This window comes from Ranitomeya variabilis, chromosome 4 (assembly GCF_051348905.1).
Source record: "Ranitomeya variabilis isolate aRanVar5 chromosome 4, aRanVar5.hap1, whole genome shotgun sequence".
Lineage (NCBI taxonomy): Eukaryota > Metazoa > Chordata > Amphibia > Anura > Dendrobatidae > Ranitomeya > Ranitomeya variabilis.
The window spans coordinates 293175343-293304475 of NC_135235.1; the positions used below are offsets into that span (position 1 = coordinate 293175343).

Genomic DNA, 129133 nt, shown 5'->3' on the forward strand with positions numbered 1-129133 from the left:
GGAAAACCTGCTGTGTTTTTGCACTTACTCATTGTTTTCTATGGGACAAAAAACGCTTAGATAATGACATGCTGCAGTTTTCAACAGTTTTCCTATTCAGTCAGGAAAAAAAAACTGTATGTGCGTGAGATTTCTGAAATCTCATAGCTTTTGCTGGTAATGTATGACGCAGCTTTAAATTTGCATTAAAAAAATCAGCAAAAAAAACACCAAAAATGCAACGTGTGAGCATAGTCTAAGGCTATGTTCACACTTTTTTTTTTTAGTTTTTTTATGCAATTTATTTCATAACATTTTTTGAGACCCATTACATTTCAGTTTTTTATTTTTTCATCGATGGAGCTGTGTGACGTCTTGGTTTTTCGTGACTTGAGCTGACGTTTTTATTGATATCATTTTAGGGTACATAGGAATTTTTTATATCTTTTTATTGCATTTTTGGTGCAGCAATTAAAAAATGGCAATTCTAGCATTCTGATTTGTTTTTATTTTTGGCATTTAATGTATGGTTTAATCATTTTATATTTTGATAGATTGCACTTTTTGGGTCACATCGATGTCAAATATTTGTATTTTTTTTATTTCAAAGTGACAAAAGGGGGTGAGTTAAGTTTCTATATATTTCATATACCGTATGTATTTTTAATTTTGACTTTTTAGTCTCTGTAGGGAGGTTTGAACCTGTGATCGTCCTATCACTTAGGCTAGTTTCACACTAGCGTTAACTGCAATACGTCGCAAATGCGTCGTTTTGCCGAAAATACGCATCCAGCAAAAGTTCTTGCTGGATGCGTTTTTTCGTCATAGACTAACATTAGCGACGCATTTGCGACGCATTGCCAAACGTCGCGTCCGTTTTGCGACGCTTGGGCGTGTGGTAGCGGACCGTCGGGAGAAAAAAACCTTACTGTAACGTTTTTTGCTCCCGACGGTCCGCTTTTTCTGACCGCGCATGCGCGGCTGGAACTCCGCCCCCACCTCCCCGCACTTCCCCACACCTCACAATGGGGCAGCGGATGCGTGGGAAAAATGCATCCGCTGCCCCCGTTGTGCGGCGGGGACAACGCTAGCGTCGGGGACCTCGGCCCGACGCACGGCGACGGGCCGAGCCCGACGCTAGTGTGAAAGTAGCCTTATGCTATAGCATACTGTGAAAATCGCAGTCTCCTATTAAGCCCAGCCTGTAGCTGAACTTCACAAGAGAACTAAGATGGCAGTGACTTGGGCCTTCCACAGGCTCCCATGTAGGATAGCTGCGGAGACACCATCACGTGTTTCTCAACGCAAGCAGTGAATAGCCAGGCCTTTCCTCGGGAAGGAACAACCACGGGAAGGGCAGCATCCAATAAAGGAAAACATCCAATACAGGAAAACCACCTATGCCAAGCATGGTATCCATCTACAGACAGCTGTTTCGGGGTGTTTGCCCCTCATCAGTGCGGAGTAGGAATCTGGCTATTAGGAGCAGTGCCTAGTAAAAGGCTGTAAAGGCACAGATGATTGGCCTCGGGGAGACCAAAACATCCAACACCGCGGAGACACCATCACGTGTTTCTCAACGCAGTGATCCAGAACACTGCCCCCATCCGTTATGGGAAATATGCAAATGCATGTTGGATGTTTTCCACAGGCTCCCAGCTGCCATGGTAACCTTTCGTTTCCCTGTGATTGTGTACACCAGCAATGGTGTCTTTTAACTGCCCCTTTCAGAGACTGACAGAAACATTTAAGTGGTCAAACCACAGGGATCCGAAAAAGTTGTGGTCGCTGTAGTTACAGGCAAATGCCGGCTGTATGAAACAACCGGCATCTGCATGGTATGGCCAAATTCACACATTCAGTATTTGGTCAGTATTTGACCTCAGAATTCGTAAGCTAAAACCAGGAGTGGAACAATCAGAGGAAAAGTATAATAGAAACACGTCACCACTTCTGTATTTATCACCCACTCCTGGTTTTGACTTATAAATACTGAGGTAAATACTGACCAAATACTGAACGTATGAATGTGGCCTATGAAGCAGGATCAGCTCCTGACCTGGTGTCATAGTTACCTCAGCAACCTATGACAAAATGGACATCATAAGTCTTTATGGAGTATTTGGAGAGGTCTTTCAATGTTCTGAGAGGATGGTCTTGAGTGGATATCTACATGTATCTGCTCATGTGGACAAGTGTCGGAGCTGCCTTTACATTGCATGTATTATACTGGGCCATAAAATGGACCAAAGTAGTGCATGCTGCCATTTTTTTTACACGCAAACCATTGGTCCATGTGGAAAATCGTCCACGTTTACTGGCTCATTGGCTATAATGGGTGCATGGCCTCTCCATGTGTGGTCCTTGATACGCTGGTCTGAATGAGCCCTAGAACAGACCTGTGTGAAACTAACCAAGGCACCATTCAGACTTGTTTGTACAATAGACCATTTTTCATCAGTGTGCTGAATTCAATTTTCACGCATTTTTGGCCTGTTTTTCCCATGCATCCATTTTTCTTGTATACAGAAAAAAAAAAATCTAACTTTTCGTGCCCATGTAATAGTAAAAAAAAGATGATACATGGATGGCATCCACGTGCTCTGTGTTTCTCATAAACCCATTGATTTGAATGGGCGACCCGTGACACAGAAATGTCTCCTTTTTTTTTTTTATTGACACCCAGTCCACAAAAAAAAACCTGGACGTGGACTATAATGAGATAAGGATTTGTGGAAAAACTCCGAATGTATACTTGAAAGGCGGGCATCTGAATGAGGACTTATTATTCAATCACATGGCCACAGTAATGAAGACTATGACTGAAGCAGTGGAGGTTAGTTAAGGGGCCAGGGGCTCTACAGGGATTCATTGCTTTTATTTTTTAGAGATGTAAGTAATTAAAAGAGTTTTTCGGTTTTGGAAAGTCAATGTCCCCCGGCTGCAGCTTATAAAAAAAAAAACAATCATAAAACATGCTTTACTCACCCTCCCTAGGTCCATTGCTACATCTCTTAGCATTGTTCCTGGTATTTGTTATTGTTAGTTGCGCCAGTATCACGTATACAGCACTACAGCCAAACACTGAGCTCAGTGACTCTCTCTGAGTTGACTACACTAGTCCCTGAGCTCGCTGATTGTCTGCAGTCATGTTGGAAGGGACATTGGCGCTGCAAACAGCAACAGACACTTGTAGCAGCAGCAAAGATTCAACATCGGCCCCGGGGAGGGTGACTTAACATCTTCTTAATTTTTTTTTGTTAATTTGTTTTTTAAATCGTAGCCAGGAGTCAAGAGGTTTTCTGAAATTGTAAATCCACATTAAGCCTTTTTCTGAGCAAAAAACTAGAGCTACAATTCAGGGATGTGAATTAATCATCATGCTTTAGTCATTGTGAAACCTTGGCTTTAGAGCACAGTCAGACAGCTGTATAAATCGGAGCGAGACTGGCTGACGGCTCTCCCTCCTTGAGTGTGACAGCTTCATGTATTTCTATGCAGCTGTCACACTTGGGTTGGAAGAGCCGCCAGCCAGTCCGTGCACTGCGTTCCGATTTCGGTCCAATTTATACAGCCGTCTCACTGCGTTGTAAAGAGGACATGCTCATAGGATAATCCTTGGCTGAGAAGTCATTAGTGTGGATAGGCATCTACCATGCACATGCCATGATGCTGGGATCATTACTTCTCCTGAGAGCAGCGTGGACTTGGATACTGTTGAAATCGGTAGGATCTATCGGGAGTTTACACTTCCGAGGCCTCCGTATGATAAGCCACAGATTGCTAGGTTTCCAGAACCATACAGTATCTTTGGTGGTCAATATTACTCATTAACGCAGGGACAATATAATTTATGCCTACAGGATGGACTCTATCCTTTGACTGTCGTACATGTGCTATTTTCCCCAGATGAATATTGCTAAAGAACAGATAAGGAATCAATGGACGCTCATTAAAACTTCTAGGACTTTGAGCCAAGTATCCCAGCAATGTTTGGGTCTTAGGGTATGTGTCCACGTTCAGGATTGCATCAGGATTTGGTCAGGATTTTACATCAGTATTTGTAAGCCAAAACCAGGAGTGGAACAAACAGAGGAAAAGTATAATAGAAACATGTGCACCACTTCTGCATTTATCACCCACTCCTGGTTTTGGCTTACAAATACTGAGGTAAAATCCTGACCAAATCCTGATGCAATCCTGAACGTGGACACATACCCTAAAGGCCCCGTCTCACTTAGCGACGCTAAAGCGATCCCGACAACGATACGACCTGTCAGGGATCGTTGCTGCGTCGCTATGTGGTCGCTGGTGAGATGTCAAACAGTGAGATCTTCCAACGATCGCAGCTGCGATCTCACTGTTTGACATCTCACCAGCGACCTGTAGCGACCTGTACAACGATGTCACATGGGAGCTATTATGACGATTCAGTGTCTGAGTCGTCAACGAGGTCGTTGGTAAGGTGTCAAACACAGCGATGTGTGCTACCCAGCGGGACCTCAACGATCAAAAAAAGGTCCAGGCCATTCCGACACGACCAGCGATCTCACAGCAGGGGCCTGGTCGCTGCTACGTGTCACACATAGCGAGATCGCTACTGAGGTCGCTGTTGCGTCACAAAACTTGTGACTCAGCAGCGATCTCGCTAGCGATCTCGCTTAGTGAGACGGGGGCTTAAGGGTATGTTTCCACGGTACGTAAACGCTGCTTGTTTGACGCTGCAGCGTCAAACAAGCAGCGTCCAGATGTTCCAGCATAGTGGAGGGGATTTTATGAAATCCCGTCTCCACTATGCGTGGAAACCCGCACGCGGCGGCCCTGCGACTCCGGACATGCTGCGCGTCTTTTCAGAACGCAGCATGTCCGTACACCTTGCGGGGACGCAGCGTCCCCGCAAGGCATATCACAGGGCCCTATGGCGAGGGGTGTGATGATCCCGGATGTGTACTGTACACATCCGGCACCATCGCGTCCCAGAAAGGGGGCGGGGCTTAGCGCCGAGCGGCTTTGCCGCTGCGGCGATCCCGCCGGCAAGCCGTACCGTGGAGCCATACCCTTAGGGAGTCTCCCAATTTCATCAACTCGAGCGAGTTGTGCAAGTCACTTTTACCCATGGAAGAAGGTGCCAAGAGAAATCAAAGATTATGGAATGCAACATTCTGACCATGGTTGACTGGATGTTGGTTGTACTGACATCTCATTCTGGACCTTGTACCTTTTACAAGTGAAATTTATATATAAAGTAAAGTAAAGTAAAAAAAAAGTTTTTATGAAATAATAAGTTCCCCAGTTCCAATAGGCTCCCCGGGGAATATTATAAGCATTACATGCAATATTTGTTGCCTGTTCTAAGATCACTCTTTAAAGAATCTCTTGAGAGCAATGCCATAATCATTACCAAACCCAAGCCTCACCCTCATACAGACCCATCTCGCTATTGCAATCTGATGTAAAAAATGTAGCTAAAATTTTAACTAATGGACTGCGCTCTTATATGGGTATGTGCACACGTTGCGGATTTTGCTGCAGATCCGCAGCGGATTGGCTGCTGCGGATTCACAGCAGTTTTCCCTTAGTTTACAGTACCATGTAAACCTATGGAAAACAAAATCCGCAGTGCACATGCTGTGGAAAAAAAAGCACGAAAACGTAGCGTTGTTTATTCCGCAGCATGTCAATTCTTAGTGCATATTCCGCAGCGGTTTACACCTGCTCCATAATAGGAATCCGCAGGTGTAATCCACACAAAATCCGCAAAAAAATTGCGGTAAATCCACGGTAATTTCGCAGTGCGGTTTACCTGCGGATTTACCAAAATCAGTCTGGAAAAATCAGCACCACTTTCCGCAACGTGTGCACATGGCCTAGCCGTCAGATTATTCATGGAGACCAAACGGGATTTACTGTATGTCGGAAAAATTAATGGCCCGGAAGGCTACGTTACTATGATGAGCTTTTGGTGAGTTTTTGATGTTGCAGATTTTCTGCACCCAATAAGGAAAATAGGTTACATGCATTTTTTGAAAATACAAAGCGTCAAAAGCTCATTGTGGGAACGTAACCTAACATTCAGCATCTGTTTACTTCCCTCCACCCAAGTACTGAAAATGGGGAGGACAAGTGCTTGTCCCTCTGGATGACAGGTAGGGTATGTTTCCACGGTAAGTAAACGCTGCTTGTTTGACGCTGCAGAGTCAAACAAGCAGCGTCCAGATGTTCCAGCATAGTGGAGGGGATTTTATGAAATCCCGTCTCCACTATGCATGGAAACCCGCACGCGGCGGCCCTGCGACTCCGGACATGCTGCGCGTCTTTTCAGATCGCAGCATGTCCGTACACCTTGCGGGGACGCAGCGTCCCCGCAAGGCATATCACAGGGCCCTATGGCGAGGGGTGCGATGATCCCGGATGTGTACTGTACACATCCGGCACCATCGCGTCCCAGAAAGGATACCGCCGCCCCTCCGGACCGTGGAGCCATACCCTTAGACTTTTCACTCCATCTACCGTAGTCTTTCCTTTGAACGAAGATGTGTAGAATGGTTTTTGGACCTGTAGTTATTGCCTACCTGTTTGAGCTAGGTGTTTCATTTACAGTGGGAAAAATAAGTATTTGATACACTGCCAATTTTGCAAGTTTTCCCTCCTGCAAAGAATGGAGAGTTCTGCAATTTTTATCATAGGTACACTTCACCTGTGAGAGACAGAATCTAAATAAAAAAACAAGAAAATCACATTGTATGATTTTTACATAATTAATTTGCATTTATTGCATGAAATAAGTATTTGATACAATAGGAAAACACAACGTAATATTTGCTAGTAACCTTTGTTTGCAATTACAGAGGTCAGAAGTTTCCTGAGGTTCTTGACCAAGTTTGCACACACTGCAGCAGGAATTTTGGTCCACTCCTCCATACAGATCTTCTCAAACTCTTTCAGGTTTCAGGGCTGTCACTGGGCAACATTGAGTTTCAGCTTACTCCAAAGATTTTCTACTGGGTTCAGGTCTGGAGACTAGTTAGGCCACTCCAGGACCTTGAAATGCTTCTCACGATGGGTGGGGTTTGTTATGCACTTCCAGCATGGGCATGTTAAAGCCTACACTCACCTCCCGTGCTGGTGCGGTTCCGGCGGTGTCTGCACTCACAGTCCTGGGGCTAAAATGAAACCCGGCGCCCAATCAGCGCTGGTGTCACTGACTCCGTCTTCGGACAAACTGAACATGAAGAGGAAGTCCAGGCTGCAGCTGATCCCTGGCTTCCTCTTCATGTTCAGCTCATAGCTCAAGGCCAAGGCCGAAAGAGAGTGACGCCAGCACTCATTGGGCGCTGGCGTCACGTGTCGCAAGACCGCATCACAGCCCCGGAGAGAGCGAGTGCTGATACTGCAGGAACGAAGCCATCACGAGAGGCAAGTATAGGCTTTATTATTTTATCAGGGCCAGACATTTAGTTTAAGAAGGGGTTGTCCTAGTAGTGGACAACCCATTAAATGGCGCTGTCAGAGATTGATAGTGGCATTTAACATGTTAACAGCCGTGGGTGGATCACGATTCCATCTGTGGCTGTTAGGGACATATGGCAGCTGATCAAATCAGCTGTCATGTGCGTGAAAAGATGGCGGGCTTGAAGTGGAGCAGGCTATAACGGATATGGCTTCTGGGAAGGCCCCTGGACCGGATGGCTTCCCTGTAGAGCTGTACAGGAAATACCGGGAGACGCTGGCTCCGCTTTTGCTGAAGGTATTTAAAGAGATATGGGAGGGTGGATGTCTACCTGATACTTTTTATGAAGCACATATTATCGTACTTAAGAAGGAGGGGAAAGATCCTTTGGAATGCGGATCCTATCGTCCCATATCGCTGGTAAACGTGGATTATAAGATCTTTACTAAAATACTGGCGACCAGGTTGAACTCCATTATTTTAGATATTATACATCCAGATCAAACAGGCTTCATGCCTGGTAAAAGTACATCTATAAACATTAGACGGGTTCAATCAGTGATTCAGTATAGCTCTTTACTACCAGATAACAGTTGGGCGCTGGCGTCGCTGGACGCGGCTAAGGCGTTCGACTCTCTTGAGTGGCCCTTTTTATCTGCTTGCCTGCAGAAATATGGCTTTGGGGAAAAATTTTTGAAATGGGTTGGCGTATTATACTTGAAACCTAAAGCCCGCATAATCGTAAACGGCTCTATGTCTGAGCCATTTTCACTACATAGGGGATCCCGGCAGGGGTGCCCCCTCTCCCCAGCCTTATTTGCTCTAGCGATAGAGGCATTGGCTATACGTCTACGTTCTGCCCCCGATATTGATGGTATTACGATAGCGGATCGTACCGACATCATTGGTCTATATGCTGATGATATGATAATATTCATGGATAAGGTAGAGGAAACGTTGCCAAAGGTAATCACTATCATAGATAAATTTAGTGGGTTCTCAGGCCTATATATTAATTGGGATAAGTCTGCCCTATTGCCTCTGACCCAATCCCCAATATCTAACCTCAATGCCCTTTCCCTGTTACCTGTAGTGTCTGAATTTAAATACTTGGGTATTTATATGTCCCGATGTAGCGGATCGGATCTACAACTTAATATCTTTCCCCTGCTGGAATACGCTAAGTCGAAATTCACATCTTGGAGTAAACTTCCACTGTCTGTAGCAGGCCGCATTAATCTCGTAAAAATGATTCTGCTCCCTAAATTCAACTATTGTCTTCAGCATAGCGCGGTAACTGTACCAAAATACTTTTTTACTAACTTAAACTCTTATGTTGCCTCGTTCGTGTGGGGGAAGGGCAGACCCAAACTTAAACTGACGACTTTGCAAAGGCCTAAGCAGGGGGGTGGAGCGGCACTGCCGGATTTCTTTTTATATTATCTGGCGGGACAGACCAAGGCACTTTGTAAATGGATGCCTCATAATCATCTCCCTAACTCTGAAAGTCACCTGGTTAATTCTGTTGGGGCTAAGTGTCCACTGGGTCTTCTAGAGTCGGAAAAAATAAATGCCCCCCGATTGTTGCCCATGATACGATTGGCGCGATCCACTTGGAAGAAAATTAAAAGGGTCATTGGGTTTGGGGACATTGTGGCTGAGATGCCTCTATGGGACAATGGTTATTTCCCTGCACTGATGAATCACCCGTCTGCAAATTTCTGGGTTTCCCACGGAGTCCTGTCAATAGGGGATTTGTATGATCAGGGGGTCTTTAAATCCTTTGAGCAACTACAGGTTGGATGTGGTCTTCCAAGATCTCAATTTTTCCGATACCTGCAACTCAGGTCTGCCATTCAGTCATTTGTTAGGAGTGTGGGAACAAACCGGAACATTTCATCTTTGCCCTTGATAGGTATCCTTAAGTCACAGGGACCTCAGGGTCTTATCTCGTCCCTATACACATATCTGCTATCAACGGGAGCGAATTCTGTTATAGACTCAGTGAGAGGTAAATGGGAGGGGCTTATCACTAATGTGCAGAGTGAGGAATGGGAGGATATTTTGGACTCCCCCCTCAAAGTCTCCCCGTCGGTCAATAATCGGATGACCCAACTATATATAATTCACCAGTCATATTTGACTCCACTGAGACTCTTTCGTATGGGTCGATACTCGATGTCGGAGTGTTTGCGTTGCCACTCACCAGACGCTGACTTTGTACATATGGTATGGCAGTGTCCCATTATTCTTAATTATTGGAGGGAGGTAACATCATTATTGGCCTCCATACTGTCAATCCCGATTCCTCTTGAGCCTTTAGTCTGCCTGTTTGGGGTGTGGGACGAGGAGACTTGGGACCACTATGTGGGGATTTTTCTACGTGAAACTCTGTTTTTGGCACGGATGTTGATAGCCCTGCGATGGATGGGGAACTCACCCCCTTCCATTAGGTCCTGGGTCGAGTTGGTGAATGCAGTTGTTCCCTATGAGCGCACTCTTTATCAAAACAGGGGTTGCCCGGGTAAGTTCAACAAAATCTGGGATAGATGGAACACCTCTCATCTCACCCTGTGACATGACTAAAAGACAAAGACGTGGTTTATCTGACCTTGTACTGCAAGTACTGTGCAGTGGAGGGGGAAAATAATGTTCTGGTATTGTTAAATGGTGGCTTAATAGTTTCAGAGGCTTAGTTTGGTTGTAGTTTTAAAGTTTTATGTTTATAACTTTATGTTTTGATTGTTTTATAATTATACACATATGTTTTCCTCCTGTGAAATGATTGGCATATGTATGTGTTGTCTTTGCCTTTCTTTGTAAATGTAACCATGCAGATTAATGATAAGGACAAACATGTATGCTATGCTTTATTTGCGTTTGAAAATAAACGAATTTAAAAAAAAGATGGCGGGCTTAGCGATGGAGCATGCATCAAATTCCAGGACACGACTTATGACATAACTATACATGATAGGTCGTGAATGGACCCTCCTGATTGGGTACACCTTGTCGTGGTGGGATGGCTTTTATGCTTTGTTTTATCAAAAAAGTTTTAATTAAGTACCCTATGTTATTTACATGTACTATTATTATTTACTTACTACAGAGTATATGCTCATTTTCATATTTTTCGGGTTTTATTTCCAAGCATTTCTGAAGCTATTTTTCTAAAGCATGTTTTTTGAACCGGACTTCTTCCAAAAAACGTTGTGTGTACAGGGGCCTAATGACTCCACCAACAGCTGATATTGGGAGAAAAAAAACGATCAGACATATTGAAATTCAGTACGAGCCCATTTTAACCTATGAACCTTTTCACATATCTCTCTTTGTTTACAGAACGATGGTCTAGGAACACCCCCCCCCCCAAAAAAAAACAACATGTCTGAGTTCGGTCCAATTTGTCGGTCTGTTAAAAATTACAGACAGTACGTCTATGCTGCCTAATGCAACAGGACGGCGTGGGATCACATGTGGATGGTACAATCGGACCAAGAACAAATTAAGACTAGTTCCAGCTCACTGACTAAGTCTGTCCAATTTTTGCATGAGAAAAAGAAAAACAACAAAAAACTAATGTATGAATTTGGCCATAATCAGGTTCGTGAGAATTAACTCCTCTTTCCAGGATCATCTTCTGAATTGATCCGCTTGTAAAGCGCTGTGGAATATGTTGGCGCTATATAAATAAAATTATTATTATTATTATCCGCTATCTTACAATACAGTTATCAACTGAATGAAAATTGTTGTAAACGCATTTAATTCATATAAAAATGTGCAAAGGTATCCAAAAAATAAAACACAACTATATCAGATATGATCCAATGCCATTATCGCAGCGGCGTAGTCGTGCATCTTCCTGTAACCAACATTTAACTCTTCAGGGTAGGGTAAAAATTCTTGTACATGTTTGACCACGCACGCGGGGATCAGCTTGTACTTGCGAAAGTTCAGAAAGCCGTGGGCCCAGACTACAAAGGTTCTATAGGACGTTCGCCTTAGCTTGCTGCAAGAAAGCAAAAAAATAAATAAAATGACAGATTAGAAACTAACTTTCAACACTAAAGTTTGGAATGAGTAATGTTTTTTTAACCTCTTTTATGGACCAACATGGTGAACTGTTTGGCCTTTTATTCAATTGTTTAGTTAAAATCCAGATGCTATACAGATATATATATATATATATATATATATAAAAAAAACAAAAAAAACAACAGACATAGGGATTGCAGACTATAGGCATTACAGATGAAAAATCGTCTTTATTTTTTTCTGGTCGAAAACCAAGCTATTTTGCATTCTCTGGATCTGGCCTAAAGCTCACGACATGCTATGCAATATTCTACCATAGATAGGCTAATAACTTTCTTAAATAAATGTTGCAAACTCTTAAGCTGTTAGAAGTATTTAGTTTGTATTGGTTTTGCGCTTTTTATTTTAAAGCAAAAGAAGTATGAGTTAATTTACTAATGGCAAAGACCTTGAAAACTAAGGAATTTACACATAAGTATGTCACAAAACTAGAATTAAATATTGCAGCAAAAACCCATATGGTGTTAACGTAACTAATACTTACTGAAGATAATACAGAACATCATTTTTTCTCTTAATTTTGCCTAAGAAGCGATAAAGGAAATCAAGACGGTCTTTGTCTAAACACATCTCCTGGAAGGATGGATGCTTCGTGATACACAGGCGCTCTTTGTTAAGCTGCGGGAGAAGTACGGAAATCTCGTGGCAACATATGGACTCTTCCAAGGTAGACATGACGCAGCAGTGGCCACATTTACACCAACTGGTGTTTCTTATATCACGTCTGATATCCGGGACTTCGGGAAGTTCTTCCTTTACTCCTTGATGGTTTGTAGGATCGAACATAAAATTGGCCTGTTCTTGAGATGGTTTTTCCATGCCTTCCAGGACCCGGATACGCTGTGAAAAAAAAAATTTGAATATATAACTTTATATACAGAGTGTTTTTTTTCTGCACCAAAACCAAGAATAGTGGCAAGAAGAACATGGCTCAGGTTTTACATTTTCAACCCATTCATGGTAATGGGTGAAACTCACTGCAAAAGAAAAAACACTGAAAGGATTAGGCTAGGTTCCCATTGCGTTAATGGGTGAGCGCTAACGGACAGCATTGCACGGCGAAATTAACGCCGTGCACCGCGTCCGTTAGCGCTCCCATTGCCCGCAATGTTAAAGCGCATTGCTAGCGCGTGTCATTTTTGGCACGCGCTAGCGATGTGCCGGTCTTTTGTAGCGCGCCTCGGACGCTGCTTGCAGCGTCCGCGGCGCGCCCGAGGTCCGTTCCCCGCTCTCGCAGATCGGGGATCTGCGCTAGCGGGGACGTTTAACGCGACCCCGAAAAAGACATTGCGTTAGCGCAATCCGCTAGCGCTTAGCGCTAAACGGATTGCTCTAACGCAATCTGAACCTAGCCTTAACATACTGCATCTTGGCAAAAACATAGCAGGAATCAAAATACGGGGGGAGGAGAAAAAAAAAACTGTGTGCATGAGATTTTAGAAATCATCTAATTAATTTTGCCGTTATTGTAAAACACAGGGGTTTTTTCCGCACAAAAAATAAAAATAAAAAAAAAACACCTGGTGTGAACAAGTCCTAAAGGACAATAAAGGTAGTTGAGGAATGGTCAGACAACCATCTGGAGATACTAGATCTGTCCCCACAGCAGATGTTGAAGGAAAGATTGGGACACTTAATCCATCTGGATCGGTCATCAATGTGAGATTAGTGGGGGTCTGTTACCCACCACCCCCATTACATTGCAGTGTGTCCTCCTAAGCATCAGAGGCGCTGGGGATGCTGGCGGGTAGTGGGAGGTTCACCGGGCTCTGGTCTGGGGGCCACATACTACCACCGTGGCATCTGGACCAGGGTCCTGCAAATCTTATATGTAATACAGCTATTTCCAAACTTTCACCTACCCTGGCTTCTCTTTCTCGTAAACTCAGAATATCACCATGAACTTGTGGACCAAATTTCCTCTTCTTTGCTTCCGTTTCCAGCTAAAACGGGTGAAAGAAAAAGTTTAACAAACTTAAGTTAAAAAGAAAATATATCGTCATCACCAAAAGTTTAAAGAAACACTAAACCTAAAAAAAAGTATAGAATAAACTGGAAGGGGGTCGAAAACTTGTCCATAGGACCATCTAAAAAGAGCTTAAACATCGCCAACTTAAGGTACCGTCACACTAAGCGACGCTGCAGCGATCCAGACAACGATCCCGATCGCTGCAGCGTCGCTGTTTGGTTGCTGGAGAGCTGTCACACAGACAGCTCTCCAGCGACCAACGATGCCGAGGTCCCCGGGTAACCAGGGTAAACATCGGGTTACTAAGCGCAGGGCCGCGCTTAGTAACCCGATGTTTACCCTGGTTACCAGCGTAAAAGTAAAAAAACCCAAACACTACATACTTACCTTCCGCTGTCTGTCCCCCGGCGTTCTGCTTCTCTGCACTGTGTAAGCACAGCGGCCGGAAAGCAGAGCGGTGACGTCACCGCTGTGCCCTGCTTTCCGGCTGGCCGGCGCTCACAGTGCAGAGAAGCAGAACGCCGGGGGACAGACAGCGGAAGGTAAGTATGTAGTGTTTGTTTTTTTTTACTTTTACGCTGGTAACCAAGGTAAATATCGGGTTACTAAGCGTGGCCCTGCGCTTAGTAACCCGATGTTTACCCTGGTTACCAGTGAAGACATCGCTGGATCGGTGTCACACACACCGATCCAGCGATGTCTGCGGGAGATCCAGCGACGAAATAAGGTGCTGGCCTCCTAGCTCCGACGAACGACATCACAGCAGGATCCTGATCGCTGCTGCGTGTCAAACACAACGATATCGCTATCCAGGACGCTGCAAGGTCACGGATCGCTAGCGATATCGTTGTTAAGTTGTTCAGTGTGAATGTACCTTTAATCTGTAGCGCTGTACAGTCACAATCTATGAGCACATGTGTACCACCGCCAGAAAAAATAGTAATAATTAGCATACCAATACCAGTTATCTGCTTCATTAAATTCTTCTGCCATTTTCTGCTCCTAAGACTCTCTGTACTTTAAAATGTAAGTTAATGGGAGAGCACAGATGTCTTTTGGAGTCTTTTGCTTCAAAATAAAAAATAGGAATTTCTTCATTGTTTAATTGAGTGGAAAAAAAATGATTAGAGAATAAAAGTAGCATCACAAAAACCATGGGAAAAGCTTTCAAAAAAAGGCAACCAAAATAGTTTGAAAAACACTCAGGAAACGACCAAAAAAAATTGACCCAAAAGACGATTCAGAAAGAAAAAAAAAAAAAAAATTCCTGAAGCGTCTCCTGCATGAAAAATTTAGCAGGTAAGCTTGAGTTTAAAAGACGTCGCGTGAAGATAGACTTAGGTCGGCGTCACACTGGCGTTTTAAAAGGCCGAGTGCAAAGCGATAAAAAAATCGCATTGCACTCGGACCAATGTTAAGCTATGGCGCAGCTCCCACCAGCCGACTTTTTGTCGGACGTTTTTCTCGGTCCGAGACAATCGCAGCATGCTGCGATTGTCTCGGACCGAGGAAAACTCTCGGCTCACTCGCACCCATATGAGCCTATGGGTGCGAGTGAGACTACGCACATCACTTGGATATCATCCGAGTGATGTGCGTTATAAGCTGACCCCGGCAATGGAGGAGATGGAGAAATTAATTTCTCCGCCTCCTCCGCAGCTGCGCTCCGATCCTCCCTGTGCGAGAGAATCGGAGCACAGACGCATGACACTCGGCTCCTGCTCTGCTGCGAGCAGGAGCCGAGTGTCATTAGCATATCGCATCCGATGATCTTGCATCGGATGCAATACGCTAGTGTGATGCCGGCCTTAGTGTGTCATATGTGCACAGATCCGGCAGAGTGTTACTTACAGATGTACAATCCTCTCCGCTCAGTTTCTCTCCACCATTGTGCTCTGAAATATATAAGAAAAACTTAAATGGTTATTCCATTGACAAGGGGTCAATAGGATGACAGATGTCGTTATATCATCTGTCCGAGACTTTGATATAGACAGGGGTCACAATTGCGAGTGTAATGTGAGAAACTTGCGCGAGTCTCTCGCATCAATACCCGGCACTGGAGTGTTCAGCTACATAGAAATATATGCAGCCGCACACTCCGTTCCCGAGTGCCGGGTATTGATGTGCGAGTTTCTCGTATTGCACCGGCAAGTGTGACCCCGGCCTAAAAAGGATTCTCTAAGAAGCCTGCTCTGCGGCTGACTGAGCAAATCAGATATGTTTGCTCATGATGCTGCTCCTTTGACTGTTGAGACACATGTTTCAACCTGTTTCATCATTCAGCAGCACGTCCGATCACATGATTTAGACATGTTGCAGCTTGAAATATGTGACGGCGGGCAATTTTATCACCTTCCCTGAGAATCCCTTGAACAAGCTATAGGAATTCAAGCTCTCAGTTAAGCATTATGTAGAGTTCACACAGATTATGCTGTTTGATCCAACATGTGCAGTTTTATTGCTTTCCTAAAACCCAAGGGATTAAAAACCAAAACCGCCTCATTTGGGCACAAAGCTATAACAGAAAAGGAAACAGTTACTCTAGCAGGCACATATGTCAGTGTGGAATCACCTAAACAAATTACAGCCCTCTCCCCCACAGCTTCTGGCTGAAACTGCCAACACCAGAGGTCTTTTCTAACTCCCAGATATATTAAGGTCATTTATACTGTCAAGCTTTACACAAAGAAGAGGTATGGTCCTAGCCGTCTCTGTATCACCATCAGCCTGAGATCCAGCATCAAACAGAAGTGTTTAACTCCCTGCAGTTCACACTGAACAGCCTGCAGCTTCCACACGTTACTCTGCAATGCAAACACACAGAGTGCTCAGCTTTCCTAGCTGACCTGTGCAGTCTCCATTCAGAAAGAGACTCTGGCTTGTCTCCCTCCCAGCTACAGCTCACATTTTGGCTGGTCACTCACCAGCTTTAACACACTCCACTCTGCTCAATCCCCCAGCACACTGACACAGAGTGAACCCATTTCCTGGATTTTAGTCAAAGCTAGCCAGGTGCATCTAATAAAGACCTGCAGTGCTAGGATTTAAGCCAGTCTGACCTGGCTTGGCTACGTGTTGTGAATTCCGCTCTTGGGCTCCCTCCGGTGGTTGTAAGTGGCACTTTTGTGAGTTCTGCTCTTGGGCTCCCTCCGGTGGATTTAAGTGGAACTGCTGCTCCTTGGATTTAGCAGTCAGCAGCTGCTTCCACTGATCGTCTATTCTGGCTCGGCTATTTATCCTGGCTCTATCCTTCAGCCAGAGCCAGTTGTCAATGGTTCCTGCTTGGATTCACATCTCTCTTGGATTTCCCTGATATTCTGACCAGTTCAGCAAGATAAGTACTTGCTTTGTTCTTTTGCTTTCCACTTGTTGTGGACTTAATCGTTCAGCACATTCTATGTTTTTTCTAGTCCAGCTTGTCAGTATGGATTTATTCAGTTAAGCTGGAAGCTCTGGGAAGCAGATTTACCCTCCGCACCTTTAGTCAGGTGTGGAGATTTTTGTAAACTCTGTGGTGGATTTTTCTAGTTTTTAATACTGACCGCACAGTATTCTGTCCTGTTCTATCTATCTGGCTAGATTGGCCGCCTTTGCTACATCCTAGTTTCATTCTGTGTATGTCATTTCCCTCTCCACTCACAGTGAATATTTGTGGGGGGCTGTCTGTCCTTTGGGAATTTTCTCTGAGGCAAGATAGCTTTCCTGTTTCTATCTTTAGGGGTAGTTAGTCCTCCGGCTGTGACGAGGTGTCTAGGGAGTGACAGGAACATCCCACGGCTACTTCTAGTGTTGTGTTAAGCTCAGGAACTGCGGTCAGTACAGGTACCACCTCCTCCAGAGCACGTCCCATGTTGCTCCTAAACCACCAGTTCATAACAGTACAACTGGCCCAAAATGAATTAAATGCATCTCAAGAGAAGGAAAAAAGAAAAATTCTGAGCCATTTTTTTTTCTGCAGTCTGTTTTGTCTTTTTTTTCCTCTTAATCTCTGGGTGGTTCAGGATTTTGGCGCTGGCATGGATGTTCAGGGTTTGTTTTCTCGTGTGGATCAACTTGCTGCAAGAGTACAGAGTATCCAAAATTATGTTGTCAAGACTCCGGCTTTAGAGCCTAAAATTCCTGCTCCTGATTTGTTTTTTGGGGACAGATCCAAGTTTTTGAACTTTAAAAATAACTGCAAATTGTTTTTTGCTTTGAAACCCCGTTCCTCTGGTGATCCCATTCAGCAGGTTAAAATCGTCATCTCTCTGCTGCGTGTTGACCCTCAGGACTGGGCATTCTCCCTTGAATCAGGGAATCCGGCATTGCTTAATGTAGACGCATTTTTTCAAGCGCTCGGATTATTGTATGACGAACCTAATTCTGTGGATCATGCAGAAAAAAACTTGTTGGCCCTATGTCAGGGTCAGGAAGCGGCAGAATTATACTGCCAGAAATTTAGAAAATGGTCTTTGCTCACTAAATGGAATGAGGATGCTCTGGCAGCAATTTTCAGAATGGGTCTTTCTGAAGCCCTTAAAGATGTTATGGTGGGGTTCCCCACGCCTGCTGGTTTGAGCTAATCTATGTCTCTAGCCATTCAGATTGATCGGAGCCTGCGCGAGCGCAAAGTTGTGCACCATATGGCAGTGTCCTCTGAGCGGAGTCCTGAGCCTATGCAATGTGATAGGATTTTGACTAGAGCAGAACGGCAGGGATTCAGACGTCAGAATGGGCTATGTTTTTACTGTGGTGATTCTGCTCATGTTATTTCTGATTGCCCTAAGAGTACTAAGAGGGTCGCTAGGTCTGTTACCATCAGTACTGTACAGCCTAAATTTCTCTTATCTGTGACCCTGATTTGCTCATTATCGTTCTTTTCTGTCATGGCATTTGTGGATTCAGGCGCTGCCCTGAACTTAATGGACTTGGAATTCACCAGGCGCTGTGGTTTTTCCTTGCAGCCTTTGCAGAGCCCTATTCCTTTGAGGGGGATTGATGCTACACCATTGGCCAAGAATAAACCTCAGTATTGGACTCAGCTGACCATGTGCATGGCTCCAGCACATCAGGAAGATTGCCGTTTTCTGGTGTTGCATAACTTGCATGATGTTGTTGTACTGGGTTTTCCATGGTTACAGGAACATAATCCGGTGCTGGATTGGAAATCTATGTCTGTGACTAGTTGGGGTTGTCAAGGGGTACATTGTGACGTTCCTTTGATGTCAATTTCCTCTTCCCCCTCTTCTGAAGTCCCTGAGTTTTTGTCGGATTTCCAGGATGTATTTGATGAGCCCAAGTCCAGTTCCCTTCCTCCACATAGGGACTGTGATTGTGCTATTAACTTGATTCCTGGCTGTAAGTTCCCTAAGGGCCGACTTTTCAATCTGTCTGTGCCAGAGCATGCCGCCATGCGGACTTATGTCAAGGAGTCTTTGGAGAAGGCGCATATTTGGCCGTCTTCGTCACCATTGGGAGCGGGATTCTTTTTTGTTGCCAAGAAGGATGGCTCCTTGAGACCCTGTATTGATTATCGCCTTCTTAATAAGATCACGGTCAAATTCCAATACCCTTTACCTTTGCTTTCTGATTTGTTTGCTCGGATTAATGGGGCTAGTTGGTTTACTAAGATTGACCTTCGAGGGGCATATAATCTTGTTCGTATTAAACAGGGTGACGAATGGAAAACTGCATTTAATACACCCGAAGGCCATTTTGAATACCTTGTGATGCCTTTCGGGCTTTCTAATGCTCCTTCTGTATTTCAGTCCTTCATGCATGATATTTTCCGCAATTATCTTGATAAATTCATGATTGTGTATTTGGATGATATTTTGATTTTTTCCGATGATTGGGAGTCTCATGTGAAGCAGGTCAGGATGGTATTCCAGATCCTTCGTGATAATGCTTTATTTGTGAAGGGGTCTAAGTGCCTATTTGGAGTTCAGAAGGTCTCTTTTTTGGGTTTTATTTTTTCTCCCTCGTCTATAGAAATGGATCCTGTTAAGGTCCAAGCCATTCATGACTGGATTCAACCCACATCGGTGAAGAGCCTTCAGAAATTTTTGGGCTTTGCTAATTTTTATCGCCGTTTCATTGCCAACTTTTCCAGTGTGGTTAAGCCCCTGACCGATTTGACGAAGAAAGGCGCTGATGTGACGAATTGGTCCTCTGCGGCTGTTGAGGTCTTTCAGGAGCTTAAACGCCGATTTACTTCTGCCCCTGTGTTGCGTCAGACGGATGTTTCTCTTCCTTTTCAGGTTGAGGTTTGTCGCTTCGGAGATTGGGGCAGGGGCCGTTTTGTCTCAGAGGAATTCTGATGGTTCTTTGATGAAACCGTGTGCTTTTTTTTCCAGAAAGTTTTCGCCTGCGGAGCGCAATTATGACGTTGGCAATCGGGAGTTGTTGGCTATGAAGTGGGCATTTGAGGAGTGGCGACATTGGCTTGAGGGAGCCAAGCACCGCGTTGTGGTCTTGACCGATCATAAGAATCTGATTTACCTCGAGTCGGCCAAGCGGCTGAACCCTAGACAGGCTCGATGGTCCCTGTTTTTCTCCCGTTTTGATTTTGTGGTCTCGTATCTTCCGGGATCTAAGAATGTTAAGGCTGATGCCCTCTCTAGGAGTTTTTTGCCTGATTCTCCTGGAGTCCTTGAGCCGGTTGGCATTCTTAAAGAAGGGGTGATTCTTTCTGCCATCTCCCCTGATTTGGGGCGGGTGCTTCAGGAATTTCAGGCTGATAAACCTGACCGCTGTCCAGTGGGGAAGCTGTTTGTTCCTGATAGATGGACTAGTAAGGTAATTTCTGAGGTTCATTGTTCAGTGTTGGCTGGTCATCCTGGGATTTTTGGTACCAGAGATTTGGTTGCTAGGTCCTTTTGGTGGCCTTCCTTGTCGCGGGATGTGCGTTCTTTTGTGCAGTCATGTGGGACTTGTGCCCGGGCCAAGCCTTGCTGTTCCCGCGCTAGTGGGTTGCTTTTGCCTTTGCCGGTCCCTGAGAGGCCCTGGACGCATATTTCCATGGATTTTATTTCGGATCTCCCTGTTTCCCAGAAGATGTCTTATCTGGGTGGTTTGTGACCGGTTCTCTAAAATGGTCCATTTGGTACCTTTGCCTAAATTGCCTTCCTACTCTGATTTGGTTCCATTGTTTTTTCAGCATGTGGTTCGTTTGCATGGCATTCCGGAGAATATTGTGTCTGACAGAGGTTCCCAGTTTGTTTCTAGGTTTTGGCGGGCCTTTTGTGCTAGGATGGGCATAGATTTGTCTTTTTCTTCGGCGTTCCATCCTCAGACAAATGGCCAAACTGAGCGAACTAATCAGACCTTGGAAACCTATTTGAGATGCTTTGTGTCTGCTGATCAGGATGATTGGGTGGCTTTCTTGCCGTTGGCCGAGTTTGCCCTTAATAATCGGGCTAGTTCGGCTACTTTGGTTTCGCCTTTCTTTTGTAATTTTGGTTTTCATCCTCGTTTTTCTTCGGGGCAGGTTGAGCCTTCTGATTGTCCTGGTGTGGATTCTGTGGTGGACAGGTTACAGCAGATTTGGACTCATGTGGTAGACAATTTGACGTTGTCTCAGGAAAAGGCTCAACGTTTTGCTAACCGCCGTCGGTGTGTTGGTCCCCGGCTTCGGGTGGGGGATTTAGTCTGGTTATCTTCTCGTCATGTCCCTATGAAGGTTTCTTCCCCTAAGTTCAAACCTCGGTTTATTGGTCCTTATAAGATTTCTGAGATTATCAATCCGGTATCTTTTCGTTTGGCCCTTCCAGCCTCTTTTGCCATCCATAATTTTTTCCATAGATCTTTGTTGCGGAGATATGTGGTGCCCGTTGTTCCCTCTGTTGATCCTCCTGCCCCGGTGTTGTTTGAAGGGGAGTTGGAATATGTGGTGGAGAAAATTTTGGATTCTCGTTTTTCGAGGCGGAGGCTTCAGTATCTTGTCAAGTGGAAGGGTTATGGCCAGGAGGATAATTCTTGGGTTGTTGCCTCTGATGACCATGCCGCCGATTTGGTTCGTGCCTTTCACTTGGCTCGTCCTGATCGGCCTGGGGGCTCTGGTGAGGGTTCGGTGACCCCTCCTCAAGGGGGGGGGTACTGTTGTGAATTCCGCTCTTGGGCTCCCTCCGGTGGTTGTAAGTGGCACTTTTGTGAGTTCTGCTCTTGGGCTCCCTCCGGTGGATTTAAGTGGAACTGCTGCTCCTTGGATTTGGCAGTCAGCAGCTGCTTCCACTGATCGTCTATTCTGGCTCGGCTATTTATCCTGGCTCTATCCTTCAGCCAGTGCCAGTTGTCAATGGTTCCTGCTTGGATTCACATCTCTCTTGGATTTCCCTGATATTCTGACCAGTTCAGCAAGATAAGTCCTTGCTTTGTTCTTTTGCTTTCCACTTGTTGTGGACTTAATCGTTCAGCACATTCTATGTTTTTTCTAGTCCAGCTTGTCAGTATGGATTTATTCAGTTAAGCTGGAAGCTCTGGGAAGCAGATTTACCCTCCGCACCTTTAGTGTGGAGATATTTGTAAACTCTGTGATGAATTTTTCTAGTTTTTAATACTGACCTCAAAGTATTCTGTCCTGTTCTATCTATCTAGCTAGATTGGCCGCCTTTGCTACATCCTAGTTTCATTCTGTGTATGTAATTTCCCTCTCCACTCAGTCAATATTTGTGGGGGGCTGTCTGTCCTTTGGGAATTTTCTCTGAGGCAAGATAGCTTTCCTGTTTCTATCTTTAGGGGTAGTTAGTCCTCCGGCTGTGACGAGGTGTCTAGGGAGTGACAGGAACATCCCACGGGTACTTCTAGTGTTGTGTTAAGCTCAGGAACTGCGGTCAGTACAGGTACCACCTCCTCCAGAGCACGTCCCATGTTGCTCCTAAACCACCAGTTCATAACAGCTACGTAACCCCCTCCTCTGCCCAAAGCCAAGGACTAGGCACCATCTGCCAACACACAGTGCCTACATGGCTTTAAATTGACTAGGGAGGGAGGCTCATGCCTGGCCAATTTCAGAAAACAATTATTGGTGGGACACAAAACCACAGTCTGTGCGTATAACGACCTGAGCCATGGGATAGTTCTTGGCATCTCTATAGATACACCTTACCTCCACCCCATTCCTGGGGTCTAGCACATGTGGAAGTGTGTCCCTTACCAGAGTCACCAAACTCCCTGAGTCCAGAGGTCCAGTCACTTGGACACCATTCACAGTCACCTGGCATGGCTACGGCCCCTCACCAGGGTGAGGAACAGCATCGCATGCAGGGTAGGGGAAGTAGGAGTTCAACCAGTTAATGCCGCAGTCCACTGGGTTCTGGGAATTAATCAGTTTCACCAGCTCCTGTATCGAGGTACTGTTTGAAACTCGCCTCCAGCACTGCGGACATCAGTTCTCCTTTGCACAAATCCACTAAAAGAGAAGGCTCTCGACTCTCAGCACTCCCCTGAGCTGCACCAGCAATGCTATGACACCGCAGCAATGTCACATTCTGGCAGGACAGCTCCTCCATGTTTTCAGAATGTGTTTGCAATGCTAGCTGTAGCTGCCTTTACGCAGGACATTCAATCTTTACACTTCAATCGCCTGTGCTCTCTGGGACTTCTGCCCGCATTCTCCACCAATTATAAGATTTACGTTCACAAGTAAGCATTACATAGCATTCATACAGGCATGTAGTTTGATCCAAGCCCCCTGAGGAAGCGTTATTAACGTGAAACGCGCGTTGGGGAACATGGCCGCAGTCTTGGAAGGATTGACAAACAGAATGGGTAATCACTCTTTTCATTGATTGTACCCCTTTTTTACGTGTGTAGAATGCAAAAACTTATTGACATTTAATAATAGACACTGTATTACTATTCCTCTATTGGAAAGTTTTCCTATTACTATTTTACATAGAGTAATTGAATTCAAGAATACCAGTTGATGCTTGTGTCTCTTATGAATTTTTAACATTGGATAAAACTATCTAGATGTTCACATTTTGCCACTATGTCCTGAACAATTCTCCAACCTCCTTTTTCACCCACGGATCAAATCACATTGTACCCATACAAATTTAACATTGTTAATGTATTTTTTGTAATCTTTTGTAACAATAATAAAAGCTTTATAATTTTAGTATATTTTGACTCTGTTTTTCCTTGTTTTGCATGTGCAGTTTTATTGCTTTCATAAAATTCCAGCTTCTGGCTGAGACTGTTAACACCAGAGATCTTTCTTCCTTTCAGATACAATAAGGTGCTATATACGGTCTAGTTTTCCAGAGAAAATTTTGCACAAAAAAGAGGTAAGATCCTATCAGTGTCTGTATCACCTTCAGCCTGAACTCCAGCAGCTTTCAGCGCCAAACAAAAGTGTTCACATTAGTGATGAGCGAGTGTACTCGTTACTCGAGATTTCCCGAGCATGCTCGGGTGTCCTCTGAGTATTTTTTAGTGCTCGCAGATTTAGTTTTCAGCGCCGCAGCTGAATGATTTACATCTGTTAGCCAGCTTGATTACATGTGGGGATTCCCTAGCAACCAGGCAACCCCCACGTGTACTTATGCTGGCTAGTAGCTGTAAATCATGCAGCTGCATCAACAAAAACTAAATCTCCGAGCACTTACAAATACTCGGAGACCCCCCCAAGCATGCTCGGGAAATCTCGAGAAACGAGTATATTCGCTCATCACTATTCACCACACACAACCCACACTGAACAGGCTGCAGATTCCATATGTTTCTCTGCAGCTCAAACATACAGACTGCTCAGCTTTCCTAGCTGATCCGCGCAGTCAACATTCAGAGAGAAACTCCAGCATGTCTCTCTCCCAGCTACAGTTCACATTTTAGCTGGCCACTTCACTGGCAGCACACTCGACTTTGCTCAACCTCCAGCAAACTGACAAAGGGTGAACCCATTTCCTAGTTCTTAATCAAAATTAACCAATTCCATCTAATTGAGACCTGCAGTGCTAGGATTTAACCCAGGCTTTGCTGCAAAGTACATGGGAGCTTTTCTCAGCATTTATGTCAGAAGGAAGACATATGAATGAGGCCTAATTGGTACGCACCTACATATATTGATGTAAACTACACATCCTATTCAAAGAGAAGGCATGCAGCAGCCGAGAAACAGACTACGATGTTCTTCACTACAGGATAATACGCACTGCAGCTGCTGAAGAGCCTCTTGAGAGAGGGGCAGCACGACATGTCAGTCACTCAGTAGCTGACCCGAGAAAGAGCTTCATGAATAACAGATCTGTGAAACATGGCCTCTACAGAAGGAGATAAGCAAAGTCTTTGCAGTGCCGCTTATCTCTGAATCATTAGGAATATGACGTGTATATAAATATTATCTACAGTGATGCCAATAGAAAGACCACCACAGGGATTACCACCTCCTTTCCTAGAGCACATGTTCAGTTCTAACGTACTAGCTACTGAACCTGTTCTACGCCAGGGTGGCGAACATTTTTAATGGTACATTTACACAGTGTCTTCAATAAAATGGCGCCGGATCACGATATGTGCACATTCTTACTCTGCACCATTTTATTTAATGTACTACAACGTCAACATACCAGTGCGCATTAGCCGGCTGGCTATAGGGATAATGGCGATGGCTGGCACGTGTGCACTGCTATGCTGACGTTGTAGTAGAATTCTTCAATAAAATGGTACCGGATCACGATATGTGCACGTTCTTACTCCGGCGCCATTTTATTTAATGTACTACCACGTCAACATACCAGTGCGCATTAGCCGGCCATAGGGATAATGGCGATGGCTGGCTGGCAAGTGTACACTGCTATGCTGACGTTGTAGTAGAATTCTTCAATAAAATGGTACCGAAGTCAGCGCGTGTGCATCCCGCGATATTCGGCGCCGTCTTGTTGAAGACATCGTGTCTGTGAATTCGCACAAACGGCGTCCTCAATAAAATGGTGCCGAAGTGCGGTATGCGCATGAGCTGACTCTGATGCCACACTGCGCAGGCGACGCCAATCCTGGCTTTGGACAGAAGGACGCATCCACTGTTATATAAGATACTAGACTTCCCCACTTTTGAAATTCTTTCTTACATGTACCTAGAAAATCCTCTTCGGTGTCCGTTTCCTCCTCAGATTCATTCTTAACGAGGCCATCCCCTATGTAATACATAAAGAGGCATTGAATAAAAACAGTGGAACATTGTTTTTTTTTTTTTTTTTAAGTTCTATACATACAATTAACTTTGACTCGATACAATGAGCCCGATTCATCATTTCTGTTTTTGCTTTAATCAACTCATTTTTCTTTTTTTTTTGTTTTGTGGAATAATTCATTCTCATTTTTTTGTGGCAAATTCTTCAAAAAAGGACCACAAGGTTCATGAATTTTGTGCAAAATAGGGATTTTTGTGTACTCACCGTAAAATCCTTTTCTCCGAGCCATCCATTGGGGGACACAGACCGTGGGTGTATGCTGCTGCCACTAGGAGGCTGACACTAAGTGAAAACAAAGAAAGTTAGCTCCTCCCCTGCAGTATACACCCTCCTGCTGGCTCTCAGCTAACCAGTTCGGTGCAAAAGCAGTAGGAGATCAATAACAACATATGAGCGTATAGCATGTCACATTACATATGAGAGTATAGCATGTCAAATTATAAAACAAGCACAAACTAATAATAGGGAGGGAGCTGTGTCCCCCAATGAATGGCTCGGAGAAAAGGATTTTACGGGAGTACACAAAAATCCCTATTTCTCCTTCGCCTCATTGGGGGACACAGACCGTGGGACGTCCCAAAGCAGTCCCTGGGTGGGGACAACATCAGATCAGGCCGGTGTAACTGCTACTTACAAGTGCGTCACCGCGGCCTGCAGAGTCCGCCTGCCCAGACTCACATCTGTGGAAGTGTGGGAATTATAGTGCTTCAAGAATGCATGCGGACTGGAGGAATTTGCAAGCTTGCGGCCGTGCTTGCCGACGTCTGGTGTCTAGAGCCCACAGACAGGGAGATAGGCTGACATCTAGCACGGAGGGACTCCTGGATGGTGAAACGAATCCACCAGGCTAACAAGGCTGATGAAACGGCTAAACCCTTCCTGTGACCGTCAGGAAGCCGTTTTACCATGGAGAAGCCCAAGAAAGTGTGCAACCTTCGGAAGGACGCCGTCCTCGATACGTACCCACTCGGAGCACTCACTCGCCTGAGGGCGACCTTGCCTTGATGGTAATAAGGAAAAAAGTCTGAAAGAACAGAGCGGCGAGCTCTGAAGACTCATCAGGATGACAGGAACGCCGAGAAAAAAAGGGGGGGCGACCTTCCCTGATAGTAAAGTCTGTCCGGATCAAAAAAGGAGTCTACTGTAAGATCTCCAGGACCATTAAGGTCCCACAGATCTAACGGTACGTGGTAGGGAAGAACTACAGGTGAAGACTCCCTGCTAGAAATTCCATATTAGCAGTTTTGTCGCAATAAGACGGAAAAATACTAGTACGGCAAGCAAGAGAACCTGACATTGTCAGTGCGGGTCTCCCGGGAACACTGGGGCCCTTCCTGCTTCCAAAAAGATCTCAGAAGTAGTGGAAGAGGGGTTATGGAAATTGGTACCATGGAAGAACAGAGCCTCACTGTGATGGTCTTGGATCTCGAGGTCAAACCATGAACTGGAGTACATTGGTGTTCAATTTGGACGCCATCCGACCTACATCTGGAGTACTCCAGTGAAGGCAGGTCTGATAGAAGACTACCGGGTGAAGTTCCCACTCACTTGAGGAGAAACCCTGACGGCTGAATATGTCTGCCGCCCAGTGCTCTACTCCAGGGATATGTACTGCTGAGATCACCGAGTGATAGATCTCGGCGCATCAGAGAGTGCGAGGTACCTCGGCCATGGCGCTTGACTGTGGGTACCTGCTAGATGGTTGACGTATGGCGCAGCCGTGGCATTATCCAATTGAAGACGGATGGTTGACCCGCCTGAAGGCAGTGAACCTGCTGTAGGATTAGCCGTACCGTTCGGATCCTCCGAGCAATGATCGGGAGAAGAAGACTGGCATTGGTATTCCCTAATAACCCTTGGACCACGAGAAAGCTCTGGATGAGGAAGGAGCTCTGAGACTACCCTTTGAAAGCCTGATTGACTTGCTGAAAAACGAGCGGAGCGAAAGAAACTGCTTCCATTGTCGTCTTTTTCCCCAGAACCCTCCTAGCGAATTGAATGAACCGAGGGAATGAGTGTTCAAGTGCACTAGCTCCCTGTTGAAGGGCCACGACCTTGACTCGAGAGAGGATTACCATCCTTCTTGTGCAGGATCATCCTCAAAAAGGAGCTGCTGGGCTGGGAATGAGGAAAAACTTGTCTAAGTTTAGCTGCTAGCCCACGTGAGAGGGTATTGCAAGTGATATAGACGACTCAGCGTAGTCCTGGAAGAGCGGCTAGATGTCATGTCGGACGCTGTTCAGACCAGGTCATTCGACAGATAGCGGTAATTCCACTTTTGACCACTATTTCCTCATTGGCGTCGGCTAGATTCTTTCTAGCTGTTCCGGGGTTAATTTACCTGATCCTCGGATTGGAAGCTGGGCCATGCCCATTGCCTTTAAATAGCTCTCCTTATCATTGGGCGTCGCCGATTATAGCTTCTGTCTTGTGCGTTGTTATCTCGGTCTGGAGTGGAGAGCTGGTTGCCGGAGAGTCGTTGCTGGTGGTGTATTTTCCTTTGTCTTATTTACTCCTTCCTATATTTGTATTTATTTTGCCCTGCACATTTATAGTGTATTACTGAGTGTCTGCGGCGTGGTGTATATTTTCCTTTATCCTTGTCTGTGCTAACTGTGGGTATTGGTGAATTACATCTTCACTGGGTGGTGCGCGGAGGTTTTCAGCCTAGGGTTGAAACAGGAGACAGGGCGAGGGTCGAGGCCTGGACATGCACACCATCAGTGTAAACTCCAGGTAGAGGGTCAGTCAGGATTTCCCTAGTCTGAGGGAAATTGCAGGGGCCCGGGTTATTAGCTCTCGCTCACCTAGTCTCCCCGTGACACTAGAAAGTCGACCCAGATAGGGCAGGACGACTATGCTTCTAGGGTGCAAGAGGTACATGACAACCGCCATGACCCTTGCGACCACTGTGGTGCAGTAGCCAGGCCGAAGGGCAAGGTCGTGACTTGAAAATGCTGTTCGCGAATGGAAGGCGAAGGGATTAGTGTAGAGGGGAAAAATAAGAATGTGAGGGTAAAAATGCCGAATGTCGATGGATGCCAGAAACTCCACATTTTTCTGTTGAAGTAATGGCTGAGCGGAGGAACTCCATCTGAAAAAGGAGGACCTTGTCAAAGGTTGTTAGAAGTTTGAGGTCCAGGATCGGTCTTACTTTTCATTCCCCCTTTTTGGAACCAAGATCCCTTAGATCTAGACTGTCCTGGACAACGCTTCCACTGCTGGTTGGGTCTGTAGAAAAGAAACGATCCCTTGTTAATCTCCAGCTCAGAAGATTTGATTGGCCAGCTGTACTGTCTTCAAGGAAAGGTTACTTGTGTGAATCGAAGTAGTTAAGGTCTCTGATCAGGAGACTATTGGTCCAGCAATCCATGTGGCGGCTAAGGAAGGGTAGAGCGCTGAACCCAAAGACACAAGACGGGACGAACCAGATTTGCTATCCGAACGTCTGTGATATTTTAATTGATGATACGTCGGGCAGGGACACTGGTAGGTATACCACAAGAAATTCTACCCGGATAGTCTGCCAAGTGGCAGAATGCGGGGCTGCATCCAGCAGGTCAGGAAAAAACAGTCTCTTGCCATCGTCGTGCAGAGTAGAAAATTAGGAACCCTCGATCCACCATCCTCTTAACAGGGAGGAATCGTCCGCTTTCTTGCATCAGCCGATAAATAGTGGTGATACAAAGGGAGGTGCTCGGACGCCAGGGCAGGTTGTCTGGCGATAGGCCTGGATGCAGAAGAGGATACATGGAGGCGACACTGCATGTGCTCGTCTGTTGATGGTGTGTGTGTGTGTGTGTGTGTGTGTGTGTGGGGGGGGGAAATCGGTGCCCTTTAAAGGACCCATCGCCCATAAAAATGAGACCAGGTATGGCATCCCACGTAGAGGCTTCTGTCCAGGGAACCGCTCGTCAATTTGTTGATGATATAAATAGGTGAGTCCCTCTTTTTCTGAAGCTCTGGCAATCCAAGGCAATATGTGATCCATATTCAGAGCGTTCTCAACAAATCATAGGGGAGAAATCAGGAAATGAAAACTTCCGTTTTCTAGACGCCTGTGCATTCTTCTAGAATACTTGCGGCCCTTGCTAGCCGATGGCTCCCATTGTAGGAGAGGGACCATGTATATTGGTCCTGCGAGCACTCCGAGCCACGGAGGGTTCACAGAGGGATTCAATCTCTTGGTCAGAGAAGCCATGGGTTGCGGTTAGTGACAAAGTCCACTGAGGGGGACTAGTATTCTGAGATAAATGGGATCAGCGGCGGAGGGCTCCAGAGCTCAGTTAGGGTGACCAGGTTCGGATTGAACATGTGCCCTTAAGACCAGTGAATACTAGTCATGCGCCTTTAAGACCAGTGAATACTGGTCATGTGCCTTTAAGACCAGGGCAAGCTGGTCATGTGCTTTTAAGACCAGGGCATACTGGCCATGTGCGCAAGACCAGGGCATACTGGTCACATGCCTTTAAGACCAGGGCATACTGGTCACGTGCCTTTAAGACCAGGGCATACTGGTCACGCCTTTAAGACCGGGACATTTTTCAAGGATTACGCCAGAGGTGAAGCCCTTTGAGGGGAACTAGGTACTCTGGGAAGAGCTGGGATCGGCGGCGGCGGAGAGCTCCTGGGAAAGGTGACCGGCTTCTGGCTGGTCGTGACTTAAAGAGCAGAGAATGCTGGAATGTGCCCCTTTTAAACTAGGGAACCTTTATTTAAGACCAGGGAATGCGGTCATGTACCCTTAAGGCCCGTGCCTTTAAGACCGAAGCTTGCTGTCCAGAGATTGCAGGTCTTAAGTATTAAAAATAGGGAACGCTAGTCCCTTTATGCTGCCGGAGTATTCTCCTTACCGAGATTCTGAGTCCCCCATCTGGAACAGCGTGGGGTACAGCGCTGAGTACCGCCGGAGCGAGGCCGCAGCCACTTCCGGATGAGCTCGTGTCCGGAAATGGCAGGAGGATGAAAATGGCCGCCGAGAATAGAACTCTCGTCCTGAATGAGAGGCGCCTGAATAGGGGGGCGGAGCCTGAAGTGCGGCCTAGCATGGGCTGGAGTTCCGGGTTGCGGCCTACACAAACCCGAAGCCGGGGGCTAAATTTTTGCAGCCAGCAGGCGCCGAACGAGGGACAAAAAAACGCCGGGTGCGCAGAGCCCTCCAACCGCTCGAGTCCCGGCACTTACCCCAGTATGCAGCTCTGTTCAGCAGGTTAGAAGGTAGAAAAGATCCTGTGCTGTTGCTGCTGTTTGGATGGTGCAGGGATAAGAAAAGTCCTCAATCCATCATCCCTTTGCAGGGAGGTGGAGAGGAACCGTCCGCCTCCTTGTACCATCCGCTCTTAATAGTGGTGGTGCAGTGGGGGCTGCTCGGACGCCACGCTGAATAGTGCCTCTGAACAGCCGAGGGTAAAACCTGGTGGGCAGGGCTGATGTCCGGCAATAAGGCCTGGCTGCAGAAGAGGATACTGGAGGTGACACTCCAGTGCTCGTCTGATAAGGGAGGGGGGAGATCGGTGCCCTTGAAGGGGCCTGTCGCCCCTAGAATCAGCTCAGGCAGTGGCTTCCCACGTCGCAGGAGAGGATACAGAGAGGTGAAACTCCCGTGCTCGCCTGTTGTTGGTTCGGGGAGATCGGAACATGAAAGAATCCGTCGCCCCCTTCTTCCGTTGTAAAGGTAAAGAGTTCTTTGGGTCTGAATAGCAGACCAGTCCGTGTGCCTCCTACGGACACTAAGCAAGAACTGGTTAGCTGAGAGCCAGCAGGAGGGTGTATACTGCAGGGGAGGAGATCACTTTCTTTGTATCACTTAGTGTCAGCCTCCTAGTGGCAGCAGCATACACCCATGGTCTGTGTCCCCCAATGAGGCGAAGGAGAAATCAAACAATGAACCTTTAATTTTGTTTTCAACCATTTCAACATGTTTTTAAGTGCAAAAAGTCACATGTTCTACTCAGGTGTCACAAAATTTGCACACAAGAAAAATTCCGGACATACAGAAAATCACTACAAGGGGAGGTGGTGGTGGTGGTAGGAGAGGTTGTGGTAGGGGAGGTGGTGATAGGGGTGGGGGCAAACAGACGAATACATTTAAAAAACTAACAACCTGCAATTGACGAATCAGCCGAAAACAACAGTGCAAATGAAAACAGCTGAAAAAAAACACCAAAAATTAAGCAAAAAAAGGCGCCAATGTAAATATTTATCAGGCCTAATGTATTTCCTTTAAACCCTCATTCCACAGAGTTATGAGAAAGCACAGAAGACTGAACCAGGAGTTCCTATTAATGGTGGAAAAAATGACAATAGCTTTGTTTGCAGCAATATCTTATGTAACAGACAGGAGCTGAACTCTTCTTTTGTTTTCTCGGCCCCAGAGACACGATTCCTTTCCAATCCAGGAATCCGCTGAAGACTGAATGACCCAGGCAGAAATAACCCTCTTACCGTCAGGAGGACGCGGATGTTTCTTGCCTCCTCCAATATTATATTCATCTATTGCATATCCTTCTTCCTCTACTTTTATAGGAAAGGCATTGGACTTTTTTGGTGGAGAACCTATAAAACATAAGTACGTGACATCATAATGAGCGTATTATGGTATCCTGCCGTAAATGCGCCAGAAGGGTCACCCGAAAACTGTGTTCTCAATGCTGGGTGCAATGCAATAAAATGTACTTTATGGGAGGGGGAAACATCTCAGGACGTGTTTAAATCCCCCCGCTGCTCCGCCAAATGGGAAAAGAAACATTACACTGCACCCATTGGAATTAGGAGGCCATTCTGGCCCCAGAACAGATGTGTCCACTTCTCCAAAGCGATTGTTTGCAGCCAAAAAAGTGGCCCCGACCTTGAGGTCAGGAGGACACGTTCCGGAGGTCCGGACACTTACTAGTGAGCGTCTGTCCTAGCGCAGCGTCCACCTCTATTACATTTAATGAAGACGCTGAAGGACCTGTGGGAACGGAAAAAAAAATAAAAATTCACATGTTACTATTCTGAGCACTGACAAGCAATAAAGGCATCTGGTAGGAATAGTATTAGTAATACTCACATGGTGAAGGCAGAGCGTCCATTTGTTGTTTTTCCGGTGCGGCTTCTACGGGAGGTTCAGCCTTCACCTTCAAGAACAGATCAGGAAGGACTGATAAAAAAAAAATATATAATATATAGGATGACTGCAATCTACTGCTCCCTGTTATCAACCAGAAAGAGGCTGTACTATTTAAAAAAAACAAAAAAATAAAAAAAATTGGCAAATGTCTACTGTCCCTATACATCATTTTGTATTCTTCATAATACCCTCCTTTCAAATGAGCAGCTCCGATAGTTTTCTAGCAAGACACTAGTGCCCACCATAGTACCCCCAGTACCCGCTCACCTCCATTGCGTGCATTCTTCTCTATTGACTGATCGTCCACACGAAGACAAGATTCGTCCCGTTTCCTAACACTGAACACAACGTCCGGATCAATGATGGTGTATCCTGCAAAGACAACTATATTAACTCCTTTCAGACATTGGTCGTACTGGTGAGTCCAAATATTGGCTGCCTGAGTATGGAGGGGGTTCAGGAGCTGAGCACGCATTACACAGGACAGATGGCGGCTGTGCTACACATTCGGCATCTACAGAGATCGGAGCTGAGCCCGCATTACACCGGACAGATGGCGGCTGTATTATACATTTGGCATCTGCAGAGATCGGAGCTGAGTCCGCATTACACCGGACACATGGTGGCTGTGTTATACATTTGGCATCTGCAGAGATCGGAGCTGAGCCCACATTACACCGAACAGATGGCGGCTGTGTTATACATTTGGCATCTGCAGAGATCGGAGCTGAGCCCGCATTACACCGGACAGATGGTGGCTGCGTTATACATTTGGCATCTGCAGAGATCGGAGCTGAGCCCGCATTACACCGGACAGATGGTGGCTGTGTTATACATTTGGCATCTGCAGAGATCGGAGCTGAGCCCGCATTACACCGGACAGATGGCGGCTGTGTTATACAATGGGTATCTGCAGAGATCGGAGCTGAGCCCGCATTACACCGGACAGATGGTGGCTGTGTTATACATTTGGCATCTGCAGAGATCGGAGCTGAGCCCGCATTACACCGGACAGATGGTGGCTGTGTTATACATTTGGCATCTGCAGAGATCGGAGCTGAGCCCGCATTACACTGGACAGATGGTGGCTGTGTTATACATTCAGCATCTGCAGAGATCGGAGCGGAACCCGCATCACACCGGACAGATGGCGGCTGTGTTATACAATGGGCACCTGCAGAGATCGGAGCTGAGCTCCAATAGCTGCTGTTAACTCCTTAAAAGATTTGGTCAATCGCTGACAGTGACATTTCATGGGAGCTGTCCAGGGGGTTTCCTGATCCCTGTGCCCATCGTCCACCCACATCATGGTCGTGAGGGTACCGATAGGTTACCATGTGCCTGCCATGTCAGTGCTCCTTTTTAACCACCAAAATAGAAAAAAAAAACAAACAAAAAAAAACACTATACATGATTGGTATTGACGTATTCGTACTGCGCTGGATAATAAAATTACCAGATCATTCTTACCGCACAATAAATGCCGTAAAACCTAAACCAAAAAACATTTTACAGGTTATAAGATATCTCAGTAAGTGATCAAAAGATATCATAAAAATAAAAAACTGAATGTATATATATATTTATTTTTTCCACAATATAATCCTCTATTACAGTATTACAATGTACTGTACAAGCAATTACGGTTTTAAGTCCCCTAAGGGAACTCATTAAATAAATATATATATTTATTTATATTTTTTTTCATACACACAAACATATATATATATGCAAAATACTGGATCCTGCACCCTACATGGTGATACAGAACATACGCCCGCCACCTGCAGTGACGCCTCCTCCAGACTCACCGAGAGAGATTATAGCTTCATGTATCTCTTTTATAACAGTCCTGTAAATCTCCTTCTGCCAGTCCTCCAGCAGCACCCATTGCTCTTCTGTAAAGGAAGCTGCAACGTCTTGGAAAGTAATCGGACCCTATAAAAAAACAAAAGGCAAAAAGTAAGAATATTATTTTCAGAAGACCCCAGCAATAACCACTTAAAGGGGTCGTCCAGTACTAGGATATTCATGACCCATCCATATATGGAACCTGTCAGGTTTTCCCAATATAAATTAAAGCCACCACCTATAACCACAATCCATCACCCTGTATGTAAGCCTCCAACTTCTGCTGCATATCCCAAAATATATCTTTTATAAGTCTCCTGTGCCGGATGCTAATCTGCGCCTACGTTTTCAGCCTTCTAAATCTTTTTTTATTAATAAAATTGGTGTTTTTTCAAAATTTATTTTTAACACTTAAAAACCATTATTCGTCCGGTCAGTGTTCTACTACACGGATCCACCTCCTGAAAGATCTATTAGGCCTTTCAACATGGCTGTAGCAACCCATAGCAGAGATGTCGATGGGCATCTGATATAAGGAGCGTTTTCCCATTGCCAACCACCTTAGATGCCGTGGTCAATTTTTACTGTGGCATATGAGGAGTTTAAAAGTATATGTGCAACCTGACGCGGTAAGTTACTCCACATCAGGACGTATATGTACGTCCATCGGTAAGAAGGGGGTTAGACAACCCCAAACCAATCTATAAGCTGGGAGTTGTGCATATATAAGACACCCAGCTGCATGCTGATAGGGTCAACTGCAGAGGTAACCGATCAGCACCTAACAAGTGTCATGCACAGGTCCTATTAATCAGAACAGGATATTCCCTTGTGACTGGAGTTTTTTCTTTCCAATATCAGATCGTGCCCTTTATTCCGTTATACATCGGTCACAGTAAGAGGAGCACAGTGTTATAAATCACAACTAATATTTTCTCACCTGGACGGTCATTTTGTAATCGTCAAATATCTGCAAATCCTTAATCAAGGCAAAGATGGACGTCTAGTTAAAGGAATAATCTGGGATTTCAGAAAAGACATTAGACCCTAGAGCCTGAAATATAAAGCAGAAATTTAAAAAAATGAATTAAAACTCCCTGTACATAATTAAGAGTACCGGAAATAAATTGTTTGGATACATTACACAGGTCAACAAAAAAAATTTTTTTCTCTGGTGTTCAAAATATTTTAATGAATTTGGGGTATTTTTGGGGTGCTGATTCTGAATATGCTATCAGTTTTGCCAGATTGGCTCAAGTTTTTTAGATTTTTGGTATCTTATTTATAGCACTTGTTGGTAAATGCGACGCATCATCTCATTAATTTCTTTGGATTAGTACTTGAACTGAGCAGTTCTCAATATAGTTTTGTGTTAATTAGTGTTCTAAAAGTTTGTTCATAGCTTGATTTTTGCACTAACTTTATGTTGTTGTCTGTTTTCCAGTGAAAAGCATGAACTCATCAAGAAGAAGTTGTCTTAACGATCCAGACTCATTCTGTTACATTTGTGGTGAATACACACTGCCAAAACATAGAAGAAACATAACAGACTTCGTAAAAAAAGTGTATTTTGCCTATTTTGGGGTTATGCTTGGGGACCAAGACAAGTTTTGGGCACCACACATAGTGTGCAAAGCATGTATCGAATTATTACGAAAATGGAGCAAAGGACAAAGAAAAAGCTTCAAATTTGGTGTTCCAATGGTGTGGAGAGAGCCAAAAAATCATCATGATGACTGTTATTTCTGTGCAGTGCAAGTGCAAGGATTCAATAAGCATAAGAAACGAAAATGGGAGTAACATGGAATCTGCAAGAAGGCCTGTCCCTCATTGTGAAGATGTGCCTGTACCTGTGTTTACCATAAATAACAGTCATCATGATGATTTTTTGGCTCTCTCCTGTCATGATTCTCAATGGCGAGAGAACATAGCCCAGCATATATGAGAACTAGCTCTTGGAAGATGGAAACTATACTGACCATGAACTAAACCTGCCGCACAACTAGAAGTGGCCGGGTAGCATGCCTACGTTTTTTTATCCCTAGATGCCCAGCGCCAGCCGGAGAACTACCTAATCCTAGCAGAGGAAAAGACAGTCCTGGCTCACCTCTAGAGAAATTTTCCCAAAAGGCAGACAGAGGCCCCCACATATATTGGCGGTGATTTTAGATGAAATGACAAACGTAGTATGAAAATAGGTTTAGCAAAAATCGAGGTCCGCTTACTAGATAGAAAGAAGACAGAAAGGGCACTTTCATGGTCAGCAGAAAACCCTATCAAAACACCATCCAGAAATTACTTTAAGACTCTAGCATTAACTCATAACACCAGAGTGGCAATTTCCGCTCACAAGAGCTTTCCAGACACAGTAACGAAACAGCAGCTGTGAACAGGAACAAAATGCAAAAACACACAAGGACAAAAGTCCAACTTAGCTGGGAGTTGTCTAGTAGCAGGAACATGCACAGAAAGGCTTCTGATTACATTGTTGACCGGCATGAAACTGACAGAGGAGCAAGGTTATATAGCGACTCCCAAATCCTGATAGGAGCAGGTGAACAGAGGGGATGATGCACACAAGTACAATTCCACAAGTGGCCACCGGGGGAGCCCAGAATCCAATTTCACAACAGTACCCCCCCCTCAAGGAGGGGGCACCGAACCCTCACCAGAACCACCAGGGCGATCAGGATGAGCCCTATGAAAGGCACGGACAAGATCGGAGGCATGAACATCAGAGGCAGTGACCCAAGAATTATCCTCCTGACCGTATCCCTTCCATTTGACCAGATACTGGAGTTTCCGTCTGGAAACACGAGAGTCCAAGATCTTTTCCACAACGTACTCCAACTCACCCTCAACCAACACCGGAGCAGGAGGCTCAACGGAAGGCACAGCCGGTACCTCATACCTGCGCAACAATGACCGATGAAAAACATTATGAATCGAAAAGGATGCAGGGAGGTCCAAACGGAAGGACACAGGGTTAAGAATCTCCAATATCTTGTACGGGCCGATGAACCGAGGCTTAAACTTAGGAGAAGAAACCCTCATAGGGACAAAACGAGAAGACAACCACACCAAGTCCCCAACACAAAGCCGAGGACCAACACGACGACGGCGGTTGGCAAAAAGCTGAGTCTTCTCCTGGGACAACTTCAAATTGTCCACCACCTGCCCCCAAATCTGATGCAACCTCTCCACCACAGCATCCACTCCAGGACAATCCGAAGATTCCACTTGACCGGAGGAAAATCGAGGATGAAACCCCGAATTACAGAAAAACGGGGACACCAAGGTGGCAGAGCTGGCCCGATTATTGAGGGCGAACTCCGCCAAAGGCAAAAAAGCAACCCAATCATCCTGATCCGCAGACACAAAACACCTCAAATATGTCTCCAAGGTCTGATTAGTCCGCTCGGTCTGGCCATTAGTCTGAGGATGGAAAGCAGACGAAAAAGACAAATCTATGCCCATCCTAGCACAGAATGCCCGCCAAAATCTAGACACGAATTGGGTCCCTCTGTCAGAAACGATATTCTCCGGAATACCATGCAAACGAACAACATTTTGAAAAAACAGAGGAACCAACTCGGAAGAAGAAGGCAACTTAGGCAAGGGAACCAGATGGACCATCTTAGAGAAACGGTCACACACCACCCAGATGACAGACATCTTATGAGAAACAGGCAGATCCGAAATAAAATCCATCGAGATGTGCGTCCAAGGCCTCTTCGGGATAGGCAAGGGTAACAACAATCCACTAGCCCGAGAACAACAAGGCTTGGCCCGAGCACAAACGTCACAAGACTGCACAAAGCCTCGCACATCTCGTGACAGGGAAGGCCACCAGAAGGACCTTGCCACCAAATCCCTGGTACCAAAGATTCCAGGATGACCTGCCAACGCAGAAGAATGAACCTCAGAGATGACTCTACTGGTCCAATCATCAGGAACAAACAGTCTACCAGGTGGGCAACGATCAGGTCTATCCGCCTGAAACTCCTGCAAGGCCCGCCGCAGGTCTGGAGAAACGGCAGACAATATCACTCCATCTTTAAGGATACCTGTGGGCTCAGAATTACCAGGGGAGTCAGGCTCAAAACTCCTAGAAAGGGCATCCGCCTTAACATTCTTAGAACCCGGTAGGTAAGACACCACAAAATTAAACCGAGAGAAAAACAACGACCAGCGCGCCTGTCTAGGATTCAGGCGCCTGGCAGACTCAAGGTAAATTAAATTTTTGTGGTCAGTCAATACCACCACCTGATGTCTGGCCCCCTCAAGCCAGTGACGCCACTCCTCAAAAGCCCACTTCATGGCCAAAAGCTCCCGATTCCCAATATCATAATTCCGCTCGGCGGGCGAAAATTTACGGGAAAAAAAAGCACAAGGTCTCATCACGGAGCAGTCGGAACTTCTCTGCGACAACACCGCCCCAGCTCCGATTTCAGAAGCGTCGACCTCAACCTGAAAAGGAAGAGCAACATCAGGCTGACGCAACACTGGGGCGGAAGAAAAGCGGCGCTTGAGCTCCCGAAAGGCCTCCACAGCATCAGGGGACCAATCAGCAACATCAGCACCCTTCTTAGTCAAATCAGTCAATGGTTTTACAACATCAGAAAAACCAGCAATAAATCGACGATAAAAGTTAGCAAAGCCCAAAAATTTCTGAAGACTCTTAAGAGAAGAGGGTTGCGTCCAATCACCAATAGCCTGAACCTTGACAGGATCCATCTCGATGGAAGAGGGGGAAAAAATGTATCCCAAGAAGGAAATCTTTTGAACCCCAAAAACACACTTAGAACCCTTCACACACAAGGAATTAGACCGCAAAACCTGAAAAACCCTCCTGACCTGCTGGACATGAGAGTCCCAGTCATCCGAAAAAATCAGAATATCATCCAGATACACAATCATAAATTTGTCCAAATAATCGCGGAAAATGTCATGCATAAAGGACTGGAAGACTGAAGGGGCATTTGAAAGACCAAAAGGCATCACCAAATACTCAAAATGGCCCTCGGGCGTATTAAATGCGGTTTTCCACTCATCCCCCTGCTTGATTCGCACCAAATTATACGCCCCACGGAGATCAATCTTAGAGAACCACTTGGCCCCCTTTATACGAGCAAACAAATCAGTAAGCAGTGGTAACGGATATTGATATTTAACCGTGATTTTATTCAAAAGTCGATAATCAATACACGGCCTCAAAGAGCCGTCTTTCTTAGACACAAAGAAAAAACCGGCTCCTAAGGGAGATGACGAAGGACGAATATGTCCCTTTTCCAAGGACTCCTTTATATATTCTCGCATAGCCGCGTGTTCAGGCACAGACAGATTAAATAAACGACCCTTAGGGTATTTACTACCCGGGATCAAGTCTATGGCACAATCGCACTCCCGGTGCGGAGGTAGTGAACCAACCTTGGGTTCTTCAAAAACGTCACGAAAGTCAGACAAGAATTCAGGAATCTCAGAGGGAATAGATGATGAAATGGAAACCAAAGGTACGTCCCCATGAGTTCCTTTACATCCCCAGCTTAACACAGACATAGCTCTCCAGTCGAGGACTGGGTTATGAGATTGCAGCCATGGCAATCCCAGCACCAAAACATCATGTAGATTATACAGCACCAGAAAGCGAATAACCTCCTGGTGATCCGGATTAACACGCATAGTCACTTGTGTCCAGTATTGTGGTTTATTACTAGCCAATGGGGTGGAGTCAATCCCTTTCAGAGGTATCGGAGCCTCCAATGGCTCCAAATCATACCCACAGCGTTTGGCAAAGGACCAATCCATAAGACTCAAAGCAGCGCCAGAGTCGACATAGGCGTCCGCGGTAATAGATGACAAAGAACAAATCAGGGTCACAGATAGAATAAACTTAGACTGTAAAGTGCTAATTGAAACAGACTTGTCAGGCTTCTTAGTACGCTTAAAGCATGCTGATATAACATGAGTTGAATCACCACAATAGAAGCACAACCCATTTTTTCGTCTAAAATTCTGCCGCTCGCTTCTGGACAGAATTCTATCACATTGCATATTTTCTGGCGTTTTCTCAGTAGACACCGCCAAATGGTGCACAGGTTTGCGCTCCCGCAGACGCCTATCGATCTGAATAGCCATCGTCATGGACTCATTCAGACTCGCAGGCACAGGGAACCCCACCATAACATCCTTAATGGCATCAGAGAGACCTTCTCTGAAAATCGCCGCCAGGGCGCACTCATTCCACTGAGTAAGCACAGACCATTTGCGGAATTTTTGGCAGTATATTTCAGCTTCATCTTGCCCCTGAGACAAGGACATCAAGGCCTTTTCCGCCTGAAGCTCTAAATGAGGTTCCTCATAAAGCAACCCCAAGGCCAGAAAAAACGCATCCACATTGAGCAACGCAGGATCCCCTGGTGCCAATGCAAAAGCCCAGTCTTGAGGGTCGCCCCGGAGCAAGGAAATTACAATCCTGACCTGCTGTGCAGGGTCTCCGGCAGAGCGAGACTTCAGGGACAAAAACAATTTGCAATTATTTTTAAAATTTTGAAAGTGAGATCTATTCCCCGAGAAGAATTCAGGCAAAGGAATTCTAGGCTCAGACATAGGTGCATGAACAACGAAATCTTGCAAATTTTGTACCTTTGTGGCGAGATTATTCAAACCTGTAGCTACACTCTGAAGATCCATTTGAAACAGGTGAACACAGAGCCATTCAAGGATAAGAAGGAGAGAAAGAGAGGAAGGCTGCAGTATAGGCAGACTAGCAAGTGATTCAATTAAGAGCACACTCAGAACTAGAGGAAAAAAAAAAAAAATAAAAAAATTGTAGCAGACTTCTTTTTTCTCTCCTTTCTCAGCCAGTAATTTAACCCTTTTTTTTGGGCCGGTCAAACTGTCATGATTCTCAATGGCGAGAGAACATAGCCCAGCATATATGAGAACTAGCTCTTGGAAGATGGAAACTATACTGACCATGAACTAAACCTGCCGCACAACTAGAAGTGGCCGGGTAGCATGCCTACGTTTTTTTATCCCTAGATGCCCAGCGCCAGCCGGAGAACTACCTAATCCTAGCAGAGGAAAAGACAGTCCTGGCTCACCTCTAGAGAAATTTTCCCAAAAGGCAGACAGAGGCCCCCACATATATTGGCGGTGATTTTAGATGAAATGACAAACGTGGTATGAAAATAGGTTTAGCAAAAATCGAGGTCCGCTTACTAGATAGAAAGAAGACAGAAAGGGCACTTTCATGGTCAGCAGAAAACCCTATCAAAACACCATCCAGAAATTACTTTAAGACTCTAGCATTAACTCATAACACCAGAGTGGCAATTTCCGCTCACAAGAGCTTTCCAGACACAGTAACGAAACAGCAGCTGTGAACAGGAACAAAATGCAAAAACACACAAGGACAAAAATGGTAGTTACCTGCCGATAACGGTATTTCTCTGATCCCATGATGGCACCACGGAGAGAGGGGTCCGCCCCCAGGGACAGGAAACCTACAGATGAAAAAGGGCGTACCTCTCTCCCACATCAGTTGGATTACAGAGCCTTATACAGAACTTCAGCTGCAACTCAATATTTACACAATTTAAACTTAACCTATTAAACTTAACAGAGGCACCGTGACTAAGCTAATGACCAATACTTTATAATGTGCACACCTGTGTGTGAAAAAAAGGGAGGGAATATACGGGTGCCATCATGGGATCAGAGAAATACCGTTATCGGCAGGTAACTACCATTTTCTCTATCCCCATGATGGCACCACGGAGAGATTTGAATAGATAGAGCTATTAGGGAGGGACCACTGCCTCTAGAACCCTTCGCCCAAAGGTAGGATCAGAGGAGGTCAAGTCTAAGCGGTAATGCTTGAAAAATGTAGATTGGGAAGACCAAGTGGCCGCTCTACATATCTGCTGTATTGATGCGCCAGCTCTCTCTGCCCAGGATGATGCCACTGCTCTGGTTGAATGAGCCTTTATGTTCTCTGGGATGGCTGTCCCACAGGATGAGTAGGATAGGGCGATGGCATCTCTTATCCATCTTGCTAATGTTGCTTTCGACGCTTTTTGTCCTTTGCGTGGACCCTGGAAGCAGACAAACAGAGCCCTATCCTTTCTGCACTCCCTAGTGGCTGATAGATACCTAACTAGACACCTTCTTACGTCTAGGGTATGCAGTGTTTTCTCCCCCTCATTTTTTGGTTTGGGACAAAAGGAGGGTAACGAAATTTCCTGCGTTCTGTGAAACTGTGACGCTATTTTAGGGAGATAAGCTGGGTCGGTTTTTAGGATGACTCTGTCATCAAGTATCTGGGTAAAGGGCGGGCATGAAGATAACGCCTGTATATCGCTGACACGGCGGGCTGAGGTTAGAGCCACTAGGAGTGTGGTTTTCAGAGACAGAATTTTTAAAGAGACTTCTGTTAGGGGCTCAAAGGGAGGTTTGGTTAGAGCGTTTAGTACGAGGTTTAGGTCCCATGGGGGAGAGTTGTGGAGGGGAATGGGTCTAGACCTAGATGAGGCTTTAATAAAACGCATGACCCAACGATTTCTGGCCAAATCGTAATTATACAGAGCTGCTAAGGCTGCTACCTGCACCTTTAAAGTACTTGTAGCCAAGCCTCTTTCCAGGCCTTTCTCCGATATGAATTTTTTCCACACTTTCCCGTATATTCTAGTGGTTACGGGTTTTCTACTTTGTAACAGGGTGGACACTAAGTTGGGAGAGAACCCTTTGTCTCTTAGTAACCTCCTTTCAAAAGCCACGCTGTCATGTGTAGATTTTTCACGTTGGGGTGAAACACTGGGCCCTGGGACAGAAGTTTCGGAGTGTCTGGTAGAACCCATGGACTTGATATGGACATTTTTCTTAGCCAAGAAAACCATATTCTGCGAGGCCAGAATGGCGCTATTAGTATCACTGTAGACCTCTCCTCCCGAATTTTCCTCAACACTAAGGGGATGAGTGACATTGGAGGGAACGCGTAGGCAAGGTGATAGTTCCAAGGAATTGTCAAAGCGTCTAGAGCTACAGGGTTCCCCCGGGGATCGATTGAGCAGAATGTTTCTACCTTGCGGTTTTGGCTGTTCGCGAATAGGTCTATTACTGGTAGGCCCCAGAGACTCACGATCTGATCGAAGACCGATTGGTTTAGTTCCCACTCTCCCTGTTTTAAGCATGTTCTGCTCAGGAAGTCTGCAGTTTGGTTTTCGGAGCCTTTTAAGTGGAGAGCTGTCAAGGACTTTAGACTGTGTTCCGCTATGTGGAAGATAGATTGGGTTACCTCCATCAGAGCTCGACACCTGGTGCCCCCTTGGTGGTTTAGATATGCCACAACAACTTGGTTGTCCGAAAACACTTTTACGTGGTGACCGTGCAGGAGATATAGGAAGTGTGTTAGGGCCAGTTTTACCGCTAGCAGCTCTTTCATGTTGGAAGAGTCTGACTCCTGACTTTTGTTCCAACTTCCCTGTGCCACTTGATCGCCTATATGTGCTCCCCAGCCCCAGGGACTTGCATCTGTTGTTAGAATCTTTTCCGTCGGTAGCTCCCAAGGAACCCCTTTGGCTAGATTCCCTGGGTCTGCCCACCACGCTAGGGAGAGTATTGTATTTGGAGAAATAGTTAACTGCCCGTCTAAATTTCCGTGCAGAGATATGCCTAAATTTAAGGTCTCCCATTGTAGATCCCGGGAATGTAGTTGTGCCCATTGAACTGCCGGCATACAGGCCGTCATAGAACCCAGGAGTGACATTGCTCTCCTCGGGGTGGTCACTGGGGATGCCGTCAGCTGTGATACGGCTTGTGTCATTTTCTGTATTTTCTCCTGGGGAAGATAACATATCTGCGTGTTTGAGTCTAGGACTATCCCCAGGTATTCCTGTACCCGAGATGGCACCATTTTGGACTTGGGTATGTTTAGTAGCCACCCCAGATTCGACAGAGAAGCAATGACCAGATTCAACTGTTGTTCGCAGTGTTGAAATGAGTTCCCTACCACTAGTAGGTCGTCTAGATAGGGAACTATTAGGATGTTCTGTTCCCGTATGTGGGCCATTACCTCTGACATTACTTTCGTGAATACTCGAGGGGCGATAGCTATCCCGAAGGGGAGTGCTCGGAACTGGAAGTGTTTGATCTCCCCCTGGATATTCACTGCCAGTCTGAGATATTTTTGGTAATCTCTGTGTATGGGCACATGGTAGTACGCGTCTCGTAAATCTAAAACAGTCATGAAACACCGAGGAAAGAGTATTCTCACGCAAGATTTTATTGTTTCCATTTTGAAATGTTGTATCTCCAGGAAACTGTTTAGTTTTTTGAGATTTATGATCGTTCTGTACGATCCATCCGGTTTTTTCCGGAGAAAGAGGGGAGAATAGAACCCCGTGCCCCTTTCCTGGTATGGAACTTCTTGCAATACATCTTTCTGGATTAGGGTCAGGATCTCCTTCTGGAGAGCTGACTGTTCGAGTGACTGTTTTTGAGGCGTTACCATGAAGGAGTTGCCGGGAGGGACGCGAAATTTGAATTTGAGGCCTTCTCGTATAATACCCAGGATCCAAGGGCTGTTTGAGATTTTTTCCCAGGCTGGAAGGAACTCTGCCAGTCTCCCCCCGACCCGGGAAGTACCTTCATTGGGATTTTTTATTATCTGGAGGGGGGGGGTTTGTTGAACAAGAAGCCCCTGTTTTTGTTTCTTCTGTCTTCCCATCCGTCTTTATTTCCTTTTGGAGGTCTTCTGCGCATGAACTTTCTGTTCCGAAAGGAGCGCCTATATGACTGGTTGGGGAACCCGGGAAAAGATTTCTTTTTATCTCCCGCTTTGTCAAGGATGTCGTCCAACGTTGATCCGAACAGGAACTCGCCTTCGCAAGGTATTGAGCAAAGCTTGGTCTTTGTTTGCAGGTCCCCCGGCCAGCATTTTAGCCACAGGGCGCGTCTTGCGGCGTTTGAGAAGGACGCCGACCTGGCTGACAATCTTGCTGAGTCCACCGAAGCGTCCGCCAAAAAAGCTGCTGCCCCTTTCATCATGGACACTGACTTTTGTATTGTTTCTCGTGGGACTTTCTCTTTTAGTTGCGAATCCAGATGCTCAAGCCACACCATTAGAGCACGCGCCGTGCAGGTGGCTGCGATGGCTGGCTTTAGGCCTCCTCCTGCCGCTTCCCAGGAGTTTTTCAAGAAGGTGTCCGCCTTCTTATCCATTGGATCCTTCAGAGTACCCATGTCCTCGAAGGGCAGAGCGAACTTTTTAGAGGCTTTTGCTATAGCCACGTCCAGTTTGGGTGCCTTGCCCCAGGATGAGCAGGCTGGGTCATCGAACGGATATTTTCTCTTGGGGACCAAGAGAACTTTTTTGTCCGGTTTCTTCCATTCTTTTTTGATTAAAGAATGGATTTTTTCATTTATTGGAAATACTCTTCTTTTCTTTTGTTCTAATCCGCTGAACATTATGTCCTGTGCTGTTCTTTTAGGGCGTTCGTCTACCAGACCCATCGTTGTTCTGATGGCCTTTACCAATGCGTCTGTCTCTTCGATGGGGAAGCAACTGCGCCCTCCCTCCGAAGATAGTGAGGAAGTGTCGGATGTTGATGAATCACCAGAGTCAGATGTCTCGCTTTCTGATTTGTCTATACTGGACTCGGGAGACTTATGACCTGATCTATGTTTTTTCCTCGGAATCTTAATGCCTTTGAGGGCACTTTCTACTTGATTTTTTATTAGGGTTTTCAGGTCTGACGCGAATGCCGGAGATTCCTCCTGGATGGTTTTTTCTATGCAGGACCCGCATAGCTTTTTTTCCCACGAGGGAGGTAATTCTTCTGAACATATCGCACACACTTTGTGCTTTGATTTGCCTGTACATTTTCTTCCCTAGGGAAAAATAAAAAAGTAATCTCATATTACAATATTACTTTCACGCAGATCACTCACCCCTTACGGTTTAAGAGGTACCGTCTCTGGCCTCGGGACTATATCCGCTGGGTTCGTCACCGGCCGTGTATTTCCCCCAGAGACTCGGCTGCGTTGTGACCCTGAGCGTCCACTGCTGCTGCGCTGCTGGGATGAAGCGTTCCCCTTGCGCTGATGTTGTGAGCGCGGACGTAGTACTTCCTCAGGTGAAGATTGTGCACACTCCTGTGCCTCTTGTTGCTCTTTATCGCTCATAGTGGTGTTTCTCAAAGTAGAGAGGGTTTGCCACGTTTCCTCTATCGAGGACGCTGTTTTTAAACTTGCCGCCGGGAAAAGTGGTCACCTGCGCATGCGCGCGCGTCACTTCCGGTTCGCGGCACCGGCGTCCTATAGGGAGGATATTAATGGGGACGCCTGTGCGCGCGATTTAGCGTTCCGCCTGGCCCGTACTTCCGGTTTGGGCGGCGGTTCAGCGGTGCCTGCGGCGCTTTGCCTGATAGTGGTAGCGTAGCCGCCGCTACCCCCACGCACCTTTTAGCGGTGCAGAGGCTATATCGGTGACCGCCGTCACCTGCCTCTTTCCTCCCCCTTTTTTTTTTTTTTTTTTTTCCTTTTTTGGGGAAGGCAGGCTCGAACCTCTTCGCTGCCTTCCCCTGCAACACTCACCCGTAGGGCCCGCCGACCCCCGTGGTGGTGCATCAGGGTCGGATAAAAGGGGGGAGAAAACCGGCTGGGCACAGCCGTGACAGGGCGCCCCCTGTCAGGAACCGACCGGCCAGCTCCCTGGAATCCCACGAAGAATCCTTCAGGTACGTCGCTGTAGGTTCCCCGTCAGGGACAGGAAACCAACTGATGTGGGAGAGAGGTACGCCCTTTTTCATCTGTAGGTTTCCTGTCCCTGGGGGCGGACCCCTCTCTCCGTGGTGCCATCATGGGGATAGAGAAAGTCCAACTTAGCTGGGAGTTGTCTAGTAGCAGGAACATGCACAGAAAGGCTTCTGATTACATTGTTGACCGGCATGAAACTGACAGAGGAGCAAGGTTATATAGCGACTCCCACATCCTGATAGGAGCAGGTGAACAGAGGGGATGATGCACACAAGTACAATTCCACAAGTGGCCACCGGGGGAGCCCAGAATCCAATTTCACAACACTCTCCACACCATTGGAACACCAAATTTGAAGCTTTTTCTTTGTCCTTTGCTCCATTTTCGTAATAATTCGATACATGCTTTGCACACTATGTGTGGTGCCCAAAACTTGTCTTGGTCCCCAAGCATAACCCCAAAATAGGCAAAATACACTTTTTTTACGAAGTCTGTTATGTTTCTTCTATGTTTTGGCAGTGTGTATTCACCACAAATGTAACAGAATGAGTCTGGATCGTTAAGACAACTTCTTCTTGATGAGTTCATGCTTTTCACTGGAAAACAGACAACAACATAAAGTTAGTGCAAAAATCAAGCTATGAACAAACTTTTAGAACACTAATTAACACAAAACTATATTGAGAACTGCTCAGTTCAAGTACTAATCCAAAGAAATTAATGAGATGATGCGTCGCATTTACCAACAAGTGCTATAAATAAGATACCAAAAATCTCAAAAACTTGAGCCAATCTGGCAAAACTGATGACATATTCAGAATCAGCACCCCAAAAATACCCTAAATTCGATGAAATATCTTTGGCACCAAAAATGCTGTTGACCAGTGTTATCATTCCCTATCTCTAGGGCAGGAGATCAGTATCAGATCCTGCAGGATCACACACCCGACACCCGCATGATCAGCCGTCTGCAGCTTCAGTGGTGGCCGGATGTAGAAAGTGTAGGCAGCCAGTGCAGCACAGCACCACACACTATGTAGTGGTCATTCTCGGGTACTGCAGCTCAATTCTGGTTCACTTCAATGGGAGCTGAGCTGCACTCAGTGCACGGAGCGGCTCTGCACGCTGTGTATTTCTGTATACACTGGAGCCATAAACAGTTGATTAGTGAATGTGCCGGACCTCAATAATCTGATATTGGACAAGGCATTAATATCTAAGTAGTAGACAACCCCTTTAAGGCTCCTATACTGTAGTGTGTTGGTTCGGCCACTGCCAGAGGGCCAAGAAGATTGTAGATACCAAAAGGAAGAATGTGAACTCTAAATACACTGCTCAAAAAAATAAAGGGAAAACTTAAACAACAGAATATAAAGTAAATATAAAGTAAATAAAACTTCTGTGAAATCAAACTGTCCACTTAGGAAGCAACACTGTTTGACAATCAATTTCACATGCTGTTGTGCAAATGGAATAGACAACAGATGGAAATTATTGGCAATTATCAAGACACACTCAATAAAGGAGTGGTTCTTCAGGTGGAGACCACAGACCACATCTCAGTACCAATGCTTTCTGGCTGATGTTTTGGTCACTTTTGAATGTTGGTTGTGCTTTCACACTCGTGGTAGCATGAGACGGACTCTACAACCCACACAAATGGCTCAGGTAGTGCAGCTCATCCAGGATGGCACATCAATGTGAGCTGTGGCAAGAAGGTTTGCTGTGTCTGTCAGCGGAGTCTCCAGTGGAGGTGCTACCAGGAGACAGGCCAGTACACCAGGAGACGTGGAGGGGGCCGTAGGACGGAAACAACCCAGAAGCAGGACCACTACCTCAGCCTTTGTGCAAGGAGGAACAGGAGGAGCACTGCCAGAGCCCTGCAAAATGACCTCCAGCAGGCCACAAATATGAATGTGTCTGCACAAACGGTTATAAACCGACTCCATGAGGATGGTCTGAGTGCCCGATGTTCACAGATGGGGCTTGTGCTCACAGCCCAACACCGTGCAGGACGCTTGGCATTTGCCACTGAACACCAGGATTGGCAAATTCACCACTGGCGCCCTGTGCTCTTCACAGATGAAAGCAGGTTCACACTGAGCACATGTGACAGATGTGACAGAGTCTGGAGATGCCGTGGAGAGTGATCTGCTGCCTGTAACATCCTTCAGCATGACCGGTTTGGCAGTGGGTCAGTAATGATGTGGGGTGGCATTTCTTTGGAGGGCCGCACAGTCATACATGTGCTCGCCAGAGGTAGCCTGACTGCCATTAGGTAGCGAGATGAGATCCTCAGACCACTTGTGAGACCATATGCTGGTGCGGTTGGCCCTGGGTTCCTCCTAATGCAGGACAATGCCAGACCTCATGTGGCTGGAGTGTGTCAGCAGTTCCTGCAAGATGAAGGCATTGAAGCGATGGACTCGCCCGCCCTTTCCCCAGACCTGAATCCGATTGAACACATCTGGGGCATCATGTCTCGCACCATCCACCAACATCACGTTGCACCACAGACTGTCCAGGACTTGGCGGATGTTTAGTCCAGGTCTGGGAGGAGATCCTTCAGGAGACCATCCGCCGCCTCATCAAGAGCATGCCAAGGCATTGTGTGGAGGTCATATAGGCACATGGAGGCCACACACACTACTGAGCATCATTTCCTTGTCTTGAGGAATTTCCACTGAAGTTGGATCAGCCTGTAACTTCATTTTCCACTTTGATTTTGAGCATCATTCCAACTCCAGACCTCCGTGGGCAGGGGCGGACTGGGCCAGGTGGCAGGGTGGCATATGCCACCCGGGCCAGTCCCTGAGCAGCTATTTAGGGCCTCCTGACCACTTGCTGCTTTAGAAGCACTGCACCTTTAAATTCTGCAGCCAGGACGCCGGCACTTCCTGTCAGCAGCAGCGGCTGGTGAGGAGGATTCAGGGGCTCCTTCCCTTCCCTGGACCCCTGCAGCCAGGACATGTGCGGTGCTCGGTGCTGGCTCTTCCTCCTGCTGGGCTGCCGTCCGGGCTTCTCTTCCTGCTGCACACAGCAGCCTCTGGACGAGAAATAATAGTAAGATGCAAAAAGCATCTAATAGTCTGTGTGCAGTAAGGGAAGGTGGTGTGTTACTGAGGTGTCTACTGTCTAACTGTGTGGTAACAGGTGTCCTTGTGTGCATTACTGTGTACTGAGGTGGGCTGGGTGAGGGGCTATAATAAGGGTCTGCTGCTAACAGGTATATGAGGTGATGGCTGTATGTTACCATGTATGTTATAAGGGGCTGGGGAATCCTACACTGGGCTGCACTGTATGTGGTGTGATGGGCTGGGGGTGTTACACTGTACACTCTGTGTCAGGAGCTCTGTGGATTTTCCCTGAGCAAATGAGAAGTTTGTGGATCTGGATGAAAGCACGCAGAAGCTAAAGCGGTGGTCTGCAACAACATTTCACCCTAAATGTCTATTTAAAGGGGTTGTCTACTTGTCTGGCCTTAGAGTGACCGCAGACTTGTAACCTATGTGACACTGCACGGTGTGAGGCTTCTCTGGAGCCAGGAGCTGTGGGCGCATGACTGACAGTATGTATCATTTTCATACATGCGGTCACATGCCGACTAGATGGTCGCAGCTTCACTCCATGCCAGTGTAGTGAGCAAGGCCAGAAACAGGCTAGCTGGAATGTGGACGGAAGTATGAAAACCACATACTCGCAGACATGTGTCTGCCGCTTTTGGCTCCTGAGAATCCTCACAGCATGTGGTTCACCCAATGTGAAGATTCACAAGTCTGCAGTCTCATAGAGTGACTGCAGACTTGTAGCCTAAGCTGGACAACCCCTTTAATTTAATAATTAGAATAATTTTTCTAGTATACTTTTAATTAAAAATTCCCTAGTGACCGCAGCCGAGCCCCCTGATAAGATCTGTTGTTGTATCCCAGCATGCTCTAAGGGGTCACAAATTTAGTGTATTCAGAATGGAAGTGGAAAAAAAAGAGTTACAGCAGAGAGGGAGCCGTCGGACATTGTTACTTAAAATTTTTTAGAAATGTGATTCAATGATTACATTAGATATAGACATTTAGGATGAACTTCACATTTCGTTTCAGACCACCCCCTTTTACCCCTTCAACCCAGGGGCCATTTTCCGTTTTCATTTTTTCCTCTCCTTTTTCCTAGAGCCATATCTTTCTTATTTTTTTCATCAATATAGCTGTATGAGGGCTAATTTTTTGCAGGGCGAGTTGTACTTTTGAATGGCACCATTGATTTTACCATATAGTGTACTGGAAATGGGGGAAAAAAATTCCAAGTGCAGCGAAATTGTAAAACAATGCAATTCCAAAATTGTTTATTGGATGTTTTTATGTACCATGTCTACTATATGGTAAAACTGACCTGGCAATATGATTCTCCAGGTCAGTATGAGTGCGCAGATACCCAACATATGTAGTTTATTTTTTATTTAAGTGGTGCAAAAAAATTCCAAAATTTGTATACATTTTTTTTTTTTTTTTACATTTATCATAATTTTCAGAGACCCGTAGCGTTTCCAGCTTTTTGGGATTAGGGACTAGGTAATAACTTATTTTTTGTATCCTGAGCTGACGTTTTTATTATTTATTGATTTTTTTGATCGTCTCTTAATGCATTTTATTGCTATGTTGCGGTGGCAAAGAAATGTAAGGCTATGTGCACATGTTGCGGATTTGGCTGCGGATCCGGAGCGGATTGGCAAATGAATCCGAGTGAGTGAAATTGATTGTCAGTGTTGCTTCTTAAGTGGACAGTTTCCTTTCACAGAAGTTTGATTTACTTGGAGTTATTTTCTGTTATTTAAGTGTTCCCTTTATTTTTTTGAGCAGTGTATAAACTATAGGATGTCTCAGATGACTGTTTTTGTTATGTTTTATAATGGTGATGGATAGATTTTTCTCTTGACTGTGCCCATTCAAGTCTATGGTTACAAAAATAAAATCAGATGCCACATCCAATTTTTGCTACTTCATTGCAATCCTGTAACATAGGAAATTGTAAATGTTCCTGTCAATGATTAATAGCTGCTAAAAAATGGACAGCACACAGATGACAAGTGAGAAAAAGTCATCCGACTTTTCTGGATTGAAACTCTTTAAATGATTTTATGTACACTTGTGTGAATCTGCTTTCACATGCAGAAGATTAAGGCCGGGTGCACATGGTCGGGAATTAGCAGCGCTGTGGATGCAGTGCATGTCCGCTATGTCCAAAGCGCTGCTGTCTATTGAATGCAGGTGAATCCGTATGTGTTCACTGAACCGTGCAGATTCACCGCGTCTAATATATTCTATTGGTGAAATTTCTCTTGCGGTCACGAGCCGCTCCACAAGAGAAATAGACAGGCTGTGGTCTGGAGAGACGCGCTGCATGTCCGTGTCCGCGGGTGATCCGCAGGCGACTATGGACGCATAATGGACATGGGATGTCTTGACATCCCATCCACTTTGCTGTACCATCCTTCCGCTGTGGGTTTGACGCTGCATAAGTACGCAGCGTCAAACCTGCAGCAATTACTGATCGTGGGCACATCCCCTCACAGTTTGTAATATACAACTAACATATCATTGATTTCACTCTCTGTGCTCATCAAGTCTTTATTCAGTTTGCATATAACCAATCACGAGCAAATGTTGGGGTAACAACTGAGAGAAATTTAAATAAGGGGTTGGCTCATATTTGCGTATGCATCATGTATGGAGCAGTCACGTGACAAGTACAGAAAATATGCAGTTTGAATATGGCAGAAATTATGAGGATAAAATGCAACTTCCAGGCCACAAACTTATGTTTCTGATAACCGAATCTGTTCTTGTATCTGTGTGTCTGTAGTAAGCTTGATTCTGTTCCCATATACATGTCCTGAGCTCAGTTCTGTTCCCATATCAATGTGATATGTCTGGAATTGCTTGCCTGAGGAGGTGGTGATGGCGAACTCAGTCGAGGGGTTCAAGAGAGGCCTGGATGTCTTCCTGGAGCAGAACAATATTGTATCATACAATTATTAGGTTCTGTAGAAGGACGTAGATTTGGGGATTTATTCTGACGGAATATAGGCTGAACTGGATGGTCAAATGGCTTTTTTCGGCCTTACTAACTATGTTACTATGTTAAGCTCGGTTTTGCTCCAGTATCTATTTGGTAAGCTTGGTTGCTGTTTTATGCAGCAGCATGAGGTAAGTTGTTTAAAAACAGGCCGCCACAACTTGTGGGCCACTGTTGTGTGCCTGCCCCCCGGCTAAAATTTGCCAGCCAGCCCCTGTCAGTGGGATATTAGTTGTGATTTACGTTGATCATTTTTAGGTTTTATTGTTCTCAACACATTCCACTATGTAATGAATAAAGATTTACAACCGGAATATTTAATTCAGTGATATCTAGGATGTGGGATTTTAGTGTTCCCTTTATTTTTTTGAGCAGTGTATAAAGGGGTTGTCCAGCACCGTTAACTTTTGGATTGAAGGCGAGTATTACCAGTATTGTAACCACCCCACGGAGCTGCCGAGACGTATGCACAATACCTGGTGATCATACCAGCACCCGTTACCTCCGATGTGGAAGAGAACAGAGCCGAAAAACCCCTTTAATGCAATCAATACGTAGGTATATCAACAGGGGTAACACAGAAGAAAGGGGTTTCTACCTTATGCTGCTCCGTTATTATATAAGAACCAGCAATGGCTGCAACATCCCCAGTGTCTGCAACGCTGAGCAGCTCCATGGGGGTGACAGCAGGAAGATTTCCCCCAAAGCCTTCAGATTCGCAATCACAGGAACCAATAACAATAGCAATCGTAATAATAATGATAACAATAAGGATAACAATAGTAATAATCCATAATAAAAGATAACAGAAATAATTAATAGCAATAACTGAATAACAGTAATAATGATAATAAAAACAACAGTAACAATAACAATGATAGCAATAGTAATAATAATAGCAATAAAATATTATTATAATAAAACCAAGAATTGCAGTAATAAACTAAAATAATAATAATAATAATAAAATGTGATAAATAGTGAATAATTATAAATGTGATAATAAACTAAGATAAAAAATAATAATCTGCCAAATAATGTGATAAAAATGTATATAAAGTGATAAATAACAATGATGATAATAATGCCTATAGACTATTAATCTGTTAATTAAGAAACAGTAATGACCCCTGTACCATAAAAAACAAAACATCAACAGTTAAATCAAGCTCATTTACATATTTAAAGGGGCACTCCCATCACGACATCCCGCAGCTCTGCTATAAACGTCTATAAAGAAACGAGCGCTTTAAAGCTACCTGCAAACTCTGCAGCTAAGTGACGTCAACCCAAGTGTCTATAGGATCAGTCACACACATCCGGACCCACAGGTGACACTGACCTGCGTGGATCTTCGCATTATAGTTGCGCAGCCTGGATGCAAAAACATTCAACTTCCTCTACACGCGAGTCAATGGACGGAGGAGCGCGCATGCGCGATGACGGAGAGAAGCAACCTTCGCGCGTGCTCACTGAGCAGTTTGCTTGCTCTACTGGTGCGCATGCGCGCTGTGTTGTGTGTTTACCGTTGTAGTCTCTCCACAGTATATATATTACTGTAGTGTAGTTGATACCATTGGCAGCACCTCAGGGCCCTGCTGTGTCTATGCAGATATATATGCGGCCTACAGTGATATATGAAGGTGTATACAATAATCACTGACATACACAATACACTCAGCACAGTGGTACTTATAAAACCTGTCAGTTGTGCACAGCCCAGTTTGGTGGTATAAAATGCCACATTTTCTCGTTGCTTTTAATCAGTTGGCTCATTAAAAAATCCAGGGGAGGCATAATATGACATGGCCATAGAGAAGCAGCGTGGGGGGGAATATCTCCACCAGACTCAGCTCGTTATCTTTCAGCGGTTCCACCCTCGCCTTCGTTGTGTCCTTACCCCCGACCTCTTTTTCTAAACCGCTAAGGCTACGTTCACATTAGCGTTAAGCTAATGTGCGTCGGGTTTGCGTCGGCGACACAGCGGCGACGCATGCGTCATGCGCCCCTATACTTAACATGGGGGACGCATGCGTTTTTTTTTGTTGCGTTGTGCAACACATGCGTCTTTTTTGCCGCAAGCGTCGGACCAAGAAAACGCAACAAGTTGCATTTTTCTTGCGTCCGATTTTCGGCAAAAACCGACGCATGCGTCGCAAAACGCAGCGTTTTTGCGTGCGTTTTGACGCGTTTTTGCGTGCGTTGCGTCGCAGACGCAACGGCGCACAACGCTAGTGTGAACGTAGCCTAACAACCACCTAAAGAAGCGCAGACACTCCATACCGCGGTGGACACTGGCTGGGCCGCCACGACACGCCTGCCTGTGGTGGCCAGTAGCCACATGAGCTTCTTCTAACGCTGTACACACATAGGGAGAGACCTGTCAGTCCAGGGGAGAGGGACGTGGAGATGCTACCGGGGATCGTCCTCAGGCTAGCCATGTGAGATGCATCGCCCCCAGACGCTTTTTACATTTTGTTTTCTCTGAAATGTTGCAGCTCCTGAATCACCTGTCAGGTTCACTTTAATTGTCCACAACCAAAAAAATCAAAAATGTAATGCTGTTGGTTAAGTAATTTTTACCAGCACAACAAATTGGCTTAGTTTATAGTATAATAAGATATATCTTTTGGTAAATACAGTGTAAAGGGGGGGGGGCTATAACCAAAAAAAAGAAACTGCGCAATGAAATTCTGTGTGTGGCTATACTCAGTTACTGCCAATATACTTAAAGCAGTTGACCAGGTTTGGCAAGAAAGTTTGCAGGCAGTCTACTCTGTGTGACTGCAGACCTGTTAATCCTCACATTTCTCAGTCAGTACTCTTAGGTTTTGGAGGGGAGGCAAGGAAGTCATTTGACCGCAAGTATACAATTTGCATAGGTCTGGCCATATTCCAACTGGACGTGCACGTTCTCACTAAATTCCCTTGCACTGAGGAATGCTGGACACCGGGAGAATGCATAGGGCCCATGACCGCCAGCTCCTTGAGAATCCGACAGTATAAGCGAAGCCACCTGAAGAATAAGCATTTCTTCTCTTTTTTCAACCACTTAAAGGCTTCCGAACATTGAATCAGTTAAAAGGAGTGACATAAGATGGGACATGTAAGCAGCAATGTGTTTTTTTACATTGCTGTGCAATATATTCATTTTGGGGATACTTTTACATCGCCTTTCAAGTGGATTCCAGGGGAAATTCATCTGAAAAAGATGTTGCGTGCACATACCCTTAGGCTACGTTCCCACAATATGTATTTGGTGCATTTTTCACCTTGCAGATTTTCTGCACCGATTAGGTTTCTTGCATTTTCTAGTATTTTTTTACATGCATTTTTAGTGTTTTTTTCACACTGCGTTTTTCTATAAATCCCATCCAGTTTGCTTAAACTGTGATATGATTCGTTCTTTGCGCAGTGAAAATATGTACTCTGAAAAGCACATTGTGGGGACTTACTGTAAAGTATATGCACACAGTGTCTTTTTCAGGTGGGTTTGCTCTGGCACCCACCTGAAAAAGCACCTAACACATGCTATACAGAATGAACATATGCCTTTCTATGGAAAAAAAAAAACACTGTCCGTGCAGCTGTTCAGTCTTTTGAGTGTCTTTTTACCACTTTAGATTTCAAGAGCTGCAATTTTGTGAAAAGTAATACCCTTACCATTCTTTGGCTAGGAAGACGCTCGGTGTTATATACATAATGGGAAAAAAAACCCAAAAAACATCATTGGCAGAACTGCAGCAAAAGACGCCTAAAGAGACACCAAAAAAGACACTTCAGGATGAACACCACCAGTGTTTTCTTGAAGAATCTTCTGCTCAATTCTTATCCTCTGACTTGTCGTCTTTTGACTGCTCTTCTGGTGACCAGGGCTGTGGACACCACAACAAAAGAGAAAACCCTCTAAAATATACATTTTATTCATATAGTTAAAAATTCCAATACCGGGTGTACGCCGCACTTTGCATTTGTCTTTCGGCAGCTGGGGGAGACGGTAACCTCCATCTTTGTCCCCTGATGAACCCTCCATTTATCCAGAGAGGGAACTGCGTCGGGATGCCTATTATCTACGGCTTATAAGTATTATGACTATTTTCTGCTATTGAGCATGGCAGCTTTGTCTGAAATTAGTCTGTTCTAAATCCATATGACCGGCTTTAACATGTGGGCGCTGTGTATTTTTTTTGTGGTACTGTCTATATTCTACTATGGACTTATGTCCATATGTTGACAGTGGACCTGTATTTATAGAAGGTGTTGTTTGTGGTATGCCCACTATATATAAATAAGTTGTGCCTATGTGATCAGATTGGCTTGCACCTATATTGTGATGTCTGTTGTGTATCCGCTTTTTGGGCTCCCCTGGTGGTTGCTGGTGGTACTGGTGACTTGTTTGCACTTTGCTGCTTCTGTTCACCTGCTTCCATCAGTGTTTGGGAGTTTCCTATTTAGCCTTGCTCTCCAGTCATTTCCTTGCTGGTCAGCATTGTAACCAGAGCCTTCGGTTGCATGTTCCTGCTACTAGTCTGCTGATCAGCTAAGTGGACTTTGTCCTTTTGTTTTGTACCTTTTGTCCAGTTTGCAGTTTTTGTAATTCTCTGTAGCTGGAAGCTCTTGCGGGCTGAAATTGCCACTCCTGTGTCATGAGTTGACACAGGAGTCTTAAAGTAATTTCAGGATGGTTTTTGAAAGGGTTTTCAGTTGACCGTGAAGTCCTCTTTTGTATCCTTCTGCTATCTAGTAAGTGGACCTCTCTTTGCTAAATCTACTTTCATACTGTGTATGTCTTTTCCTCTTAATTCACCGTTATTACATGTGGGGGGCTGCTATCATCTTTTGGGGTATTTCCCTAGAGGTAAGCCAGGTCTGTTTCTTCCTCTACCAGGCGTAGTTAGTCCTCCGGCTGGCGCGTGGCATATAGGAAGCCGTAGGTATGCTCCCTGGCTACTGTTAGTTGTGTGGTAGATTTAGCTCACGGTCAACTCGAGTTTCCATCACCCGAGAGCTCGTTCGTTACTTATATGTTTCTTACGTTCCCTTGCCATTGGGAACCATGACAGTATGACCGGCCTGTGTTAAACTTATTGGCAGAAGAAAGGAGAGAAAAAAGAAGTCTGTAAATTTATTTTTTTTTTTCCCTTTTTCCCCTATGCTTGCTCCATAGTTGGATCAGTTGTATTTCAGCTTTAATTACAGCCTTTGCCTTTCTCTCCTTATAATCCTTGAATGGCTCTGAGCTCACCTGTTTAAAGATGGATCCTCAGAGTTTGGCTGCAGGTTTAAATAATCTTGCTACGAAGGTTCAAAATTTACAAGATTTTGTTATACATGCTCCTATTTCTGAACCTAAAATCCCTACACCAGAGGTGTTTTCCGGAGATAGATCTCGGTTTTTGAATTTCAAATATAATTGTAAATTATTCCTTTCTCTCAGACCTCACTCCTCAGGAGATCCTGTCCAGCAGGTTAAGATTGTAATCTCTTTGCTGCGAGGTGACCCTCAAAATTGGGCATTTTCATTGGCACCAGGGGATCCTGCGTTGCTCAATGTGGATGCGTTTTTCCTGGCTTTAGGGTTGCTTTATGAGGAACCTAATTTGGAGATTCAAGCTGAAAAAGCTTTGATAGCCCTATCTCAAGGGCAAGATGAAGCGGAGATATACTGCCAAAAATTTCGTAGGTGGTCTGTGCTTACTCAGTGGAATGAGTGCGCCTTAGCGGCAAATTTCAGAGAGGGCCTTTCTGATGCCGTTAAAGATGTTATGGTCCGGTTCCCTGCGCCTACAGGTCTGAATGAGTCCATGACAATGGCAATTCAGATTGATCGGCGTTTGCGGGAGCGCAAACCCGTGCACCATTTGGCGGTATCTTCTGAAGAGACGCCAGAGAAAATGCAATGTGACAGAATTATGTCCAGAAGCGAGCGGCAGAATTATAGGCGTAAAAATGGGTTATGCTTCTATTGTGGTGATTCTGCTCATGTTATATCGGCATGCTCTAAGCGTACTAGGAAGGTTGACAAGTCCATTTCAATTGGCACTTTACAGTCCAAATTTATTTTGTCTGTAACCTTGATTTGTTCATTATCAGTTATTACCGTGGATGCCTATGTGGACTCTGGCGCCGCTCTGAGTCTTATGGACTGGTCCTTTGCCAGGCGCTGTGGGTTTGATTTAGAGCCTCTGGAAGTCCCTATACCTCTGAAGGGTATTGATTCTACACCTTTGGCTTGTAATAAACCACAGTTCTGGACGCAAGTGACTATGCGTATGACTCCAGACCATCAGGAGGTGATTCGCTTCCTTGTGTTGTACAATTTACATGATGTTTTGGTGCTTGGATTACCATGGTTACAGTCTCATAACCCAGTCCTTGACTGGAAGGCTATGTCTGTGTTAAGCTGGGGATGTCGGGGGGCTCATGGGGACACTCCTATGGTGTCCATTTCGTCATCTATTCCATCTGAGATTCCGGCATTTTTGTCTGATTATCGTGATATTTTTGAAGAGCCTAAGATTGGTTCACTCCCTCCTCACAGGGATTGTGATTGCGCCATAGATCTGATTCCTGGCAGTAAATTTCCAAAGGGTCGTTTGTTTAACCTATCTATACCTGAACGTGCTGCTATGCGCGAGTATATTAAGGAGTCTCTGGAAAAGGGACATATTCGTCCTTCTTCATCACCTTTAGGAGCCGGTTTTTTCTTTGTCTCTAAAAAGGATGGCTCTCTGAGGCCTTGTATTGATTATCGTCTCCTGAATAAAATTACAGTCAAATATCAGTATCCGTTGCCTTTGCTGACTGATTTGTTTGCTCGCATAAGGGGGGCTAAGTGGTTCTCTAAGATTGATCTTCGTGGGGCGTATAATTTGGTGCGAATTAAGCAGGGGGATGAGTGGAAGACCGCATTTAATACGCCTGAGGGCCATTTTGAGTATTTGGTAATGCCTTTCGGCCTTTCTAATGCACCTTCTGTCTTTCAGTCCTTAGTGCATGATATTTTCCGTGAATGTTTGGATAAATTTATGATTGTGTACTTGGATGATATTTTGATTTTTTCTGATGACTGGGAGTCTCATGTTCAGCAGGTCAGGAGGGTTTTTCAGGTTTTGCGGGAGAATTCTTTGTGTGTAAAGGGTTCAAAGTGTGTTTTTGGGGTTCAAAAAATTTCATTTTTGGGGTATATTTTTTCCCCTTCTTCTATTGAGATGGACCCTGTCAAGGTTCGGGCTATTTACGACTGGACGCAGCCTACTTCTCTGAAGAGTCTCCAGAAATTCTTGGGCTTTGCTAATTTTTATTGTCGATTTATAGCTGGTTTTTCTGGCGTTGCTAAACCTCTGACGGATTTGACTAAAAAGGGTGCTGATGTTGCCAATTGGTCCCCTGCTGCCGTGGAGGCCTTTCGGGAGCTTAAGCGCCGCTTTTTGTCTGCCCCTGTGTTGCGCCAGCCTGATGTCTCTCTTCCCTTTCAGGTTGAGGTCGATGCTTCCGAGATCGGAGCGGGGGCGGTTTTGTCGCAGAAAAGTTCCGACTGCTCAGTGATGAGACCTTGTGCGTTCTTTTCGCGAAAATTTTCGGCCGCCGAGCGAAACTATGATGTTGGTAATCGGGAGCTTTTGGACATGAAGTGGGTATTTGAGGAGTGGCGTCATTGGCTTGAGGGTGCCAGACATCAGGTGGTAGTTTTGACTGATCACAAGAATTTAATTTATTTGGAGTCTGCCAGGCGCCTGAATCCTAGACAGGCACGTTGGTCGTTGTTCTTTTCCCGGTTTAATTTTGTGGTCTCGTACTTACCGGGTTCTAGGAATGTGAAAGCAGATGCTCTTTCTAGGAGTTTTGAGCCTGACTCTCCTGGGAATTCTGAACCTGCTGGTGTCCTTAAGGATGGAGTGGTTTTGTCTGCTGTCTCTCCAGATTTGCGACGTGCTTTGCAAGAATTTCAGGCGGATAGACCTGATCGTTGTCCGTCTGGTAGACTGTTTGTTCCTGACGAGTGGACCACTAGAGTCATCTCGGAAGTTCATTCTTCTACTCTGGCAGGTCATCCGGGAATTTTTGGCACCAGAGATTTGGTGGCTAGATCCTTCTGGTGGCCTTCCCTGTCTCGAGATGTGCGTGTTTTTGTGCAGTCTTGCGATGTGTGTGCTCGGGCCAAGCCTTGTTGTTCTAGGGCTAGTGGGTTGTTGTTGCCCTTGCCTATTCCGAAGAGGCCTTGGACGCACATCTCTATGGACTTTATCTCGGATCTCCCTGTTTCTCAGAAGATGTCTGTCATCTGGGTGGTGTGTGACCGTTTTTCTAAAATGGTTCATTTGGTGCCATTGCCTAAGTTGCCTTCCTCATCTGAGTTGGTCCCTCTGTTTTTTCAAAATGTGGTTCGCTTGCATGGTATTCCGGAAAACATCGTTTCTGACAGGGGTACCCAGTTCGTGTCTAGATTTTGGCGGGCAGTCTGTGCCAGGTTGGGCATTGATTTGTCCTTTTCGTCTGCATTCCATCCTCAGACCAGTGGCCAGACGGAGCGAACTAATCAAACTTTGGAGACTTATTTGAGGTGTTTTGTGTCTGCGGATCAGGATGATTGGGTTGCCTTTCTGCCGTTGGCGGAGTTTGCTCTTAATAATCGGGCTAGTTCTGCCACTTTGGTTTCTCCTTTCTTTTGCAATTCAGGGTTTCATCCGCGTTTTTCATCTGGTCAGGTTGAATCTTCGGATTGTCCTGGAGTGGATGCGGTGGTGGATCGGTTGCATCGGATTTGGGGACAAGTGGTGGATAATTTGGAATTGTCCCAGGAGAGGACTCAGCAGTTTGCTAACCGTCGTCGTCGTGTTGGTCCCCACCTTCGCGTTGGGGACTTGGTGTGGTTGTCTTCCCGTTTTGTCCCTATGAGGGTTTCTTCTCCCAAATTTAAGCCTCGGTTCATCGGTCCTTATAGGATTTTGGAGATTCTTAACCCTGTTTCCTTTCGTTTGGACCTCCCGGCATCTTTCGCTATCCATAATGTGTTCCATCGGTCGTTGTTGCGGAGATATGAGGTACCGGTGGTTCCTTCTACTGAACCTCCTGCTCCTGTGCTGGTGGAGGGTGAATTGGAGTACGTCGTAGAGAAGATCTTGGACTCCCGTATTTCCAGACGGAGACTTCAATATCTGGTTAAATGGAAAGGCTATGGTCAGGAAGATAATTCTTGGGTAACTGCCTCTGATGTTCATGCCTCGGATTTGGTTCGTGCCTTTCATAGGGCTCATCCAGATCGCCCTGGCGGTTCTTGTGAGGGTTCGGTGCCCCCTCCTTAAGGGGAGGGTACTGTTGTGTATCCGCTTTTTGGGCTCCCCTGGTGGTTGCTGGTGGTACTGGTGACTTGTTTGCACTTTGCTGCTTCTGTTCACCTGCTTCCATCAGTGTTTGGGAGTTTCCTATTTAGCCTTGCTCTCCAGTCATTTCCTTGCCGGTCAGCATTGTAACCAGAGCCTTCGGTTGCATGTTCCTGCTACTAGTCTGCTGATCAGCTAAGTGGACTTTGTCCTTTTGTTTTGTACCTTTTGTCCAGTTTGCAGTTTTTGTAATTCTCTGTAGCTGGAAGCTCTTGCGGGCTGAAATTGCCACTCCTGTGTCATGAGTTGACACAGGAGTCTTAAAGTAATTTCAGGATGGTTTTTGAAAGGGTTTCAGTTGACCGTGAAGTCCTCTTTTGTATCCTTCTGCTATCTAGTAAGTGGACCTCTCTTTGCTAAATCTACTTTCATACTGTGTATGTCTTTTCCTCTTAATTCACCGTTATTACATGTGGGGGGCTGCTATCATCTTTTGGGGTATTTCCCTAGAGGTAAGCCAGGTCTGTTTCTTCCTCTACCAGGCGTAGTTAGTCCTCCGGCTGGCGCGTGGCATATAGGAAGCCGTAGGTATGCTCCCTGGCTACTGTTAGTTGTGTGGTAGATTTAGCTCACGGTCAACTCGAGTTTCCATCACCCGAGAGCTCGTTCGTTACTTATATGTTTCTTACGTTCCCTTGCCATTGGGAACCATGACAGATGTCCTAATAAGGGCACACTTTTCGCTATACTAGCTTATTTTGTTGAATTCTGCACCGTAAATTTCTATAAAAATTGTGGTATGTGCTAGAGACATGCATAGACTTTTCTGTGCATAAGAGCCCCCAATTTTTTTTTTGCTGTTTGCACAAACATTAGAAGGTGGAGACAATTTAGTGAACATCTGAGTGTGGGCACTGACCCTGCCACTTACTTGATAGTACATCCAGCATCTTATGTATTACGAGATAAGCCTTTTTCAGGTTTTTTAGATATTCTGTCATTTTTTTTGTGTGTGTGTGTTTTTCTGTGTCACATCCTTTGGTATGTTAGGGTGACTTAGGGACCTTAGGGACTCCGACGTTGAACGGGGGGCGCCATGTCGTCAACAACTAGGGTGCCAACCTCTGCAGACGGGTAGGGCCTCATTAGGGCCTACTAGGGTGACATTAGTCCCCCTTTTTCTCTCTTACATATGTTAATTATATTGAGTCATTTGATTTTTTTGTTACTATATGTGAGTGTTATTTATGTCACCCGGTATTGGATTTTTTAACTATATGAATAAAAGGTATATTTTAGAGGGTTTTTTCTTTTGTTGTGGTGTTCAAACTGAGTGGGAAACCCCTATATTTTCTTTTGAAGGTGTCTTTTGACCAGGGCTGTGGACTTAGTAAGCCAAACCTCCGACTCCTCAATTTCCATGACACCGACTCCACCAAAATGGGCTCTGACTCAGACTCGAACTCCACAACCCTGACAGGGCTGTAGAGTCGATAAGCCAAACCTCCGACTCCTCAATTTCCATGACACCGACTCTGATTCCACCAAAATGGGCTCCAAATCCGACTCCACAGCCCTGCTGGTGACCACTCTTGGCTTCATGGCTAGGCCACTATTGCATCAGAAATACTGACGCCAATCCCCAGTTTTAGACAGTTTTCTACCCCGATATTTTCTGTACAGGTACAAATATACAGAGTTGACAACATTTATGACACACATGGCACAAGATCATGGAACTGTATTAATAATTCAGTGCTTTAATATATGTACATTACAATTTGTAAAAAATGTATATATTTTTTAAATACAGCATTACAGATAGACTTTGCAAAAACCAAAAGTACCAAAGCCAGAATAAATATGCAAAAAGTTGTTAAATGTTTGCAAATGTCACAAAACAGGTATCCAGTCTTGGATAAATTTCCCCATATGGTTCTAGGGGAAAAAAAAAGTAGACCCTTATTACTGATTCTGGAAACCCTTCTATATGTTGGTTATTAGGCCATGTGATTCATCATAACTCCATTGATCAGGGCGAAGTTTTACTTGGCGTCAGGTCATTTGTGATGTGTACTGTCATGTAGTTGAATTTACAGTCATGGCCGAATTTTTCCAGAGAATGAAATATTTCTCCCAGAAAATGATTGCAATGATACATGTTTTGTTAGACACGTTTATTTCCATTGTGTGTATTGGAAGAACACAAAAAAAAAAACAGAAAACAGGCACATTGGTCATAATTACACACAAAAACCCCAAAATGGACAAGGCAAAATTGTTGCCACCCTAAACTTAATATTTGGTTGCACACCCTTTGGAATAAATAAGTGCAATCAATCGCTTCCTATAACCATCAACAAGCTTCTTACACCTCTCAATTGGAATTTTGTAAACTGCTCCACTAGAATGATGTGCTTTACCAAAAAGCTTTATCTTGATCTCATCTGTCCACAAGATGCTTTCTCAGAAGGATTCTGACTCACTCACATTTTGGTAAACTGCAGTCTAGCTTCTTTATGTCTCTGTGTCAGCAGTGGGATAATCTTGGGTCTCCTGCCATAGCGTTTCATTTCATTCAAATGTCGACAGTTTGCACTGACACTGATGCACCCTGTGCCTGCAGGACAGCTTGAATTTCTTTGGAACTTGATTGCGGCTGGTTATCCTCCATCCACACTATCCTGCATTCCAACCTTTCATCAATTTTTCTCTGCCGTCCATGTCCAGGGAGATTAGCTACAGTGCCATGGGTTGTAATCTTCTTGACTATGTTGCACACCGTGGATAAAGGAACATCAAGATCTCTGGAGATGGACTTGTAATCTTGAGATAGTTGATATTGTTCAACAATTTTGGTTCTCAAGTCCTCAGACAGTTCTCTTCTCCTCTTTCTGTTCTCCATGCTTAGTGTGGCCCACACAAACACACAATGCAAAGATTGAGTCAACTTCTCTCCTTTTTATCTGATTTCAGGTGTAATTTTCATATAGTCCACACCTGTTACTTGCCACAGGTGAGTTTTAAGGAGCATCGCATGCTTGAAACAAAGTTGTTTACCCATAATTTTGGAGAGCTGCCAATTTTCTCAGGCCCATTTTGGGGGGTTTGTGTGAAATTATGTCCAATTAGCTTTTTTTCCCCCTGTTTTTTTTGTGTTGTCCCAATACACACAAAGGAAATAAACATGTGTAATTGTAATAATTTTCTGTGAGAAATACTTCATTTTCTGGAATAATTTCAAGAATGCAAACACCTTTGGCCAGGACTGTATGTGGACGTATCATCAAATTCAAGGATATTTTACTTTTGCTTTATTATATATGGCATCATACAGAATATAGGGAAAAAGTTTTAGCAGAAGCCTTCAGTACTTGCCTACTATGCACACACCATCTTGGAAACATGCACAGGATATGTTGTGCTCAACACCGAAAAAATCTCCTTCTGGGTAGGGAGGGTGGGAAGCCCTCATTATATGTACCTGGTCACCGTCCTTCGCTCTATAGCACAGGGATGTAGCTAGGATGAGGCTGATTTGGCATGTGCCTGATGGGGCTCATATTGCATTGAAGACAGCCCAGTCGTACGGGGAGCGTAGTGGTAAGTCTGAACTACTCTAATCTAAAAGCACTGGGGAGACGAGGAGCAGACTAAAAGGTGGTCTCATATTTGATCTTCAGGAGCACAGCGCTCGCCTGCCTCCCGGCTTCCTGCCTGCTGGGGAGTGGTGAGCTTCTGAAGTTTGACCGTTCAGGCCAGTGTCATGACTATGATGCTGGTCCGAACTGTGTGCTCTCCCATGCTGTCAGCAGAGGAGGGTTTGCCTCTGTAGCAAAAGCCGAGCATAGGGGCAACAAATGCTGGTCTGATCCAGCTTTCCTGCCAGGGCTTGCAAGCTGTATGAACTCCAGCACTCCTCGCGTAAGAAACCGGCTACTGCAAAGGTGTCCTTTAACTTACACAACGAGCTGTAAACTATGAAATTAAGAATCTGTTCAATCTTGAGAATTGAAAAATGTTTTAATAAGTAAATTGAAAAGTTGCTTGTTTTTATAAGAAGATTAAACGTTTTTCTATTCAACCTCTGGTCTCCATACATTAGTTAACTGTCAGACGAACAATTATTCAGTTGAAAGTTATCTTTTTCTCCTCCTCCATACACATGGACGCTCGGTTTGGCGGAGCACTCCGATGTTCTCTATGAGAGGAGCAGCTGTCAGACTCCTCTAGCAGCTGCTTATCATAGAATGGTAGAGTTGGAAGGGACCTCCAGGGTCATTGTGTTCAAACCCCTCATCAATGCAGGATCACTAAACCATCTCAGACAGATGTCTGTCCGGCCTCTGTTTGAGGACTTCCATTGAAGGAGAACTCCCCACCTCTCATGGCAGCCTGATCCACTCATTGATCACACTCAAAAAGTTTGTTTCTAATATCTAATTATCTTCTCCCTTTCAGTTTCATTCATTTTATCCCTGCCAAACAAATTGGTAGACCATTGGAAATCCCATGGACGGATTCTTCACTCATTGATAACACCTGTCGGGGTAGTGTCGGGACCCTCCATACACATTACACTGTCCACCGATATTGGCAGTTTTGTCCAATGTGTGTGGGCGCCTTTAAGTGCTCTAGTTTTTGCACAACTACAACTCCCAGCATGATGTTCTAGGAGTTTTTCAACAGCTGGAGAACTAAAGGCCAGAGATCACTCATGTCACGTAATCTTTTCCAACAGTGACCAAAATCCTCAGTAAAATCCCCTCTGTTGTAAGTAAATGGGAAGATGGAATAATAATCTAAATAGCGAAAATGTATATTATACATGTTATATAATCCTAAACCTAATAACTGGCCCCATTATTATAGCTATATGCAAAAACAATAGTCAAGTAAATATAAAAACTGGAGACGTCACAAGGAGAACATATAAATTAAACCTAGAGGGTATTGTACCATTATGTGAGACCAAGCACAATATACTCATACAAAGAAAACTAGGAATATGTATTCTACATACAAACATTAAAATACTGTGCATTTTTCCACTTTCCAGTACTTATACATAAAAATATTAAATATCCGACTGAAGTGCATAGCAGTTAATGACCCTATGGGTAAGTTCTCACAGAGTCTATTAGCTGAGTCTTTGGAGCAGAAACTCTCCAACCAAAACTTGTGGGGTTTTTTAGTTTTGACTCCAAAAAATCTCAGACCCCAATTCATCATTTGTATATTTTTAAGTCGCTTTTTTGTCTCGTGGTATTAGTTGACATTTTTTGGAGCCAAATTCTTCAAACTGGCTTACACGGTTCATGAATTTAGCGCAAAGTCAAAAATTGTCTTTTTTCTGTCTCAAACTGTTTTTACGACTTTTTTGGCGCCAAGAGTTGTACCTTTTGCAAAATGGCGCAAAAATTTGTGGCAAAATACTGGCACACTCAATAATACACCAGGGGGGATCTGAAGTGGCTGTGACTTTTTAAAAAGTCGAAATTAATAAATCCAAGTGAAAACATTTGGAATCACTAAATTCCACCCAAAGAAGAAAACAAAAAAAAAAAGACCTAAAACAGTTGCAGATACTACAGGGTACAAAGAAAAAAGGCAAAAAACACACAAAGCTAGACAAAAATAATGAGCAAAGACAATGATGAATCAGGGCCCATGTGTGATCACACCCTAAGGCTATGTGAAGACAGAGTTTTTGGAGAAATTTATTATTCTTTATGGAGTTGTTTTGAAGAGTTTTTTAAGACTTTTGGAAAAAGATTTCTTCCTGAAGTATTTTTGTTTTGCAGCCCTTTGATTGGAGAGTGTCTAGTTGGGAGCAGATTCCATCAGAAGCCACTTCAGAGAAGTGACATGCACTTTTTTTTGCAACAAGCATTTTTCAAAGCCCCAAGGGAAGAAAATCAAATGCATAAAACACTGAACTTATGAACAGTAAAGCAGTTTTACATTACAAATAAGAACCTTTCAAGCTTTTCTTGGAGTGGATCTTCACCAAAAGCTCTGAATTCACATAGGCTAAAAGAATCAGGACTGTTTTACAGTTCCCGAAAGTCAATATGAAGAGCTGTCATATGTTTAATAAGAAAAAAATATATACACTGTAATAATGCTTTAATCCAGCCAACCGGCCTTTATCATAAAGCTCCTTTGTTTGGCGTGGACTACTTGATGTTTTTCCAAAGTATCCTTCCGATAAAATCTTTTCCTACACAGACTGCACTCAAAGGGTCTCTCTCCCGTGTGAGCTCGCTTGTGACGCAGAAGACCATAGTTATGGCTGAAGGTTTTGTGACAATGGTCACATCTGAACGGTCTTACACCTAAGTGTGTTTTCTTATGTTTATAGAGACTGGACCGATTTCGGAAACTTTTCGGACAGATGTCGCATGAAAATGGCCTTTCTCCTGTGTCTGGCATATTGTCTTCATTGTCTTCATAAAGGTAGGCTTGGTCCGTGAAATCACTTTGGATCTCGTCACAAGAATATTGCTTTTCGCTTTGGTGAACCTTCTGGTGCAGTGCGAGGTAGGGAAGTCTCGGGAAGCCATGTTCACCATCCAGAGAGTTATAGCGGTCTTGCCGGTGGATTTTCCGATGTCGGCTAAGACTTGATTTGCAGAGAAAACTTTTGCCACACTCAGTGCATGGATAAACTCTTTGTTTGGAAAACTTACCCAGAATACATTTATTTATAGGAGATTCCACAAAATCATCATTTTGCTGTTCGCTTGTGTCCTGACTGTGAAAGTCTGCTAAGATGGAAAAAAAAAAAGAGAAGACTCGTAATAAGCAGCTGCATATCATAAAACTGTGTAATAAGACATTAATTCAAAGGCATATCAAGGTCACTAGAACATTTTCTAAAACAATTTGGTCCCAGATCTCAGGAACTCCTACGATACTCAGTCATATTCTAAAGTCTATGTCATGAAAGACCAATCAGATGTTATAAAAGGAGCATTTCATTTTTTCATCCCAAGATCTTTGTCTGGTTGACCATGTTTTCACTGCCGATTTGCCAAAAGGCTGAATGAAGCTTGGTCATTTGCTTTTTATCCCCATAGATTTGAATGGAGAGGCGTCCACCTCTTCATACAGTCTGCGACTGGATAAGGCCACCATTAGCCATCTCACAAAGCGGGTGTAGAAGAAACTCCTAGTGGACATTTATGATTGTTATGGTGGAAACCACTCCAATTTAGAAGTTTCTGGGATACAGATTACGGCGGGTAGGAATAGAAGAAATACAGGAGTGTGATTTCCGACAATCTCCAAGGGTTTCATGGAGTGTTTGTATATTTTATACCCGTCATGAATATAGGCGTTCTGTACATTAATTTAGGTTTTTCATACATGATACTAAACAGAATACGGTAATTCCTAGCTGCATAATAAGTTAAAAACACTCCTTGTGCCCACCCTCAACAATTCTTTGTTTCAGCGTTCTGCTGAGAACTACCACACTGTAGAGCCAAATTCACACAAGCGTATAAAAAAAATGGTCCCATTTTCATCCAGAAAAAAAGGACGATTTTTCATCTGTATTGCTATTGTTTTGTTTTTTGCACACCTATTGACTAGGTTGGTCTTATCTAAAACACGGAGAAGACTAACGCATGCGGCGACTTCTTTTCACGAGCAGATTCGGTCCGTGCAAATAATAAAATGATCATTTGGACAGCCCCATTGGATAATATTCATCATCTGCTTTCATGGACAGCATTCGGACTGAAAATATAGTAAATGTAGCTTAACTGTGCGATTTGGCAGGCCTAAAGACATTAACCCCTTACTCTATGATATATTTTGTTGATATGCCCAAAATGTCTAAGATAGGAGGCCAACTCAGTTTCTCTAATCCCAGCCAATAAGTTCTTGCTGGAGAGAGTCATTTCTGGTCACATACTTGCCCTGCAATGGCCGATCAGACCTGAAGGTCCACGGTGTGGCAGCTGATCTTACAAAGCGGCTCACCATTCTAGGTCAAGGTCATAAGGCCTCCTTCACACGTCTGTATAAAACACGTATGTGAAAAAACAGTACCGGAGTGTTTTCCATCAGTGTGTCATTCGTGTGTTCGTTTTTACCATTAGTGTGGTCATCAGTGTTTTGCCAGTACGGATAAAGAAAGAAATAATTTACAAAGTTTCTCCTAAACTTTGCAATGTTAACTATGGACGCACTCAGATCGCACATTGATGCCATCCATGTGCTGTATGTGTTTTCCATGGACCCTTGTCATATCTGCTGCAGGAAAAAATAGGACATTTCTCCATGTGTTTTGCACGTACACACGATCCATAAAAACACGGATGTGTGCATAGCACCATAAGCTATAGTGTGTCAGGACTCTGAACATTTTTTACCTTTTGGGCATTACTGCCCTTTTCCAAGATGGCGTCTTTGGTCTCATGTGCACTGTGTCTTACAGCTATAAAACTCCACCCCAGCCTTCAGTCTGTGAAAGAGTATTCTGCCTTGCATCCAGCTCCTGACCTCTGATTACTCCCAGGCTATATACCTGCTCCTGTGAACCTGTGTGGTGATCCTGCTACTCTGCTCAGAGTTCCTGCTGCATACACCAGTTCCAGTAATCCTCCTTCATCTGCTGCTTGTATTTACTTACATCTGCATTTGCTGGACATGTAAGCGTTTGCTGCTCTGCAAAAACCTGAGACTATTAACCAGGCCTCCCTGGTTGAGCTAAGATATTATTTGAACTGCCTTATAAGCTTATCTGTGTTTGGACTAAGACAAGGATCTATTCGTGTCAAGTATCCTCAAGAATAACTGTGCTTCATAGACTTTCTGCTTGATTGCATTTTCCTCTGAAGTTTCCCATATACTGCTAAGCTGCGTTTAATATTTACACCAAGTGTTGTGGACTTGAGTTTCTCTCTGCACCTGTTTGAATCACCGTGTGATAATATAGACTTTACCACTTATAAAACTGTGTCCTGTAGTTGTCTTGTTCCACGCAAAGAGTCTCCTGAGTTATCCCCTATAATTATTACAGGATACTCTAGCCGTAAAAAAAAAAAAAAAAAAAAGGAGACTGCTGGAACAATGACTGCAGAAAGCAGACTAGAGCAGGTGTTTTCCATAATTAGATCACTGCAGAAAGATGTGGAAGGTCTGCAAAAGAAGTTTGGAAGCTTTGAACTCAATCAACAAGTGTTTGGACAGACTTTGCAGGACTTGAGCAACCACATGGCAGCCCAGGAAAACAAACTTGCTGGCATAGAGTCCCAGTATGGACGGGCTTTTCAGGACATAAGCACGCAAATAGATGCACAAGTGACCTTACCCTCTGGGCAACCACCACCAGCTAGCCCACCTAAGTTGCCCCCATTCAGATTTAATGGTATTCGCGCCAAATTTCGTGGCTTTGTGAATCAATGTATGCTATATTTTGATGTGCATGCTGACCGTTTTCCTACTGATAGATCCAAAGTATTGAGTGTAATAATGCTGCTGACCGCACGAGCGCTCGCCTGGGCCAATCCGATGATTGAGTCTCGTGACCCACGGTCAAATAACTTGGATGATTTCTTGGCCGCTATGGCATTAATGTTTGATGACCCTAATCGCCGTGCAACCGCTGAATCTGCTTTGTTGTCTTTACGCCAGGCTAAACGTTCTGTTATTGAGTATGCCACTGAATTCAGGAGATTAGTGGTAGATACCAATTGGGACAGTTATGCACAATTGCCTATTTTTAAAAGGGGTCTGTCTAGTATTATAAAAGATGAACTAGCCCGCTCTGAGTCACCACAAGAGCTAGAGACATTTATACAGCATTGTGTGCGCATAGACATTCGCCTTACTGAGCGTAGGCAGGAAAAATTTGCTGCTTACAACCGTATTTCTAACTTTTCCCTTCCTTCCAAAGAGCCTGCAGGTAAAACCTCTCGGGAGGTGGAGGAGGTGCCCATGCAAATTGATTTCGTTCAGAGGTACGAGATCAATGAGCGCCGGGAGCATTGCCTTCGTGAAAGTCTATGTTTCTACTGCGGCCAGTCTGACCACTTCTTGATCAATTGTCCTAAGTGTCCTAGACGGCCTAACAAGGTGCTAGCAGCAGTAGGGGAGTATGACAACTGTGATGATGAATCTGACATCTCTGAATGTAGCCTGCCTTTAAACGCTGTATTCCATTCACTTTCTATGACTTCACCCCCCAAGGAGCTGAAGGAAAAGAACTCTCACTGTTCTCTCCCTATTAAGATCCTGTGTTCAGGACAGTGGATTTCCAGTGCAGCTATAATTGACTCTGGTGCAGGTGGCAATTTCATGGATATCGCATTTGCCAAGGAACATGGTATTGAAATTCAGCAAAGAGCCTCTCCAATTACCATGGAAACAGTGGATGTGTCACCTTTAATCTCTGGGCCTGTGGATCAGGAGACCGTACCCCTTGAAATTGTGTTGGAGCCTAATCATCAGGAGCAACTTTCTTTCTTGCTAATTTCTTCTCCTCATTTTCCTGTGATTTTAGGCATTCCTTGGTTGCGTTCTCAGAACCCAATTATGAACTGGGAGACCAAGGAGATTACCTTTCCAACAAGGAGCAACTCAGCGTTAACAGAAGCTGTCCCGGAGTCCACGGCTACGGAACCACATGTACAGGTATATACTTTACCTCCAGCATATAAAGAGTTCTCTGACATCTGTGACAAGAAGAATGCAGATCAGCTTCCTCCACACAGGCATTATGACTGTCCCATTGAGCTGCTTCCTGGGGCAGCTATTCCTTTTGGTAACGTATACCCTTTGGCGGCACCTGAGCTTCAAGCCTTAAAGGAGTATATTGATGAAAATCTGGCCAAAGGCTTCATACGTCCTTCTTCCTCACCAGCAGGGGCACCTATATTTTTTGTAAAAAAGAAGGATGGGACCCTGAGACCCTGTGTTGACTATCGGGAACTCAATAAGGTAACCGTACGAAACCGTTACCCTTTGCCTCTGATTCCCGAATTACTGGAAAGAGTTTGCCATGCTAAGGTGTTCTCTAAACTGGATCTTCGTGGGGCTTATAATTTGGTGCGTATTCGTCCAGGGGATGAGTGGAAGACAGCATTCAGATGCCGGTATGGACACTTTGAATCTCTTGTTATGCCCTTCGGGCTTTGTAACGCCCCTGCAACGTTTCAACACCTTGCTAATGACATTTTCAGAGATTTGTTGGACCAGTTTGTGGTGATCTATTTGGACGATATACTAATATTTTCTGACTCTCTACAGGAACATGAAGAACATGTCAAAACTGTTTTAAGACATCTGAAAGAGAACCATCTGTATATTAAGCCGGAGAAATGCGAGTTCCATCGTTCTGAGATACAGTTCTTAGGTTATATCATCTCTCCCCAGGGGCTGAACATGGAATCTGGTAAGATTCAGGCTATCCTTGACTGGCCGGTACCCAAGAACGTTAAGGAGGTCCAACATTTTATTGGTTTTGCAAATTTCTACAGAAGCTTCATTCGAAATTTTTCTGATATTGTCCGTCCCATTACTTCCTTGACAAAGAAGGAAAAGCCCTTTAAGTGGTCATCACAGGCTCAAGAATCTTTTGATCGGCTTAAGATCTGTTTCACATCAGCACCGCTGTTGATACACCCAGATCCAGCACTTTCATTCATTGTGGAGGTGGACGCTTCTGATAATGCTTTGGGGGCTATTCTCTCCCAAAGAACTGGAGAGAAGGGTCTGCTACATCCTTGTGCTTTCTTTTCCCATAGACTAACCTCAGCAGAGAATTACGACGTGGGAGACAAGGAATTGCTATTATTTCGGCTTTCAAAGAATAGAGGTATCATCTGCAAGGAGCTGCACAACAGATCATAGTGCTAACTGACCATCGCAATTTAGAGTTCCTTAAATCCGCTAGATGTCTTTCTCCTCGTCAGGCTCGTTGGAACTTATTTTTAAATCAATTTAACTTTCTTATCTCGTACCGTCCAGGTTCTCGTAATGGGAAGGCTGATGCTTTATCCCGAATCCATGCTGCGGATTCCGTACCTGGAGCCCCGTCCAAGACCATTCTATCTGATGCCAATTTCATCGGAGTTATCCACGATCAGGACTTGTGGAAGGAGTGCAGGGAGGCCTATGACGGTGATGTATTTCTGGCCAACCCACCTGTGGATATTAATCTTGTCTTTAAGGGTGGCATGTGGTTCAGAGATCAACGTATCTACGTCCCTGAGGTCGTCCGTCTGCATATCCTCAAGTTGGTACATGACTCCAAGTTGGCTGGTCACAGGGGGGTACAAAAGACACAAGAGTTCCTGAGCCGATTCTTCTGGTGGCCAACTTGCCTGAAGGATACCAAGGACTATGTTCTCTCTTGCAAGGTATGTGCCCATTACAAGACTCCTCATGTGGCACCTACGGGTCTTCTACAACCATTACCTGTTCCGTCCCGCCCCTTGGGGGTCTATATCAATGGACTTTATTGTGGAGCTGCCTACATCGGGGGGCATGAATACAATCATGGTGGTAGTTGATCGCCTGACTAAAGCTGCTCATTTTGTTCCATGCACCGGCCTCCCCTCAGCTAAAGATACAGTGAACTTGGTTATACAGAATGTCTTTCGGTTGCATGGGGTTCCGGATGAGATAATCTCTGACCGTGGAGTACAGTTCACTTCAAGATCCTGGAAGGGGTTTTGCTCTGCACTCAATATTAATGTCTGTCTCTCTTCCGCTTACCATCCCCAGACAAATGGTCAGACTGAGCGTACCAACCAGACGCTGGAACAATATCTAAGATGCTATGTCAGCCATCTCCAGGATGATTGGTTGGAGTTGCTGCCGTTAGCCGAATTTTCATATAATAATTCTCAGAGCGCCTCCACTAAATTTACACCTTTCTTTGCCAATCTGGGTTATCATCCGTGTATTTTACCTAGGTCTCCAATTAATTCTCCGGTTCCAGCAGTGGAGGAAAGGCTGACTGCGATGAGACAGAATCTGGAGGTTCTGAAGGAATCCCTGTCCACAGCTCAAGAACGTTATAAGAGATCGGCTGATAGATTCCGTAAACCTGCACCCATGTTCAACGTAGGAGATTCCGTGTGGTTAGCAACTAAGAATCTGAAGTTAAACGTTCCTTCACAAAAACTTGGACAGAAATTCATTGGCCCTTTCAAGATCAACGGTATTGTGAGCGCTGTGGCCTGCCGGTTGAAGCTGCCTAGGACTATGAAGGTACACCCAGTTTTTCATGTATCTTTATTAACCCCTTCATGACCCAGCCTATTTTGGCCTTAATGACCTTGCCGTTTTTTGCAATTCTGACCAGTGTCCCTTTATGAGGTAATAACTCAGGAACGCTTCAACGGATCCTAGCGATTCTGAGATTGTTTTTTCGTGACATATTGGGCTTCATGTTAGTGGTAAATTTAGGTCGATAATTTCTGAGTTTATTTGTGAAAAAAAAGGAAATTTGGCGAAAATTTTGAAAATTACGCAATTTTCACATTTTGAATTTTTATTCTGTTAAACCAGAGAGTTATGTGACACAAAATAGTTAATAAATAACGTTTCCCACATGTCTACTTTACATCAGCACAATTTTGGAAACAAATTTTTTTTTTTGCTAGGAAGTTATAAGGGTTAAAATTTGACCAGTGATTTCTCATTTTTACAACAAAATTTACAAAACCATTTTTTTTAGGGACCACCTCACATTTGAAGTCATTTGGAGGGTTCTATATGGCTGAAAATACCCAAAAGTGACACCATTCTAAAAACTGCACCCCTCAAGGTGCTCAAAACCACATTCAAGAAGTTTATTAACCCTTCAGGTGTTTCACAGCAGCAGAAGCAACATGGAAGTAAAAAATGAACATTTAACTTTTTAGTCACAAAAATGATCTTTTAGCAACAATTTTTTTATTTTCCCAAGGGTAAAAGGAGAAACTGGACCACGGACGTTGTTGTCCAATTTGTCCTGAGTACGCTGATACCTCATATGTGGGGGTAAACCACTGTTTGGGCGCACGGCAGGGCTCGGAAGGGAAGGAGCGCCATTTGACTTTATGAATGAAAAATTGGCTCCAATCTTTAGCGGACACCATGTCGCGTTTGGAGAGCCCCCGTGTGCCTAAACATTGGAGCTCCCCCACAAGTAACCCCATTTTGGAAACTAGACCCCCCAAGGAACTTATCTAGAAGCATAGTGAGCACTTTAAACCCCCAGGTGCTTCACAAATTGATCCGTAAAAATGAAAAAGTACTTTTTTTTCCCCAAAAAATTATTTTTGCCTCAATTTTTTCATTTTCACATGGGCAACAGGATAAAATGGATCCTAAATTTTGTCGGGCAATTTCTCCTGAGTACACCGATACCTCACATGTGGGGGTAAACCACTGTTTGGGCACATGGTAAGGCTCGGAAGGGAAGGAGCGCCATTTGACTTTTTGAATGAAAAATTATCTCCATCGTTAGCGGACACCATGTCGCTTTTGGAATGCCCCTGTGTGCCTAAACATTGGAGCTCCTCCACAAGTGACCCCATTTTGGAAACTAGACCCCCCAAGGAACTTATCTAGAGGCATAGTGAGCACTTTAAACCCCCAGGTGCTTCACAAATTGATCCGCAAAAATGAAAAAGTACTTTTTTTTCACACAAAATTTCTTTTAGCCTCAATTCTTTCATTTTCACATGGGCAACAGGATAAAATGGATCCTAAAATTTGTTGGGCAATTTCTCCTGAGTACGCCGATACCTCATATGTGGGGGTAAACCACTGTTTGGGTGCACGGCAAGGCTCGGAAGGGGAGGCGTGCCATTTGACTTTTTGAATGGAAAATTAGCTCCAATCGTTAGCGGACACCATGTCGCGTTTGGAGAGCTCCTGTGTGCCTAAACATTGGAGATCCCCTACAAGTGACCCCATTTTGGAAACTAGAGCCCCCAAGGAACTTATCTAGATGCATAGTGAGCACTTATAACCCCCAGTTGCTTCAAAGAAGTTTATAACGCAGAGCCGTGAAAATAAAAAATAATTTTTCTTTCCTCAAAAATGATTTTTAGCCCAGAATTTTTAATTTTCCCAAGGGTAATAGGAGAAATTGGACCCCAAATGTTGTTGTCCAGTTTGTCCTGAGTACGATGATACCCCATATGTGGGGGTAAACCACTGTTTGGGCGCACGGCAGGGCTCGGAAGGGAAGGCACGCCATTTGGCTTTTTGAATGGAAAATTAGCTCCAATCATTAGCGGACACCATGTCGCGTTTGGAGAGCCCCTGTGTGCCTAAACATTGGAGCTCCCGCACAAGTGACCCCATTTTGGAAACTAGACCTCCCAAGGAACTAACCTAGATGTGTGGTGAGCACTTTGAACCCCCAAGTGCTTCACAGAAGTTTATAACGCAGAGCCATGAAAATAAAAAATAATTTTTCTTTTCTCAAAAATGATTTTTTAGCCCACAATTTTTTATTTTCCCAAGGGTAACAGGAGAAATTGGACCCCAAAAGTTGTTGTCCAGTTTCTCCTGAGTACGCTGATACCCCATATGTGGGGGTAAACCACTGTTTTGGCACACGTCGGGGTTCGGAAGGGAAGTAGTGACGTTTTGAAATGCAGACTTTGATGGAATGCTCTGCGGGCGTCAGGTTGCTTTTGCAGAGCCCCTGATGTGCCTAAACAGTAGGAACTCCCCACAAGTGACTCCATTTTGGAAACTAGACCCCCAAGGGAACTTATCTAGATGTGTGGTGAGCACTTTGAACCCCCAAGTGCTTCACAGAAGTTTATAACGCAGAGCCGTGAAAATAATAAATGTGTTTCCTTTCCTCAAAAATATTTTTTTAGCCCAGAATTTTTTATTTTTGCAAGAGTAACAGGAGAAATTGGACCCAAAAGTTGTTGTCCAGTTTCTCCTGAGTACGCTGATACCCCATATATGGGGGTAAACCACTGTTTGGGCACATGCCGGGGCTCGGAAGGGAAGTAGTGACGTTTTGGAATGCAGACTTTGATGGAATGGTCTGCGGGCATCATGTTACGTTTGCAGAGCCCCTGATATGCCTAAACAGTAGAAACCCCCCACAAGTGACCCCATTTTGGAAACTAGACCCCCCCCAAGGAACTTATCTAGATGTGTGGTGAGCACGTTCAACCCCCAAGTGCTTCACAGAAGTTTACAACGCAGAGCCGTGAAAATAAAAAATCATTTTTCTTTCCTCAAAAAAGATGTTTTAGCAAGCAATTTGTTATTTTCACAAGGGTAACAGGAGAAATTGGGCCCCAATATTTGTTGCCCAGTTTGTTGTGAGTGTGCTGGTACCCCATATGTGGGGGTAAACCACTGTTTGGGCACACGTCAGGGCTCGGAAGGGAAGTAGTGACATTTGAAATGCAGACTTTGATGGAATGGTCTGCGGGCGTCACATTGCATTTGCAGAGCCCCTGATGTGCCTAAACAGTAGAAACACCCCACAAGTGACCCCATTTTGGAAACTAGACCCCCCCCAAGGAACTTATCTAGATGTGTGATGAGCACGTTCAACCCCCAAGTGCTTCACAGAAGTTTACAACGCAGAGCCGTGAAAATAAAAAATCATTTTTCTTTCCTCAAAAAAGATGTTTTAGCAAGCAATTTTTTATTTTCACAAGGGTAACAGGAGAAATTGGGCCCCAATATTTGTTGCCCAGTTTGTTGTGAGTGTGCTGGTACCCCATATGTGGGGGTAAACCACTGTTTGGGCATACGTCAGGGCTCGGAAGGGAAGTAGTGATATTTGAAATGCAGACTTTGATGGAATGGTCTGCGGGCGTCACATTGCATTTGCAGAGCCCCTGATGTGCCTAAACAGTACAAACACCCCACAAGTGACCCCATTTTGGAAACTAGACCCCCCCAAGGAACTTATCTAGATGTGTGATGAGCACGTTCAACCCCCAAGTGCTTCACAGAAGTTTACAACGCAGAGCCGTGAAAATAAAAAATAATTTTTCTTTCCTCAAAAAAGATGTTTTAGCAAGCAATTTTTTATTTTCACAAAGGTAACAGGAGAAATTGGGCCCCAATATTTGTTGCCCAGTTTGTTGTGAGTACGCTGATACCCCATATGTGGGGGTAAACCACTGTTTGGGCACACGTCAGGGCTCGGAAGGGAAGTAGTGACATTTGAAATGCAGACTTTGATGGAATGGTCTGCGGGCATCACGTTGCATTTGCAGAGCCCCTGATGTGCCTAAACAGTAGAAACACCCCACAAGTGACCCCATTTTGGAAACTAGACCCCCGAAGGAACTTATCTAGATGTGTGGTGAGCACTTTCAACCCCCAAGTGCTTCACAGAAGTTTATAACGCAGAGCCGTGAAAATAAAAAATAATTGTTCTTTCCTCAAAAATTATGTTTTAGCAAGTAATTTTTTATTTTTGCAAGGGTAACAGGAGAAATTGGACCCCAACAGTTGTTGCCCAGTTTGTCCTGAGTACGCTGGTACCCCAAATGTGGGGGTAAACCACTGTTTGGGCGCACGTCGGGGCTTGGAAGGGAGGGAGCACCATTTGACTTTTTGAACGCAAGATTGGCTGGAATCAATGGTGGCGCCATGTTGCGTTTGGAGACCCCTGATGTGCCTAAACAGTGGAAACCCCTCAATTCTAACTTCAACACTAACCCCAACACACCCCTAATCCTAATCCCAACTGTAGCCATAACCCTAATCACAACCCTAACCCCAACACACCCCTAACCACAACCCTAACCGCAACACACCCGCAACCCTAATTCCAACCCTAATCCTAACCCTAATCCCAACCCTAACCCTAATCCCAACCCTAACCACAACTGTAACCCCAACGCACCCCTAACCCTATCCGTAACCCTAACCACAAGCCTAATCTTAACCCTATTTCCAACCCTAGCCCTAATTCCAACCCTAACTCTAATTCCAACCCTAACCCTAAGGCTATGTGCCCACGTTGCGGATTCGTGTGAGATTTTTCCGCACGATTTTTGAAAAATCTGCAGGTAAAAGGCACTGCGTTTTACCTGCGGATTTACAGCAGATTTCCAGTGTTTTTTTGTGCGGATTTCACCTGCGGATTCCTATTGAGGAACAGGTGTAAAACGCTGCGGAATCCGCACAAAGAATTGACATGCTGCGGAAAATACAACGCAGCGTTTCTGCACGGAATTTTCCGCACCATGGGCACAGCGGATTTGGTTTTCCATAGGTGTACATGGTACTGTAAACCTGATGGAAAACTGGTACGAATTCGCAGCGGTCAATCCGCTGCGGATCCGCTGCGGATCCGCGGCCAATCCGCTGCAGATCCGCGGCCAATCTGCTGCGGATCCGCGGCCAATCCGCTGCGGATCCGCAGCCAAATCCGCACTGTGTGCACATGCCATAACCCTAACCCTACCCCTAACCGTAACCCTAACCCTACCCCTAACCCTAACCCTACCCCTAGTTCTAACCCTAGTTCTAACCCTAACCCTAGTGGAAAAAGAAAAAAAAATATTTTCTTTATTTTATTATTGTCCCTACCTATGGGGGTGATAAAGGGGGGGGTTTATTTATTATTTATTTTTTTTATTTTGATCGCTGTGATAGAACCTACCACAGCGATCAAAATGTACTTTGTAATGAATCTGCCGGCCGGCAGATTCGGCGGGCGCACTAAGCATGCGCCCGCCATTTTGGAAGATGGCGGCGCCCATGGAGGAGGCGGACGGGCACCGGGAGCCTCGGTAAGTATAAGGGGGGGGAGATCGGGGCACGGGGGGGGCGTCGGAGCACGGGGGGGTGACATAGGAGCACGGGGGGAGCGGACAGGAGGATGGGGGAGCGGAGCACAGGACGGAGGGGACTACGGGACAGATCGGTGGCTTGGGGGGGGCGATCGGTGGGGTGGGGGGGTCACTTCAGTATTTCCAGCCATGGCCGATGATATTGCAGCATCGGCCATGGCTGGATTGTAATATTTCACCAGTTTTTTAGGTGAAATATTACAAATCGCTCTGATTGGCAGTTTCACTTTCAACAGCCAATCAGAGCGATCGTAGCCACGGGGGGGTGAAGCCCCCCCTGGGCTGAAGTACCACTCCCCCTGTCCCTGCAGAACGGGTGAAATCGGAGTTAACCCTTTCACCCGCTCTGCAGCGACGCGATCATTCCATGACGCCACATAGGCGTCATGGGTCGGATTGGCACGGGTTTTCATGACGCCTACGTGGCGTCAAAGGTCGGGAAGGGGTTAAAGGGAACCTGTCACCCCGTTTTTTCCGTATGAGATAAAAATACTGTTAAATAGGGCCTGAGCTGTGCATTACAATAGTGTATTTTGTGGACCCCGATTCCCCACCTATGCTGCCGAAATACGTTACCAAAGTAGCCGTTTTCGCCTGTCAATCAGGCTGGTCTGCTCAGATGGGCGTGGTGTCTTCCCCCAGATCTTGCTTAGTTTTCCGTTGGTGGCGTAGTGGTTTGCTCATGCCCAAGTCCAGAATCCACTGCACAGGGGAGGGAAAAGAGCGCGATCTGCGCTATTCCCCTGGTGATCGGTGGGGCGGCCAACTTCCTGTGGCCGCGCGTGCGCAGATTGAGCGCTCTGCTGCCCGGGGCTTCAGGAAAATGGCCGCGGGATTCCGCGTGTGCGCAGATGGAGATCGCGGCGGCCATTTTCCTGAAGCAGAGATGCGAATTATTGTAATGCACAGCTCAGGCCCTATTTAACAGTATTTTTATCTCATACGGAAAAAACGGGGTGACAGGTTCCCTTTAAAGCCTGTATCTCCTAATACCTTCCAGGGACGTGTTGTGCCACCTCCGCAGCCTGTGGTGATTGATGGGCAAGAACAATTTGTGGTGGAGGAAATTATTGATTCCAGGATTCCAGGAATCGGCTCCAATATCTGATAAGATGGCAGGGATATCCCCCTGAGGAAGACTCTTGGGAACCTGTGGAAAACATCAATGCCCAACAGAAGATTTCTCGTTTTCATCAGAGATTCCCTGAGAAACCAGGTCCAGGATCGTCCTGAGGCCGCTGCTAAGGAGGGAGTAATGTCAGGACTCTGAACATTTTTTACCTTTTGTGCATTACTGCCCTTTTCCAAGATGGCGTCTTTGGTCTCATGTGCACTGTGTCTTCCTGCTATAAAACTCCACCCCAGCCTTCAGTCTGTGAAAGAGTATTCTGCCTTGCATCCAGCTCCTGACCTCTGATTACTCCCAGGCTATATACCTGCTCCTGTGAACCTGTGTGGTGATCCTGCTACTCTGCTCTGAGTTCCTTCTGCATACACCAGTTCCAATAATCCTCCTTCATCTGCTGCTCGTATTTACTTCCATCTGCATTTGCTGGACATCTAAGCGTTTGCTGCTCTGCAAAAACCTGAGACTATTAACCAGGCCTCCCTGGTTGAGCTAATATATTATTTGAACTGCCTTATAAGCTTATCTATCTGTGTTTGTACTAAGACAAGGATCTATTCGTGTCAAGTATCCTCAAGAATAAAGGCCCCGTCTCACATAGCGAGATCGCTAGCGAGATCGCTGCTGAGTCACAAGTTTTGTGACGCAACAGCGACCTCAGTAGCGATCTCGCTATGTGTGACACGTACCAGCGACCAGGCCCCTGCTGCGAGATCGCTGGTCGTGTCGGAATGGCCTGGACCTTTTTTTGATCGTTGAGGTCCCGCTGGGTAGCACACATCGCTGTGTTTGACACCTTACCAACGACCTCGTTGACGACTCAGACACTGAATCGTCATAATAGCTCCCATGTGACATCGTTGTACAGGTCGCTACAGGTCGCTGGTGAGATGTCAAACAGTGAGATCGCAGGAGCGATCGTTGGTAAGATCTCACTGTTTGACATCTCACCAGCGACCACATAGCGACGCAGCAACGATCCCTGACAGGTCGTATCGTTGTCGGGATCGCTTTAGCGTCGCTAAGTGAGACGGGGCCTTAACTGTGCTCCATAGACTTCTGCTTGATTGCATTTTCCTCTGAAGTTTCCCATATACTGCTAAGCTGCGTTTAATATTTACACCAAGTGTTGTGGACTTGAGTTTCTCTCTGCACCTGTTTAAATCACCGTGTGATACTATAGGCTTTACCACTTATAAAACTGTGTCCTGTAGTTGTCTTGTTCCACGCAAAGAGTCTCCTGAGTTATCCCCTATAATTATTACATAGTGGGTACGTGTGGGGTCTGTGAAATAATCGTGTGACACCACACGTACTGGAAACACGGATGTGTGAAGGAGGCCTGAAGCAAAGTTCTATATGGCATATAGACAGCGGTCGTCTTCATGAATCAATTCCTTTAAATGCAAGTTACTTACCTGTACTGTAATTATTTATCAACTCGTCCTCCTCATAGGGAACATCATCATCTTCTTCTTCCTCTTTAATCCTGATAGAGACTGAAACCAAAAGTGCATTCATAACCCTCTAAGAGAAGATCAAATAAGTATATAGAGAATGAATCTACCACCTAGTAATATCTGGGCCATTGCTACAAAGGTTGGGCAGCTTTTCACCGCACGCCTGCAAAATCCTATTCAACGTAAATAAAGTTATCAGTCTCTTGCTACTGATGGGAGAACCCCTTACCAAATGCAAAATTAAGACATGTGGCTGAGATAAGACAGATCCCTGCATCGTATGTAAAAGCACCGACCTGCTGGAAAGAGCTAGGTACCGCTATATATTTCTCAGTCGGCCCTTAGTTTTTCATGGTTTATGTGTGTAATACTACAAATATGTGGCAGCTGAAAACCTTCCCTGGTGATTACATCTGATCCCCAGGGTTGTCATGATAGGACGATCAGCTAAAAGTCTACACCCCAATGGTGCCTCTCTAGGAAGCTAATGATAGATGTGTACGGGAATATGTCACATCCACCTAAATACGGCTACCTGATTGGGACTAGAACAGGCTTTTCCCTGGGTTATGTGTTCCTGGTGTTGAAATAAGGTGACCCAGATTTAAGAAAAGTAGTTTAAGGCCCCTTTCACACATCAGTTTTTTACCATCAGTCGCAATCTGTCGAATTTTGAAAAAAACGGATCCAGCGACTGATGCCGCCGGATCTGTTTTTTTCTCATAGACTTGATGGATTGCGACGTATGGCCTCATGTTTCATCCGTCGTTCGGTAAGTAACATTTTTTTGTCTCCGTCGAAAAAACGGACAACAACGTATCCGTCGCCATCCATCGTTTGTTAGAATGGAAGCCTATGGGCGCCGGATCCGCCAAATGACGGAATCCGGAGATGGATTCAGTTTTTTTTAACTCAGCATGCTCTGATTTTTTTAGGATCCTTTAGCCAGCCCCATAGTCAGATCCGTCGAAAAAACAGATCTGTCACATCAGTTTTTCACAATCTGTGACGGATCCGTTGAGCCAACGGATTGTGACTGACGGTAAAAAATTGATGTGTGAAAGGGGCCTAAGAGCAAGTAATGTTCTAAGAAGAAATATCTACTACGGGGTAGATCCCCCTCTACTCCAGCACTGTCCCTCTGGTGGTCCTAGGCAACTTTTTTAAATCCCGGACAACCACATTAAGGGAATGCAGTCGTCCAGCGCTCTTATAACACTCTGTAATTAAGCATATTTACTAGTCAGGGCTCTAGAGAGGATGATGGACGCTGCCTGAAAGAGCTGAAAACTTACTTGGGCTGCAACAGTCATCAGAGTCTCTTTCCTTGTAATATTCCTCATACATGGGGTCCCTCTGTACAAGTTCAGGTCCATGACCTGTAACATCAGGAAATGTCTAATGAGCACAAAGCATGCAATCGCGATTCACTTTAAGAGAGAGAAATATGGACGATCCAGGGCGAACTTTTTTTTTTTAAAGAACTGCCTATCAAAAAATATAGAGATGAGAAGTTTTTTCCTCCGAAAGTCCCATAGATATTGAATGGAGCAATGGTGTACATATGGGACCAACGACTCAGTCAACCTAGATACTCCGCTGGTCTCTGTTGTTTGTCTGCAGTACTGATGTGACGTTGACGGCGCTGCAGCCAATCAGTGAGCTAAGCTCCTTATACCACCTACACAGACAGTGACCTGCGGAGCTCAATGATTGACTGCAGCAGTGCCAACGTGACGTCAGCGCTACAGACACACAACGGAGAACTTTACCCCCTTTAACCAAAAGAGAACATGAACTTTGCACATCTGAAGAACCTATAATAAAGCCTGTATCATTATTGGGGTTGAAATCGTCCTCAAGAGACATAAAAAAGGGTCCCGTAATTTTAGATGAATTATAAACATTAACTAATTGGCATCCATCTACACAGAAATTGCAGGGCAATGGTAAGATTACTATTCCTGCGATCACCTACCCAGTGTATTCTGCTGAGATTCACAATAGACATCACCATGAAGATCCCGATGTGTCGGCGCATTTAGTACAACCGTTGTGATACCAGGTCTTGCTGTAAAGAAAAAAAAACCTATGTAACAGGGTATTCGAAAAGTCAGCCATGCATGGTTGAGACGTGAAGGGAAACCATGAGGGCCGTGATGACGGAAATTGCCGGGCATGACTATTTTTTTATGTTTCTGCAATTTCCGTAGAAGTGAACAAAAGTTACAGATATTGACCGGGATTTATTTTATAATCACGATCCCCTCTATTAGCCGCACAGACAGGTATTCCCATCTCAGTCATAAATGGCTGACGTGAAAATAACACTTGTGGCTGATAAGATCTATTAGAGAGTATAATTTACTGATGTGTACTACTGATTTGTGGCAAAACATAATACAAAAAATATATATATATTTATACAGTCATGTCCAAAAGTGTTGGCACCCTTGAAATTGTTTCAAGCATTTGATGCTTGTTTAAACTCACCTGTGGCAAGTAACAGGTGTGGGAAATATGAAAATCACACCTGAAACCAGATGAAAATGGGAGAAGTTGATTCAATCTTAGCATTGTGTATCTGTGTGTGTGCCACACTTAGCATGGAGAACAAAAAGAGGAGAAAAGAACTCTTTGAGGACTTGAAAACCAACATTGTTGAACAATATCAACAATCTTAAGGTTACAAGTCCATCTCCACAGATCTTAATGTTCTTTTGTTCACGGTGCGCAACATAATCAAGAAGTTTACAGCCCATGGCACTGTAGCTATTCTCCCTGCATATGGATGGCAGAGAAAAATTGATTAAAGGTTGCAATGCAGGATAGTCCGGATGGTGGATAAGCAGCCCCAATCAAGTTCCAAAGAAATTCAAGCTGTGCTTCAGGGTGCATCAGTGTCAGTGGGAAGTATCTGTCGACATTTGAATGAAAATCTATGGCTGGAGACCCAGGAGGACACCACTGCTGACAGAAACATAAAATAGCTAGACTGAAGTATGCCAAAATGTACATAAGTGAGCTAACATCCTTCTGGGAAAGCATCTTTTGGACACATGAGCCAAAGAGAGCTTTTTGGTAAAGCACATCATTCTACTGTTTACCGAAAACAGAATGAGGCCTACAAAGAACAGAACACAGTACCTATAGTCTAATATGGTGGAGGTTCAATAATGTTTTGGGGTTGTTCTGCTGCCTTGACTGTGTGAAAGGTATCATGAAATCTGAAGATTACTAAATGATATTGGTTGGCAATGTAGTGCCCAGTGTCAGGAAGCTGGGTTTGCATCCTGTGTCATGGGTCTTCCAGCAGGACAATGACCCCAAACATACCTCAAGGAGCACCCAGAAATAGATTGAAACAAAGCACTGGAAAGTTCTGATGTGGCAGCAATGAGTCCGGATCTAAATCTAATTGATCACCATTGATCATTACTGTTGGGAGAAGGAGCCTTCACATATGAGACCTGGAGCAGTTTGTATAAGAAAAGTGGTCCGAAATTCCAGTTGAGAGGTGTAAGAAGCTCATTGATGGTTATAGGAAGCGAATAATTGCAGCTATTTATTCCAAAGAGTGTGCAACCAAATTGAGTTGAGGGTGTTAACAATTTTGTTCTGCCCATTTTGGGGGTTTTGAGTGAAATTATGTCCAATTTGCCTTTTTTCTCTGTTTATTGTGTTGTTCCAACACACACAAAGGAAATAAACATGTGTATAACAAAACATGTGTAAGTGCAATTATTCTCTGGGAGAAATACATTTTCAAGGGTGCCAACATTTTTGGCCATGACTCTGAGTGTGTACATATAAAACACAGCCAGTTATATGTAAAGCGCTGCGTAATATGTTAGCGCTATATAAAAATAAAGATTATTATTCTAAAGATTATTATTTGCAACTAGAGCAAACTGTTACTTGCATGGAGCCATGAAAAAGCTTAAAAACTGCAATCAGAACTCACTATCCAGCGGCTCTACGTAAACCTCATCCTGATCCCCGTTCTCTTCAGCCTCGATCCTTATTAGAATATCAGGATGATCTAAAGAAAATCAAAACCCTCTAAATATCAGTGTTACAACAGCTTCGACCTTACCTTGGATGCAGAGCCCCCACACGTGAATGGTCTCAGGCTGCTTTATTGTTGGCAGACACAGGACTCATGGTAGCGCTCACATTTTTTTCTCTGGACAGGATTCCATTTGATCCAGCCTTTTGGGAGTTCATCAGAGAATGTAACTTTGCGGGTAGTACAATGAATGGACTGCAGAGGACTGAGGCAAAGTTATCCTTTCCGATGAAGCTCCCTTCAGACAAAAGGTGAGCGCCGCCATGTAGTGGACTCACTCATAATTTTGTCTAAACAAAAATAAATTTTGTCCCATTGCACTGGACACTGACTGGACATAAATATACGTATTGGAAACATGAACAGATTAATCTAGACAATTTACAAATGGACCCCTGACATGTTGTGTATGTTATCCAAAATATGGAATGATCCCCTATGCCATGGATAGGCTATAACACATGAGGTGCTGGGGGTCCTACTGGAGGGACCCCTAGTGATTCTGAGAACATGGCTCTGGAGCATGAGGACTGACTCTGTAGAGCCCTGTTCTGGACATTGCTGGGGGTCTCAGTGGATGGGCCCCTAGTGATCAGTAAGCTATACCCAGACATTGCAGGGAGTCTCAGTGGATGGACCCCAAGTTATCAGTAAGCTATACCCTGACATTGCTGGGGGTTCCAGAGGATGGGCCCCTAGTTATCAGTACGTTATACCTTGACATTGCTGGGGGTTCCAGAGGATGGGCCCCCAGTTAAGCTATACCCTTACATTGCTGGGGGTCTCAGTGGATGGCCCCCTAGTGATCAGTAAGCTATACCCTGACATTGCTGGGCGTCTCAGTGGATAGGCCCTTAGTGATCAGTAAGCTATACCCTGACATTGCTGGGGGTCTTAGTGGATGGCCTCCTAGTGATCAATAAGCTATACCTTGACATTGCTGGGGGTCCCAGTGGATGGGCCCCTAGTTATCAATAAGCTATACCCTGATATTGCTGGGGTCTCAGTGGATGGCCTCCTAGTGATCAATAAGCTATACCTTGACATTGCTGTGGGTCCCAATGGATGGGCCCTTAGTAATCAGTAAGCTGTATCTTGACTTTGCTGGGGGTCTCAGTGGATGGGCCCCTAGTGATCAGTAAGTTATCCCCTACTCTAAGGATATGGAATAAATTCATAGTTTGGGAAGACCTCTTTAATATAGTGTTATTTTACCTCCAACTGGGATCTCTTTCCTTTCTCCAGAACTGCAGTCAATGCGTATACACGACTCATCCTGCTTCTTAATGTTAAATAAAACATCTGGATTAGTGATGGCATATCCTGTGGAGAAAACACGGGCATATATCATAGCCTGCAGCCGTCAGGTCATGCTGGGGGTTGTAGTTTCCCTACATGTGGGGTGTCAAAACATAAGACTATTAGATTAGACTGTGCTGACATTTAATACCCCTCATCTCACAGTATATGGAGGTGATTTTACACTACTGCGAACACTGGGGAATTGTTAATTTTTAAGTCATTTCCTCTTAATTACAGATGGAGCCGCATTAGGGGCTATAAGTGCAATCTGAACAGACAGCATAGACTATTACACTACAGACCCTAAAGAGGGCCTGTCAGGTTGAGAAATTTGCGCAGATATACTGTATGTTACTGAATAACTAAATTCTAGATGTAAAAGCTAAACATTTTTTACAATTCTACTAGATTACAAAAAGTAATAAAAAATACTTCCTATAGAGCACAAGTAATACCACCATATAGTGCACACACACTGTGCATACTGGTGCAACCGGGGCTCGTAGTTAGTGCCTGCTGTGAAGGATCATAATTGGGTGGTAACGGCCCCTAATCGCAGCAGGTCCAGGGGCTTTACCTCGTCTGGTCCCTGCGTAAGAGCCTCACCTAACGTAACTAAAGCTTCGTGTATCTCCCGCATGACGTTTTTGTAGACGTCTCTCTGCCAGTGCTCCAGACGTAACCACTGCTCCTCCGTAAACGAGGCCGCAACATCACAGAATATAATAGGGGCCTGGGGAACAAAAGAAAGTTATACCACTGATTGGCTGCAGTGGTGACATTCGTTCTGAGCCACACAGGCACAGAATATCAAGGCTGTAGCCAATCATTGCCTGCAGCCATGAAGTGACGCCACCGACAGAAGATGAAGTGTGGCGACTGGTAGCGAACAGAAACGGTAATGAATAGCGAATGTCCAGTAGCCTATTTCTAATATAATAATATATATTGGACAAGCCCTTTAACTAATGGGCATTACCAGTCCCTTGTCTCCAAAGGACTCTACTTGCACCCGTCAGGTTATATGCACATAATTTATTGTTTAGGAATGGTAACACACAGTTGATTTATTCATACATTTCAACAGAGGAATTGCACAATGTCGAGGTAGAATAAAAGAATCGTTATTTAATGGGGAATACAAGGATTTACTAATGCAGACAAATCAGGGAGGCGGATAGATCATTGATAAATATTCTTCTGTGAATGGAGATTGGTTTCCTCACCTGATGGAACATTGTGTGGCCTCGAGATCAGTCCGTGTGATGTTCTAGTGTATGGCTGCTATCAGCACCAACCACATTCACTAGATTCAATGAAAAACAAATATCAAGCGCAAAAATCAAGTTTATTACAGATACACTTTCTAGAGCTCAACGGCACGTGTCATATACAGTAGGAACATACACTACATGGAGAAAAGCACCGGGCATAATCATAGAATTACAGTTTCTCATTCAGTCCCCTCACCCCAGGTATATAGCATCCGGGACCCTCGCCCCTGGTATAGAACATCTGGCCCCTCGCCTCAGGTTTATAACTTCTGGCCCCTCGCCCCCGGTATATAACACCTGGCCCCTTGCCCCTGGTATAGAACATCTAGCACCTCACTCCCAGCATATAACAGCTGGCCCCTCGCCCCGGTATATTATATTCAGACCCCTTGCCCCCGGTGTATAACATCTGGCACCTCATCCCCAGTGTTTAACATTTGGCACCTCACCCCCAGTATATAACATCTTGCCCCTCACCCCGGCATATTACATTCAGACCCCTCGCCCCCGGCGTATAACATCCAGCCCTTCGCCCCCGATGTATAACATCTGGCCCCTCGCCCCCAGCGTATAACATCCAGCCCTTCGCCCCCGATGCATAACATCTGGCCCCTCGCCCCCAGCGTATAACATCCAGCCCTTCGCCCCCGGTGTATAACATCTGGCCCCTCGCCCCTGATATATTACATCTAGCCCTTCGCCCCCGGTATATTACATCTAGCCCTTCGCCCCCGGTGTATAACATCTGGCCCCTCGCCCCTGGTATATTACATCTAGCCCTTCGCCCCCGGTGTATAACATCTGGCCCCTCGCCCCTGGTATATTACATCTAGCCCTTCGCCCCCGGTGTATAACATCCAGCCCTTTGCCCCCCGTGTATAACATCTGGCCCCTCGCCCCCAGCATATAACATCCAACCCTTCGCCTCCGGTATATAACATCTGGCCCCTCGCCTCCGGGATATAACATTCGCCCCCCCCCCGGTGTATAACATACGGTCCCTCTCCCCGGTGTATAACATTTGGCCTCTCTGCCCCGGTGTATAACATCTGGCCCCCTCTATTTAAAAAATAATATATAAAATAAGACATTTATTTATATCATCCCTCCCTTTTCCCAAATGTAAGTGGTATTGTAGTGTGTACTATTGCCGGCACTAACACAATAAGAACTATTTATCTTATCTAAATACATGAGGCATCATTAATCCCTCTGTGCCCCCGGCCGTACATGGATGACGCAGGTTCGGCAGCTGTGTCCGCACCATTCCTGGCTGTAACACACCATCGGCATCTGCCAGTTACCTCCGTGATCGGAACGAGCTGCAATTTTTTTTTTTTACCATACAACAAACGCTATAAAAAAAAACAAATAGTGGAATTGCACTTTTTTGACACTTTCACACTACTATGATCTTTTTGCTGTTTTCCAGTGTGAACTACAGCTCGTCCCTGGCGGGATGGGGTGGGGTGCGGCCTTATATTTTTATGTGAATTAAAACATTTAAAAATAAATAAAAGTAATGGCTCTGGGAAGAAGAGGGAGGAAAAATAATGAAAGCGTATAAAGGGAAATGGTGAGGGGGTTGGGGGCGTCAGTATAGGTGGGCACTATAGGTGGTTGGTTACAGATATAGGGCAGTCTGACAGGGATTTTCCTTTTTTTTTTTTAATCGATAGGGTAATTGCCATGGGACGTAAAGGGGCTCACCCTAAATCTTACAGGGCTGAGTTCAGACCACTCATTGGCCATAATGCTGGCTGATTCAGGGGAATGCACAGATATGCTATCATCTGTGTCATCAGCAGGACGTGACCTGTCCACCCCACAGACACAATGCACTGCTGGGCACATAATTAGGGCTGATATAACGTTAGATACGACGGGGCTTCCTTACTGTGATAGTCTGCAGTCCGAAGATGTCCTGGTCTCCGACAAAATGGCGCCGAGAGTCTTGAATAGGAGACAGGAAGGTAACGTACGCTTTCGCTCTAGTGATTGGAACAAAGCCTGAGGCGCAATGATGAGGGACGGGCTGTGTGCGGATCCAGAGGGGACGGGCTGTGTGCGGATCCAGAGCACGGAAGCGAACGAGGCCGGCGCCATCTTTCTGTAGCCTGTTGCATAGTAATGGGAAGAAATACAGGAAAATGGCGACAGCGCCCTCTGGAGTTCATTGTGTGTCTGGTTGAAAAAAATTGTGCATCAGAGAATGCATTGTATGGGATGTATTACAAAAATAAAAGCTCCATCTTCACAGCCCCTGTATTTACTATATGGGGAAACTGCATACATAGCAATTCCATAATATAATGCAATTATGGTTATGGCTGCCATTTTTATTTTTCTAGTAAAGTCTCCTAGGATAATTCATGTAATATTCCAGGTGCAGCATGACACAGACACAAGCGGAGCCACAGTGCCCCTTTAGGTCGTGTTCAGACCTTCGTGGGCCGGTCAGTCACTTCTGCAGATTGCGGATGTGATTAGCGCCGTGTCTAGCACCGTGTGTTCCTGCACGTTACATTGCATACACTTTCTCTGTAAAACGGAGCACAATGGTGCACGCTGCGATGTATTACCACACCGACGTGGAAACGCGGTGACTGCCGTGTCTCCATAGTGCCACGGTGCCACCTGCGACACAGAATCACAAATGTTTCCTAATGCGTTGGTTCTGTTGTCGCACAACTCACTTGCCATAGACTTTAATGCAAGCTGCCACAGGTGACTTATCTATGATTTAGGGGGTGGTTTATGCGCTAAAAAAGTCTCTCACAAGTTGCAGACATGTTTTTTGTTGACCGACACATGTCGCCATATAGCCCCAGCCTAAGGCCGGGGTCACACAAGTAATGATTATCTCTTCCAAGAGAATAGGATCGATTATGGTAATGACTCTCTGATCCAAGTTTGATCTGATTCCCTCAGATGAGCTCATCGGAGCACAAATGCGGAGAAAATGGCAAACTTAAAGGAGTTTTCACACAAACAAAAGTATATTTTAATCAATAGATCTTGGAATAATAATAAGTTCCACAATTGGATGTGTATAAAAAAAATGTTCCTGTGCTGAGATAATCTTATAAATGTGCCCCTGCTGTGTACTGTGTAATGGCCGTGTCTGATCACACAGGAACATGGTCTGATCACACCTCAGCTCCTGGGCAGGGAAGACGCAAAAGAGTATACAGACAGGACAGCACAGGATCATAAATATTAATTTCTTTGAAGTAAAACATTAACAAAAAGCCAGGGAAATGTTTTACCTCACAGAAACAATCAGCTCTGATCCAACGCTGTCCTGTCTGTATACTCTTTTGCTTCCTCCCCTGCCCAGGAGCTGTGGTATGATCAGACCATGTTCCTGCACAGTCAGACACGGCCATTACACAGTACACGGCAGGGGCACATTTGTAAGATAATCTCAGCACAGGAACATTTTATTTAAACACATCCAATTGCGGAAATTATTATTATTCCAAGATCTATTGATTAAAATGTACTTTTGCTTGTGGGAAAACCGCTTTAATTTCTACATATCCTCCATTGTCTGTGTCCTTGTAAATTAGACTGCACTCGGATGACATAGTATTACATTGGTCCGAGTGCTATCCAATAAAATTTCGGATAGCACCCGTCCGTATTATATGCCTTAAAGCTCGCAGAGCATTGCCTACGCTGTTTACTCTTGCATCCAGTTATCAATTCGCTATTTACTTGTTTACTGCCTCTGAATGTGTATAATGGTGTTGTTATTCACTGAAAGCAAACACTTAATTACAAGTTAAGAATCGGAATAAAAAGTGTATGAGAAAGTGGTAGAACTCGTCTTTATTTAGATAAAATAGTATACTCAATCAGGTCTACGGTAATCGAGCAGGTCCACCCCGACCCTAGATTGGGGTATTTGCTTCATATTTATCCACACTTAGACCACAACGTGAGAAAGTATTCTTGGATTTTGTCACTGTTTCTGCCACAGTTTTTTCTTGAACAATGACCTGATGGCAGCTTTTACCTCCTGGTTCCTTAGGGTATATATAATCGGATTTAATAAAGGCGTCAGCACTGTGTAAAATATGGACACCATTTTATCTGCAGCATAAGACACTGAAGGCCTCAAGTAGATGAAGACGCAAGGTCCGAAGAAGAGGGTGACCACGATGAGATGGGAGGCGCAAGTAGAAAAGGCTTTGCCCATCCCTTCTTCAGATTTGGTGTTTATTATGGTTCTGATAATCCCCATGTAGGAGATGAGTAAGACAATAAAGCACAGTGCGGATATCAGGCCACTGTTGGCCACAAATACGATCTCGATGATGAAGATATCTGAGCAGGACAGTACAGACAAGGGGTGGATGTCACAGAAGAAATGGTCAATGGTGTTCGGTCTGCAGAACTTCAGTTGACAGGTTAATATTATCTGGATGATGGAGTGTAAAAAGCTGGTGGCCCAGCACACAGCTTCCAGCCAGTAACACATGGTCCTGTTCATAATACTAGAATACCGTAGGGGGTTACATATGGCGACGTAACGGTCATAGGCCATGACGGTAAGAAGGATGCACTCAGTTCCTGCAAAGAAGTGTAAGAAGAAGAGCTGCGTGATGCAGGAGCTGAGGGAGATGGTGTTTCTCTTTGATAGAAAGTCCACCAGCATCTTAGGGACTGTCACAGAGGCGTAGCACAGGTCCACCAAAGATAACTTACTGAGAAAATAATACATGGCCGAATGGAGACGAGCTTCAAAATACACAGTAACTATGATGAGAAGATTGCCGAGCAGTATAAGGAGGTAGATGATGAGCAGGAGGATGAACAAGGCGATGCTAAAATTAGGAAAAGAGTCCAAGCCAAGGAGAACGAACTCCTCCACATTTTGCCGGTGGCTAGTATTCATCTTCTCCTTGTTTTATTCCTAAATGTCAAAGCTGGAAAGTGGAGTCATTTTTGTTTAATAGGTTTCTCATAAATATCAGTCACACATGTCAAAAAAATCTTATCAGTGATGTTATGGTCGATGGGATGTCCTATGGCCTCATTCATATGTACATGTTTCTTCATGGATAGAATACAGTGGCATGTAAAAGTTTGAGCACCCCTGGTCAAAATTACTATTATTGTGAATAGTTAAGCAAGTTGAAGACGAAATGATCTCTAAAAGGGCCAAAGTTAAAGAACACACATTTCCTTTGTATTTTAGAAAAAAAAAATATATTGCCATTTTTTACATTTTAAAAATTACTAAAAGGAAAATGGGCGATGCAATAGTTTGGACACCCTTGTAGATTTGTGTGCTCAGATAACTTTGACCAAAGTCTCAGACCTTAATTAGCCTGTTAGGGTTATGGCTTGTTCGCTATCCATGTTAGGAAAGGCCAGGTGATTAAAATTTCCCAGCTTTATAAAAACCCAGCCTCCTCTAATCTTGTGCCAAAAACAGCAGCAATGAGTTCTTCTCTGAAAATGAAAATTGTGGTGGCCAACAAAGCAGGAGAAGGCTATAAGAAGATGAAAAAGTGTTTTTAAGTTGTCCTTTCCCCAGTTCGAAATGTAATTTAGAAATGGCAGTTAACAGGAACAGTGGAGGTCAAGATAAGGTCTGGAAGACCAAGCTAAATTTTAGTGAGAGCTGCTCAAAGGATTGCTACAGAGACACAGCAGAACCCCTCGCTTGACTACAAAAGACCTTCAGAAAGATTTAGCAGACCCTGGAGTTGTGGTGCATTGTTCTGCTATTCAAAGACACCGACACACAATTTGCCTTCATGGAAGAGTCATCAGAAGAAAATCTCTCCTGCGTCCTCACCATAAAATTCAGCATCAGAAGTATGCAAATGAACATCTAAACAAGCCTGATGCATTTTGGAAACAAGTCCTGTGGACCAATGAGGTTAAGATAGGTATGTGTGGAGAAAAAAGGGCACAGAATTTCAGGAAAAGAACATCTTGACAACTATTAAGCATGGGATTGATCAATCATACTTTGGTGTTGTGTTGCAGCCAATTGCATGGGGAACATTTCACCGGTAGAAGGAAGAATGGATTTGATGAAAGTTCAACAAATTCTTGATGCAAACATAACACCATCTGTAAAAAAACTGAAGGTGAAAAGAGGATGGCTTCTGCAAATGGATAATGATCCTAAACACACATCAAATCCACAACAGACAACCTCAAAAGTGCAAGCTGAAGGTTTTACAATGGCTCTCACAGTCCCCTGATCTAAACATCATTGAAAATCTGTTGCTAGACCTCAAAATAGCAGAAGATGAAAGAGGACCCAGGAATCTCACAGAACTGGAAGAATTGTCCAAGGAGGAATGGATGAAAATCCCTCAAACAAGAATTGAAAGACTCTTGTTTGGCTACAAAAAGCATTTACAAACTGTGATTATTTCCAAAGGGGGTGCTACTAGGTACTGACCATGCAGAGTGCCCAAACTTTTGGATCAGACCATTTTCCTTTTTTTATTTTTTAAAATGTAAAAGATAAATAAATAAATATATATATATATATATATATATATATATATATATATATATATATATATATTTTTTTTATTTTTTTTTTTTGCCCAAAATACAAAGGAAACGTGTCATCTTTAACTTTAGGCCTTTTAGAGATCATTTCATCTTCAGCTTTCATAACTGTTCACAATAACAGCAATTTTGACCCGGGGTGCCCAAACTGTTACATGCCACTGTATCTACCCATTAGACCTGGGCTACACTGCGATTTTTTTTGTTGTGCTACTAATTGATTTTAATGATTAAGTGGTATCTGCAGACCGCCTAGTCACATACAACTCAATATATTGCTTTTCCGCTAAGTTGTTAAAGTCAATCACTAGTGCTACAAAAAGTTGCAGTGTATTCCAGTCATTACAGTCTTTAGGGCTCTTCACATCTGTGATTTTTATTTTATGTGAAATTTGGCTGCAAAAAAAGTTGACATGTCTGTTTTTGATCCAAGTCACAATTCAAACACAACCACTCAAATAAATGGGTTCATGAAAAAAAAAAACCGGACAGCGCACGGATACCATCCATGTGTCATATAAGTGACGTTATTTTTTTTTTTTAAGGACACATTCACATGTCAGTATTTGGTCAGTATTTTACCTCAGTATTTATAAGCCAAAACCACGAGTTGATCAATTAGAGGAAAAGTATAATAGAAACACGTCACCACTTCTGTATTTATCACCCACTCCTGGTCTTGGCTTACAAATTCTGAGGTAAAAAACTGACCAAATACTGAACCTGTGAACATGGCCTTAAGGATATGATTTTTGAAACTTTAAGTATTAGGCCATGTGCACATGTTGAGTATTTGGTCAGTATTTTACCTCAGCGTTTGTAAGCCAAAACCAGGAGTGGAACAACCAGAGGAAAAGTATAATATATATATATTGTAACAAAACACTCCGGGATCGCCTTTGCTGGGGTCAAAGGTCACGTGGTTTGTGCATTAAACTCTGAGGCGACAGCAGGTTTCCAAGTAGACTGACCTCAGGTCAGGTTTATTAAAGTGAAAGCAAATACAGAAAACAAATCATAAAAAGAAATCCTTGCCTGTCCGGCGCTAACTATACAGATACGTTCCTAACTAACAACTGGGGGGGCTTCTCCCACCCAGCTAACATTACATAGATCATGAGCATAGCTCTCACTCACGTTTGTCTCACACAGACAGGCATTCTGTGTGCCCCAGGCTGACGCCTGATTCCTCCAGCTGGTCATCTTTTAAACCTGCACTTATTAACCCATGAGTATGCTGAAGACACAGAGCAGCCTAACTCACATAGGACAGATATCTAGGCGAGATATACCTGCCCCCAACTACCAGACCGACATGACTCTTACATATCCCCCCCTCCTGCTCAGACCACTCCGGTCGAGCAAGGACACCCCCGAAACAGTGCACTCGGGATAGGGCATCGGCGTTTCCCATCTGCGCCCCTGGGCGATGCTCTACTGTGAAAGAGTAAGCCTGCAGGGCAAGGAACCAGCGAGTTACCCTACTATTACGGTCCTTGTGGAGGTGCATCCACTTGAGAGGGGCATGGTCCGTGACCAACTTAAACTTCCTACCTGCCAGGTAATACTTGAGAGAGTCGAGAGCCCATTTAATGGCTAGACACTCTTTTTCAACCACGGCATACCTCTGCTCATGTACATTTAATTTCCGACTGAGGTAGAGGACCGGGTGTTCTACTCCGTCCTTCACCTGGGAAAGTACAGCTCCGATACCAGTATCAGAGGCATCAGTTTGCACCACGAACTCGTTGCTGAAATCGGGAGTCACTAGTACGGGCTGAGAGCACAAAGCCCGTTTTAGGCTGTGGAAGGCCTCTTCGGCCGCTGAAGACCACTTTACCATGACGGAATCCTTCCCTTTGGTAAGATCCGTCAAGGGGGTGGCAATGGCTGCAAAGTTGGGTATGAACCGGCGATAATAGCCGGCAATCCCCAGGAACGCTTGAACTTGTTTCTTGTTCACTGGTTGCGGCCAGCGCTGAATTGCCTGTATTTTGTCGAACTGGGGTTTAACCACTCCTCTGCCAATCACGTAGCCCAAGTATCGGGCTTCTTCAAGGCCGATGTGACATTTCTTGGGATTCGCCGTTAAGCCTGCGTCTCTCAGGTCATCAATCACCGCTTGTACTTTCTGGAGGTGAGTCCCCCAGTCCATGCTGTAAATTACGATGTCATCGAGGTAGGCAGAAGCGTACTGCCTGTGGGGCCTCAAGACTCGATCCATCAGTCTCTGGAACGTTGCTGGGGCTCCGTGAAGTCCAAACGGCATGTAGATATACTGGAACAGCCCTTCCGGTGTAGCAAATGCCGTCTTCTCTCTGGCCGCTTCGGCCAGAGGGATCTGCCAGTACCCCTTTGTTAGATCCAGGGTCGTAATATATCGGGCTTTACCCAGCCGATCGATCAACTCATCGACCCGGGGCATAGGGTAGGCATCAAATTTAGAAACCGCATTCAGTTTCCTAAAATCATTGCAAAACCGTATAGAGCCATCCGGCTTAGGTATCAATACGATTGGACTGGACCAGGCGCTGTGCGATTCTTCAATGACTCCTAAGTCCAACATTGCCTTCACCTCCCGGGAGACGGCTTCACGGCGTGCTTCCGGAATCCGGTATGGCTTCACATGAACTGTGACACCAGGCTCTGTGACAATCTCATGTTTCACTAGTCTAGTCTGGCCAGGTTTTTCCGAGAAAAACTGTTGGTTCTGTACCAAAAACTGCTTAACCTCAGATTTTTGTCGTTCAGAGAGAGTCTCGGCAATCTGCACCTCCGGTATGGTAGGTGAACAAACCGGACGGGGCAGATCCGCTGTTAGGGCAGCGCGGTCTTTCCAGGGTTTTATCAGATTCACATGATAAATCTGTTCTGGTTTTCTCTTACCAGGCTGGTGCACTTTATAGTTCACCTCTCCAACTCGTTCCATGACCTCAAAGGGGCCCTGCCATTTTGCCAGAAATTTACTATCCACCGTAGGGATTAGGATCAACACCCTATCCCCGGGTGCAAACGTACGGACCTTGGCGCCTCTATCATAACTTTGCCTCTGGGCTCCCTGGGCCTGTAACATGTGTTCCCTCACAAGGGGCATGACAGCAGCAATACGGTCCTGCATTTGCGTTACATGATCTATCACCGTTTTAAAGGGAGTGACTTGACCTTCCCAGGTTTCTTTTGCAACGTCCAACAGTCCACGGGGACGACGGGCATATAACAGCTCGAAAGGCGAGAATCCTGTGGAAGACTGGGGAACTTCCCTAATGGCAAACAGCAAATAGGGTAACAAGTAATCCCAGTTCTTCCCATCTTTGTCTATCGCCTTCCGGAGCATCTGTTTTAAGGTTTTATTAAACCGCTCAACCAGACCGTCTGTTTGAGGGTGATAGACAGACGTACGCAACTGGTCTATTTGTAAGAGCCTGCAGAGCTCCTTCATCACCCTTGACATAAAGGGAGTCCCCTGGTCGGTGAGTATCTGTTTAGGAATTCCCACCCGACTAAACACTTGTACCAACTCTTTGGCGATCGTTTTGGTAGCAGTGTTACGCAAAGGGATGGCTTCGGGGTAACGAGTGGCATAGTCCATGATGATGAGGATATGTTGATGCCACGTGCGGACCGGGGAAGGGGCCCAACCAAATCCATCCCAATTCTCTCAAATGGGACCCCAATAATAGGGAGGGGTACCAAAGGGCTACAGAACCGAGGTTTAGGTGCCGAGATTTGGCACTCTGGACAGGACTCACAATAGTTACGCACATCATTGTGTATTCCAGGCCACACAAAACAATGCAATATCCTTTCTGTGGTTTTTTGTACCCCCAGATGTCCCCCCATTATATGTCCATGGGCCAGGTCCAGTACCTTCCGCCGATAAGGTTTGGGTACCACTAACTGTTGCACAGTGTCTTCCCCTTTTTTTTCTACCTGGTAGAGTAAATCATTCTCAAGAACCATGTACGGGTACGCTAGCCTAGTGACAGGTTCTACGGGTACCCCATCTATCATTTTTACATTTTTCCTAGCCTGAGTCAGGGTAGGATCTTTCATTTGTTCGCTGTGGAAGTCATCCAACTGGACTCCCAAATCGGGTAGGCAGGGTGCTGGATGACTGTCTGCCTCCGCCTCTTGCTGAGTTTCCTCAGTTTCCTCAGTTTCCCCCGCCATAACTGAGAATGGGAAATGAAGGTTAGATTCAATAACCTCCCCAGCAGCATCTTCCTGTGGGGTCTCGTCTAGGAACTCGGGACCTCCAGATGGCATGGGGGAAGGTTCACAGCTACCGTGAAGGAGCAACTGATTCTCCCATAACTGCCAGAAATGGGGAAAATCCCTACCCAGGATTATATCGTGTAACAACACGGGAATGAGTCCCACTTTGTGTTGCACAGACCCATATGGAGTGGAAATACATATGACCGCTGTAGGATACGAGCAGGTGTCACCATGCACACATGTTACAGAAAACTTGTCAGACGGGCCAGACGGGAGTGCCACCAGACTGGCTTTCACTAGAGTCACCACACTTCCAGAGTCTAGCAATGCCACAACATTTTTCCCATCAACAGATAATTCACACAGATGTTTCGCTGCATCATTTTGACCCGCATTCACACTCATTAGCCGTGTAACCAAAGACATGCGTTTTTTAGAGTCTGTAACATCGCATTGCATGGGTTCAGCGGTAACAGGACAGTTCACAGAAACATGGCCCTTCTCATGGCAGCGGAAACACCTAACAGGCCCCCTATTGAGACCATAGTCCGACACTCTCGGTCTCGGAGAGCGAGCAGTCCCGGGTACCTCCCCCACAGTTTTAGGTAATTTTCCTTCACCCGCAGTTCCTGGAACAGTCTTACCGGTTCCACGAGGAGGAGGCACAGACCGGGTAGTAGCGGTATCATCAGGAAGTCCTTCCGCCACGGAATAACGCTCCACCAAGTCCACCAATTGATCCGCTGTCGCAGGATTTCCTTGGCTCACCCACTTTTTCAGCGGCGGTGGTAGTACTCTCAGGTACTTGTCCAGAACGATCCGCTGGATTATCTCCGGAGCTGTCAGTACCTCGGGTTGCAGCCATTTCTTTATCAAGTAGATCAGGTCGAACATCTGCGATCGCGGCGGTTTATCTGGCTGATAGGTCCACTGATGTACCCTCTGTGCACGGACAGCCGTCGTCACACCCAGCCGGGCCAGGACCTCAGCTTTCAGCCTCTCAAAGTCCTGAGCGACTTCCGGGTCCAAGTCATGGTAAGCTTTTTGGGCCTCACCGGAGAGAAACGGAGCAATTAGATCGGCCCATCGTTCCTTCGGCCACTTCTCTCTCAACGCTGTCCGCTCAAACGTCGTCAGGTACGCCTCGACGTCATCTTCTGCGGTCAGCTTTTGCCAGTACCGACTCACATGGATTCTCCTGGACTCTGCTTCCGGGTTAGCCTCAGGCATGCTCGCCAAGCGCTGCGCCACCTGTTGGAGAAGCTGGCGGTCTGCAGTCGTCACGTCCAGTAACTCCCTCAGCTGTGCGGCCATCAAGCGGTTAGCTTCCTGCTGTGCGGCAGTGGCCTGCTGCTGTATGGCAGTGGACTGCACTAATGCTTTCACCACGTCTTCCATACTGTCGCCTGTGCCACGGAGTGCCCGCGTTCTCCACCACAATGTAACAAAACACTCCGGGATCGCCTTTGCTGGGGTCAAAGGTCACGTGGTTTGTGCATTAAACTCTGAGGCGACAGCAGGTTTCCAAGTAGACTGACCTCAGGTCAGGTTTATTAAAGTGAAAGCAAATACAGAAAACAAATCATAAAAAGAAATCCTTGCCTGTCCGGCGCTAACTATACAGATACGTTCCTAACTAACAACTGGGGGGGCTTCTCCCACCCAGCTAACACTCACGTTTGTCTCACACAGACAGGCATTCTGTGTGCCCCAGGCTGACGCCTGATTCCTCCAGCTGGTCATCTTTTAAACCTGCACTTATTAACCCATGAGTATGCTGAAGACACAGAGCAGCCTAACTCACATAGGACAGATATCTAGGCGAGATATACCTGCCCCCAACTACCAGACCGACATGACTCTTACAATATATATATATATATATATATATATATATATATATATATATATATATATATATATATAATAGATGGTTTTGGCTTACAAATACTGATGTAGAATACTGATTGAATACTGAATATATATATATAATAGATGGTTTTGGCTTACAAATACTGATGTAGAATACTGATTGAATACTGAATATGTGATTGTGGCCTAAGTGGAAGAAACTTGAAAAAAAAAAACTGATGCCACACACATGGTGAAAACAAACACACAGAACAAAAATAAGTGAAAAACAGATTCAGAAAAAAAACCAAAACATTTATTGGATGCTAAACAAAAAGACATCCGAATGAGGCCTAAATCTCAATTAAAAGCAGGTCCCAGAGCCCTGTTTCATTAGATATGTGGTTGCTAATACTCCGCTCTGATATATAAGAAAAATCACTGTACTGTATATTCACATATATGAAAAGCACTGTGGAATATGTTAGTGCTATATAAAAATAAAGATTATCATTATTTATTATCTATCTGTTATCTATTTGTTATCTATCTATCTATCTATCTATTATTTATGTTATCTATCTATTATCTATTATCTATCTATTATCTATGATCTATATTATCTATCTATCTATTATCTATCTATTATCTATGTTATCTATTATCTATCTTTCTATCTATCTATTATCTATGTTATCTATTATCTATCTATTATCTATCTATCTATCTATCATCTATCTATCTGTCTGTCTACCAAACAAAGAGCACTTTAGTGAATACTTGCAAAGCAAAAAAATACATACTTTTATTTACCCCTGTGCAGTGACATGATTTTGGATAATTTTCCTCATTTAAAAAAAGACAAACTATAATATTTTAGACTAATTTGTTAGATTTATGTGAAAATCTGATGTGGTTTTAGGTCAAATCTTTGCAAAAAAAAACCCCAGAGAATTCTGAAGGATTCACAAACCTTTACGTACCACCCTATCTAATATTTACATTGCTGTGATAAAAAGCTTTTGCCCTATTTTTTTAAACTGAAATAATGGAAATTTAAGATACAGACAACATGGGATGCATTTGTAAAATGAATATATATTTTTATTAATGTTTGTTATCACTTAGTTTTTAGTGGAAAAAAAATATAGCCAAATCTGAAATATCCCACATCTATGACATAAGGGAAAAGCACAGGGACCCTTACCTGTTCTCCCAGTATTGTGTGAACTTCTACTGCTTTCGACCATACAACCTACTATACATTGTATTTTTAAGAGGCAGTTTGTGCCATTTTTACAAATTTATAGTCTCTTCATAACAAGTCTTTCATCTGGGGAAATTCTCCCTTGGAGCTCATCTAGAAATTGTGGCCTCAGGAAAACATCCCACATGATAAGATACATTTCCCAAATTGACTCTTATCCCATATGTCATTAGCTTCTATTCAAACCAAAGAAATACATAAAAAAAAATCACAAAATTAAACTACAGTTTGGAGGGTTTATTTATTTACTCTGGGGTCTTGGGTATATAATCAACAAACCCATCGGTGTTTGCATGTTCCTCCATATTTGCTATTTTTTTTTATATTGCCCTTCACCTTTCCTCCTCCTTTTGTTGTAATCTCTTATGTATCTCATAGTTATATAAGTTGAAAAAGACCTAGGTCCATCAAGTTCAACCTTTCTCCACCTTTCTCCATCATGAGACAAGCTTTGCCTAAATTATTTTGTTAGGTTCACCTAGTAAGGTGGATTCACAAAACCACAGATCAGGGTGGACGCACAGACCCAGGGCATAGCAGGCGGGAAGGCACGTCAAACAGTAAGGACCCGGACAATAAGCTATGCTGGTCGGCAGACAAGCAAGCAGGGCAGGACACACCGGAAGCCACAAAACCAGGAGGGTAGATGAAGAGGAGAATGGCAGGTCTAAGGCAGCACACATATGTAGGTAGTAAGATCCACAGCAAAATAAAGCTTAATGTGAAAAGTCTCTAATAACAGGTTGTGATGCTTACAGCAAACGATGGATCAACCAACAGGTAGCAAGTGGATGGTTAACCAGCAGGTCTGAGGGTTTTCGGGACATGTGGGTGAGTGCTGACAAATATTTAAAAAAACAGAATAAGAAAATGGCCTCTCCCCTAGTATGAGTCCCCTAGTAGAGGCAGCACTTGTCAATTAAACTAACAGTGGTTACAGGTTTAGAGTAAAGATATTTTGGAAAGTGGTAATTTATTGTTTTATTCTACTACTTTAATATTTTCAATGTCAACTCTGATTCAGTTTTTGATAAGGAAGACATTGGGGAATGCCAGGTACAAAGTAAAATTTTAAAATTATTATCTTAGGACATTCGCACAATATAGACATTTCTTTGACTTTCGGAAAGTCAAAGAAAGGCAATAAAAGTTAAGGTTAGGCCAAGAAGTGTTGAGTCCAAATTATAGTACAAGATGTGGCAGAAAATCTACTCTTGTATCTGGGCTCCTTCAAGGGGAAGAAGCTTCCTCAGATATGGAGGCAGAGTATAATGCAGTCATGGCCAAAAGTGTTGTCACCCTTGACATTGTTCCAGACAATGAAGTATTTCTCCCAGAAAATTAATGCAATTACACAATGTCATGCACAGTGTAGGAAAGACTAAGTGCAACACGAAGGGATGAGGGGAGGGGAGCCCAATACTAGGGAAGGGGGGAGTGGAGACCCCTAGCCAGATCTAACATCACCCTGTCTGCCCTAAACGTCCCTATATAGGTTCTGCACCTATTGCCAAGCAGAACCTAATCCCTGCCTGACCATGACAATAAGCTCTACTTAGGGAATGATGAGGTGTGCACTAGTTGATCCCCACTACCACTAAAGACAGCTGCAATAGACAAACAAGGGGAACACTTATCTGGAGTAGAATCAGAAATTCAACATAGATGTCCTCCCACAACACCAAAGAGGAAGATAGCTGACTGCTATAGCTCCAAGACTCAACGGGGGAAATGGAAATATCACCGGCAACTCCCAGCAGCAGTCTGGGAGTCTATAAACACCCCGGTCCAGGTATGTCAATTAGAGCCGGAGAAAGGCTTCCACTGGGTCAAAAAGTCAGAAGAGTTCAGGAATCACGTCCAACCCACTGAAGATCACTCAATTGTTCCAGCAGAAATTAATACAACTATATAGTGCTACTTCAACCGTCGATTCCAGTGAGCTATATGCCTTTTTGGACTCTGTCCCACTCCCGGCGTTGGGACCAGGTCTGATCGACCTGTTAAACCAACCCATTTCTTCCAACGACATAGAGTTAGCTATTCAACAATTGAAAGTCAATAAAAAACCCGGCCCGGACGGTTTTACAGCCTTATATTATAAAAAATATGCCCCACTCTTGATACCCCACCTTACTAATTATTTTAATTCCTTGAGAGACGGAAATAAACCCGGAGAAGCATCGTTGATAGCAGCTGTGTCTATGATACCTAAGCCTAATTCTGATCAGTTAGCATGGTCCAACTACAGACCAATATCTCTAATTAACATAGACCTTAAAATATTAGCTAAAATTTTATCTCAACGGTTAAACTCAGGGCTGGGGACCATAATACATAGAGATCAGGTGGGTTTTGTTCCCAATAGACAAGCATCAGATAACATAAGACGAGTCTCTCACCTGCTGCATCATTGCAGACAGCGCTATTTACCAAGCATGTTATTATCGCTTGATATTAAAAAAGCCTTTGACTCCGTTTCTTGGCCTTATCTGTTTGCGGTCTTGCGGAAGTGGGGTTTCCCTCCTTGCTTTCTTACAATGATTCAGGCCCTTTATAGCTCCCCTTCAGCATATGTTAGATACAACGGCTTCTCCTCCCCACGCTTCCCTATTCAAAGAGGCACTCGCCAAGGCTGTCCCTTATCACCCATATTATTTCTTTTAGCCTTTGAACCCTTGGCGATACACATTCGGCTCAATTCATCCATCCAGGGTGCCACTATAGCATCAGTTCCCCATAAACTCTTCCTTTTTGCTGACGACATGCTGCTCCTCTTAACATCACCTCGTTCATCCCTCCCAGCTTTACTGCAAACTCTTAATAACTTTGAGCGCATTTCGGGTTTACAAATTAATCCCTCTAAGTCCTATGCTATGAATATCAATCTCCCCTTCTCTGTCACCACATTGTTAAAACAAGAATTCCCGTTTCAGTGGACCTCTAACCATTTGGACTACTTAGGAGTGAAACTTACATCGGAATACGGTTCGCTATACGCGGCTAACTACCCTCACATGCTCCATAAAATACGCCTAATACTCCAGTCATGGGGTAAACTTCATCTTTCTTGGCTCGGCAGAATACGCGCACTAAAGATGACTATTCTCCCTAAACTACTTTATCTATTCCGGGTCCTCCCGGTCTCGGTCCCCACACAATATCTTAAAATTGCCCAACGAGCAATTAATTATTTTGTTTGGAAGGGGGGTCTCCCTAGGGTTAATAGAGCCACCCTTTACCGCCATCGTCTAAAAGGGGGATTGGGGGTTCCAAACCTTTCAAAATACTATCAAGCAGCTCAACTAGGCCAATTGACGTTGTACCACGCCTACTCCGAACCCCCCTGTGGCTAGCTCTAGAGGCCTCGGAACTTCACTCAAGTACCTTTGATACGATACTCTGGACTCTCCCAGTAAACCGGAGATAAATTACTAATCCCATCATGGTTCATTCTCTCAGAATCTGGGATTCCATAAAATACTCCTCACACTTAATTTCACCATTTTTGCCCTTGGCCCCCCTGTGGGGTAATGCCCAGTTCCCTCTGGGAATGGATTCCCTTAGGGACTTCCGATTATGGGTAGCTGCGGGAATAACGAGAGTTCATCACCTCTTGAACGTGGATGGTATCATCCCATTTTCTGTATTGAGTGAGAAATACCATCTCCCATCGAGAGAAATATTTCGATACCTGCAACTTAAAAATTTTGTCCAATCCTTACTAAGAAACTCAGCCCCCCCTTATTCTTTCACCCCCTTTGAACAGAGATGCCGCCAAAACCCATATGCCCCAGGTATCATATCCCTTCTTTATTCACATATCAATTCCCCAACTCAGAGGAGGTCCCTGGGTTATACCGTTCGCTGGGAGTCTGACATAGGTTCAACGCTGACAGACTCGGAGTGGACCCAAATTTGGTCTTCCTCCACCGGGGGTTTGCTCAATACCCTCATGTTGGAGACTAACTACAAAGTATTAACCAGATGGTACCTGACCCCTGCCAGAGTAGCAAAGGCTGTGGCTAACTATTCCCCAAACTGCTTTCGGAAATGTAACTCCATAGGAGATATGCTCCATATGTGGTGGCTATGCCCAATAGTTCGAAGGTTCTGGACCAGAGTTTATTTCTTAATTCTTTCAGTTACGAATATTAACCTTAAGAAAAACCCCTGGGAAGCTCTATTAAATAAGCGTATTTCTAATATTCCTAGATATTCCCGGGCCCTTATCACATTTATATTTTTAGCAGCTAAACAAACTATAGCTTCGGCATGGAAAAAACCAGGATTGGACTTATCGGGAGTTAAATCTCGCCTATCCTGGTATATGGTAAATGAAAAATTAACTGCTATACTAACTGACAGAGTCGACAGATTTGAACTTATTTGGCACCCCTGGGCAGAATATGCAAGCCACACCCCTTTTGCGGAACCAGTATCCCGATGGTCTAACCCTAGTCCTCAGGCGCCTGACTAAACTACCCAAACAGATACAGATTTACTATAATCCCTTCTCGGGTCCCCTTCTCCTTTCCCCCCCCCCTGATCCCTTGTCCCACATTCTATGTTTGTCTTTGTTGTTACACTCGTCCTTCGTTATGACTTGTGTTATGTTTATTGCTGGTACTAGAACATAAACGAAGGACTGTTATACTTTTTATGATGCAATGTACTATTGGATAACGTTAAAGTACCTTCCCTTCCTGTACCATTTATTTTTGCAAACTTCAATAAAAATGTATTGTTTAAAAAAAAAAAAAAGTCAGAAGAGTTAAGGTGTCTGCAAAGACAAACGCAGAGACCTTCTGCAGCTAGGTGCAGTGCGACTGTCTGCAGCTTCTGACATACCCGTGACACACAAGTTTTGTTATACACATGTTTATTTCCTTTGTGTCTTTTGGAACAACACAAAAAAAAACAGATAAAAAAAGGCAAATTGGACATAATTTCACAGAAAATCCTAAAAATTAATTGTATTACTTGCACAAAGGGGGAAAAAAACAAAAGGAGTTTTATATAAAAGTAATTTATTTTACATTGTGATGTATACATTGTTTTGGGGGTGAAAGAAGGGAGGGGAAGAATGGACCAGAAGGACTATCTCATTACAGGAAACAATGGACATGTGAATACTTCCTTGAAGAAACCTGAAAGAAATAATTAAATGTATTTTTTCTTAAATGTGAGTTAGATGGGGAGGGTTGGGATAGGTTGGGATTGGGGGTGAAAGTTTGCTTTAAAAATGTTCAATAAAAAATTATATAATTTAAAAAAAAATCATTAAAGGGGCAATAGTGACTTTTAGGCCGGAGTCACATTACCGTAGAATACGGCCGAGTACTATGCGAGAAAACATCGCATGGCACTCGGACCAGTGTTAATCTATGGGGCAGCGCACATCACTGTTTATTTTCTCAGACGTATTTGGCGTGCGTGAAAAATCTCCTCAGGCTGCGATTGGCACCAAGAATCGCCAATGCAAGCTTATGGGTGCGAGAAAACAAATCGCACAGCACTCGGACCATGCGAGTGCTGTCCGATGTTTACGCACTGATGTTCTTTGAAAAGCCGGCAATCCATTTGTCGCATACAGTAAAATCACACTGACAGGTTAGAATAGAATAGATAAATATATAGATATATACATATAGAATAAATACAGGTGCTTCTCATTAACCCCTTAACCCCCAAGGGTGGTTTGCACGCTAATGACCGGGCCAATTTTTCCAATTCTGACCACTGTCCCTTTATGAGGTTATAACTCTGGAACGCTTCAACGGATCCTGATGATTCTGACCCTGTTTTTTCATGACATATTGTACTTCATGATAGTGGTAACATTTCTTTGATATTACCTGTGTTTACTTGTGAAAAAAACGGAAATTTGGCGAAAATTTTGAAAATTTTGCAATTTTCCAACTTTGAATTTTTATGGCCTTAAATCACAGAGATATGTCACACAAAATAAGCAACATTTCCCACATGTCTACTTTACATCAGCACAATTTTGGAACCAACATTTTTTTTTGGTTAGGGAGTTATAAGGGTTAAAAGTTGACCAGCAATTTCTCATTTTTACAACACCATTTTTTGGGGGGACCACATCACATTTGAAGTCACTTTGAGGGGTCTATATGATAGAAAATACCCAAGTGTGACACCATTCTAAAAACTGCACCCCTCAAGGTGCTCAAAACCACATTCAAGAAGTTTATTAACCCTTCAGGTGTTTCACAGGAATTTTTGGAATGTTTTAAAAACAATGAACATTTCACTTTTTTTCACAAAAAATTTACTTCAGCTCCAATTTGTTTTATTTTACCAAGGGTAACAGGAGAAATTGGACCCCAAAAGTTGTTGTCCAATTTGTCCTGAGTATTCTAATACCCTATATATTGAGGTAAACCACTGTTTGGGTGCATGGCAGAGCTCGGAAGAGAAGGAGTGCAATTTGACTTTTCAATGCAAAATTTACTGGAATTGAGATGGGACGCCATGTCACGTTTGGAGAGCCCCTGATGGGCCTAAACAGTGAAACCCCCCATAAGTGACACCATATTGGAAAGTAGACCCCCTAAGGAATTTATCTAGATGTTTGGTGAGCACTTTGACCCGCCAAGTGCTTCACAGAAGTTTATAATGTAGAGCTGTAAAAATAAAAAATCATATTTTTTCACAAAAATGATCTTTTCGCCCCCAATTTTTTATTTTCCCAAGGGTAACAGAAGAAACTGGACCCCAAAAGTTGTTGAGCAATTTGTCCTGAGTACGCTGATATCCCATATGTGGGGGTAAACTACTGTTTGGGTGCATGGCAGAGCTCAGAAGGGAAGGAGCGCCATTTTACTTTTCAATGCAAAATTGACTGGAATTGAGATGGGATGCCATGTCGCGTTTGGAGAGCCCCTGATGTGCCTAAACATTGAAACCCCCCCACAAGTGACACCATTTTGGAAAGAAGACCCCCTGAGGAACTTATCTAGATGTGTTGTGAAAACTTTGAACCTCCAAGTGTTTCACTACAGTTTATAACGCAGAGCCGTGAAAATAAAAATTCTTTTTTTTTTCCACAAAAATTATATTTTAGCCCCCAGTTTTTGTCCAATTTGTCCAAGTTGTTGTCCAATTTGTCCTGAGTACGCTGAAACTCCATATGTGGGGGGGAACCACCGTTTGGGTGCATGGCAGAGCTTGGAATGCAGACTTAGATGGATTGGTCTGCAGGCATCACGTTGCATTTGCAGAGCCCCTGATGTACCTAAACAGTAGAAATACCCAACAAGTGACCCCATATTGGAAACTAGACCCCCCAAAGAACTTATCTAGATGTGTTGTGAGAACTTTGAACCCCCAAGTGTTTCACTACAGTTTATAACACAGAGCCGTGAAAATAAAAAATACTTTTTTTTCCACAAAAAAAAATTTTTAGCCCCCTGTTTTGTATTTTCCCAAGGGTAACAGGAGAAATTGGACCCCAAATGTTGCTGTCCAATTTGTCCTGAGTACGCTGATATCCCATATGTTGGGGTAAACCCCTGTTTGGGCGCACGGGAAAGCTTGGAAGGGAAGGAGCACTGTTTTACTTTTTCAACGTAGAATTGGCTGGAATTGAGATCGGACGCCATGTCGCATTTGGAGAGCCCCTGATGTGCCTAAACAGTGGAAACCCCCCAATTCTAACTGAAACCCTAACCCAAACACACCCCTAACCCTAATCCCAACCATAACCCTAACCACACCCCTAACCCTAATCCCAACCGTAAATGTAATCTTTAGCTCCAACCCTAACCCTAACTTTAGCCCCAACCCTAACCCTAACTTTAGCCCCAACCCTAACCCTAACTTTAGCCCCAAGCCTAACTTTAGCCCCAACCCTAACCCCAACCCTAACTTTAGCCCCAACCCTAACCCTAACTTTAGCCCCAACCCTAACCCTAACTTTAGCCCCAATCCTAACCCTAATGGGAAAATGGAAATAAATACATTTTTAAAATTGTATTATTTTTCCCTAACTAAGGGGGTGATGAAGGGGGGTTTGATTTACTTTTATAGCGTTTTTTTGGCAAATTTTTATGATTGGCAGCCGTCATACACTAAAAGACGATTTTTATTGCAAAAAAATAGTTTTTGCGTCTCCACATTTTCAGAGCTATAATTTTTCCATATTTTGGTTCACAGAGTCTCATGTGGGTCTTGTTTTTTGCGGGAAGAGTTGACGTTTTTATTGGTACCATTTTCGGACATGTGACATTTTTTGATCACTTTTTATTCCGATTTTTGTGATGTAGAATGAACAAAAACCAGCTATTCATGAATTTCTTTTGGGGGGGCGCTTATACTGTTCCATGTTTGGTAAAATTGATAAAGCAGTTTTATTCTTCGGGTCAGAACGATTACAGCGAGACCTCATTTATATTTTTTTATGTTTTGGTGCTTTTATACGATAAAAACTATTTTATATATAAAATAATTATTTTTGCATCGCTTTATTTTGAAGACTATAACTTGTTTATTTTTTAGTTGATGACGCTGTATGGCAGCTCGTTTTTTTGCGGGACAAGATGACGTTTTCAGCGGCACCATGGTTATTTATATCGGTCTTTTAGATCGCGTGTTATTCCACATTTTGTTTGGCAGTATGATTATAAAGGGTTGTTTTTTGCCTCGTTTTTTTTTTTTTTTTTTTTTTACGGTGATCACTGAAGGGGTTAACTAGAGGGACAGTTTTATAGGTCGGGTCGTTACGGACGCGGCGATACTAAATATGTGTACTTTTATTGTTTTTTTTTATTTAGATAAAGGAATGTATTTATTGGAACAATATATATTTTTTTCCTTTATTTAGGATTTCTTTTTTTTTTTTTTACATGTGTAAATATTTTTTTTTAAACTTTTTTACTTTGTCCCGGGGGGGACATTTTGTTATAGTGTAAGATAGCTGATCTGACACTTTGCTGTGCACTGTGACAGATCAGCGATCACACAGGCACAGCAGCGAGGCTTCCTGGCACCTACTCTGAGCAGGCGCTTGGAAACCACCTCCCTGCAGGACACGGAAGGCCCCCTGCGGCCATTATAGATCCGGGCCTGCAGGGATGAGGTGGTAAGAGGGTCTCAGGGAAGCACGCAGGGAGCCCCCTCCCTGTGCGATGCTTCCCTATGCCGCCGGAGCACTGCGATCATGTTTGATCGCAGTGTTGCGGGGGTTAATGTGCCAGGAGCGGTCCGTGACTGCTCCTGGCACATAGTGACATAGTGACTATCGCAGCTGACACCCGGCCCCGATCGGCCGCACTCTCCCCGTGAGCGCGGCTGATCGGTGATGACGTACTATCCCGTCGGTGGTCATACGGGCTCATACCACCTTGACGGGATAGTACGTCTGATGTCAGAAAGGGGTTAAATTAGAATATTATCAAAGAGTTAATGTACTTCAGTTCTTCAATACAGTTCAATACAAAAAGTGAAGCTCATATATTATATAGAATCATTACAAACAGAGTGATCTATTTCAAGCGTTTATTTATGTTAATGTTGATGATTATGGCTTACAGCCAATGAAAGCTCAAAAGTAATTATCTCAGTAAATTAGAACAATTAACAAAAAACACCTGCAAAGGCTTCCTAAGCGTTTATAAAGGTCCCTCAGTCTGTTTCAGTAGCTCCACAATCATGGGGAAGACTTCTGACTTGACAGATGTCCAGAAGGCATTTAGATGTCATTGACATGCTCCACAAGGAGGGTAAGCCACAAAAGATCATTGCTAAAGAAGCAGGCTGTTCACAGAGTGCTGTATCTAAGCATATTAATGGAAAGTTGTGTGGAAGGAAAAGGTGTGGTAGAAAAAGGTGCACAAGCAACCGGAATAACTGCAGCCTTGAAAGGATTAAGAAAAGGCCCTTCATAAATTTTGGAGAGATTCACAAGGAGTGGACTGCTGCTAGAGTCATTGCTTCAACAGCCACCACACACAGACGTATCCAGGACATGTACTACAAGTGTCGCTTTCCTTGTGTCAAGCCACTCATGACCAATACACAATGCCAGAAGTGTCTTACCTGGGCCAAGGAGAAAAAGAGCTGGACTGTTGCTCAGTGGTCCAAGCTGCTGTTTTCAGATGAAAGTAAATGTTGCATTTCATTTGGAAATCAAGGTCCCAGAGTCTGGAGGAAGAGTGGAGAGGCCACAATCCAAGCTGCTGGAGGTCTGGTGTGAAGTTTGCACAATCAGTGATGGTTTGGGGAGCCATGTCATCTGCTGGTGTAGGTCCACTGTGTTTTATCAAGACCAAAGTCAGCGCAGCCCTCTACCAGGACATTTTAGAGCACTTCATGCTTCCCTCTGCTGACAAGCTTTTTGGAGATGGAAATTTCATTCTCCAGCAAGACTTGGCACCTGTCCACACTGCCAAAAGTACCAATACCTGGTTTAAAAACAACAGTATCACTGTGTTTGATTGGCAGCAAACTCGCCTGACCTTATCCCCATAGAGAATCAATGAGGTATGGTCAAGAGGAAGATGAGAGACACCAGACCCAACAATGCAGACGAGCTGAAGGCTGCTATCAAAGCAACCTGGGCTTCCATAGCACCTCAGCAGTGCCACAGGCTGATCGCCTCCATGCCACGCCGCATTGATGTAGTACTTGATGCAAAAGGAGCCCCAACCAAGTATTGAGTGCATTTACTGAACATACATTTCAGTAGGCCAACATTTCGGATTTTAAAATCATTTTTCAAGCTGGTGTTATAAAGTATTCTAATTTACTAAGATAATGACTTTTGGGTTTTCATTGGCTGTAAGCCATAATCATCAACATTAACAGAAATAAACATTTGAAATAGATCACTCTGTAATAACTATATATAATATATGAGTTTCACTTTTTGTATTGCAGAACTGAAATAAATTAACTTTTTGATGATATTCTAATTTTATGAGAAGCACCTGTAGTTAACAGTAATTTTTTTGGAGTAAGGTTTTATGGTAACTTGTAATTCTTTGCTTTGAGATATTGAATTGCTTTGTAAAATACTTTCATTGTTTATAACTGTTATGAACATGTTTATATTGTTACTGATAAAAATGAAATTGTACAATCAGGGGTAGATTGTATTGGGAGGGGCACATTTTGTTAGTTTACTGCTTTTACTATTCAATTCTCACTCATTGCTGTATCACAGATAAGGAACCTGTGTGGTCCATTTATGGAAAAGGAACCTATGTGGACATTGGGGACCCGGACTGTGAAACACGGAGGTATGAATACAGCCTTATCACAAACTCTCTCTCATTTGTCGTTGTCGGTGGACATGGCATTCAGTTTCATGCAGTAGCTGCACCGTGCGACCATGCCCTTAGAATATATTCAGTGTTAAGTTTCAGACCACATTAAAAACCCAATCTAAAAAGCTACATGATGCAATTGTGGTTTTCTGCAGGTGGAATGCATTTATTTTTCGTGTTTGACATGTAAAATCGCAATTGCGTAATTTTCTGATAAGGGCACTTTAAAACAATTTTATTTACACCTAAAATACAACATCTGATTATAACCTTAGAAATATTCACTGATTATGGCATAGTTTCTTCCCGAAGAATGACCCAATGGCGGCTTTTACCTCTTGGTTTCTCAAGGTATATATAATCGGATTTAATAAGGGTGTCAGCACTGTGTAAAATATGGACACCGTTTTATCAGCCACATAAGAAACCGAAGGCCTCAAGTAGATGAAGACAGACGGTCCGAAGAAGAGGGTGACGACGATGAGATGGGATGCGCAGGTCGAAAAAGCTTTGCCCATCCCTTTGTCAAACTTGATATTTACTAGGGTTCTGATAATTCGCATGTAGGAGATGAGTAATACGATAAAGCACAATGAAGCTATGATGCCACTGTTTGCCACAAATACGATCTCGATGATGACGGTTTCAGAGCAGGATAGTACAGACAAGGGGTGGATGTCACAGAAGAAATGGTCAATGGTGTTCGGGCCACAAAACTTCAGTTGACAGGTTAATATTATCTGGATGATGGAGTGTAAAAAGCTTGCGGACCAGCACACAGCTTCCAGCCAGTAACACATGGTCCTGTTCATAATACTAGAATACCGTAGGGGGTTACATATGGCGACGTAACGGTCATAGGCCATGACGGTAAGAAGGATGCACTCAGTTCCTGCAAAGAAGTGTAAGAAGAAGAGCTGCGTGATGCAAGAGCTGAGGGAGATGGTGTTTCTCTTTGATAGAAAGTCCACCAGCATCTTAGGGATGGTCACGGATGCATAGCACAGGTCCACCAAAGATAACTTACTGAGAAAATAATACATGGCCGAATGGAGACTGGCCTCAAAGTTCACCATTAGTATGATGAGAAGATTGCCGAGCAGTATAAGGAGGTAGATGATGAGCAGGAGGATGAACAAGGCGATACTAAAATTAGGAAAAGAGTCCAATCCAAGGAGAAAGAACTCCTCCACATTGTGCTGGTGGCTAGTATTCATCTTCTCCTTGTTTTATTCCTAAATGTTAAAGCAGGCAAGTGGAATCATTTTTATGGTATAAGTTTCTCATAAAAATATCAATCACATGTACAATAAAAGTCATAACAATCTCAAGAAAAATCAGATTCTTGTTCGCAGTTTTTGTAGACGTGGTTTTCTGTTGGCCTCTCTGAAGAGCTATCTATAGTCCCCTATACACACTGGATGTAAGTCAGACAAACTCGTTAATTTTAGTCAGGACCAGATGATCATCTGATCCAATTTTGCCCAACATACAATGTTGGGGTAGATGGGATTGGGCAGTGGGAATATCATAAGATTATCCTTCTGCTTTCAGGTGAGATAAGACTCCTCTGACAGTGGCTTTTTCCTCTCTCCCTGTTGAAAACACATGAACAGTCAACCGAGCTGAGCACTCAGGGGTATGGGGAAATTGGGAGTGATACTTTATGTGTCTACTGAATGAATTTTCAGCCAACAGTTATCTTATAGGAATGCTCAGCTTATTTGTCTAGCAAAAAAGCAGCACCACACAAAATGGGGTTAGATGTTGCAAACTACAGGCTACAATATGACCCGGGTGAATAAAACTTGTTTTCACTGTGATTTAGTTGAAGTGCTGCAGTTCCTTAGTATCCATTGATCTCATATCTATCTGTATCACATATATCTATTTATCTGTACATCTACATAGCATTTATTTTCTGGAATCTTTATGTTTAACGTGGAAGTGCCCAGATCCTCCCTCGTTAGGTTTCTGGTTCTCCAAGGTTAATGAGATTATTAGGATGGAGGACCAGACCTCATCCTCACATAACACAAGCTCCTGCTTTAGTAACACCTACATACGTGGTCAAAATTGTTGGTACCCCTCGGTTAATGACAGAAAAACCCACAATGGTCACAGAAATAACTTGAATCTGACAAAAGTAATAATAAATCAAAGATCTATGAAAATGAACAAATGAAAGTCAGACATTGCTTTTCAACCATGCTTCCACAGAATAAAAAAAAAAAACAATAAAACTCATGAAATAGGCCTGGACAGAAATGATGGTACCCCTGAAAATAATGTGACAAAAGGGACATGTTAAATCGCGGTGTGTCCACTAACTATCATCACAGGTGTCTCCAATCTTGGAGTCAGTGAGTGGCCTGTATATAGGGCTACAGATACTCACTGTGCTGTTTGGTGACGTATATCACACTCAACATGGACCAGAGGAAGTGAAGGAAAGAGTTGTCTCCAGAGATTAGAAAGAAAATAATAGACTAACATGTTAAAGGTAAAAGTTATAAGACGGTCTCCAAGCAGCTTGATGTTCCTGTGACTACAGTTGCACATATTATTCAGAAATTTAAGATCCATGGGACTGTAGCCGACCTCCCTGGACGTGGCCGCAGAAGAAAAATTGATGACAAATCAAAGAGACGGATAATATGAATGGTAACAAAAGAGCCCAGAAAAACTTCTAAACAGATTAAAGGTGAATAGAAAAAATTGGAGTCCGGCTCAACAGGGCTGGATTTTCCTTTTCTTTTTCAAAATAAATTATAGTGCATACAAAAGAAAAATGTACGTGGTTGACATGACCCAGTCGTGCAGGCGAAATGCGTCGACTGGGTCATGTCGACCATGTATATTTTTCTTTTGTATGCACTATAATTTCTTTTGAAAAAGAAAAGGAAAATCCAGTCCCGTTGAGCCGGACCCCAATTTTTTCTATTTTCCTTGATGTGAGGCCAGGACGAGGCCGGTGTCTGAGCCCCAGGTGGATGAGCATAGAGCAACTGGGTGAGCTGGAATCAAGTTTCTAAGATTAAAGGTGAACTTCAAGCTCAAGGAACATCAGTGTCAGATCGCACCATTTGTCATTGTATGAGCCAAAGTGGACTTCATGGGAGACGACCAAGGAGGACACCTTTGTTGAAAAAAATCATAAAAAAGCCAGACTGGAATTTGCAAAACTACATGTTGACAAGCCACAAAGCTTCTGGGAGAATGTCCTATGGACAGGTGAGCCAAAAATGGAACTTTTTGGCGAGGCACATCAGCTCTATGTTCACAGACGGAAAAATGAAGCATATCAAGAAAAGAACACTGTCCCTACTGTGAAACATGGAGGAGGCTCTGTTATGTTCTGGGGCTGCTTTGCTGCATCTGGCACAGGGTGTCTAGAATCTGTGCAGGGTACAAATAAATCTCAAGACTATCAAGGGATTCTAGAGAGAAATGTGCTGCCCAGTGTCAGAAAGCTTGGTATCAGTCGCAGGTCATGGGTCTTGCAACAGGATAATGACCCAAAACACAGCTAAAAAAAACAAAGAATGGCTAAGTGGAAAACACTGGACTATTCTGAAGTGGCCTTCTATGAGCCCTGACCTAAATCCTATTGAGCATCTTTGGAAAGAGCTGAAACATGCCGTCTGGAAAAGGCAAGCTTCAAACACGAGACAGCTGGAGCGGTTTGCTCTCGAGGAGTGTTGAAAATATCTATCGAGAGGTGAAGAAGCCTCATTGACAGTTATAGGAATCGTTTGATTGCAGTGATTGCCTCAAAAGGTTGTGCAACAAAATACTAAGTTAAGGGAACCATCATTTCTGTACAGGCCTATTTCATGAGTTTTATTTTTTTTTTCATTCTGTGGAAGCATGGTTGAAAAGCAATGTCTGACTTTCATTTCATACAGAAAATATATATATCTTGGTACCGTGTTAGCCAGTAGATAGAAAAATATTTAGAATTGAGAGTCCTCAGTGGTTGATACCTTTTAATGGCTAACTGAAAAGATGGTAACAAATTGCAAGCTTTTGAGACTACACATGTCTCTTCATCAGGCAAAGACTAAAAGAAATTCTGAAGAATCACATATTTATGCACAACATAGCAAAAAAAAAGGAAAAACCATGGATTTAGACAGGTGACATGAAGCAGAATTACCATGAGTGATAAACATTTATGTCCATAAATATTGGGCCAGTTCTTAGATAAGGATTGTTTTATTGTCCTCTGATTGGGGTCGGGTTCTGTTGTGATGAACCCGACCCCAATCAGAGGACAATAAAACAATCCTTATCTAAGAACTGGCCCAATATTTATGGACATAACTGTTTATCACTCATGGTAATTCTGCTTCATGTCACCTGTCTTATCCATGGTTTTTCCTTTTTTTTTTTTTTGCTATGTTATGCATAAATCTGTGATTCTTCTGAATTTCTTTTAGTCTTTGCCTGATGAAGAGACCTGTGTAGTCTCGAAAGCTTGCAATTTGTTACCATCTTTTCAGTTAGCCATTAAAAGGTATCAACCACTGAGGACTCTCAATTCTAAATATTTTTCTGACTTTCATTTGTTAATTTTCATAGATTTTTTTATTGATTATTACTTTTGTCACATTCAAGTTATTTCTGTGACCACTGTGGGTTTTTCTGTCATTAAACGAGGGTTACCAACAATTTTGAGCAATTTTGATATTGTAGAATGCATTTCATATTTAGCATGGCTCACATATATGGTTAAAGTGAACCTGTCACATGAAAAAATGTTATTAACGTGCAGATATGGATTTTAGCTGCAGGCTATTAGCATTCTGAACCTGCTCGGAGCTGGCACTTAGACCCCCTTCCCCCCCCCCTGCTGCTGGGACAAAATAAACTTTATTCTTCCTAGCAACGTTAATGTTTTAATCACACTGCTCTCTTTATATAGAGATTGGCGCCTTTGATTGCGTCATCAGCACTGACTGACAGTTGGCCTTAATGCTGAGCGAGAACATTTTTTCCTCCCTATCACAGCTTATTTACAGTGGCATGTAAAAGTTTGGGCACCCCGGGTCAAAATTACTGTTATAGTGAACAGTTATGAAAGCTGAAGATGAAATTATCTCTATAAGTCCTGAAGTTAAAGATGACACATTTCCTTTGTATTTTAGGAAAAAAAATATAATGTCATTTTTTAAATTTTAAAAATTACAAAAAGGAAAACGGGCACCTTGGAGATTGTGGGCTCAGATAACCTTGACCAAGTTTTCAGACTTTAATTAGCCTGTTCATGGCTTGTTCACTATCAATGTTAGGAAAGGCCAGGTGATGCAAATTTCCCAGTTTTAAAAAACCCAGCCTCCTCTAACCTTGTGTCAAAAACAGCAGCCATGGGTTCTTCTAAGCAGCTACCTAGCACTCTGAAAACGGTGGAGGCCACAAAGCAGGAGAAGGCTATAAGAAGATAGCAAAGCGTTTTCAAGGTTTCCTTTTCTCAGTTCGAAATGTAATTAAGAATTTGCAGGTAACAGGAACAGTGGAGGTCAAGATAAAGTCTGGAAGACCAAGCAAAATTTCAGTGAGAGCTGCTCGTAGGATTGCTAGAGAGGCAAATCAGAACCCCTGCTTGACTGCAAAAGATCTTCAGAAAGATTTAGCAGACTCTGGAGTTGTGGTACATTGTTCTACTGTTCAGAGACCCCTGCACAAATATGGCCTTCATGGAAGAGTCATCAGAAGAAAATCTCTCCTGCATTCTCATTATAAAATTTAGCATCGGAAGTATGCAAAAGAACATCTAAACAAGTCTGATTCATTTTGGAAACAAGTCCTTTGGACCGATGAGTTTAAAATAAAACTCTTTGGTCACAAAGATCAAAGGTATGTGTAGAGAAAAAAGGGCACAGAATTTCAGGAAAAGTACAATCATGTTTAGGAGTTGTGTTGCAGCCAATGGCACGGGGGACATTTCATAAGTAGAGGGAAGAATTGATTCAATGAAATTTCAACAAATTCTTGATGAAAACTTAACACCATCAGTATAAAAACTGAAGATGAAAAGAGGATGGCTTCTACAAATGGTAATAATCCTAAATACACGTCAAGCTGAAGGTTTTACAATGGCACTCACAGTCCCCTGATCTGGACATTATAGAAAATCTGTGGCTAGACATCAAAATAGCAGAGCCTGCAAGACGAGGAATCTTACAGAACTGGAAAAATTAATGAAAATCCCTCGGAACAAGAATTGAAAGACTATAGGCTGGCTACAAAAAGTGTTTACAAGCTGTGATACTTTCAAAAGGGGGTGCTCCTAGGTACTAACCATGCAGGGTGCCCAAACCTTTGCATAGGATCATTTTCCTTTTTGTAATTTTTAAAATGTAAAAGATGAATATATATATATATATATATATATATATATATATATATATATATATATATATATATATATATATATATATATATATATATATATATATATATATATATATATATACACACAGTTATATGAAAAAGTTTGGGCACCCCTATTAATCTTAAGCTTAATGTTTTATAAAAATTGTTTTTTGGCAACAGCTATTTCAGTTACATATATCTAATAACTGTTGGACACAGTAATGTTTCTGCCTTGAAATGAGGTTTATTGTACTAACAGAAAATGTGCAATCTGCATTTAAACAAAATTTGAGAGGTGCATAAGTATGGGCACCTCACCAGAAAAGTGACATTAATATTTAGTAGATCCTCCTTTTGCAAAAATAACAGCCTCTAGTCGCTTCCTGTAGCTTTTAATGAGTTCCTGGATCCTGGATGAAGGTATTTTTGACCATTCCTCTTTACAAAACAATTCCAGTTCAGTTAAGTTTGATGGTCGCTGAGCATGGACAGCCCTCTTCAAATGATCCCACAGATGTTCAATGATATTCAGGTCTGGGGACTGGGATGGCCATTCCAGAACAGTGTAATTGTTCCTCTGCATGAATGCCTGAGTAGATTTGGAGCTGTGTTTTGGATCATTGTCTTGCTGAAAGATCCATCCCCTGCGTAACTTCAACTTTGTCACTGAATCATGAACATTATTGTCAAGAATCTGCTGATACTGAGAGGAATCCATGCGTCCCTCAACTTTAACAAGATTCCCGGTGCTGGCATTGGCCACACAGCCCTAAAGCATGATGGAACCTCTACCAAATTTTACTGTGGGTAGCAAGTGTTTTTCTTGGAATGCTGTGTTTTTTGGACGCCATGCATAACGCCTTTTTTGTATGACCAAACAACTCAATCTTAGTTTCATCAGTCCACAGGACCTTCTTCCAAAAGGAAATTGGCTTCTCCAAATGTGCTTTTGCATACCTCAGCCGACTCTTTCGCATCACTCTCCCATACAGCTTCTCCTTGTGCAAAGTGCGTTGTATAGTTGACCGATGCACAGTGACACCATCTGCAGCAAGTTGATGCTGCAGCTCTCTGGAGGTGGTCTGAGGATTGTCCTTGACTGATCTCACCATTCTTCTTCTCTGCCTTTCTGATGTTTTTCTTGGCCTGCCACTTCTGGCCTTAACAAGAACTGTACCTGTGTTCTTCCATTTCCTTACTATGTTCCTCACAGTGGAAATTGACAGGTTAAATCTCCGAGACAGCTTTTTGTATCCTTCCCCTGAACAACTATGTTGAATAATCTTTGTTTTCAGATCATTTGATAGTTGTTTTGAGGAGCCCATGATGCCACTCTTCAGAGGAGATTCAAATAGGAGAACAACTTGCAAGTGGCCACTTTAAGTAGCTTTTCTCATGATTGCATACACCTGGCTATGAAGTTCAAAGCTCAATGAGGTTACAAAACCAAAAAAAGGGCTTTAGTAAGTCAGTAAAATGTAGGTAGGAGTATTTAAAACAAGAAAATTATAAGGGTGCCCATACTTATGCACCTGTCAAATTTTGTTTGAATGCAGATGGCACATTTTCTGTTAGTACAATAAACCTAATTTCAAGGCAGAAACATTACTGTGTCCAACAGTTATTAGATATATGAAACTGAAATAGCTGTTGCAAAAAAAAAACAATTTTTATAAAATATTAAGCTTAAGATTAATAGGGGTGCCCAAACTTTTTCATATAACTGTATATATATATATATACTAGCTGAAGAGCCCGGCGTTGCCTGGGCATAGTAAATATCTGTGGTTAGTTATAGCACCTCACTTCTCTTATTTTCCCATCACGCCTCTCATTTTCCCCATCACATCTTTCATTTTCCCCCTCACATCTCTCATTTTCTCCCTCACACCTCTCATTTTCCCCCTCACTCCTCTTATTTTCCCCCTCACTCCTCTCATTCCCCCCTAACACTTGTCATTTCGACCTCACATCTGTCATTTTCCGATCACTCCACTATTTTCCCTCACTTCTCTCATTTTGCACTCACACCTTTTCATTTTCACCTCACACCTCTCATTTTCACCTCAGTATATACATGTTTGTCATCTCCCTTATACATAGTATACACCTGTATGTCATCTCCTGTATATAGTATGTACCTGTATGTCATCTCCCCTGTATATAGTATATACCTGCTGTGTGTCATGTCCCCTGTATATAGTATACACCTGTATGTCATCTCCTATATATAGTGTATATACCATACCTGTATGTAATCTCCTCCTGTATATAGTATATACCTGTGTGTCATCTCACCTATATATAGTATATATCTGTGTGTCATCTCCTCCTGTATATAGTATATACCTGTATGTCATCTCCTCCTATACATAGCATATACCTGTATGTCATCTCCTCCTGTATATACTATATACCTGTAGGTAATCTGCTCCTGTATATAGTATATACCTGTGTGTCATCTCCTCCTGTATATAGTATATACCTGTATGTCATCTCCTGCTGTATGTAGTATGTACCTGTATGTCATCTCCTTCTCTATATAGTATATACCTGTGTGTCATCTCTCCTGTATATAGTATATATCTGTGTGTAATCTCCTCCTGTATATAGTATATACCTGTGTGTCATCTCCCCTGTAAATAGTATATACCTGTGTCATCTCCTCCTGTATATAGTATATATCTGTATGTCATCTCCTCCTGTATTAGACCTCGTTCACACGTTATTTGGTCAGTATTTTTACCTCAGTATTTGTAAGCTAATTTGGCAGCCTGATAAATCCCCAGCCAACAGTAAGCCCACCCCCTGGCAGTATATATTAGCTCACACATACACATAATAGACAGGTCATGTGACTGACAGCTGCCGGATTCCTATATGGTACATTTGTTGCTCTTGTAGTTTGTCTGCTTATTAAGCAGATTTTTATTTTTGAAGGATAATACCAGACTTGTGTGTGTTTTAGGGCGAGTTTCGTGTGTCAAGTTGTGTGTGTTGAGTTGCGTGTGGCGACATGCGTGTAGCAACTTTTTGTGTGTCGAGTTGCATGTGACAGGTTAGTGTAGCAAGTTGTGTGCAGCAAGTTTTGCGCATGGCGAGTTTTGCACATGGCGAGTTTTATGTGTGGTGCCTTTTGAGTATGTGCAAGTTTTGTGTGAGGCAACTTTTGCATGTGTTGCAACTTTTGTGCATGTGGCAATTTTTCCGCGTGTGCAAGTTTTGCGTGTGGCGAGTTTTCCATGAGGTGAGTTTTGCACGTGTGGCGAGTTTTGCATGTGGAGAGTTTTGCGCGTGGCGAGTTTTGAGCGGCGACTTTTGTGTTTCGACTTTTATGTGGCGAGGTTGGTGTATGTGTGGTGAAATGTGCGCTGAGGGTGGTATATGTGTTCGAGCATGTGGTAGTGTGTGGCGCATTTTGTGTGTGTGTTCATATCCCCGTGGTGGTGTGGTGATTATCCCATGTTGGGGCCCCACCTTAGCAACTGTACAGTATATACTCTTTGGCGCCATCGCTCTCATTCTTTAAGTCCCCCTTGTTCACATCTGGCAGCTGTTAATTTGCCTCCAACACTTTTCCTTTCATTTTTTCCCCATTATGTAGATAGGGGCAAAATTGTTTGGTGAATTGGAAAGCACGGGGTTAAAATTTCACCTCACAACATAGCCTATGACGCTCTCGGGGTCCAGACGTGTAACTGTGCAAAATTTTGTGGCTGTAGCTGCGACTGTTCAGATGCCAATCCCGGACATACACACACACATACATACATACATACACACATTCAGCTTTGTATATTATATATATATATATATATATATATATATATATATATATATATATATATATATATTAGCCTAAAATACAAAGGAAATGTGTCATCTTTCACTTTTAGAGACCATTTAATCTTCAACTTGCTTAACTGTTCACAATAACAGTAATTTTGACCAGGGGTGCCCAAACATTTACACACCACTGTATCTCGCATATATGTAAAAATATACAGCAGTAATGGAAAATACTATAGTTGTGCTAAGTAAATCATGTCTAAATTAAAAGATGATTGGATAAAAATCTGATGCAATTGTAAAATGTATACATTTTTATACATTTTACATTTTTTATTATATTTCTTTTATTATTGCTTATTTTAGGAAAAAATGATGTAGCTGAAAAATATTCCATACCTATAAGGAAAAAATTTATACATTTTAATCTTTTATTTATATTTATTTTATTATTGCTTCTTTATTTAAAGGAAACAAATAACTTATATACTTTTTTCATACATTTTACATTTTTAATTATATTTATTTTATTATTACTCATTTTTAGGAAAAAAGCCGAATAATATTCTATACCTATGATATAAGGAAAAAAAAAGTTCCTTACCTGTTCTTGCATTATTATGTGAACTTCAGTTTTTCCCCCATACAAAATGACTGTACTTTTTCAAGAGGCAGTTTCTGCTGTGTTTTTTTTTTTTCTCAAATTCATTGTCTCTTTATAACAGATGATTTAAAGGGAACCTGTCACCACGTTTTTGGAAGATGGGATAAAAATAGCGTTAAATAGGGGCAGAGGTGGGCGTTACATTAGTGTGTGTGTTATGCGTTTATTACCCACCTAAGTTGCCGAAATAACTTTGCAAAGTCTCCGTTTTCGCCTGTCAATCAGGCTGGTCAGGTCGCATGGGCGTTGTCTTCCCCCAGATTTGGCGTAGTTTTCCGTTGGTGGCGTAGTGGTGTGCGCATGCCCAAAGTCCGGAATCCTCTTCCAGGGGATTTAAAATAGCGCGGTGTTCGTTATTGCATTGGTGATCGGTGGGCGCGGCCATCTTCCTTTGGCCGCGCGTGCGCAGAAGCGGCGCTCTGCTGGCCGCGGCTTCAGGAAAATGGCCGCCGCGATATCCATCTGCGCACGCGCGGCATCCCGCGGCCATTTTCCTGAAGCCGCGGCCAGCAGAGCGCCGCTTCTGCGCACGCGCGGCCAAAGGAAGATGGCCGCGCCCACCGATCACCAATGCAATAACGAACACCGCGCTATTTTAAATCCCCTGGAAGAGGATTCCGGACTTTGGGCATGCGCACACCACTACGCCACCAACGGAAAACTACGCCAAATCTGGGTGAAGACACCACGCCCATGTGACCTGACCAGCCTGATTGACAGGCGAAAACGGAGACTTTGCAAAGTTATTTCGGCAACTTAGGTGGGTAATAAACGCATAACACACACACTAATGTAACGCCCACCTCTGCCCCTATTTAACGCTATTTTTATCCCATCTTCCAAAAACGTGGTGACAGGTTCCCTTTAAGCTGGGAAAGTGCTCCCTTGGTGCTAATCTGAATATTATGTTCTCATAATAACATTGAAAATGATAAGATCCATTTCCCAGGTGCTTCTTATCCCACATGACATTAACTTTCTATTCAAAACAAAAGAATAAGTTGTGAAAAACTCTTAGTTAAAAATAAACTCGGTAGAAGTATGTTCCAGAATTTGTTTTGCTTAATTTCTTAACTTTAGGTTCTTTGGTTTATAGCTAATAAGGACATTGGTGTTTGCAGGTCTTCTCCATTGTGTCTTACGTGGTGACGTGGATCTTCAAATCTCTTGGTCTAGATCAGTGTTCCCCAACTCCGGTTCTCAAGAGCCGAGCCACCAACAGGTCATGCTTTTAAGATTTCCTTAGTATTGCCCAGGTGATAATTGCATCACTTTCACAGACAATAATTCCATCACCTGTGAAATACTAAGGAAATCCTGAAAACATGACCTGTTGGTGGCTCTTGAGGACCGGAGTTGGGGAACACTGGTCTAGATGATCAGTTGTTATGCCGCACGGACCGATGATGTTGGTGCAGCATGGAGGTCCAGATGGAGCGCAGGGTTTGTTAGAGTCCATTCTCAGCGGTATGTCTGAGCTGTCTTAATGATATAATAGAGATCAGTATGTTACTGAGTCCAAACCAGAACTGACCAGCAGTATAGCAGAGAATTCAGCTTTGTAGCATTGCTGAGTTTGTGAAGCAGATCACGGAATCCAGTCACAACTAAACAGTTCACAATAGTGGCATGGAAGCCAACTCCCTAAATACTCAGGTGTCCGCCTGCTGCCCGAGCCAGCCTAGCACAATGTCAGAGGTGCATGCAGGGTTGCTATTGCAACCGGACAGGCCAGGGAACAAAGAGCTGGGGGAAAAGGAGGGAGCAACCAGGAAAATCGGGGAAAACATAAGAATCTGAGAATCAGGGGTCTTCCAGAATCAGTCTCGGCATCAGATTTATCAACCACCCTGAGTCAGCTATTTAACAACATACTGAGAGCTCCTTCTTCATCAATAACTGAATTGGACTGAGGACACAGAGCGTTTCACCCCATGGATCCAGATCCCAATTAGCCCAGGGACATAATCTGCAGAATCCATTATTATAAAGTAAAGAAGAGAACTTATTAACCCCTTTACCCCAAAGGTGGTTTGCACTTTAATTACCAGGGCAATTTTTACAATTCTGACCATTGTCATTTTATAAGATCATAACTCTGGAACACTTCATCGGATCCCAGTGATTCTGAGATTGTTTTTTTCGTAACATATTGTACTTCATAATAGTGATAATAATAATCTTTAATAATAATATTTATTTTTATATAGCGCTAACATGTTCCGCAGCGCTTTACAGGTTGCATACATTATCGTCGCTGTCCCCGTTGGGGCTCACAATCTAAATTCCCTATCAGTATGTCTTTGGAAT

General features: G+C 44.0%; 4 protein-coding genes across 7 annotated transcripts; all 4 read right to left on the reverse strand.

Moving 5' to 3' along the window:
* Window positions 1–11172: 11172 nt before the first annotated feature.
* Window positions 11173–54926, reverse strand: LOC143764544 (uncharacterized). Of its 3 annotated transcripts, none has more exons than XM_077250195.1 (12): window positions 54805–54926; window positions 35575–35688; window positions 34595–34721; window positions 33051–33155; window positions 32724–32813; window positions 32562–32624; window positions 32117–32227; window positions 25556–25615; window positions 15348–15391; window positions 13390–13470; window positions 12012–12367; window positions 11173–11441 (listed from the first exon to the last, which is right to left on the reverse strand). In XM_077250195.1, exons 2-12 carry the CDS (start codon window positions 35584–35586, stop codon window positions 11246–11248), a joined length of 1245 nt encoding a protein of 414 aa, XP_077106310.1. In that variant the 5' UTR covers window positions 35587–35688; window positions 54805–54926; the 3' UTR covers window positions 11173–11245. The 3 variants fall into 3 exon arrangements, with proteins under 3 accessions (XP_077106310.1, XP_077106309.1, XP_077106311.1); XM_077250194.1 differs by having other exon boundaries at window positions 54722–54864; XM_077250196.1 differs by lacking the exon at window positions 54805–54926 and adding an exon at window positions 54641–54665.
* A 9594-nt stretch (window positions 54927–64520) lies between these two features.
* Window positions 64521–92847, reverse strand: LOC143764546 (zinc finger protein 90-like). Of its 2 annotated transcripts, none has more exons than XM_077250197.1 (9): window positions 92717–92847; window positions 90772–90851; window positions 90152–90278; window positions 89459–89566; window positions 88139–88216; window positions 86153–86245; window positions 85470–85553; window positions 84133–84213; window positions 64521–69555 (listed from the first exon to the last, which is right to left on the reverse strand). In XM_077250197.1, exons 2-9 carry the CDS (start codon window positions 90781–90783, stop codon window positions 68915–68917), a joined length of 1224 nt encoding a protein of 407 aa, XP_077106312.1. In that variant the 5' UTR covers window positions 90784–90851; window positions 92717–92847; the 3' UTR covers window positions 64521–68914. The 2 variants fall into 2 exon arrangements, with proteins under 2 accessions (XP_077106312.1, XP_077106313.1); XM_077250198.1 differs by having other exon boundaries at window positions 68043–69552.
* Window positions 92848–94786: 1939 nt separating this feature from the next.
* LOC143768851 (olfactory receptor 4Q3-like) lies at window positions 94787–95722 on the reverse strand. The gene has a single exon (XM_077257474.1). The coding sequence runs from the start codon at window positions 95720–95722 to the stop codon at window positions 94787–94789; it is 936 nt and encodes a 311-aa protein (XP_077113589.1).
* A 20551-nt stretch (window positions 95723–116273) lies between these two features.
* On the reverse strand, window positions 116274–117209 carry LOC143767843 (olfactory receptor 4Q3-like). The gene has a single exon (XM_077256365.1). It carries the CDS (start codon window positions 117207–117209, stop codon window positions 116274–116276), a length of 936 nt encoding a protein of 311 aa, XP_077112480.1.
* Between the last annotated feature and the right edge of the window lie 11924 nt (window positions 117210–129133).

Excerpts from the sequence above, each read along its gene's own strand:
- LOC143764544 (XM_077250195.1), bottom strand. Across the intron at positions 13,471-15,347 it reads GCGGAGAGGATTGTACATCT|CTGGAAACGGAAGCAAAGAA; the intron begins GTAAGTAACACT and ends CACCCGTTTTAG. Across the intron at positions 12,368-13,389 it reads TACGAGAAAGAGAAGCCAGG|CGTATCCGGGTCCTGGAAGG; the intron begins GTAGGTGAAAGT and ends TTTTTTTCACAG.
- LOC143764546 (XM_077250197.1), bottom strand. Across the intron at positions 89,567-90,151 it reads CGAAGCTTTAGTTACGTTAG|GATATGCCATCACTAATCCA; the intron begins GTGAGGCTCTTA and ends TTTTCTCCACAG. Across the intron at positions 86,246-88,138 it reads TTACGTAGAGCCGCTGGATA|CAAGACCTGGTATCACAACG; the intron begins GTGAGTTCTGAT and ends TTTTCTTTACAG.
- LOC143768851 (XM_077257474.1), bottom strand. The coding sequence starts at position 95,722 with ATGAATACTAGCCACCGGCAAAATGTGGAGGAGTTCGTTCTCCTTGGC.
- LOC143767843 (XM_077256365.1), bottom strand. The coding sequence starts at position 117,209 with ATGAATACTAGCCACCAGCACAATGTGGAGGAGTTCTTTCTCCTTGGA.